Here is a 140,186-nt window from a genome sequence, read left to right as displayed (position 1 = left end):
TCTCAGTTCTGTGAAGGTTAATCACAGAATGTATCTGGCTGGATGAGGCCTCCAAGATCATCCAGCACTAAAAGGTCAACAGTAAAGGATGTCCCTGAGGGCCAGGTCCACATTAATTAAAATGATGAGCCTGCTAATGAATGGGCAAAGAGAGAAAAGAGAGAAAAGTTGAGAAGGAAATTGCGTAAGCCACAATTTTGCAAAGCCACAGTGGTTAACACTTAGAGAGCAAACGTCAGCTGTAAGCGTTTTCTTCAAAGCTCAATCGCTGCTGCAGCTGGTGATAAAAACCCTGACCCAAACCCTCCAACAGCTCTGTGCACATCAATATCCATCTGCATCTGCAATGAACGTGAGAGCCAAGCACGGAAACAGCAGCAGACGTGACGGCATTACCATAAATACCAGAGAGCACAGAAGCACTACAGGCATCTGCTCTTCCGTGGGGATGAAAAGTTTCAGCTCCCCTGCAATCATCTCTCGGCACTAACAATGCAAAGGGCATTACAAGACGGCATTAAGGCAACCATTCGAAGACTGACACTGGGACGTTACACAGGTGCACAGGGGGTGCCTGGGCCGTGTGGGGGCACAGGGTGCTCCTCAGCCCACCTCTGGGGCTGTCACGCCGGCGGCAGCCGGACAGCCGCAGCCGGGCTCGCCAGCTGTTAACGCCACAACTTCGAGAGGAGTTTCAGACCGGAAAAACACACCCCACGGGGACAGAAACACCCGCTGCCTTTTAGCCGCTTGCCTTTTCCCGCTCCGCCCGTTGCGGCCGGATTCAGGGCCGGGTTTCGCCCCGGGAGAGGCGGTGGGGAGAGGGGAAGGTGCCGCGCCGCCGGCCCCCCGGGGCAGCGCCGGCCGAGGGGAAGGAGGGCAGGGCTCTCCTTCCGCCGAACCGCCCCCCGTGGCCGGGAACAGGAGGGGTGCGTGTCTCCGCTGCGGCCTCACCTGCGCCTGGATGTTGCGGACGCGCTGGCCGTGCTGCCGCGGGGCGCTGTGGAGGCGCCAGACGGCCCAGGCGCGCAGCTGGTAGTAGACGTCAAAGAGGATGGAAAGCGGCATGAGGAAGAAGCAGACGAAGACCCAGCGGTGGTGCACCAGCACGGCCTCCAGCCCCCGGTGCCGTACCCATAGCAGCATCAGCAGCAGCCCCCCCACCAGCGACCACACCGGCGACATGGCGACCGCCGTCTCCCCGCGCTTCCTCACGGCCGCCGGGACCTCGCCATGCCGCGCCCGCCGCTCGCGCGCTCGCCGCCCGGCCACGCCCCACCCCCTGCGCGCCCACCCCCTATTGGCCACCGCCGTGAGGCGAGGGGAGGGGAGCGACCAATGAGACAGCTCCGGGGAGATCGGACCAGGCGCTGAGGGCTCCGATTGGCTCCCCGTCGCGAACCCCGCTCTCCCCTCACTGCCGCGGCCGCCGGCCGCCGGCCCCCGCCCGGGCCGCGGCCCCCGCTGGGGTGTTACCCCTGTAGGCAGCGGGAGGAGACCCGGCCGGGGCAGGGACGGGGCCCGGGCAACGGTCAGAGCCCCCGGCCAGGACTGGGATGGGGCCCAGAGAATTGTCACACTCCCAGCCGGCTGGGAACGGGGCTCGGGGCACAGTCAGATCCCTCACCAGGTTTGGAGATGGGTTATGAGATGGGGGACGAGCCCTCAGGCAGAGGTGACCTCCAGAGTCATAGCTGGGGACAGGCCCTTGGCGGCTTTGTTGGAGGTGCTGTACTGGCCAGTGTCCCCTGGGCAGTGGGCTGTGCCCCGGTGCCTTTGGGCGGGAGGGTAGGAACAAAACTCCTCCACATGCCTCTCTTGCGCATCTCGATGGTGGTGCTTTAGGTACCGGTGATCCTAGCAGCGTAGGTGTGTCCCAACAGGAAGTCGGAAGCGCCGTGCAGGCCACCTTCTAGAAGGAAGAAAGAGACAGCCCTCTCCAAAACACAGCTTGCTTTCTAAAACCCCGGCAGGAAATTCTTCTCCACGATGAAACAGTGCGAAGGAAGATACCTAAGGGTCTGTGAGGAAGAGAGAGGCTTTCTTTAAGCTAAAATGTGTCCCCCGAGAGTTTAGCAGTTTGAGAGCACGGTGGCAGAGGTGCCCCACAGGCAGTGGCAGCCCCAGGGACCCCAGAGGGGCAGAGACCCTCTCACAGCACCACCAGCTCACTGAAGAGTGTGGTGTCCAGGTGTTCCATGAGGATGCCAGCACAGTGATGTAGCACACCAACAAGTCAGACGGTGCCTCTTCCTCTTTGTCACCAAGACAAATACTTTTGCCTTTAGCAGCCACAGCAGACACTTGGGAACACCTGAGTGGGAGGAGTTGCTGCCTCAAGGTCTGGAGCTCAGCTATGGCAGGCAGCCACACCTTGTAGTCTCCTTCAGACAGCGTGGAGGCTTTGGTTTGAGCCCTGTTTGCTTTTTGTGGTGCTGCTGTTATTGAAAGACTGCTCTCAGTTCTGATGCTTGAAGATGGTCTCCAGCCTAAATTTATTCCCAGCTGAGTTACAGTCATTGCACTTGCCCCTACTCTGCCTGTTAGCTCTTTCCTTTCTCAAATCTATTTATGTTATCTGCTTTTGTTTACCATTTTCTCTGCTGACTGAAACTATGCATGAAAAGATGTTTCCCATGCCCTGTGGTTATTTTAACCTCTCTGAAGGAGCTAAATAATTATTCTGAGTGTAGATGAAGTGCAGGGCTCGTTGGGTAGCAGCATCATTTATTCATAAGGGGATATTTATACCTGCAGTGTAAATACTGTTTTGATATATATTTTTTTTCCCTGAAGACACATTAAAAAGTGTTTATAATGTTTTCCATGTTCTGCTCTTGTTTTTCTAAGGTCCTAGGCAGCAAGATGGGGGTAGGTGAGCTCAAAGCCAGTGATGTGAAAGAGAGGAGTGAATCACCAGGAAGATTATGGTGCAATTGCCTGTGTACCTAGTGCTGCCAGCATGGAAAATGCAGGAATCAGACAGGGATGAGGGGAGACAGATGATTTAAATGCTGACATTTTTCAATTGTAGTTATTTTAGATAGGAGCAAAATATCATCCAACAATCTATGCAGGCTTAGGAAAACATCATCTGCAAATGTGGTTTGAAAGGCTTAGAGTCCCCTGGTATCTTTGTAAGACTAAGATCCCATGTCTCCTCAATTAAATTATCATTTTAAGTGTGTTTAAGCTGTTAGTGCTTCCTAAAAAAAGCAGCCCTCTTCCCTTCTTCTCCCCCCTTCCTGCTCCTGCCATCCTGTCCACCCACTCGTGCTGTTCTGGGCATGCTGTGCAGTACAGCTTCTGCTGTCACTCAGTAGAGCAGGCTGGGGAACTGATCTGACTGAAGATTTGGGCTGGGTTTTAAAGCCATTTTTTTTCCTGCCTGGATCAGCTCTCTGGTGGAGTTCACCCCCCACATGCTGGTGTAGGTGGAGTGCAGAGAGCAGAGGAGGAGCCTCACTGACCATGCTGGAGCTAATCATCTCCTACTCGTCCCTCCGTGGTGAGAGCTCATCACAGGTCCCCCTGCTGAGACTGGGCAGGGCTCTGTCCATGACCATGCAGGACTTAGTCACAGCTGTGCAAAGGCACCATGCAAAAGGGACACAGTGCAAAAGGGACCTACAATTAGAGAATCCCAGACTGGTTTGGTTGGGAAGGGACCTTTAAAGACCATCTAGTCCAACTCTCCTGCAGTTAGCAGGGAGATCTTCAACTAGACCAGGTTGCTCATAGCCCCATCCAACCTGACCCAGAATGTTTCCAGGGGTGGGGGCATCTGTCACCTCTCTGGGCAACCTGTGCCAGTGTTTCACCACTCTCATCATAAAAAATGTCTTCCTTCTATCTAGTCTGAATCTGACTCTCCCCTCTTTTAGTTTGAAACCATCACCCCTTGTCCTGTATCAACAGGCCCTGCCCAAAAGTTTGTCCCCATCTTTCTTTTAGGCCCCCTTTAAGTGCTGGAAGTGTGCAAGGTCTCCCTGGAGCCTTCTCTTCTCCAGGCTGAACAACCCCAACTCTCTCAGCCTGTCCTCACAGAAGAGGTAATAATGATGCACAGAGCATCCCAGCTGCAGACACAGGCAGGCTGAAAACTTCTGTCTCTGTAAGAAAAGTATCAGGAGGCATTCAGTGGAACCAAAGAAAAGCATTGACAGCATTCAAAGCCCTTCTCATCACCCAGGCTCACAGCCCTGGTACTGCCTGCCACAGAGCTGCTGTGGAGTGGCAGTCAGGATGGTGAAAGGAGGAGCATTTTAATATTCATGGCTATTAAAACTAACAAAGAATTTGGGGGGTGGGGGTGGTGCTGCAAGCCTTAATTCAGTCAATTAATTAATTTCAGTTTGTAGAGTGAGATGATGGTTGAACTTGACCTTAAAGGTCTTTTCCAACCAAAGTGATTCTGTGATGTTGAGGGGACACAGATCTGCTGGAACAAGTCCAGAGGAGGGCCACAAAGATGATCCAGGGGCTGGAGCCCCCCTTGCTGTGAGGATAGCCTGAGGGATCTGGGGTTGTTCAGCCTGGAGAAGAGAAGACTCTGTGGGGGACCTTAGAGCTGCCTTCCAATAGCTGAAGGGATGCTACAGGAAGGCTGCAGAGGGACTTTTTACAATAGTGTCCACCCACAGGGTAAGAGGAAATGGATTTAAATTGAAGGAGAATAGGTTTAGATTGGATCTTAGGAGGAAATTCTTCACTGCAAGGGTAGCAAGACTCTGGAATGGATTGTCCAGAGAGGTTGTGGATGCCCCCTCCCTGGAGATGTTCAAGGCCAGGTTGGATGGGGCCTTGGGTAACCTGGGCTAGTTGAGAGGTGTCCCTGCCCATAGCAGGGAGGTTGGGGCCAATGATCTCTGAGGTCTTTTCCAGCCTAAGCCATTCAGTGATTGTAAAGCAGCTCACGGTTACTAGGGCAGGGGAGTGCCCTTCCCTCATCACCTACCTGCAGATTTCCTGCATGTTTGCTTGTCACAGAGCTGGCTCTGTCAGAAGCAGGCTGTGGTTTCAGAGGGTTTGAGGGAGGTGGTGTTGGAAGTGCTGTGTGAGAAGCTCCCTCTGCTGAGAAAACCCAAGTACGGTCGGTTGCCTGGAAGGAAAAGCCTCCTGGGGGTGTGGGCTGGAGTGGGGCTTGCTGCCTGACGCTGCAGGTTGCTGTGTGTTGGTCTGGCTATGGGCTGAACGAATCTGGAGAGCTTCTGGGCATCCAGGAATTGAAGACAGATGCCAAATTTCAGCTGGAAGGCAAAAATACAGAAGAATATTATCAGCTGTTTTACAGCCTGATAAGAGCAATATCCCAGAGGGATGACACATCCTTTTCTATTGCCTCCCAGAGAGAAAAAGCAAGATGTAAACCCTGGCTGTGGGGAGTGCTCTGAGCCTTTATGGTGGAGAGCAGGGCCATGCCAAACAGCAGAAGCATGTACCCCAACTGACAGGTACCTGCTGGGGTTGGGGTGCATTTCTGAAGGGAAGGGATCCATCCAGAGGGACCCTGACAGGCTGGAGAGCTGGGCCCAAGCCAACCTCATGAGGTTCAACAAGACCAAGTGCAAGGTCCTGCAGCTGGGTCAGGGCAATCCCAGGCACTGATATAGGCTGGGCAGGGACTGGTGAGAGCAGCTCTGAAGAGAAGGACTTGGGGGTGCTGGGGGATGAGAAGCTCAACATGAGCCACCAGTGTGCACTTGCAGCCCAGAAAGCCAATCTGATCCTGTGCTGCATCAAGAGAAGTGTGGCCAGCAGGGCAAGGGAGGTGATTCTCCCCCTCTACTCCACTCTGGTGAGACCCCACCTGGAGTACTGCATCCAGTTCTGGAGCCTTTATTACCAGAAAGATCTGCAGGTGCTGGAGCATGTCCAGAGAAGGGCCACTAGGGCTGGAGCTCCTCCCCTATGGAGACAGACTGAGGGAGTTGGGATTCTTCAATCTGGAGAAGAGAAGGCTCCAAGGAGACCTTCTTGTGGCCTTCCAGTATCTGAAGGGGGCTACAAGAAGGCTGGGGAGGGACTTTTTAGGGTGTCAGGGAGTGATAGGACTGGAGGGAATGAAGCAAAACTAGAAATGGGTAGATTCAGATTGGATGTTAGGAAGAAGTTCTTCCCCATGAGGGTAGTGAGACACTGGCACAGGCTGCCCAGGGAGGTGGTGGAAGCCTCATCCCTGTGCTGTAGATTATATCCACTGCCCCTTGTCCTGTTACAGGGTACAATGCAGAAGAGCCCGTTGCTTACTTGCCTTAGTGTGAGACCCCACTCCTCCAGCAATAAGTTCTTGCAGAGGGCTGGTGGGAACCCAGTCATCTTCTTGGGAGGAAGCAGATGTAGGGTCATGAAGTGAAACCCAGACTATTAATGAGGGCAGAATGGAACCCATCCTTTGGTGGTGGAGCACCACACCCAGAGGCAAGATCAGCTGCTGGTCAGCAGGTTTGCAGAGCTCCCAGAAAGGAAAAAACCCAAACAACCCCACGCTGCAGAATGTGCCAGAGCTTCCCTGTGTGCTCTGTGACATGTATTCAATCCAGCTTTGCAGCTGCCTGTGAAAAGACACACTGCCCTGGGAGTTCTGAAAAGGATCACTTGTCCAAACAGAGAGCCAGGCTGGGAAAGGAATTCAGCCCTCCCTTCACTGTCACTGGGGCCAGTGGTCTCAGTAGCAAAACCAAAGCGGCTGTGGCGAGGTAGTGGCCATGATGAGCTGATTGCTGAAGGGCCTGGGCTTCCAGCACTGCAACTGCAAGTTGAGGGAGGCCACACTCCTTGTGGGTGAGCAGTGGAAGAGGGTGAACTCATGGGCAGCTGTCAGTTGGCTTCATGGCCCTGAAAGTGGGGAGGTGCAGCAGTTGAAGAAGTGGTGGTGGTCTCCTATCTCCTTCTATTGGTGAGATCCTGGAGACATCAGCTCTGCTCAATGGCTTGAAGTCCAGATGGAGAGCAGTGACAGTGGTGTCCCTCAGGGGTCCCTGCTGGGACCTGTGCTGTTTAATCTTTTTATCAATGACTTAGACAGTGAGATTGAATGCACTATCAGTGAGTTTGCAGATGGCACCAAGCTGAGTGGTGGTGTCCTTACACCAGAGGGACAGGATGGCATCCAGAAGGACCTGGACAAGCTGGAGAGCTGGGCCCAGGTGAACCTCATGAAATTCAACAAGAGCAAGTGCAGGGCTCTGCACCTGGGCTGGGACAATCCTCACTATCAATACAGCCTGGGGGAGGAGGTGATAGAAAACAGCCCTGAGGAAAAGGACTTGGGGGTGCTGATGGATGAGAAGCTGGACATGAGCAGGCAGTGTGAGCTTGCAGCACAGAAGGCAAATCACATCCTGGGCTGCATCCAAAGATGTGTTGTCAGCAGATCCAGAGAGGTGATTCTGCCACTTTGATCTTGTGAGACCTCACCTGGAGTACTGTGTGCAGGTCTGGATTTTTCAGTACAGGAAGGACATGGACCTGATGGAGAGGGTCCAGAGGAGGGCCACAAAAATGATCAGGGGGTTAGAACACCTCTGCTATGAGGACAGGCTGAGGGAGCTGGGGGTGTTCAGCCTAGAGAAGAGGAGGCTCTGTGGAGACCTAATAGCAGCCTGCCAGTACCTGAAGGGATCCTACAGGAAGGATGGAGAGAGACTGTTTGCAGAGGCCTGCAGTGACAGGATGAGGGACAACGGCTTCAAACTGGAAGAGATTTAGATTGGATGTTAGGAGCAAGTTCTTTATCATGAGGGTGGTGGAACACTGGAACAGGTTGCTCAGGGAGGTGGTTGAGGTCCCTTCCCTGGAGATATTCAAGGTAAGACTTGATGAGACCCTGGGCAGCCTGATCTAGTTGGGGATGTCCCTACTGACTGTAGGGGTTGGACTGGATGACCTTTGGAGGTCCCTTCTGGCCCAGACCGTTCTATGATTCTATGATTCTACTGAGTATCATAAAGGAGCTGCAGTCACTGAAAGGCAATGAATCTGTTTTTCTGGACTCCTGATAAAATGGAGAGAGGACCAGTGGCATCTAGGATGCTCAGGTGAACTTTGTTGTGCAGCAGTTGTGAACTGGAATGGCAAATGCTGTGGGAACAAGCAGAAAGCATTGGGGGCTAACAGGATGGTGAAGACTTGCCAGTGTCACCAGAGGAAAACACTGGAAGTTGTTTTTCTGTGTGGGCTACACTTTTTTCCCCAGGAAATCTGCATGTAAGTTTAGCCTTCCTGGTACCAGCTGTACATGCAGGCCCTTTTCCTCCAAATAAAGTTAAGACTTTGGCTCCCTTGGCCATCTGCATTCTCTCTGTCTGGTGCTTTCACTCCATCACCTGTCTGCTTTCATTTATTTCAGTGGTTCAAACATTTCATGGGCCCACTCCCAGATGATGTAAACTGGTAGAACTCCAGGCCATGCTCCAAAAACATCATTGTAACATTGCAGGATCTAACCCTTTGGGTTTACTTACCTATGCCAAAGAAAAACACAAAAGCTGTAAGTGAAGCAAAAAAAAAAAAGGGCTGGGAAAGAAAGTTGAAAATGTTGCTTACATAAAGGCTGTAGAGCTGTTAGAGTTACCTTGCATATCCTTTCCAGAAGTGAAGCAATTGCAGCCAGAGAAGTTCATAATTAAGGGTGACAAAAATACACCATTGTTCCAATAATAAGAATCTAGATTAGGCTTCCTGAAGATAAATGGAGGCGTGAGTAATATGGTTCAGTGCTCTGCTGATAGCCTACAAATGCCCCTTCTCTGCTAGGGAGCCCAGCATCAAACCAGGTCAAGAGCTGATTGCTGCTCTCTGTTGAGCCATTTTACCTCCCTCTAGAGTTGCTTGTATGAACATGAGCCAGCAGTGTGCCCAGGTGGCCAAGAAGGCCAGTGGCATCCTGGCCTGGATCAGAAACACTATGGCCAGCAGGAGCAGGGAGGTCATTCTGCTCTGGACTCAGCACTGGTTAGGCCATACTTTGAGTCCTGTGTCCAGTTCTGGGCCCCTCCATTCAAGAAAGATGTTGAGATGCTGGAAGGTGTCCAGAGAAGGGCAACAAAGCTGGGGAGGGGTCTGGAGCACAGCCCTGTGAGGAGAGGCTGAGGGAGATGGGGTTGCTTAGCCTGGAGAAGGGGAAGCTCAGGGGAGACCTTATTGATCTCTACAGTTACCTGAAGGGAGGTTGTAGCCAGGTGGGGCTTGGTCTCTTGTTCCAGGCAACCAGCACCAGAACAAGAGGACACAGTCTCTAGCTGTGCCAGGGGAGGTTTAGGCTGGAGGTGAGGAAGAAATTCTTCCCAGAAAGAGAGATTTGCCATTGGAATGTGCTGCCCAGGGAGGTGGTGGAGTCACTATCACTGGAAGTGTTTAAAAAGAGACTGGATGAGGCACTTGGTGCCATGGTTTAGTTGATTAGATGATGTTGGGTGACAGGTTGAACTTGATGATCTCAAAGGTCTTTTCTAACCTGGTTCATTCTGTATTCTGTATCCTGTACCTCTTTTTTTGGTGGGAGATGTGCCTTGGTGGCAAGCCATGTTGGGAAGAGTCTCCCACAAGTGTGGAGCTGAGCAGAAGGAAGCTGGTGGCTTGGAGAACAGGTTCCTGCCTATTTCTCTCATGAGTGACAAGATGTATGGATCATCTCGTGAAGATAAAGAACCATTTCAGACTCAGGACTGGATGAATCATAGAATCAAAGAACGGTTTGGGTTGGAAAGGACTTTAAAGATCACCTAGTGCCAAGCCACTGCCATGGGCAGGGTCACCTCCTACTAGGTCAGGTTGCTCAAGGCCCCCTCCAGCCTGGCTTTGAACACTTCCAGGGTTGGAGCCTCCATACTTCTCTGGCCAACCTGTTCAAGTGCCTCACCCACCTCATGGTGAAGAATTTCTTCCTAATGTCTAATTTAAATCTAACTTCTTCCAGTTTGAAGCTATTAGCACTTGATCTGTCACTACATTCCTTTGTAAAAAGTCTCTCTCCAAACAGGTTGGTCCTCACCCTTGCAAACAGGTGATTGGCAGAGGTGTCTGGATGGGAAGGGGACAAATCTCCTTTGATACAAATCCAGTTTGGCAGACTCGGGTATAGCAATACCTAGGAAAAGGAGACAGCATTTTCAGTGCCTCCTGACACAACCAAAAATCAATGTTTCTCATCCCTCCAGGAAGTGCAGAAATGTGATGGCTGCAGAACTGTGCCAAGGGGGAGCAGTGACCTTGCCATGCCCACACACAGAAATTCTGTGACTCCCAAAATAGACCTGAGAATGGGTAAATGCACAGCTCCTGTCTCCAGCTCACGTTAAAACCCTGGCACACTTCTCACACGACTGTCTCCTTCTAGAATCATAGAACCACAGAATTGTCAGAGTTGGAAGGGACTTCAAGGATCAGCCAGTTCCAACCCCCCTGCCATGGGCAGGGACACCTCACACTACAGCAGGTTGCCCACAGCCACAGCCAGCCTGGTCTTAAAATCTCCAGGGATGAGGCTTCCACCACCTCCCTGGGCAACCTGTGCCAGTGTCTCACCGCCCTCATGGGGAAGAACTTCTTCCTAACATCCAATCTCAATCTACCCATTTCTAGTTTTGCTCCATCCCCCCCAGTCCTATCACTCCCTGACACCCTCAAAAGTCCCTTCCCAGCTTTCTTGTAGCCCCCTTCAGATACTGGAAGGCCACAATAAGGTCTCCTCAGAGCCTTCTCTTCTCCAGACTGAACAACCCCAACTCTCTCAGTCTGTCTCCACAGCAGAGGAGCTCCAGCCCTCTGATCATCCTTGTGGCCCTTCTCTGGACACCTTCCAGCACCTCCAGATCCTTCCTGCACTAGGGGCTCCAGAAGTGGACACAGTACTCCAGGTGGGGTCTCAGCAGAGCACAGTAGAGCCCTCTCCATCCTTGCAATGCCCCTTTCTGAACAAAATGCTGAAGAAAAGCACCAGGAAACAAGGCAGCCATAAAGCACTGTCATCCCAGAGCACTTAATTACCACTATCTGTAGGATCAGCCAAGAGCCTGTAATAAACTCTGAACTTCTGTGGCACCGAGGTGTCGCTTTACACCCAGACTAAAGCAGATTAGAGGGCTGGGATGAGCTCTGGAAGTGCCACAGTGACTCACCCAGGGAGGAGACTTTTTTCCCTCTGTAAGGCACGGAGTCACCCATCCAGAAAAGCTGACAGCTTTCTGGCACAGGAGCATTTACACCTCTAGGGAAGTGAAACTGCACTCTGACAAGTGAGATGAGAAGCCAGGCTAGGTCCTGGATAAGGAAAGGACAGGATACTTTTGGGGGGAGGAAGATTAATTCTCTGGGTCCTGGATGGCTTCACAGGGAGGTTGAGCAGGGAAGCTGATGTTTTCCATCAGGGGTGGCAGGTCTCTATCTCAGCTGCTTCAGTGTGCTCTCTCTGAGGACCTGCCACAGCCTGAGGTGCTGGTGGGTAGTCATCTGGACACAGGAACCCTGGATGGGTTTGAAGGTGGTTTGGATGTGGTGCTTGGGGATATGGTTCAGGGGTGAACCTTGTAGAGTAGGGTTAATGGTTGGACTTGGTGATCCTGAGGGTCTTTTCCAACCTGAATGTTCCTGTGATTCTGTGACCTTTTTATGAGTCTGAAGGTAAATACCTTAGGCAATGCCTTCCACCTGCTCTCTTCACATGCATCTTCATAGACACCTGGTGCTCACATTCACAACCTCTTTCTCCCAGGGTCTGCTTTTCTCTGACACATTGAAGGGAGACATAGGAGCAACCTGCTCTTAACACCTTCATAGGAGAAATCTGCTACAGCTGGTGGTTTCAGCAGTAAATGAGGAGAATGTGTTAGGAGTGGGGGTCTCCACAGAGCCTCAAATGACAGAGCTCACCAGGGTACAAGCCAAATTCACCATTGTGGGAGCCATGACACTGCCCTTGGCTTCACTGAAGATGGGTGTTGAAATCCTCAGCCAGCATGGCTCTGACACTCCCAGTGCCATCATGGAGAAGCTGCAGCCTGGAGAAGGGGAGGCTCAGGGGAGACCTTATTGCTCTTTACAACTACCTGAAGGAAGGTTGTAGCCAGGTGGGGGTTGGTCTTTTCTCCCAGGCAACAGTGACAGAACAAGAGGACACAGTCTCAAGCTGTGCCAGGGGGAGGTTTAGGCTGGAGGTGAGGAGAAAGTTCTTCCCAGAAAGCGTAATTGGCCATTGGAATGTGCTGCCCAGGGAGGTGGTGGAGTCATTGCCCCTGGAGGTGTTCAAAAAAGGATTGGATGTGGCACTTGAAGCCATGGTTTAGTTGTCATGAGGTGTCAGGTATTAAGCAATAGGTTGGACTTGGTGATCTCCAAGGCCTTTTCCAGCCTGCTTGAGTCTATGATTCTATGAAATGGAAGAGACCCAGGCTAAACAACATCTACCTCCTAAGTTTGTCTAAGTGCCACAGCACCTTTCCCACCACCTATAACCTTCAGACACCAGATGCTGCCCCACATACTCTGGCTGCAGAAGGGCTTTTGTGCCTGAAAGTGTCTTTGGTTTACTTTTTCCCAGCTGTACAATCCTCAGGCTAACAAAAGGCTCTCTCTCTCCCCTCAGCCATACCTGGTGTACATCCTCAGGCTGTCATGATTCCAACAGAAGTTTTGCAAGGTTTGCTGGCAGCTTAGCATTCCTCAGCAACCTCTCAGCACAGCACACCAATGGCTTGTGGGCAGCCTGATGCCAAGCCAGGCAGTGAGATAACACAGGAGACACTGGGAAAAGAAACCAGCTGTGGAGCAGCTGGGTTGGGTGTGTGTTGGACACTCAGGGCTTCCCTGTGGCTCTGCACATGGTGGCAGCCAGAGGAGCTAGATGGCAGCTCCATCTTTTTTCTTTCTAACAATCATAATTAATGCTGCTTTTAAGATTCTCTTTTGCATTTCTGTGCTGAAAAAATAAAAACACAACAAAAAAACCCAAGAAAGAAGTCTATTAGCTCCTCCCTGGAGACCACAGCAATAGCTGAGTGTAACAGAGATGTGAAGACTGCACAGGGTCTGGGGGATGTCAGGGTAGCTGGAGCTCATCCCCTGTGTAATGCTGAGCTTGCTGGAAAGCAAATGTAGCCACTTTTGCCTTTGATTATAAGTGCTTGCTGCTTTGGAGAATGTCAGGATTTGGAATCAAGGCTACACAGGAGCTTCAGCCTCAGCTATTTGGTGTGTGGAGTAAATCTAGCTGGTGTGATGTGTCAGCAGCCGGCGCAGATCTGCCATGGCTCTGTCTGCTCGGGTGTGAGGGATGCACTCACAACCAGCAGCAAGCTTGACTGAGGAGCCTGCAGGGCTGGAAATCAATGTTTCTTCACTCTGAAGCAAATGGCAGCTCATGCTTTAGCAGAGCTGCAACATCTGCAGTGTGTAGGGCATGCTGGGTGGTGGGTTATGGATGTGATAACGACACTTGTGCCTCTTCCCAGGGAAAGAAGTTCAGAGCTGAAATGGGCAGAGCACATGGGGCCTCCTTGAGGCAAACATCTCCAGGAGCTCAAGGAACGTTTTGCCTGAATAAATACTGAGCAGAGGCATCAGGATTTAGTCCTTTCCTCCTCCCACCTCTTTTAGGTGAATTTCAAATCCTTTGCAGATTTCAGTGGAAAGGTCCTAGGATGCTTTTATTTGCAACACAGGTTTCCCTTACAGCTCCATCATAGCCATTTATCTACACAACACCCTCAATGTGATGCCTGCCTGGTGCTCCTGTGCTAACACAGGTCCCACATGAAGAGCAGGAGGAATTTGAGGTCATTGCTCAACCATAAAGTTCTCTGTAAAAGTGTTTTGTTAGTGCTCCCTTTCCACCAGGACTTCCCCACCACAGTCACATTCCTCAGCGTGGTGAAGCTTTACAGACTGCTGGTTAGGAAGCTTTACAGTCCTCAGAGAGTCCAGAAGCTTGCCAGATGATGGACATAGCTAGTGCAGGAACCTCTTCAGAAACTGATATTAAACAAGGGATGGAGCTGAATGTAGTTTAAAATACCTCTCACTCTTCTGCTGCAATCCAAATCCAGTAACAGCCCTTGAGCTAAGTAATGAGATCCATTATGTACAAAATGTTCTTCTGGAGTCAGGAAAGACTCAGTGCAAAATCACAGCTGTCCCCAGAAAGAGCATGTCTTGGTGAGCCTGGCCAAAGCAAACAACGCTCTCTGGCCATGGAGGTGATCACCTTTCACATCTAAATGCCAGGAATTTCCTGCTGGAGAGCAGGAGTGAGAAGACCCTAACCTTCCAGCTGCCCGTGTGGCACGATCACCAAAGACTTACCTATGGGCAGCTGCAGGGCACTGGTGACCATTGCATCACTGGAATATGTAGGACAAATATTTTCAGTGCCTAGATGTACTGACAGGATTAGGCAGGAGTGCCTGAGCCAGTGGATCAACAAACACTAATTAGGCATTTTAAGAAGATGCAAATTAAAGCAAAGCTAAACAGCAGGAGGTTTCTCCCTTGGTTACGGGTGCAGGAGCTCCTTCTCATCTGCACACCCCCCTGGCTGTGTGCTGCAGCCTGCATAGAGTCACAGAGTCATAGAATCAGAGAATTGTTAGGGTTGGAAGGGACCTCAAGGATCAGCCAGTTCCAACCCCCCTGCCATGGGCAGGGACACCTCACACTACAGCAGGTTGCTCACAGCCACTGCCAGCCTGGCCTTCAAAACCTCCAGGCATGAGGCTTCCATCACCTCCCTGGGCAACCTGTGCCAGTGTCTCACCTCCCTCATGGGGAAGAACTTCTTCCTAACATCCAACCTCAATCTACCCATTTCTAGTTTTGTTCCATTCCCCCCAGTCCTATCACTCCCTGACACCCTAACAAAGTCCCTCCCCAGCTTTCTTGTAGCCCTCTTCAGATACTGGAAGGCCACAATAAGGTCTCCTTGGAGCCTTCTCTTCTCCAGACTGAACAGCCTGGCAGGCTGCATCCACCTTTGCTCTGCCCAACAGCTCATGCTAAGGGAAACAGAAACCTTGGGAATGGTTTCTCTATGGATCTAGACACTGTGGACACCTTATGCCTGCAGAGATGTCAGAGCCTCATCAGTGGCTCTGTAGAGGCATCGCCATAGGTTGCAGCACCTGCAGAGGGCAGCTGGGCATGAGGAGAGGTGCTAAATCACTGATGGATACCTGTGCCCTGGCCCAGGGTCTCAACACTCCTGTCCCAGGTATGAGTGAGGGCTCATCAGGGACCCTGGGCTCCGTTTCTCTTGCTTTGGTGCCCCGATGCACCCAAACAGAGGAGAGACTGAGGGAGCTGGGGCTCTTTAGCCTGGAGAAGAGTAGACTAAGGGATGACCTCATTCATGTTTATAAATATAGACTCATAGAATCATAGAATTGTTAAGGTTGGAATGGAACTCAAGGATCATCCAGTTCCAACCCCCCTGCCATGGCCAGGGACACCTCACACTACAGCAGGTTGCTCACAGCCACTGCCAGCCTGGCTGCAAAAACCTCCAGGCATGAGGCTTCCACCATCTCCCTGGGCAACTTGTGCCAGTGTCTCACCACCCTCATGGGGAAGAACTTCTTCCTAACATCCAATCTGAATTTATCCATTTCTAGTTTTGTTCCATTCCCCCCAGTCCTATCACTCCCTGACACCCTCAAAAGTCCCTCCCCAGCTTTCTTGTAGCCCTTTTCAGATACTGGAAGGCCACAATAAGGTCTCCTCAGAGCCTTCACTTCTGCAGACTGAACAGCCCCAACTCTCTCACCCTGTCTCCATAGCAGAGGAGCTCCAGCCCTCTGATCATCCTTGTGGCCCTGAATATGTAAAGGGTGAGTGCCAAGAGGATGGAGCCAGGCTCTTCTTTTTAGAATAGAATAAAATTAACCAGATTGGAAGAGATTTTTGAGATCATCGAGTCCAACCTGTCATCCAACACTATCTACCAGTACCAGAACAAGAGGACACAGTCTCAGGCTGCATCAGGGGAGGTTTAGGCTGGAGGTTAGGAGGAAGTTTTACACAGAGAGAGTGATTGCCCACTGGAATGGGCTGCCTGAGGAGGTGGTGGGGTCGCCGTCGCTGGGGGTGTTCAGGGCGAGGCTTGACAGGATGCTTGGTTGCATGGTTTAGTTGATTGGGTGGTGTCGGATGATAGGTTGGACACGATGAACTTGAAGGTCTCTTCCAACCTGGTTAATTCTATTCTATTCTATTCTATTCTATTCTATTCTATTCTATTCTATTCTATTCTATTCTATTCTATTCTATTCTATTCTATTCTATTCTATTCTTTTCTATTCTAAACAATTAAACCATGGCACCAAGCACCCCATAAAGGCTCTTCCTAAACACCTCCAGTGATGGTGACTCCACCACCTCCCTGGGCAACACATTCCAATGGCAAATCACTCTTTCTATGAAGAACTTCTTCCTAACATCCAGCTTAAACCTCCCCTGGTTCATCTTGAGACTGTGTCCTCTTGTTCTGGTGCTGGTTGCCTGGGAGAAGAGACCAGCCCCCACCTGGCTACAACCTCCCTTCAGGTAGTTGTAGACAGCAATAAGGTTTCCCCTGAGCCTCCTCTTCTCCAGGCTAAGCAAGCCCAGCTCCCTCAGTCTCTCCTCATAGGGCTTGTGCTCCATGATGATGCTCAATGACAGCACAAGGGGCAATGGTGGAAGCTGATGCATGGGAAGTTCCATGGAAACATGAAGAAAATATTTTCCCTATGAGGATGACAGAACACTGGAACAGGCTGCCCAGGGGGGTTGTGGAGTCTCCCACTCTGGAGATACTCAAAACCCACCTGGATGCATTCCTGTGTGATCTGCCCTGGGTGATCCTGCTCTGGCGGGGGGGGGGGTTGTGGACTGGATGATCTTTTGAAGTCCCTTCCAGCCCCTAACATTCTGTGATTCTGTGTAATTCACTCTCAGGTTGGTGCTGTGGTTTCAGCCACCTTGTCGTGATAGGGCGGAAGGTGCCTGCGTGTGCACAGGCAGAGGGTGGTACTGGAAAATCTGATTTATCTAGTCTAATTATACAGTGGATTGCACTATTTTTACATGTGATTTGCTGCAGCAGCAAAATGTGGTGAAGGGTGAATCAAAAAGCAGCACTTTTCCCTGCCAGCAGCAGCATCCTCACCTGGGGGAGGCAATTACTGGAACAATCTCTCTCTCTCCATTCCTTCTTTGTTCCTGTTCTTGCAGGGGCTGTAACTGTCTTTCATATCTCCTTGTTTTCTCCACTCTGGTTTCACTGTGCATGGGATGTTTTGCATGCTTTGTTCAGATGTTCTGTCTTAATTCCGGAGGAGCCCTTTGCCTGTGCTCCACGATGTGTTGCAGCATTTTGTCCACCAGCAGGGAAGTTCTCAGAGAGGGAAACTGAAGTTTGGCCAAGGTGCTGCTAAGTGGCCAGAGGTGTTGGTGCTCTTCTGAGCTGGGCACACTCAGCACTTACAGCTGCTGCCCTGCTGCGAAATACTCTTCATGGGTTTGTGGCTGCCTGTGGACCAGCTTTCTGGGGAAGGCAAGAAGGACCAAAGGGCCAGAGCAAGGTGTTTGCCTGGAGCCTCCTCACTCTGCAGCCTTGTGCTAGGAAGAGCGTAGCGAGCTGTGTGCAGACACCACCTCAGAGTGCTTCAGAAGCCATCTGATAAATTTCTGTTAAATGTAAGATCTAAGCAGGTAATGAGCAGAGGAAGATGTCTCATTGTCCTTTATTAGGGTACCTGGTGACTCATGGTGCTTGCATCGCTGGTACTGAGCGCTCAGCACCGGCATAGCTGTGATGGAGGAATCCAGATGTTCATTCCTGGAATCCCAGGGGCTAAAATCTGTCCTGCCAGGGACAGAGGAGTGACAACCACAGTGTTTGGAGGATTGACCTAGGATTTGTGGTCAAGGGTTGCACCCCAAGGTTCCAGGACCATGCTGCATCCCAGACTAGGTGGTGAGACCATGCTGGGCTGCTGTCCTCAAGGATCTCTGCCTAATGTTGCTCTGTGGTGGAGACCCAGCCTGCTACAGGGTCAGCTCCATATGAGCCATCCTTCCTTGTGCCTCAGTTTGCCATTGGTAAGTCTCCTCAGTGTCTGCAGGCAGGAGAGGCTGCACATCCACACATTTGCCTTAGGTTGAGTAGTTACCAAGCATATATGAAGCAGGTATGAATTCTGCGATGGTGATTTGCATCAGCCCTGTGGTGTGTGCAGGTAAACCCTGGGGTGATGCTGAACCAGCAAGCTGAGGAGCTGCAAACAGCACAGGAACAGCAGCCCAGGCTTCAGCTCCAGCTGTATGGATACAGGTGTATCCATAGAAATGGATTTATCTGAGAGCAATGCTCAGCTGTAGCTTGAGAGCAGTGTGAGGGATCTGTGAGTGTACAGCAGTGGCACAGCACAACAGCTGTTAATCAAATCTCCACCTCTGTGATGAGAAAATATGTCTGAATTCAGGGGTCAGCCATACAGACCAGCCTGAACCTCAGACCAGAGTACCCTCCACTTGTTTAACATCCATAGAACCATAGAACTGTTAAGGCTGGAAAAGAGACCTTTGAGATCATCAGGTCCAACCTGTACCTCACAGTCCCACCACTACTGCAAAGCTGATCCAGATATCCTCAGGGTGCTGCAAGGTAAAAAAGGTCCTGCTGGAACAGGGGAGAAGGGAGATACTGGCGTTTGACAGAGAGGTGAGGAGAACTGACATGGTCACAAGGCAAACTTGTGACAGAAACCCCCCCACGCTGCAGCATGGGCATCCCACACATAGCCTGGTGTTGTGTCCCTTGTGGGGTAGGAAGTCCACATGGTAGAGGTGTCCCAGCCACATGGTACCTCCCCTGGGCTCTGCAGCCTGAAGTTCTCTCTAGGTCCCCGATACAGAATCACAGAATGTTAGGGGCTGGAAGGGACCTCTGAAGATCATCCAGTCTAACCCCCCTGCTAGAGCAGGGTCACCCAGAGTAAATCACACAAGAACACGTCCAGGCAGGTTTTGAATGCCTCCACGACCTCACTGAGCAGCCTGTGCCAGGGCTCTGCCACCTTCCAAGCAAAGGTTTTTTTACCTTATGTTTACGTGGAATCTCCTGCCTTCCAATTTGTGTCCATTGCCCCTTGCCCTGGACACACCGAGAAGAGGCTGGCTCCATCCTCCAAACACTCTAGGTATTTATAAGCCTGATTGTTCCCTGGCTCCACTGCCTCGGCGGTGGCTGGGCTCGTTGCCACCCGTCCCTTAGGAGCCCGGGCAGTGCCACCCCACCAGAATTCATCCACCTCTCGGGCCGACAGCCTGCGGCACATCCAGCCGTAGCCGCCCTCCCACCCCAGCACTCACGGACCGTGACATTTCCCCCAGCGAGCCGCCTGCTTCCCGCAGCAGCCCGGTGCCTGCCGGGCAGGGCTCCCGTTGCCGTTTTCTTTCTCTTTTTTTCATATCTTTTGGGGTTTTATTGGTCCCAGGACTACGGCCGCGGCTCAGAGCGCCCGGGAGCGCAGCGCCCCGACGGGCCGGGTCGGCCCGGACCGGGCCCGGAGCAGCGCTCGGAGGAGCCGGGAGGGATCCGAGCTGCCGGGAGAGGAGTGATGGGCTCCCTGTAGCCCTGCCCGCCCCCTGCCCCGCCCGGCCCCGCCCGGTCCCGCCCGCCCCGCGGGCCGGGCTCCGCGGGAGCCGCCGCTCGGCCGGAGCGGGGCTGGCGGCGGCGGGTGAGTACGGCGGGGCCGGGGGATGAAGGGGATTACGAGCACAACCCATTGGCTTGTCGCTTTGCCAGAGGGGAGAGGCGGAGGGGGCATCGGCGGGGGCGGGGACGGGTCGTCCGGGGGACGGGTCGGGGGCACCGGGTGTCAGGCACCGGGTGACCGGCGGTTCTTTAGAGGGGACGGAGGGCTCAGCCATCGTCACCGACGAGGCAGGCAGGGCGGCGGCCGGTCTTTCTGGGGGTATGGGGACTGGAGGGGCACACGGCTCCCCCGCATCTGAATTTGCCTTCGGGAGGCTGACGACAGCAGAACTTCTCGGATGCTCTTTCAGAAGCCTCATCGGAACTATGGCTCGGATGGGTACACACCCCTAATTAATAACAATACTAATGAAGATATCGAGTTCAGACGGAGGCAGGCAGGAATCTCCCTAATGACAGGCTTCGACTTGGGTGCGCCTATCCCTGGCGTTCCTCTTAACACATCTGCGAGTGGTTAAAGGTCTCTGGTGTGGAAGGACAGGCTGTAAGTGTCGTGCAGGGACAGGGTGTGGAGGAGGACGATTTCTGTTCGGTGGCGGTGGGAGAGATTCAAAACTCTTTCCAGCTCTTGTGCCGCTGGAAAAGAGTATTTTTTTCTGAGTAATGCTTAGTAGACCCTGTGAATCACCATCAGCATAACTTTATATGGGGGCTGCTATTCTCAGCATCCTGCTGGGACCGTGTCAACCATTGTCGTCCCTATCTGTTTGTACGCGCAACGTGCAGATCCCAAAGACTATTCCAGGGCAGGTCAAAGGAGGAGATAAGGCACACCGAAACGTCAGGGTGGCTCGGCGGGTGGAGATGGGTGTTTGGGAGCCAGCAGTTGCCTTCTTTGGAGGGGAAGGCCCTCCGTGGAAGTCTATGCTGGAAACGCTCATCAGGACACCTGATGTGCGGGGGTGCGGAGCGGCCCCGAGAGCGGAGCCAGGAGCAGGCTCGGGGAGCAGGGACTCAGGTCCTGCCCCAGTGTCACACCCGGCTTCCCGTCCCTTCTCCTTTGGCCTCTTCCTCCAGCGGTTGGTGCGCTGAGAAAAGCATTGAGGGTCTTCTAAAGCGGCTCAGGAGAGCCATGTCAGCCTGCGAGGGGGGCTGGCAGGGGGGACGGTGTGGTGGCAATGTCACCCGGCGCGCAGGAGCCACCCACGCACAGGCGGTGCGGGACCACGTGCCGGGGAGGCTGGAGGAGCTTCCAGCCCTCTTCCCTGCGCTGCGCTGCTTTTGTCAAGAGAGAAGACTTTATTCTCTTGAGCTGTCAATCCACCACCTCCCCGAGGCTCTGCGCTTCCCTCCACGTCTGCCTCCCCCTCGCTGCCACGGCTCCCAGATGTGCGCAGCACCGGGGGCTGCAAAATTCCTCATGCTCGGGCAGGAGAATGGTAGTAATTCCCCAGACCTCATCAGGGGACTCACAGCATCTCCCAGTCCTCACCATGAGACTCACAGCATCTCCCAGTCCTCACCAGGGGACTCACAGCATCTCCCAGTCCTCACCAGGAGACTCACGACATCCTCCAGTCCTCACCAGGGGACTCACAACATCTCCCAGACCTCACCAGGGGACTCACAGCATCTTCCAGACCTCACCAGGGGACTCACAGCCCTTCCCAAATTTCACCACGGGAGTTGCAGCATCTCCCAAACCTCACCACGGGAGTTGCAGCATCTCCCAAACCTCATCAGGCTGACCCCAAAAATGAGGAAAATGTTGTCTGCAGGAGCTGGACATTTCAACCCTTCATGCTGTTTCAGTTCAGGCTTTCAGTGTGGAGTGAGCTGCAATTTCCATGCTGCTAGAGGGAGAGTTTTGCTGTAGGGTTTTTGGGTTGTGGTTTGAGGGTTTCTCTGTTTGTTTATTTGTTTGGGGTTTTGTTTGTTTGATTTCAATAATATTGGCTGAAATTTTACCAGGGAAATGTGATGCTTTCAAAGGGAGCTGGATTAATGGGTCAGTAGGGTCCTTTCACTCCCCTGAACATCTACTGCTGTGAGGCAGAATCAGCCCAGCTTGTCTTCTGTGTCCTGCTTCTGTTTGGTGATGAGTTGAAGGACACTGATCACTAATGATCAGGCTCTTCTCCCAGGCAATTTTTGACATGGCCTGAAGCTGCACCAGGGGAGGTTTAGGTTGGATGTTAGGAAGCAATTTCGCACAGAAAGGGTGATCAGACACTGAAATGGACTGCCCAGAGACGTAGTGGAGCTGCTGTCCCTGGAGGTGCTTAAGGAAAGATTGGATGTGGCACTTAGTGGCATGGTCTGGTTGATGTGGTGGTGTTAGGTTAGGCTGGACTTGATGATCTCAGAGGTGTGTTCCAGCCTCGATAATTCTGTGACAGCATCTTTAACCAGTCTCTAGCAGTCTCTTCCTCTCAAGTCAGCCAAACCCCTGCTGTTCATGTTCTCTCAGTAGGGGCAGAAGCTCTGCCTCCTCTCAGCCCCACAACACCACATCCTCCCTGGCAGGTGACTGCAGCTGCTGGCAGGGACCACCACCGAGTGTCAATTTGGGCTCATGAGCAGAGGACAAAAGCTGGAACGTGTTGTTTGGGCTCCCAGTCCTGCAGGTTTCCTAAATCCCATTTCTCATCAGATTTCTTCATTAAATGTAGATCAGATCAGATCAGATGGTGATTCTTTCACTACACTGTAATTTGGCTTTCCATTTAGTGGGCCCATCTGATAAATAATGGCTTGACACAATGTAATTCCACCTGCCCTTCATCACACTGACCCTGTGCTATGCTTCTGCTCCCTCCTTAGCTCTAGTTTGACACTTCCACATCTAAAGGCACAATCTGAGCCCCCACTGTAGGAGGAGAGCCTTGCCTGGAGGAATGGAGACCAAAGCCACCAGATTATCTCTTCACTGACATGAAGGCAGAGTTGGGGGCTGAGCAGGGCTGCCCAGCTCTCCATACACCTCAGTGCCTGAACCCCATCTCCATCCTGAGCAGCCTCCAAAGGGCAGGCTCCCCACTGGCACTGCACCACAAGAAGAGAAGACTGAGAGAGGATTTAATCAATGTTTATAAATATCTGAGGGCTGGATGTCAAGAGGGAGAGGATAGCTTCTGCTCACTTGCACCCTGGGATAGGACAAGGGGCAATGGGTATAAACTACAGCACAGGAGGTTCCACCTCAACATGAGGAGGAACTTCTTCAGTATGAGTGTCACAGAGCACTGGAACAGGCTGTCCAGAGAGGTTGTGGAATCTTCTTCTCTGGAGACTTTCAAGACCTCTCTGGATGTGTTCCTGTGTGAGCTGCACTAAATTCACCATGAGAGTGGTGAAGCCCTGGAATGGGTTGTCCAGGGAGGTGGTTGGGGTGCTGTCCCTGGAGGTGTTTAAGACCAGGCTGGATGAGGCTCTGGCCAGCCTGATCTAGTGTGGGGTGTCCCTGCCCATGGCAGGGGGTTGGAACTAGATGATCCTTGTGGTCCCTTCCAACCCTGACTGATACTGTGATAAATTCTATGACGGTGTTCTGGCAGCGGGGTTGGACTGGATTCTCTCCTGAGGTCCCTTCCAACTCCTAACATCCTCTGATCCTGTGAACCCCTCACTGAGGAGTCACCCGAGACCGAATCTATACTGGACTCCTGGTACTTAATTACCACAGGGTCCAAAGCTTTTTGTCCATCAAGAAGTGGGAGCTGAACCTGCATCTTCTTGCTGGGCAATGGGCAAGGCCAGAGGGCACATGGTGAGACCTCTTTGCCTCCCTGGTTGCTGCTGGTGGTGCTTTGCTGGGGGCTGGGGATCCCCGAGCCCAGGTAATTGCTGATAGCTGAGAAAAAGCAAGGGGGAGTGAGAGCCTCAGAAATCAGAAACCAGCTCCCCCTCCCCAAGTCTCCCTGTGCCATGGAAGGACAGTTGCTCTCAGTGCATGCTGTTTAGCTGAGAAGTGGCACCCAGCAGGAAAATGTGGCACTGGCTCAGCTCCTGGGTTGTCACATCAACATGATAAGGATGGTGAAGGTGGTGATAACACCTGTGGGATCGATTGTGCAAGGGAGCTGAGAAGCTGTGCACTGGAGCTGACCCAGGGGAGCAAGATTTTGTCTGGGTGACGATGGAACAGAGCCTTCCAGCATCAAGGTATTTACCCCACCTCTGAAATAAACAGAAGCCCCTCTTTGCTGCTGGAGTGTCTTGAAATGAGGCATCACAGCTGGGTCGGCAAGAGCCTCCCGGACCTCAGTGATCTGTTTGTTCAAACTCTCTGACCAGCACACCAGAATCACTGCGGCAATAGGTCATAACCGCTCGAGGGTTTCGTTTGCATCCAGCACATTCCTGACTTTCAGAAGTGATGTGGATGGATTCTTGCTCCCACTCTTGCCCTGAGCCTGGTCGTGGTGGGATCGCAGCTATTGCAGGCTGCCTCAGTAGTGGTTGAACTCTCAGCAGAACCTCACTGGGTGTCTCAGAAACCATCTGTAGGTGAGGTCCCCTGGATTGCTAACATCTGAGGGATATTTTCCACTCTGAAATAGCAGCTCTGTGACTTTCACAGGTGATCCTTGGCTCTTCTCCCTGAGGAAGCACACAGCAGCACGGTCCTGAATCCCCTGGGCTGCAGGCTTTGGAGCCAGACACCTGCAGGAGTGATGCAGGTCACTGGAGCTGCCTCCATAGCTCCTCAGGCTGGGGATTCCATCCTGCCTCCATGGGAGCACGGCGTTCCTGCTTGGAAATGAGGCTGCTTTTACGAGGCTGTTGGGAAATTTATGGGCTCAAACAGGCAGCTGACTTTTCTCTGCCTGTGGGCTTTCCCTCTGCAATGGTGGAACCGCTCCTTTTGGTGGCTGACAATACACAGCTGAAGCATGTGCAACCCTCAGGGATGTCCTAGTGCAGTCTTTTTCTCCTCTGGAAGGTCTCCCATGACCTCGTCCCGCTCAAATGCGGTCCCTTTATTGTCTTGCAGGACCTGAGCGATATATCTGATGCCTTGTCTCGCTCTTCTCCCCTCCTAAAACCTCTTGAAGGATGGCAGCCGCTTCTTTCCGCTACGGCATGACCATCACCGGGGCCGTGCTGCTGGTGGCGGGGACGCTGTGCTTCGCCTGGTGGAGCGACGGGGAGGTGGGCACCCAGGCCAGCAGCGGGGCTCGCCTCCTGCCTCCCCGGGAAGCCCAGGCAGCTCCCAGCTCCTCCTCCTCTTCCTCTTCCTCCTCCTCCAACGCCCTGCTCCGCTCCGTCAGCTTCTTCTGCTGCGGCATCGGCGGAATCCTTCTCCTCTTCGGGCTGCTCTGGTCTGTGAAAGCCAACGCCAGGGTGGTGTCCCGCCGCTACCAGTACCATTTCCCCAGGGACCTGCAGTACTTCACGGTCGAGCCTCTGGAGAAGTGGAACTGCAGGTGGGTGCCAGGCTGCTGCAGAGCAGGGGAGAAGTCGAGGGTGGGTTTGACCGTCCTGGCGCGGCCGTGTGCCTAAGCCTTCTCTTCAAGCCTTGCTCAGTGGTGAGCTCAGACGAGCAGCAACGCCAGCTGCTGCTCACACCCTGTTCTCTGCTCTCCTCCTGCTCCCTGAGCAGATGCTCTTCCTCATTAGTGTCAACCTTCACCCGAGCCCCCACGCTCTCCCCTCCCTGCCGGCACCCTCCGTGCCCACGCTAGCTGCTCCTGTGGCCCACTCAGCCGTGGCCTGCTCTCCTTGCCCTGTGGGGCCATCACCAGCCCCAGCAGACATCTTCTTAGCAGAGCCATCGATCAGAAGGCCACATTGGTTTTCTGGCAGAGTGCCTGGATTTGGGGGTGGGGAGCTCATCCAGACCTCCAGCTGTTGGAGCCTTCACCAGTGCCACGGGTCTGCAGGGCTCTGTGAGGGGGGGGACGACACACACACATGACACCTGTGCTGTATTTAATGGATGAAAAATCTACCTTAAAAGAAGTCAAGAAGAAAATTAATCCTTGGATTGGCATTAGGATGGGAGTGTAGGCAGAGGATAGGATAGGATAGGATAGGATAGGATAGGATAGGATAGGATAGGATAGGATAGGATAGGATAGGATAGGATAAACCAGGTTGGTAGAGACCTTCAAGATCATCAAGTCCAACCTATCACCCAACACCATCTAATCAACTAAACCATGGCACCAAGCACCCCATCCAGTCTCTTCTTAAACACCTCCAGGATCTTTCTAGGAAGCCTGTTTTGGAGTGTGGAAAGATCCCTTGTCCTGCTCCAAACACTGCTGCTGCTTGTCAGGTTCCCAGACTCTTCTGGTGTGAGCCTGAGACTTGTTCCCACTTTTGGATTTAAAGTTTTTCTATCAAGGGTTTTAGTCTGTTCCCAGAGACTGCTGTGGAAGCTGAGCCAGTCAGCCCTTCCCAGTGTTGCTTCATGGGGTCATAGCAAAGATCTTGGCTCCAGCATAAATTGGGCTCTGGGGAAAAGAAGCACTAAAAGAAACTCTTAAGAACATAACCCCATAAAAATTCAGTTGGGAGGCATGTTCCTGGCTCTCTGGGGATTTCAGTGCCCATCTCAGTATCTGGGAGTGAGATTATGAGCTGGTCTGGGTGGGGTTTCCTTCTCCTGTGGAGGGCTTTGTCCCCCCACTGGGAATGTCCCCTTTCTGGAGCTCCCAGCTCCTATTTTGGGCAGGAAGGTAGCACCCTGGCACTGAGGCAGCTCCTCCAGCTCCAGCTGCACTGGCATTCATGCAGCAAAGCATCCTGTGCTGGGAGAAATCCCATTCTCCCTGTTTACAAGGCAGCATCCTTTTGCAAGGGTGCTTGGCAAAAGCCATGGTGCAGATGCTCAGGGCAAGTAGGTCTGGGACAGGAGGCTGCCAAATTTGGGATGGAGGCATCCCTGCAGAACAGCACAGCTTATCCTTTGGACCAGCTGAGCCCCTCCAATGCTTACAGCCCCCCCAGGCACACCATGCTGGGTATTCATCTGCAAAAGCAAGCAGACAGTGGAGTTCTTTCAAAAGCCTCATCTTTGGGGCTGCACCCTTCCACAGGGTGCTGGGCAGGGCCATGCATAGGGCAAAGGCTGGGCAGAGGTTTTCCCTGTACACAAACCATGTTTGCTCAGGAAAGTGCTGCTGGAAGTGGCACCAGCTTTGGCTGGCGTGTGGATGGCTCCAGCAGGTACAGGGATGGGGTGTGACCACATTGAACTGAGATGGCATCACAGCCCTTGCCCACTTGCTCCTGCCAAGCTTCTTACTCAGCTGCTGGCAGCCTCTGTGCTTTGAGGGGTGACTTTGGGGTTGGGCAGATGAGGAGGATGCTCTCCTGCCTGTGGGAAGCAGTGTGGTGCAGAATGAGGGGCAGATGCCTTGAGAGCCAGCAGCTCATTCACACCTCCAGCTCTGTGCTGCAGGATGGTGCCCTTCCTGCTGCACGACTTCCCACCCTCCTGGTGCTGAGAAGCAGCAGACATGGTCCTCCTGTGACCCTGGGCATGTGAAACCTGCCTGTGTGCCATCCCCAGCACACATGTGTCCATCATGAAGACTGAGGGGGGATTTGGTAAATGTTTATAAATATCTGGGGGCTGTGTGTCAGGCAGGCAGGGACAGCCTCTGCTCACTGGCACCCCGTGATAGAACAGGGGGCAGTGGATGTAAACTACAGCACAGGAAGTTCCACTTCAACGAGAGGAAGAATTTCTTCACTGTGAGGGTCACAGAGCACTGGAAGAGGCTGCCCAGAGAGGTTGTGGAGTCTCCTTCTCTGGAGACTTTCAGTCCCTGTCTGTATGCCTTCCTGTGTGACCTGTGCTGGATTCTCTGGTCCTGCTCTGGCAGGGGGGTTGCACTGGATGATCTCCTGAGGTCCTTTCCAACCCCTAACATCCTGTGATCCAGTGATCATGCTCAGGGGTGCTCCAGTCAATGGAGCCGATGGCTGCTGGGATGTTCTGGGGACAGGAATGCTCCAGTTGGCAAGTGCTGGGATGCTCTGGCTGATGGGGCTGTGCTGCTTCTTCCCTCACAGCACCTGGGACGCCACCGCCATCCCTACTTACGAAGAAGCCCTGACCTGCAGACCTGCCCATGGTGTCCCAGCCTACATCCAGCCCCCGGGGAGGAAGGAGGAGCTCACACCCCCCTTGTACCACTACCTGGAGGAGGATGAGGGCTGGCAGGGCGGGCGGCGGCGCAGCTCCTCTGACAGCGCCTTGTTCCGCCCCAGCCCCTGCTGGCTGGAGCCCCAGCCCCACGCCGAGCCGCAGGCAACGCCGCCCCCCAGCTACGACAACATCAGCGGCCGCGGCAACTGAGCTGCTGGAGGCGTGGGGCTGGGACTCTGCGGGTGCCTGACCAGTCCCTCGGCTTTAAATCGAGCCCCTTTCCCTGCTGGGGTGAGAGGAGGGTGGGCCCGGAGGGAAAAAGGGCCCGGAGGGAAAAAGGGCCCAAGTGGCTTTCTGAGTGGTCGTTCCGGGGCTGTTGGGATGCTGGGTCCTGTGGGTGATGTGTTGGGGCACTGGGGGTAACTGGCATGTTGAAAGCCTTCCTGTTTTTAATAAAACCACTGCTGGTTGCAGATGTTTTGCATTCCCTGCTCTGACCCACCTGGGGAGCTCATGCCAGGGGCTGCCCACTCTGAGCAGGAGCTGTGTAATAAAAACTGCAGCAAGAAACAAGGAACCTGTGCAAAAAAACCCCCACCAAAACCCATCAGCTCTGTGCCACCCCATTTGCTCCTCTGCCTTCTCAATGCCCCTTCCAGCTGCATCTCCATCCCTTCCACCTTGGCTTTCCCTCATGCTGACTTCCCACGCCTCACTTCATTTGGTTGAGAGATGCTCAGTGGCTCGTGTGTGTGCTCAGGGCATCCAAGTGCAGTTGGCATTTCAGGCTGCATCCTACAAAAAGATAACCTGAGTGGCACAGCCCCCTCCCTGCCTGCCACAGACGGGTTCCCAACCTTGCCCAGAGGAAGAACCAGCTGCAGTGTGTGCTGTTGCTGCTGCCTGTTCCACCAATGAGAGGCTGCCTTGGGCCCCCCGAGGGGCTGCCGAGTGACTGCAGCGCCCCAGCCAAGTAGAGCTTGGTGTTTACAATACAACAGGTTATTTTCCATAAGCCAGGTGTATCACAGAGGAGTTCTGGTTGGAAAAGCCCTCTAAGATCACTTAGTCCAACTGTCAGCCCAACACCTCCATGACCATTAAACCACATCCCAAAGTGCCATGTCCACACGTTTCTTGAACACCCCCAGGGATGGGGTCTCCACCACCCCCCTGGGCAGCCTGACCACTCTTGCAGGAAGGAATTTTTTCCTACTATCCAACCTAAACCTCCCCTGGCACAATTTCAGGCCATTTGCTCTTGTCCTACGTGGGCAGGCAAGGAGGGCAACAAACCAAAGGCTAATTGAAGCCACTGCTTCTGTCTGTCAGATGTCAGAAGGGGACATCTTTCAACACCCCACCTCCATCTCAAGCAAATTCAGGGCATGTGGCCACTCTGTCCTCACTCCCCTGGAAGAAGGGACCCTGCTCTGTCCTCCCCCAGCTTTAACCTGTCTTTTGCAGCCCCATCTCCCACCTGGAGCGAGGTGAGGACTATTCCCAGCCCAGTAGCCTTCAAAAAGATCCTGGAATGCTCCCTGCTTCCCTGCTGCTGCTCTTGGAATCATGCTGCATTCTGGCATCCCCCTTATTTTGGGGCTCTGCCAGCTACCATTTACAGCCAGGTCGAGCTCCAGCCTCGGCGCTGGGAAAGTCCCGTCTGGACCAGGCTCCGGGTTCCCGTCTCTGCCCCCGTGCTCCCCTCTCCTCCCCGTCCCCTCCCCGGGCACGGAGCCTGGCCGTGCCTGCCTGCGGGGAAGGTTACCCGGTCGGGTGCGGGGCAGCCGCGCTGGGGTGTGACCGGCGGGTCAGGGTTTGCATTCATTACAGACCCGTTGAAAACTGGCTGGCTCAGCCCTGGGCAGGACTAACCTCGACGTGCGGCTGATCCTCAGACCCTGGCAGCCTCCAGAGAAAGCAAACCACTCCTCAGCCGTACCCCGGAGGTGTGCTCAGCGAGAGCGGGCTTCCTGGCGTCTCTCCTCCCCTGCTCTGCCGCCCGGCGCCCATGGCCGAGGAGAAGACCTTTCGCTATGGGTTCATCATGCTGGGGTTCTTCCTGGTGATGACGGGGATGTTCATCATGAGCGTGGAAAAGCCTCACATCTACATCACCTTCTGTGCCCTGGGCGTCCTGCTCGTCGCCGTGGGCATCACCTGGAGCATGTGCCAGTGCTACCCCAAGGTAGGGTCCATCCCACCACCCTGCACCTCACGGAGCTCAGGGCTTCAGATGGGTTTGAGGCGGGGGGGGGGGGGGCTGTGGATGTGGAACCTTGGTTTCCCCTGTCCATGGGGTGGGACAGCAGCAAATGCTGGGGAACAGCAATCTGGAGCGATCCAGAGGGTGAAGTATTGGTTTGGGAGGCTTGTGCCCAGCTACACCTCCCTGCTGATCTCTGGAGGATGTGGCCCTGCTCCCTTGATTGTGCCCAGCTATGCCTCCCTGCTGATCCCTGGGGGATGTGGCCCTGCTCCCCTGCCCCTCCCCAAGCCTGGGGTTTTTCTTCCAACCAGGCAGCAGGGAATAAGCCCAAGGAAATCACCTTATTCATCTCTCCTACGCAATCACCCCTCAGACCAGCCCCTTCCCTGCACTTACACTAGCTGGGGGGTTGGTGGGCTCTCAGGACTTCAAAGAAGGGAATGTGGTGGCCATAGAAGTCTAGAGGGACCTGCCCCCACCGAGCAAAACCCTCACCTGGTGGTCTCCTTGGCAGAGGGCACTGCTGGCACAGCCACATGTCCCTGCCTCAGGAAATGGAGCTGGCAGAAGAGGCTTTTTTTCCAAGGAGAAGGTGGCTGTGGCACTGATCTGGGCACTGCTGGTTGGCCTGTCAACAGTTTGCACCCCAAACTGTGGGGTGGTGCATGAGACCCTGGGACCAGCTGGAACCCCCTGGACTGACTGGGTACCCTGGGACCAGAGTGAAGCTGACCTCAGCTCCCCTCAAAGCCAAGCTCAGCCCCAGCTAGGAGGGGGAAGTGGCTTTGTCACTGTGCTCGGGGTTCAAGGACAGGGCACCCTTGGTATTGTTCCTGTCCCCTGGCCTCCCAGGTGGGTGGTGGGACTTGTCCTGGGCTCAGAAGTATGTATGACTCCACTGAGGACAAAGTGCTGAGAGCTGGGCACACTGGGTCCATTCAATCACTTACTGATTTCCCCTGAAGACCAACATTTCTGAGCAAGACATCCAAACGTGCTGGGGAAGACCAAGCTGCCAGCTGAAAGCACACCCCAGCAATTCTACCACAGTGGAGGGCTGAGGGTCCCCACCATGCCCAGCACAGCCCCAGGGCTCTGTATGTCTTTCCCCCTGCAGATCACTTTCATCCCTGCGGACCCTGAGGCTGAGCGGTTCCTGGACCACAAGCCCATGGTGCTGCCAGCGAGGGATGCCTGGTAGGTACCAGCCCCAGTGCTGGTGTCTTCACCTGCACACAGCCTTATCTGCATGCCCCTGGGGACAAGGGCCATGTCTGAGCACACTGGCACCAGGGCAACTACACCTATTGCAGCAAAAAATGACAAGCAGGGGCCAGGGTGGAGGAAGCAAGGGCTGGCTGAGCTCCCCAGGGTAGGAGGGTGCAAAGAGACCGGCTGCATTCCTGTGAGCACCCCCCTGCCAGGACCTGCTGGCTCTTCTGATGCCATGGGCGGTGAAGTGACCCAGTGGCCTCTAGAGCACTTGGTGCTGTCCTGGGAACTGAGTCTCTTTAGCTTGGAGAAGAGGAGCCTGAGGGGTGACCTCATTCATGTTCATGAAGATGTGCAGGGTGAGTGCCAAGAGGCTGGAGCCAGGCTCTGCTGGGTGATGCCCAATGACAGCACAAGGGGCAGTGGTGGAAGCTGAGGCAGAGGAAGTTCCATGGAAACAGGAGGAAACAATTTTTTTTCCTGTGAGGAACAGGCTGGAACAGGCTGCCCAGGGGGGTTGTGGAGTCTCCCTCTCTGGAGAGATTCAAGACCTGTCTGGATGTGTTCCTGTGTGACCTGCTCTGGATGATCCTGCTCTGGCAGGGGGGGTGGACTGGATGATCTCTGGAGGTGCCTTCCAGCCCCTAACACTCTGTGATTCTGTGTGCACATCCCTCAGCATCTTCCAGCTCTGTGGGGGTCCAGGTTCTGCTCAGCACCCTGCTCCTCCTTTGCCCCCAGCTTGCAGGCACCGTGTCCCGATGAAGAGGCCACCAGCATCTATGAGAAAAGCCTTCCATCCTATGAGCAGATCCAGAGGCAGGAGGTGGGCTCAGCCCTGCTCCCACTCATGGCCCAGCCCAGAGCTCGCAGCTGCTCCCAGCCGGCCATGCAGGCAAAAGCAGAGGTGCACCGGGAGCCTGGGGGTGCTGGAGACCCCCCCCAGGAGCCAGTGCTTCAACTGGAAGTGACAGCAGACAGCTGGTATGTGGTGCCCACGGGGGTGGGAGTGGTGCTGGTGGGATCCAAGGTGAAACCAGAGGGACTCAGACCCTCAGCATGGGAGGAGGGAGAGAAGGCAGAGGAATCTTTGCTGCTCACACAGCACTCACTCCTGGACCTCCAGCCTTGCTGCAGCCTGGATGGTGCCTCAGCCCATGGGGAGCCTCAGTACCAAATAATTTCCCAGGAGGTCTGGATTGCCTTTGCTCATGGTGGTGACCATGTCCCCTATGGTGAATTGATCCCTCATGGTGGCGATTTTGTTCCCCATGGTGGTGATTTTGGTCCTCACAGTGAGCTGGGAGACCTTCTTGTGGCCTTCCAGTATCTGAAGGGGGCTACAAGAGAGCTGGGGAGGAATTTTTTAGGGTGTCAGGGAGTGATAGGACTGGGGGGAACTGAACAAAACTAGAAATGGGTAGATTCAGATTGGATGTTAGGAAGAAGTTCTTCCCCATGAGGACGGTGAGACACTGGCACAGATTGCCCAGGGAGGTGGTGGAAGCCTCATCCCTGGAGGTTTTTCAGGCCAGGCTGGATGTGGCTGTGAGCAACCTGCTGTAGTGTGAGGTGTCCCTGGCCATGGCAGGGGGGTTGGAACTGGCTGATCCTTGAGGTCCCTTCCAACCCTGACAATTCTATGATCCTTTGCTTTTACTTTATTTTATAACCAATGTTCCTCACCAGAATAAATCCCAAGTTCCTGGTCAGACCTGGATAGAAACGAAATGCTCAGTAAGTGGCCCTCAAACCAGAATGCCACCTATGAAGTCCACACATTGGTTTGGGAGGTCCCAAAAGTGGGTTTCAGGTGATGGGGGTCACCATGGTGCATTAGGGTGCAGGACTCAGGCACCCCCTCTGCTGAAACTCAGCTGCAGCTGGGACATGCTGTCCCTTGTAAAGGCTAGGACAGAGCCCTCCCAGGGTGCCCCCGCAAGGGGACTGGTGGTGCTGGATGTTGGCTGAGCAGCACCAAGCCCAGCACTAGGTCCGGTAGCCACCAGCTCCAGGGGAAACTCCAGCTTCTGCCCAGTTGTTTTTAGTTTAAACCCCTCTCTGCCCACTGCTCCTGTTCGGAGTAACCTCCTCTTCCCGCAGCCCACCCCGGCCGGCCCTGGGGGTCGCCTCGCTGGCATCCCTGCTGGAGGACATGGACACATCATCGCTGGAGGGCTCGGTGCCTGGCAGCCCCGTGCCACGGGGCCGGCCTCCACCATCTGCTGTCTGCTCTGGTTGCACCCCGCCCAGCAGCCCAGCGAGGGGACAACACTCTGGTTCCCCCCACAAAGATGTTCAGGAGGAGGATGACCTCTACTATGGGCTCCGGGACGGGCCAGACCCTCTGCTTGAGGACAGCGACTGCCTTTTTGAGCCTGAAAACTGATTTCCTGGAGAGAGCAGCCACTTGAAACCGACTCATCTCATGGAGGGGACGCAAATGTCACAGACTGGAAGAAAGGGGCTGGCACTCCCCCCTGAAAACTCAATCCCTGAAGGGTGGAGGAGCCCCCAGACTGCTGCCCGTCCCCTGTGCTGTGCTGCGCCCCTTGGGCCCACCCAGCTGCACAGGAGGCTCCCAAGGGGAGCACCAACACCTCCTGAAGTTCTGCAGCACAGGGGACAAGGGGCACCTGGCTGGAACCCTTTGGGAGGGTGCAGGGTGCAAGGTGCAGGGCTAGGCAGGATCTGGGCTTAGAAAGGGAAAGGCTGAGCCTCGCTGCTTGAGACAGGGTGAGTGCATAGGTAGGTAAAGATGTCTTCACCCCAGGCTGGCTTTTTGAAACAAGGATGTCCACAAAGCCTTTTCCCCACTTATCAAAGCCCTCCTAGGAGTAAAACAAGATTCTGAGACTCTGGCAGCAGGCAGCCTTCATGCCTTCAGAGAGCACAGACTGTGCTGTCCCCCATCTCCTGCAGGAGGACCAGCTCCCAGTGCTGGTGGGGGCAGAGGGAGGACTCAGCTGAGCCAAACCCCAGGAGGTGGCTGTGGCTTCCCATGGGAAGCTCGAGATGGTGGCTTTGGGGAACCTTTTCTCTCTCAGCTGGGCTGCTGTCAGCAGCTGGGCTGCTGTGGGTGGCTTTGCACGCTGGTGCCTGCCATCCTCAAGCTCTCTCTGAATAATAAGCGCTGGTTTCAAGTCACGTTGGACCTATACCTGGTTTGTCACCGTGACAGAGGCAACACAGCAGCTCTCCACAGCCCATTTGCAGCACACAGAGACAGCAGGACTGGCAGGACCTGCGACCTCCACCTGCCCTTCGGCTGCTGGGGGCTGAGCCTCCTGGGGCAGCTGGGTCTGGATCTGGGAATGGGGATGCTGAGTGTCTCTCACCCTCTTTTGGAGAAGTTGTGCTGGATGCTGCATGTGGCTGGCATGGGGAGTTGGGGAGGGGACTTGGGAGCAAGTATCTGCTGGCAGAACCCCTCAGCAAATTTCTGTGGGCTGACAAGGGTCAAAACCAGGGAGAAAGCTGGCACCTGCGAGGGATGGAGCATGGGCGCCCTGGGGACAGTGCTCCTCAAACTCCCCTGCTGCCCAGGGAGCGTTTTGCTGGTGCAAGAAATGGCTCTACTTGGAGTCTTCATGCCCCTGCTGCCATCTTTCCAGGCATCCCTGTGCCCTTTGCTCACCTTCATGTCACTACAGCAGCAGGGGGAGACGGGACAGGCATCGCCCGCGTCACCGGGGTGTTTATGGACAACGGTGCTGTGGGAGGGTGGGGAGCGAGGGCGCCGGTGTTTGCTAAACACTGCTGGCAGCCATCCAAGGGGAAGCTGCTTAGACCTGCTCCACCCCTGCCTGCCCTTCCTGGGGGCTGTAGGGACACTTGGAAGGGGACAAGTCTCACCAGGCTGTGGAGGGTGCCTGGGGCAGGACGCTGCTCTGCGTTGCTGGCTTGTGTTGATCGTAGTCTTGTAGAGACACCAAGCCCCCCACAATATCCTTCTCTCTGAACTGGAGGGATATGGATTGGATGTATGGAGTGTTGGGTGGAGGAGGAATGTACTGGATGGTCACATCCAGGTGGTGGAGGTCAACAACTTGATGTCCAGCTGGAGACTGGTGGCAAGCGGTATCTGTCAGGGGTCTGCACTGGGACCAGTGCTGTTTAATGTCCTTATCAATAACACAGACACAGGACTGAGTGCACCCTCAGTAAGTCTGCAGGTGACAGTAAGCTGTGTGGTGAAACTGACTGACCTGAGCATGCAGAGACACCTGGAGGACCTTGAGAATTGGGTTTATGTGAACCTCATGAGGCCTCAAGGTCAAGTGCAAAGTATTACATCTGGCTGGGGGAAATCCCTGGTATCAATCCATGCTGGGAGATGAAAAGATCATTGAGAGCAGCCCTGAAGAGAAGACCTTTGGGGTACTCATGGATGAAAAACTGGACATTAGCTGGCTATGTGAACTCACAGCCCAGAAGCTAACCACATCCTGGGCTGCATCTCCAGCAGTGTGGGCTGCAGGTCAAGGGAGGGGACTCTGCCCCTCTGCTCCTCTCTGCTGAGACCCCACCTGCAATGTTGGGGCCAGTTCTGGAGCCCTCTGCACAGGAGAGACAGGGACCTGCTGGAGCAGGGCCAGAGGAAGCTGCAGAAATGACCCAGGGCTGGAAGCCCTCTGCTGTGAGGATCAGGGTTGTTCAGCCTGGAGAAAAGAAGGCTCCAGGGAGACCTTCTGGTGGCCTTTCAGTATTTAAAGGGGGACTGTAGCAGTGTCTGTTGTGACAGGAGAAGGGGTGATGGTTTTAAACTAAAAGGGAAGATTTAGATTAGACAGATTATTTTTTATGCTGAGGGTGGTGAAACACTGACCCAGGTTGCCCAGAGCAGTGGTGGATATCTCATTCCTGGGACCATTCCAGGCCAAGTTGTTTGGGGCTGTGAGCAACCTGCTCTAGTGGGAGATGTCCCTGCTGCTTGCACGGGGGTTGGACCTGATGACCTTTAAATGTCCCTTTCAACCCAAACCATTCCACGATTCTGTGCTCTGGCCTTCACTTTTGCCAAGAGAAACTGAATTTTCCAGAGCATTTCCCTCAGGCAGGGCTGAGGAGAGGGCTGAGGTGGAGGCTGCAGCCTCTCTCCCCGGACCTCCGTTGTGGGTCCCCGGGTCCCCTGGTCCCTCAGTGAGCCGCTCCCGACCTGCCTAGGGCTGGCGGGGCCAATAGGTTCAGCCCTCCCCGGGCGGTTTGGGGTTAAACACTGGGAGAAGGAGGCACTAGAGAGAAAACAGGAACTTGCCGGGAGGGACATTCCTGCATGGCATTAGGGGCCGGCCGGGCACCTCCATCAGCCGGGCACCAGTGGTGTAGTGGTATCATGCAAGATTCCCATTCTTGCGACCCGGGTTCGATTCCCGGCTGGTGCACAGAGCAGTGGTGTCAATGTAAATGCTGAATCGCACCAAGATTGGTCAGCCTAAGGAGGGGTTCATTTTGCTGCAGCCACGGAGGAATGACCCCCGGCCCTGCATCCATCTGCCAGCAGCATGGTCCCCGCTCCTCCCGGGGTGGGATGGCTGGAGGGGACTGAGCGGGGCTTTGCATCATGTTAGGCTCTTCTTAGAATCAGAGAATTGTCAGGGTTGGAAGGGACCTCAAGGATCAGCCAGTTCCAACCCCTCTGCCATGGCCAGGGACACCTCACACTACAGCAGGTTGCTCACAGCCACTGCCAGCCTGGCTGCAAAAACCTCCAGGCATGAGGCTTCCACCACCTCCCTGGGCAACCTGTGCCAGTGTCTCACTGCCCTCATGGGGAAGAACTTCTTCCTAACATCCAAGCTGGATCGACCCATTTCTAGTTTTGCTCCATTCCCCGAGTCCTATCACTCCCTGACACCCTACAAAGTCCCTCCCCAGCTTTCTTGTAGGCCCCCTTAAGACCCTGGAAGACCACAATAAGGTCTCCCTGGAGTCTTCTCCAGACTGAACAGCCCAAACTCTCTCAGTCTGTCTCCACAGCAGAGGAGCTCCAGCCCTGTGATCATCCTCATGGTCCTTCTCTGGGCACATTCTATCATCCCCAGATTCTTCTTGTAATAGGGGCTCCAGAACTGGACACAGTACTCCAGGTGGGGTCTCACTTCTTTGTTGCCTTTTCTGCTCTCTGCTTCCACCAACCCTGAGGCAGGACACCAGCCCCCTTCACATAGTCACAGCTGGAGGGCACAGGTATTGGGGCCAGGTTATCCATGCCAAGGCCTGCCTGCTGCTCAGCACACAGAACAGTGTAATTGCTTAGGCTGGAAAATACTTCTGAGATCAATGACTCCAACATGGAGGTTTGTGTGGGGGCCGGGGAGGTCTTTGGTTCCCCCTCCTCTGGGGGGGCTCTCTTCACCCTTCCCATAGACATGGCTTCTCACCCATGCAAAAAGCAGGCAACTGACTCTTTGGGGAGACTGTCCCCCTCAAAATGGGGTTCTGCACTGCTGGGCTGCCCTGAAGGTGCCCCCAGAGCACCAGCTCTGTGTTTGCAGGATGACTTAGAGGTGCATGACTAAGCTGAGCTGGCAATAAGGCACCAGACTTGTCCCCATGAGGATCCTGGTGGATGCTGGACTCTGGTGAAGTCGTCTCAGTGTGGCAGAGTGGGAGGCAAGAGGGGTCTGGCATACCCCTGGTAACCAAACCAGGGTGCAGGCACCCAGTGGAGGTCTCACTGAAAATAAAACATACAAATCCATACAAAAGACAGAAATCCATATGAAACAATAGAAATCCATATAAAACACAGAAATCCATATAAAACAATAGAAATCCACATAAACCACAGAAATCCATATAAAAAAATAGAAATCCCCATAAAGCTTATAGAGACATCTAAAAGATGGCTTCTCTTCTGAGGCCAGGCTGAGAGAGTTGGGGTTGTTCACCCTGGAGGAAAGAAGGCTCCAGGGAGAACTTTCATTACTTAAAGGGGCTTGTAAGAAAGCTGGGGACAGACTGTTTGAGCAGGGCTTGTTGTGACAGGGCGAGGGGGGGTGGTTTTAAATGAATAGAGGGGAGATTTAGACTACATGGAAGGAAGAAATTTTTTGTGCTGAGGGTGGTGAGACACTGACCCAGATTGCTTAGAGAGGTGGTAGATGCCCAATCCCTGCAAGCATTCCAGGTCAGGTTGTCTGGGGCTCAGGGCAACCTGATCTAATTGAAGATGTCCCTGCTGACTTGCAGAGGGTTGGACTCGATGACCTTTAAAGATTCCTTCCAGCCCAAACCATTCCATGAGTCTATCTGCATCCATGCACGCCGCACGCATCGTTACAAAACCCATTCACCCATACACGCGTCCCTACCACACACATCAGCTCAGAGGAACTTATAAATAACCTGCAAACGAAATCTGTGTCTCACTCAGAAGCAGGGAGCAGGGAGCGGGGTTTGCTGAAGGTCTCAGGGATGTTGGGGCAGTGTGGGAGCCCAGCGCTGTGGAGGGGAGAGACGGAACGCGGTGGTGAGAGCCATGGGAAAGCACCAACCGCAGCCTGGAAAAGCAACATTTGCACTGTGACGGCTCTGCGAGCAAAGCCTAAACAGGATTAGAGGCTTCCATGGAAATCTGCCTGTGAAGCAGGCCAGCAAGAGGCACAGAAAAGCTTCCAGCCGCTCTTGAAAATAGTCCTTGAGCGTCTGCGTTCTTCTCTCCGTAGCTCCCGGCAAGACACGGGGACTCCTGGGGAGTTTCCAGCTCACTGAGGAGCGCAGCCGGGTGCGGGCACCGCTGCCCGCTCTCCCCTGCCCTCCGCTTCCCCCACGACGTGCCGCTTCCCCAGGTGGCTGCGGCCCCACCGTCCCCACCGCCACCCCGTTAACGGTTAACCCGCCCGGGTGGGCCGATGGGGCCGGCGGCGGTGGCGTGATCCCCCCGCCACGCCACGCCGGGCAAAGCCACGGCTGCCGCTGCGCTCCGGCTCTGAGGCACCGCGGGTGCGCTCCAGCGCCGGCTCCCCGGCTCCTCAGCTCCGCGGGAGCGCTCCGACTCCTCCGCAGGTGCGCTCCAGCTCCCCGGCTCCAGCTCTCCGGCGCCTCAGCTCCGCGAGTGTGCAGCGGCTCCGCGGTCCGGGCTGCACCGTGCTGAAGGGTCTCGGCGGCTCCGCGTCTCTCCGCGCTGCCCGTCGGGGGTTCGGGCGGGCACGATGGCCCCGCGGGCTCTGGCGCTGATGATGCTGGTGCTGGCGCTGGAGCGGGCGGCGGAGCTGGTGCTGGCGCTGGGAGCTGCCGAGGAGGAGGCAGCTGCCATCGAGGCCCCCCCATCTAGTCCCGCTGCCTTCCATCGTGCCACCAAGGTGAGGAGCGTGGGGTGGTGGGGAAAGCCGGGGCTGCCACGCGTGTGTGCATGTCTCCAAACTCGGTGCTCGCGTCCCCACAGGCGTCGTGGCGGCTGCCCGGGCGCTACCTTGTGGTGCTGCGGGCAGGCATCGGCGAGGCCAAGGTGCGAGGCACGGCACGGAGGCTGCAGGCCCGGGCAGCTCGGCGCGGGTACATGATGGAGCTGCTGCACGTCTTCCACCTCCTGCCTGCCTTCCTGGTGAAGATGAGTGGCGATGTGCTGGACACGGTACGGGGGAGCGAGTGATGAGTCCCCGTGTGGTAGAGGATGGCAGCAGGGCTGGCCACTGGTCGGTTTCCCCGGCCCCAGGGGGATGTAGGAGCTTTGTCACTGTGCTGAGCTCTGTGTCTTCTTCCCTCAGGCACTGAAGCTGCCTCATGTGGAGTATGTCGAGGAGGACTCTTATGTCTTTGCCCAGAGCATCCCCTGGAACCTGGGCAGGATCATACTGTCACAGCCCAGCTCGGGTGCCTACAGCCCTCCCAGTAAGTGCTGGGGCTTGGGGGAAGGACCACAGGTGCTTGGGGAAGGGTCAGGGACCCCACCTGCTTTCCTGATCTTGAGGGGATGGGAATATCCCCCTGCCCCGGGTGCTGCAGGTCTGGAGCTGCATTTTGGGAGCATCTCAGATGGTCAGGGCTGACCATGGTGATGGTCACCTTTCCACCTGTGTGCCTGGTAGATAAAGGTGACCTGGTGGAGATTTACCTGCTGGACACCAGTGTACAGAGCACCCATCGGGAGATTGAAGGCAGGGTGCTTGTGACTGACTTTGAGAATGTCCCTGAAGAGGATGGGTCCCACTTCCACAGGCAGGTGAGCCCTGAGCTGCTGCATGCTGTACCCTCCAAACCCTGGCCAGAGTTGTGGGGCTTCACAATGGCATAAGGAACACTTGGCTTTCAACAAAATGGGCAGGACATGCAGCAGCAGAAGCTGTGGGCCTGGGGACTGTTGGGACCCTCAATGTGGTGCATTTGGTGCTGTGGCTAAGCTCCTTCCTGGGCAAAGCAGGCTGGGTGGCCATGGGTGTGTGTCAAGGTATCCACTGCAAGAGGGAACTGAGGTCCCCTCCACCTGCAGGGTGAGGAGAGCTGCCTGTGCCCTGCAGCGGGTGCTGGTGCTGCCCTGTGTGGCTTTGTCACTGCTTGTGTAGTGGAGCCCAGCGCTAGCACAGCTCCAGGGAAGGCTGCCTGTGTATCCTTTGTCATTTCAGTCAGCTTTTCTCCTGCCCAGGTCCCAGAGCACTGGAACAGGCTCCCCAGAGAGGTTGTGGAGTCTCCTTCTCTGGAGACTTTCAAGACCCATCTGGATTTGTTCCTGTGTGACCTGTGCCAGATTCTCTGGTCCTGCTCTGGCAGGGGAGTTGGACTCAATGATCTCCAGAGGTCCCTTCCAGCCCCTGACATCCTGTGATCCTGTGATTTTTTTAATCTTCTCCACAACCTGAAATATTTCAAAAGATTTATTCTGCCATGGGATTTAGCTGATAGGAAGCAGGCTCTTGGGGTCAGAAATCGGTGGGATGCCATGGGGTTGCAAAACTGCTTCGATGCAAGGAGCTAGGGTGTAAAACCATGGTGCCTGCACCAGGCCAGCAGGTGTGACAGCCACGGGACCCACACGGCTGGGGTGCTGATCGGGCGTGACGCCGGCGTGGCCACCGGTGCCAGCATCCGCAGCCTCCGTGTGCTGAACTGCCAGGGCAAGGGCACTGTCAGCGGGACCCTCATCGGTGAGTCACCCCAAGACCTGAAAAGGAGCTCTCTACCTCATCCCTATCCTGTGAGAGTGTCCTGCCTGTCTTGTCCCCCTCAGGCCTAGAGTTCATCAAGACGAACCTGGAGACAAAGCCCTACGTGCCCCTGGTGGTGCTGCTGCCCTTTGCTGGTGCCTACAGCCACACACTGAACGCTGGCTGCCGGCGGATGGCACAGCTGGGGGTGGTGATGATTGCAGCTGCTGGTAACTACAAGGATGATGCCTGTCTGTACTCACCAGCATCTGAGCCAGAGGTACAGGCTGGGGGCAGTTTCTGGAGGTGTTGGGACATCTGGGGCCATGCTGCCACTTCCTCGGGCTCATCTCTCCCATGAGGACAGACTGAGAGAGTTGGGACTGCTCAGTCTGGAGAAGAGAAGGCTCCAGGGAGACCTTATTGTGGCCTTCCAGTATCTGAAGGGGGCTAGAAGAAAGCTGAGGAGGGGCTTTTTAAGGTGTCAGGGAGTGATAGGACTGGGGGGAATAGAACAAATCTGGAAATGGGTAGATTCAAATTGGATGTTAGGAAGAAGTTCTTCCCCGTGAGGGTGGTGAGACACTGGCACAGGTTGCCCAGGGAGGTGGTGGAAGCCTCATCCCTGGAGGTTTTTGCAGCCAGGCTGGCAGTGGCTGTGAGCAACCTGCTGTAGTGTGAGGTGTCCCTGCCCATGGCAGGGGGGTTGGAACTGGGTGATCCTTGAGATCCCTTTCAACCCTAACAATTCTCTGATCTCCTCTGGTGCCAAGGTGGCTGAGTGGGCTGGGGCTGAACATCCCATCCCATCCCATCCCATCCCATCCCATCCCATCCCATCCCATCCCATCCCATCCCATCCCATCCCATCCCATCCCACACCATCTCTCTCTGTCAATGCCCTGGCAGGTCATCACAGTAGGTGCCACCAACAGTGAGGAGCAGCCTGCTTCCATCAGCACCCTGGGCACCAACTTTGGCCGCTGCGTGGACCTGTTTGCGCCAGGGGACGACATCATCGGCGCCTCCAGTGACTGCAGCAGCTGCTTCACGGCGCGGAGCGGGACCTCGCTGGCAGCCGCGCACGTGGCAGGCGAGCTGGGCTGCGGGGTGCCAAGCAGGGCTGGCCCTGAGATTGCTTGTGGTGCTGGGTACACATCCCTGCAGGCACAGGGCATCAGGGCTCCCCATGCTGGGGACATTTTTGGCTGCCATGGTTTGGCTTGCTTGGGGCCTGCAGCCTGGGCAGAGCTGTGATGTCCCATGGCGGTGGGCTGCAGTGACTCCTCTGATGTCTCTCTGGAGTCGTGTGGCTCAGGGGAGGGAGTGTGTGGGTGGCTGTGCAGTCCTTGGCTCTCACCAGGGTCCCCCTGGGCTCTCTGCAGGCATGGCTGCCATGCTGCTCAGCGCCGAGCCCCGGCTCAGCCTGGCCGAGCTCCGGCAGCGCCTCCTGCACTTTGCCACCAAGAACGCCATGGACATGGCCTGGTTCCCCGAGGAGCAGCGGCTGCAGACGCCCAACAGCGTGGCTGGGCTGCCTGCCCAGCTGGGCACAGGTAGGGACCTCGGCTACATGGTGCCTGGGTGCCTGGCAGGGCTCTACCCTTTGCCAGGGAGAGATGTACCTGGGTGAAAGCACAATGTGTGGGCAGGGCATGTTCCTCCTCCAGCTGTGCCGGGGATGGCTGAGCCCAAGTGTGGCTGTATGCATGCAGAGGGTGGGGTGGAGACCTGGCAGCCTTTATTGGCAGCGTGGTCCAAGCCATAGGTCGTTTGATGTTGAGACACTGGAGCACACCCAAAGGACAAGTGGTGAAGGGTCTAGAGAACAGAGCTCTGTGAGGAGAGGCTGAGGGAACTGGAGTTGTTCATGCTGGAGAAAAGGAGGCTCAGGGGAGGCCTTGCTCTCTACAACTCCCTGAAAGGAGGATGGAGCCAGGGGGTGTTCAGTCTCTTCTCCCAGGTAACAAGTGATAGGACAAGGGGGAGCAGCCTCAAGTTGCATCAGGGGAAGTTTATGCTTTCTTCCCCGAAAGGCTTGTCAAGGTCTGGAACAGGCTGCGTGGGGAAATGCAGGTCCTGGAGGGGTTTAAAAGCTGCACAGATGTAGTGCTGAGGGACACCGTTTAGTGTAGATCTGGCAGTGCTGTGTTAATGCTTGGAGCTGACGATCTTAAAAGGTTTCCCAAAGAGGACAAATCTCTGCTTCTGAGCGGTCTCTGGGTGCTGCCGTGGCTCCGCACCCCGCTGACACCATCCGCCCGTTGCAGGCCGGCAGCTGTACTGCCGGTCGGTGTGGTCGGCACGCTCGGGGCTCACCGGGCACGCCACGGCCGCGGCTCGCTGTGCCGCCACCGAGGAGATGCTCAGCTGCTCCAGCTTCTCCCGCAGCGGCAGGCGGCTGGGGGAGTACATGGAGGTGAGCGGGGCGTGAGGCAGAAGCGCTGCCTCAGAGGGGTGTCCCCAGCCCCCCGAGCCCCTCCGGTGACGCTGTGCTGCCCCGGCCGCAGGACAAGGACGGGAAGAAGCGGTGCGTGGCCCACAACGCGTTCCGGGGCCGGGGCGTCTATGCCATCGCCAGGTGCTGTACGTGGCCCAGGGCCGAGTGCCGCATCAACGCCAGCTGGGCGGCGGGCGCCGGCTGCTCCCCGCGGGAACACGTCCTGACCGGTAACGGCGGGCAACGGCGTCCTGAGCCAGCACCTGATGGCTGAGAAACTCTGGGGCCCGGGGGTAAAAGGGTGGCTGCGGGCGCTGGGGTGGCAGGGGACGTGATGCGTGCCTGGACGGCTCGGGGCTCAGCGGGGACGGGATCAGGATCACAGGGTGTTAGGGATTGGAGGGGACCGCCGGAGATCACGGAGTCCAACCCCCTGCCAGAGAAGGACCATGGAATCTATTGCAGGACCACAGAATCTAGCGCAGGTCGCACAGGACACATCCCTTAGTGCCTGGGGTTGTGCTGGGATGCTGCCCTGGCTGCCCGGCACTGACAGCTCCTCCGTCCTTGGCAGGGTGCAGTTTCCACTCCTTTGGTGCAGTGCTGGGTGACGGCGGAAGACCTGTCCCGGGCCCGGGGGCCAGGCCCAGCCACTGCACTGGTGTAACAGAAGTGATGACACACGCCTTGTGCTGCCCTGCCGCCAGCCTGCAGTGCCGGGTGGAGGAGCACATGGCCCCAGGCTTCGCGGAGAAGGTAGGGATGGAGCACACTGCTCTGCCCCGGTGTTGTCCTTGCCCTGGCTCATCCCTCCATCCTCATCCTCCTGATGGGTGCCACAATGGCTTTGGCATCTCGTTGTGGCTGCCCAGCTCAGCCTTCACTGGTGTCCCCAGCTGCCCTCCTGGAAAAGGACACTTCCCCCAGCTGGTGTGCAGCAGCTCCATGTGACACTGGGGACATCACCCTAAGGCCTGGGGACATCAGGGCTGGGCAGATCTCTGCCCCTTTGCTGACCCGTGGCGAGTGACCTCTTTTTCCCCGTTAGGTGGCTGTGTCCTGTGAGGAGGGCTGGACGCTGACAGGCTGCAGTGCCCATTCTCAGAGCCCCGGCACCATGGGAGCCTACGCCGTGGATGACACCTGTGTGGCAGCCAGCGCCCCGGGCAGCAGCGCGGCCACAGCCATCGCCATCTGCTGCCGGAGCCAGCAGTAGGGACAGGCTGAGCTGGAGCCGCGGCTGCCCTGCCCGGGCTTGCCCAGGGACTTTGGTGGACTGCTGTTGTCCCTGCCTCGGCACCTTGCCGGGGCTGAGCTGCTGTTCCTGGCACGCTCCCCGCTCTGACATGCAGCTGCTGACAGTTTCTGCCCTTGGGCTGCTGTGATGGTGGGGTACAAGGGTGTCCCACTCTCACATACAGACCCTGGGGGCTCTGCCAGAGGTCTCCAAGCAGCCCCTGCGCAGCCAGAGCCCTGCTCCATCACAGAAGTCACCTCAGCATCCTTTCCTCACCACCTCTTTCTCTAAGGACTCTGAATAGGAGCCATCAAGAGGCTGCTCCTGTTGTCACACAGCGTTTGACAAACCCATCACCTCCTCGTGGTGAGGATCGCTCCCTTTCTTTCCTGGTTAGCTGAACATTAGATGCTGCTTAGCTCCTGGAGAAATCAGAGTGTAGCCATTTTGGGGCAGTTTTATAATTGCCTGCTCACATCCCCAAGAGACTTCAGTTTTCAGCTGAGTGTAAGGGCTGTAGCTTAAACAGTCTGCTTGTTTTAATTAGATTTTAATCTGCATTGCTAGGAGTCAGCTTCTGCTTTGTTAGTTGCTAGTGGGTTTTTGTAAGTCAAAGTTAATGATCTGCTGGTGTTAGGCATTGGATTAACAGCTTCCCTCCTTTCAGCTCTTCCCTGGCTGTGATTCCTCTTCAGAACAAAAGAGAGCAAACTTTCACAGTACCTTGGTTTGTACATTTGTACCTCAGATATTTATTTGGAATTTTATAAATAAACATTTTATAAACCTCTTTTTAAAAGAAAATTCCTAGACCAGTGCTCAGGAGAGAGGTGATCCAGTGCCTGGCTTCATCTGCAGCCCCATGGGGAAGCAGTTGGGAAGGGGGAGCTGGAATTCCTCCAGCAGGCATGCTGCTCCCCAAAAGGAGCTCAGCATTGTTAGTGAGCTGGCCACAGGACACTAGCACAGGCTGTGGTCACACAATGGCTCAGGTTGGAAGGGATCTCAGAGAACATCTCCTCCAACCTCCCCACCATGGGCAGGGACACCTCTCAGCTAGCCTCATCCAACCTGGCCTTCAACACCCCCCAGGCAGGAGGCATCCACAACCTCCCTGGGCAGCCTATTCCGGAATCTCACCACCCTCCTACTGAAGAACTTCTTCCTAAGCTCCAGTCTAAGCCTGCTCTCCCTCAGCTTCAAACCATTCCTCCTTGTCCTGTCTCTGGACACTCTCATGAGAAGTCCCTCTCCTGCTTCTGGCAGGAGGTGCCCTTGGGTGCCTGCTGCATGCTCAGAGGTCAGAGCACACAGTGTGGGCACCCTCCCCTCTCTTGCTCTTGGCTCAAGAGCAAGGGGCTGGGTCTTCTTGTCCCACGCACATGGGACAACTGAAGTTTGTTTTAAAAACAGTGGTGTAGAACAAGAGCTTCCAGTAATGGAAACAAACCATCAGCCAGCTTGGGGGAATGTGTCCTTGGGCTGCTGTGTCTAGTAACAGTAGGTTTCACTTGGTAAACAGGGAAGCTCCAGAAAGAAGGTAAAGTACAGATGTCCAAAGAGAGTTGCACAGCAGCAGAGAGAGGCTGAAGAGCAGCAGAAGCCCCCAAAGCTGGCACTCCCCTTATTTTCATGAGCAGCAGCCTCCTGGTACTACAAAAAATAATTTGTGTGGTATCATGAGGCCAGTTGAGAAAAAAATAAACTTGATAGCACAAGCACCAGGTTAAGCTGGTGGGTGTTCTGGGTTGGGGATACTTTCCCCTATCAAAATGTCCCTTACACATCTGCTACTTCAGCTTGGCAAGACAGAGACCCAGGAGGACACAGCCCTCTGAAGTGTTTCTTCTTACCTAAAGATAGCAAAGGCCTAATCCTCATCTAGCCCTGTAATTACATCAGGTGGGTAATTATTACAGCCCATCATTTTATCAGTTATAATCTGAACTTTGTACTAAGAGGAGAAGCCAAAGGGAGCCTAAGAGCTCCCGCACAGCTTTGGCACAGCTGGGGATTTTCCAGCAGCCTCAGGAGGCTGTAACCTTTCAAAACATCACCTCTGCTGACTCCCCTGAGAGAGGGGAAGCTCCCTGTTGTCTGCTCCCTGCAGGTGTGGGCATGTTTCACATGCAGTAAGCCAGACACACCTTCCACAGCTTAGTTCAAGCCTGGTAGAAGCAAACAGTGTTAGAAGATTAGCTCCTGCTCAGTATCTTGTACGTGGGGAGGTGGAGAAACCTCTCACTGAGGAGGAGGCAGCGCTGATCCCAGGTATGCTGTGGACAATCTCCAGCCACCACACTGCAACACCCAGCACATGGTCTCAGGACTGGCACAGCCAGTGGAGAGCAGAGCTTGGGGCATGCTTGAAATGTCAAAGGCACCTGTCAGGAAGGCAGAGGCAGGCTGCACCCCTGGCTGAAGGCAGCAGCGGGTCCAGCTTCCCAGCCCTCACTACAGCAGCAGCAAGGGCTGCATTAATCCAGGCTGGAGCGCTGCAAAGCTCACTATCTGATGCACTAAAGCTGGTCTAATCCATGACTGCAAGCCCTGCCTGCTAAGAAGGTCAGGAGAAGATACTGCACACAGATACAAATCTGCCAGAAGATGCCATGGCAAGAGGATAGAAAGCAGCTCAGCTCTGGGGGATGCTCAGCTGCTTTGACTTACTCTGGCCAGGAGTCAACCCGTGGTGACCTCTCAGAGCTTATCACCTGCAGGAATGGCCTGAGAACTTTCAAGGTAAGAGGATCACAGTATCACAGTATATTAGAGGTTGGAAGGGACCTCCAGAAATCATCCAGTCCCACTCCCCTGCCAAAGCAGGATCACCCAGGGTAGTCTGCACAGGAATGCATCCAGGTGGGTTTGGAAAGTCTCCAGAGAAGACTCCACAACCTCTCTGGGCAGCCTCTTCCAGTGCTCTGTCACTCTCTGTGAAGAAGTTTCTCCTCATGTTGAGGTGAAATCTTCTATGTTCAAGCTTGTACCTGTTGTTCCTTGACTTATTACTGTGCACCACTGAGAAGAGCTTGGCCCCCTCCACCTGCCACCCAACCTTCAGATATTGACAGACATTGGTCAGATCCCCTCTCAGTCTTTTCTTCAGACTAAACAGCCTCAGGGCTCTCAGTCTGTCTTCATAGGGGAGATGCTCAAGGAGGATCATAGAATCAGTTAGGGTTGGAAGGGACCACAAGGATCATCTAGTTCCACCCCCGCTGCCATGGGCAGGGACACCCCACACTAGATCAGGCTGGCCAGAGCCTCATCCAGCCTGGTCATAAACACCTCCAGGGAGAGGGTCTCAACCACCTCCCTGGACAACCCATCCCAGGGCTTCACCACTCTTATGGGAAAGAACTTCCTCACATCCAGCCTGAATCTCCCCACCTCCAGCTTCATTCCATTCCCCCTAGTCCTATCACTACCTGAGATCCTGAGAAGTCCCTCCCCAGCCTTCTTGTAGGCCCCCTTCAGCTACTGGAAGGCTACAATTAGGTCACCTCAGAACCTTCTCTTCTCCAGACTGAACAGCCCCAAATCCTTCAGTCTGCCCTCACAGGAGAGGTGCTCCAGCCCTCTGATCATACTTCTGTGGACACATTCCAGCACGTCCATATCCCTCTTATACCAGGGGCTCCAGAACTGGATGCAGTACTCCAGGTGGGGCCTCACCAGAGCTGAGTAGAGGGGGAGAATCACCTCCCTTGACCTGCTGGCCACACTTCTCTTGATGCAGCCCAGGATCTGATTTGCTTTCTGGGCTGCAAGTGCACACTGAGAGCTCATGTTGAGCCTCTCATCCACCAGCACCCCCAAGTCTCTCTCCTCTGGGCTGCTTCCCAGCCAGTCACTGCCCAGCCTGCATTTGTGCCTGGGGTTGCCTCGACCCAGCTGCAGGACCTTGCACTCGGTCTTGTTGACCCTCATGAGGTTGGCTTGTGCCCACCTCTCCAGCCTGCCAAGGTCCCTCTGGGCTGGCCTCCCTCCAAAGAGACAAGAGCATAGCAGTCTAATGACGACACTGATTTTTCTGTGAAAGGAATAGCTTTATTCCATTGACCAGGAATCCCAAGACTGCCCTATTTTTTTTTTTCCAGTGCCAAAATGTCCACGTTATTAATCAGAAAACATCTTCCCCAAAGGCTGCTCACAGGCAGGCTGTGGCTGCTTCTCCTCACTGAACATTTTGTAAGCTGTATAAAACCATTATTATTTTTTTCTTTATTTTTTTTTTTCCTTTTATCATCCAAAAAAGATTGGCAGTAAAAATTACAACATAGAAATGCATCACAATTTACACAAAAAAACTCTTTCTTTGTTGTGGTTGTGTTGAACTCTTATTTCCCCCTCCCCCCCCACCCCCCCCCAAAAAAAAAAAAAAGAAGAAAAAAATTAATCTTTTCAGCAGGTTCAAATGACAGCAGCTGGAAACAAAACAAAAACCAAAACCCAAACCAACCAACCAAAAAAAAAAATGGACCAAGGATCCATCTGCTTGCAAAATGAAGAAGAAAAACCACTGACTCTGTACAAGCGTGAGCAGAACCATGAAAAAGTTTGTATTGGTTTCAAGTATCCAGCGGTGATGAGCCATCCTGAGGCCGTCCTCTCTCACCCGTGCTTCTCCTCTGGGCCTGTTGGTAACGGAGGAACGACCTTGTTTCCATAGGAAATAGCAGGAGCCTGAAGTGAGAAGTGGTGCCAGCCCGGAGGAACGTTACCCAGCTTCTTCCGTCGCCATCACCGCTGCCTGCTGACTCCTTGGGATGATTTATGCCCCCTCTACCCGCCCCCACCCCCCTCAACAAAGCATTAGGGATAGGGGAAGGAAGAAAGGGGGAAATCCATGAGAAGTGATTTATTCCAAGTGAATTTAAAACATCACATTTCAAACGCCCCAGCGCACGTCAGAAACGTTTCTAAGATGCTGACTCCGCCATGTGTCTCCCGAGGCATTGCTTGGGAAAAGGAAAAGTGAGAGATTCGCTACGGTGCCACCCTGAACTCCTATCCCACACTCAGCCCTGGCTCTCTTAACTCACAAAGCTGTACAGCTGAGCTCAGCCCTGATGTTGGCTTCCAACAGTGAAGTGACTGATTAATTTCAGTGTCAGTGCACAACAGTGGGAAGCTGCCTGCTGCTGCTTGTTTCAGCAACAGGGTGTCAAAAAAGCAAAGAAAAGGGGGGGGGGGAACAAAAAAAAAGGCACTTTTTGGCTGTTTGTGCCTTGAACTTGGCAAACTGATCTGGTTTGGAGGTTCCCCAGGCACTCCTAAAGGTGTCCTCCATTTCTGTTTATATATATACACATAAATTTCAAAGTAAGGCAGAATCCATAAATAAAGGCAAAAAGCAGCGCAGAGAATGTGACAAACCAAAAAGTACAAGGGGTGGAGAGTCGGTTGGCACTGAAGAAGCTTGGAGGATCCAGAGCCAGATAGCACTGATGTGGAAACCAAACCAAAGAGCTGTGCTCACACCAAGCTAACTGGCTTCCAGTTGCTTGTGAGCAACTCAAAAAGAGAGGTGGGGAAGAGAAGAAGAAAAGAAAAAAGGCAGCAAGCTGTGCTCAGATCATCCCTAACTGGTTTCCAAACCCAAGTGAGGTGTGGTACTTGAAAGGTTGCCTGGTCTGGTGAAAAGACAAACAAAGCCAAATTGTTCTTCCCCTGTGTTAAAACTGCACAACAGCGTCCCCAGCTCAGTCCAGGAGTTGTTTCATCACACCCAACCAATACCAACTTTCTCAGGAATTGCAAAGCGCAAGCGAGTGATTGCAGGTCACATGATTGAGGCTCCACCTCATTCAATATGTCTCCAAAGCTTAACAAAAAGTAATGAGTTCAGCTGCAACAGAGTTCCATCTTAAAGTGCTTGTTTTGTTCCTTTTGAACTACTCATTAACTCTTCTTAAAAATCCACAGCTCTTAACGATGAGCACTCCCAGACCTCGACCAAAGCTCCTCTCTCCCTCCCACACCTCAAGCAAAGCTCCTCTCTCCCTCCCAGACCTCGAGCCAAATTCCTCTCCCTCCCAGACCTCGAGCCAAGCTCCTCTCCCTCCCAGACCTCGAGCCAAGCTCCACTCTCCCCTGCCAGACCTCGAGCCAAGCTCCCCTCTCCCTCCCAGACCTCGAGCCAAGCTCCCCTCTCCCAGACCTCGAGCCAAGCTCCTCTCTCCCTCCCAGACCTCAAGCCAAGCTCCCCTCTCCCTCCCAGACCTCGAGCCAAGCTCCACTCTCCCTCCCAGACCTCAAGCCAAGCTCCACTCTCCCTCCCAGACCTCGAGCCAAGCTCCACTCTCCCTCCCAGACCTCGAGCAAAGCTCCCCTCTCCCAGACCTCGAGCCAAGCTCCTCTCTCCCTCCCAGACCTCAAGCCAAGCTCCCCTCTCCCTCTCCCAGACCTTGAGCCAAGCTCCCCTCTCCCTGCCAGACCTTGAGCCAAGCTCCCCTCTCCCTGCCAGACCTCGAGCCAAGCTCCCCTCTCCCTGCCAGACCTCGAGCCAAGCTCCCCTCTCCCTCCCAGACCTCGAGCAAAGCTCCCCTCTCCCAGACCTTGAGCCAAGCTCCCCTCTCCCTGCCAGACCTCGAGCCAAGCTCCTCTCTCCCTCCCAGACCTCAAGCCAAGCTCCCCTCTCCCTGCCAGACCTTGAGCCAAGCTCCCCTCTCCCTGCCAGACCTCGAGCCAAGCTCCCCTCTCCCTGCCAGACCTCAAGCCAAACTCCACTCTCCCTCCCAGACCTCGAGCAAAGCTCCCCCCCCGCCAGACCTAGAGAGCTAAGCTCCCCTCTCCTCCAGACCTAGAGAGCTAAGCTCCCCTCTCCTCCAGACCTAGAGAGCTAAGCTCCCCTCTCCTCCAGACCTCGAGAGCAACGCTCCCCTTCCATACCTACAGACCAAAGCTTTGCTTTTCTCACCCTTTCCAATTGTCTGTGGTCTACGGAAGGCTCCTAAAATAGAAGACCCATCCCAAAGCTCCTTGAGCAACCTGTCCTGTAAAGGAACCCCTTTCCTTCCAGAACTTATCTTCCTGATTCTCCTTCTCAGAGAGCTTTGCAAGTCAGCAGGGAGACATATTGAACTCGAGAAGCCCTTTGGCAAACCCATTCTTCAACTCATATTTTACAATGAAACGTTCAGTCATCACACATCTTTACAGCAACGTTGAATCTTCCTATTCAATATTAAATCAGCAAGATTAAAAAGTTGCCCCCCCCCCCCATACATCAGGACAGTCTGGTGTGTTGGTTTTCTTCTTCTTTCTTTCTTTCTTTCTTTTTGTGAATAGTTTTTGTTATTTTCCTGTATAAAAACCAAAAGATTTTTTTTTGTGTGTGTGTGTGTGTGTGGTTTTTTTTTTTTGTTTGTTTGTTTCTTTTCTTTTTTGCAGCATCACAGAAAAGCAACAGTTTTACATTCACTCATTTAATGTTCACATAAAAATTCAACCACTAGCGTTTGTGTACTTGATTTAAAAAAATAAACAACAACAAAACCACCAAAAAAAAAACCAACAAAAACAAAAACCAAGCCCAAATCTTCTTTGTTTTTCCGTGTCTGGACTTGCCACTGCTGCAAGGTGAAGGTGCAGTTTTCTAGAGCATTTGTGGAGCTGCAAGCCTTGGTGGCTTTAAGAGGGAAAAAAAAAAATGGAAAAAAAAGAAAAATAAAAAAAAAATAAAAGGAAAGAAATGCTCTTAGCTGTCAGGGAAACCACCTCCTCCTGCATCACCTCCCAGCCGCTCCTCTTCCAGACTCCAACGGCATAAAGCAACGGGACTCCAGTTTCGGTAGGTACCGGGCGTGAAATGGTTGGAGTTGAGCTGTTCATGGGTTATCTTCTAAGGGTCGACATCATCAAGGTCACTTTTAGGCTCACCGATCATCATAGGAGACTCTGAGCCCTTTTAATACACACAAGGGACAGGGGGAAGAGAAGGGCACAGCAAGTTACTTTTGGAAGGTGCACAAACAGAGGCGGGCTAGGAGGGTGCTGAAGGGGCTGGAGCACTGCCCTGTGAGGAGAGGCTGAGAGACCTGGGGGTGTTTAGTTTGGAGAAGACTGAGAGGGGATTTAATCAGTGTTTATAAATACCTGAGGGCTGGCTGTCAAGAGGGAGGGGACAGGCTCTGCTCACTTGCACCCAGTGATAGGACAAGGGGCAATGGATATAAACTACAGCACAGGAGGTTCCACCTTTACATGAGGAGGAACTTCTTCACTGGGAGGGTTACAGAGTACTGGAAGAGGCTGCCCAGAGAGGTTGTGGAGTCTCCTTCTCTGGAGACTTTCCAGCCCCATCTGGATGTGTTCCTGTGCAACCTGTGCTGGATTCTTTGGTCCTGCTCTGGCAGGGGGGTTAGACTCCATGATCTCCTGAGGTCTCTTCCAAACTCTAACATCCTGTGATTATTGTCCTCACGTTCAGGTGATGGTTCTGACCCAAGCCCCAAGACAAAGCTGTCCAACACAACAATGAGACAGAAAACAAATATGGCCTTATTTGACTGTTACCTGCTGCAGATGCCTCTCTCCATTCTCGTTGGCTGGACTACTTTCTGACCCATTACTGCTTCCCGACTGATCTTTCTCATTCAGCAAGGCTGTGGCATAGGCCAGCGTGTCCTGAGGTGGAAAGAGTCCAAGAGAATGTCAGGGGCCAAGCTGCCACCTTCATTTCAGAACATTTTTATTGTATGTTTTTTTAATGGCTTTTGAAACAACAGAGCTGCTGCAGTGAGAGAGCTAAGTCACCACAGTAACTGTGAGCTACTGACTAACTAACTGGGAAAGAACAGCCCCACAGAACAGTATTGGCTGAGGGCTGAGCTGTTAGGGAGCAGCTCTGGGGAAAAGGACCTGGGAGTCCTGGTGGACGACCATGAGCCAGCAACGAGCCCTTGTGTCCAAGAAGGCCAAGGGCATCCTGGGGTACATTAGAAGGGCTGTGGTTAGTAGGTCAAGAGAAGTTCTCCTCTCCCTCTCCTCTGCCGTGGTGCAGCTGCACCTGGAATATTGTGTCCAGTTCTGGGCCCCTCAGTTCAAGAGGGAGAGGGAACAGGTTGATAGAGTCCACTACAGAGCCACAAAGATGCTGAAGGAAACATCTCTCTGCTGAGAGGTGGGGGTCTTTAGCTTGGAGCAGAGGAGCCTGAGGGGTGACCTCATGTTTGTAAAGATATGAAGGGCAGTGTTGGGAGGGTGGAGCCAGGCTCTGCTCAGTGATGTCCAGTGACAGGACAAGGGGCAGTGGGTGCAAGCTGGAGCAGAGGAGGTTCCACAGGAACAGAAGGGAAAACCTTTTCACAGTGAGGGTCCTGCAGCAGGCTGCCCAGAGAGGTTGTGGAGTCTCCTTCCCTGTGTGACCTGCCCTGTGTGATCCTGCTCTGGTAGGGAGGTTGGACTCAAGGATCTTTCGAGGTCCCTTCCAGCCCCTAAAACTCTGTGATCCTGCATAATACCATTCTGGTGTTAGTTTTGTTCAGGAACAACCACAGGGTGTGTAAAGGCAGAACTGTCTTGAGTGCATTGGAATATGCTAAAGCTGCCAAACCCAAAGATGCCAACTGAGAAGCAAAATTAAATGCAAGAGCTGAACACCTTCTCCCAAGCCCGACAGGTACCTGTGCCGAAATTGTGCGCTGGAAGGTCTTTGCAGTTGATGTTTCGTTGGAGATGTTGCTCTGAGGAGCCCAATAATGTTCAGACATCTGCAGGACAAGCCAAGAAAGCCATGAAATTGCCATACAGGTGTAAAGCCTCATCCACTTGTGATGATGAACTAACAAGTCTTGAATGAGCTTCCCAGATCCTTTGGCAATGAGCTGGAGATCTGGGGCACAGACAAGTCTGCACTTTTAATGCAGCAAGAAGAGTCAGAGAGGCTTTTGTCCCTCAGCTGAAAAACAGCCACCATCTCCCTTTGTCTGGTAACTGTATGTGTGTGCAGGTTACTGGATGCCAGCTGAAGTGGTGGATTCAGGACTTACAGGAGCCAGTACAAAGTGAAAATGGGAGCAGCAGGACTCTCTGCAGATCTGTCAGCTCGTTGTGCTTCAGGGGAAGAGTGGCAACAAGTAGTGGCAGCTGCACTGCAAGCATCCTGCTATTTCTGCTTCCAGTGTTCACTACCCTACTACTTTATGCATCTGACATCTGCCTGCAGCAGCTGGCAGGACAGAAAAGCAGCCTGGAGCTGGGATACTGCCATGTTCTACATGCTGTGCTGGGCGATGGAGCGTGGCTCTGCTTGACCACAGGAAAACCTGAGCCAGTTCTGCTGAGCTCTGTGTTTCTGGAGTGTCCTTGGGTATTTATTGAAGATGTACTGGCCAGCCCAGGTTAAGTTTAGAAGGAAGATCAGAAAGTGTACGTGTGGGAGGAAAGTGATCAGGGGGCTGGAGCAGCTCTCCTATGAGGACAGGCTGAGGGAGGTGGGGGTGTTCAGCCTGGAGAAGAGGAGGCTCTGGGGAGGCCAAATAGCAGCCTGCCAGTACCTGAAGGGGGTTACAAGAAAGCTGCAGAGAGACTGTTTGCAAAGGCCTGCAGGGATAGGACTAGGGGCAATTGTTTGCAATTAGAAGACTTAGACTGGATGTCAGGAACAAGTTCTGCACCATGAGTGTGGTGGAACATTGGAATAGGTTGCCCAGGGAGGTAGTTGAGGGCCCATCCCTGGAGATATTCAAGGTCAGGCTTGACAAGCAACCTGGTCTAGTGGAGGATGTCCCTGCTGACTGCAGAGGGGGTTGGAGTAGATGACCTTTGGAGGTCCCTTCCAAACCATACCATTCTATGACTCTGTGAAGAAGCTGTATCTGTCCATGGCTATGTTTTGTGCAAGGCTGTGATGCCTCTGCAAGGAACCCACCCTTGCATCACCACACAGGCAAAAGAAAATGGCTTTTTAAAGAAAGTGAAGCCTTCCAACACAAGCACAGTGATGCTGAAAGCCTCCAACATGGCAAGGAATAATCCCTTTGACCATTCTCACTTGGTTTTATTCGCTGTAGAGGCACCCATGCCTGAAATACGCGAAGGCCTACTGAAGCTCTTGCATGCATCAGATTTAGCTGCACCCAAGCTGCCCTTGTAGCAAATGAAGTAGCTTGTGTTCAGTCTTTACAGTCATCTCAGACAGCCAGAGAGAGAGAGAGACAAATAGATTCCATAATTCCCATTGCAAACAAAATGACTGTTTCTCCATAAAACCACAGCCAAATTACCTTTTTCTGCAGCCACTGCACAGCCCAACTCCAGTGGTGGGAATTCTCCTTGAAATAATCTTTTGCAGTAGAACACCTTGGAAAGGGAAATCAGATTTGTTAGACATAAAGAAGGCATTCTGGAAAAAAAAAGTATCAAAAAAAGATTCAGAGACTTCCCCCTCTTTGCACTGCAGTGCTCTGTAGCACTGTTACCACTTCAGACTTTAAACTGTACAGTCCTGCTACAGCTGATTTAGCAGGACCCGTAATGACTAGTAAATTTTACACCAAGGAGTCTACTACACAGATTCACATATTGCAGAACTATTGGGATATATTCTAAGCCAAGAGAATTTTGGAGTTGTATTATTTCAAAAATCTGGGATAGTTTAGAATCACAGAATTGTCAGGGTTGGAAGGGACCTCAAGGATCATCCAGTTCCAATCCCCCTGACATGGGCAGGGACACCTCACACTAGAGTGGGTCGCTCACAGCCACTGCCAGCCTGGCCTGAAAAACCTCCAGGGATGAGGCTTCCACCACCTCCCTGGGCAACCTGCTCCAGTGTCTCACCACCCTCATGGGGAAGAACTTCTTCCTAACATCCAATCTGAATCTACCCATTTCTAGTTTTGTTCCATTCCCCCCAGTCCTATCACTCCCCGACACCCTCAAAAGTCCCTCCCCAGCTTTCTTGTAGCCCCCTTCAGATACTGGAAGGCCACAATAAGGTCTCCTGGGAGCCTCCTCTTCTCCAGACTGAACAGCCCCAACTCTCTCAATCTGTCTTCACAGGAGAGTTGCTTTGTGTGTATCTCAATGCTGGGTCTCTGCGCTACAGCATGTAGCTGACCTTTGCCTTTATAAACAGCAATTAGCAGCTGTTAGGTGAAAAACCCACCTCAGGTTCTAATCAGTAAAGATTCCACCTCAAACTGACACATCAAGACCTTTGAGCATCACTTAGAAAAGAGAAAATGGATCCAAAGTAGAAAGAGTAGGGGGCGAGGTAGGGGCAAGGTTAAACTCCAAACCCTGTTACTCACTTCTGAGCCAGAGTAACCAGGAACTTGACACACTGGTAGCAGCGGCTGCTGTCCACGTGGTTGCTGTGGTGCATCAAGGCTGTTGGGAGAAACAGATTCAAAAGCACTGCTCAGATTTCTGTGGAGCAGCCAGTCTGAACCAGCAAAGGTGAAGCTAAACTTTTCACTTAGGTGGCAGAATCTATTTCTACAGGTGGTAGCAGAAAGATTTGTGTTAACCACACTGCTGTGTGTTTCTGACTACTTGCACCACTCTACAAGGGGATTGCAGTGAAAATGAGGAATTCTTACAGATGCAGCACCTGAATTTTCATCAGTCCCCTCCTAATGCAGTTATTCTCCCCCTATAATCCAATGGTTACACCTATCTGAAGGACAAAAAAACCCCAACATGTTTGAAACCCTCTAAATGGACCACATCACCAGCTGCCACCTGGATCAAAATCTGCAAAGCTGGAAGAACCTTTAAAGCTTCTTCACATGAATAAGCACAGTAGAACTCAACAGCCATGAAACTCTTCTGCAGGAAGCTTGGGCAACCCCCCAGGCTATTCCTGCTGGGAAGTTCTCTGTACCATGAATTCCCACATCTTTTCACAAAATTCTCTGACTGAGGAGCATGAGAGAAATCTCCATGGAGCTGCTGCAATCAGATTTGCTACTCAGAAGTTGCTCTGCTGATAACAGGCAGCAAAGAAATGCAGTGAAACCCCTGAAGCTGGCAAACAGTTGCTAGAGAAGTGAAAAGTGACACATTTTCCTACTGCCCAAGCACAGCAGATGATTCAAATTACAGCAGTGGTGTACTGTAAATTATGCACAGCTCTTTTTTTGCCCGTTTCCATTCTTGGAGCAAAGCTATAAAGTGTGACAGACAGGTCACGGTCCATGTGAAGTGAGACTAAGATGCTGTTCAGTGCTGCTGCAAGGGAACTCCAAAGTAAAGAGCACAAGGTTTCACTCCCCAAACTCACAGCAGCTCTTGATGCCTTCAACAACAACAAAAAATCCAATTGAATAATTGCACCTCTGTTCTGTGGAGGAAAATAGGTCATGTACTGCTCAAGTTACAGAACAGAGTTGGTCCACATGGGACCAATTTACCCAGAAATCAAGCAACCACTTAGCTGTTCTCTTACACTGCTGAATATTAGCTGCTTTTCTGTCAGACACACATGGAAACTACTGAACACAAGAGCACTGAAGTGGAAGAGAGAAATGAAGAACACAGCTAAATATTCCTTCATGCCAAAACAGACTCTTCCAGTGAAAGCCACACCCAAACAGCTGTGAAAGAGGCGTTTCCAGCTGCACTAACTCCTCAGAGGTGCTCCTCAAATACCATGTGGCTACCCTTGATTCAGGAGAGGTCCCCTTCTGGGACTTCTCTATTCCTTTTGAGTGCTTTAGTAGAGTTCCTGCGTCAAGTGGAGGGAGCACGCTTTGTATGAGCAGCAACAAATGCAAGCCATCTGTCAGAATCTGAAGCTCTCCTGGAGTCAGCAGTGTTAGCAGCCTTCCATGCTGAACCAGTTTCTTTTAATGCTAATTAGGGTGCTGACAAAACAAAAAAGATTGGCAATTTCTGGAGAGATGTAGGAAATGGCTTCATTTTTAAGGTTACAGATTGGTAAGAGCTAGTGTATTAATTCAAGGCATCGCTTCCCCTTCCTACATTATGCATACACCCTCACCTGCTTCTTACTTTCAAAAGTCAGCTCTCCTGCCAACCTCTTGGTTAAGGTTCCTTAATATCACTTTTTAAGTGTGTATCACAGAATGACTCAGCTTGAAAGGGACCTCATTGATCCAACCTCCCCACCTCGGGCAGGGATGCTTCTCAACTACACACTTAGCTGCTCAAGGCATCATTCATCCTGGCCTTGAACTCTCCCAGGGAGGAGGCATCCACAACCTCCCTGGGCTCATTAAGATCACCAGAGGCTCACCAGCCTCCTCTTGAAGAACTTCTTCCTAAGATCCACTCTAACTCTGCTCTCCCTCAACTTCAAACCATTCTCCTTTGTCCTATTGCTAGATACCCTTAGGAAAAGTCCCTCTGCAGCCTTCCTGTAGGATCCCTTCAGCTATTGCAAAGTAAATGCCACTCTTCTCTGGTTTCCCTGACTGCTGTTGTCGGAGATAATTCATTTTTTCCACTTAAACTCCTTTCCAGTTTGCTGCCACTATAATATTCTAATGTTTATTTTGGATTTTCTTAGGAGTGTTTGTTGGGGTAGTGGAGGCTAAATCTAATGTGTTGAGTTATTTTCCCTGAGAAGTAGTTTAGAAGGATTAAGACCACCAACACAAGGGTCAGCAGCAGACAGGAGCCTTCCCCCATTGGCTTACTTGCCTATTAATCCATTTTCAGTTTCAAAGGCAAATTTGATGCGTTCTACTTGTAAGGGATCTTCAATAACCTGTTGGGAAAGAAAAAAGCTCACTGTAAGAAAGCAGTGTGAGATCACAGGATGTTAGGAGTTGAAAGGGACCTCTGCAGATCCTCAAGTCCAACCCCCCTGCCAGAGCAGGACCACACAATCTAGCACAGGTCACACAGGAATGCATCCAGACAAGGCTTGAGAGTCTACAGAGAAAGAGACTCCACAACCTCTCTGGGGAGCCTGTTCCAGTGCTCAGTGACCCTTACAGTAAAGGCCCCATGTTGAGGTGGAACTTCCTGTGTTGTGGTTTACAACCATTGCCCTTCATGCCCCTTCTTCATCTCCTTATGGTGCTCGACCTCACCTCTGCACTCAGTGTGCTTTGCATCTGCTGCACCCCCCCCATCACCAATGTGAAGCCTGTATCTATGCCTGGGAATGGCTTTAACCACCTCAACATGAAGAACAAGTCAGGCTTGGGAAGTTTCATGCATCATGGATTATCAAGACAGCAATTTAAAAAGTAATAAACCCCCCAAACTGAAAGGATTAAAATAAGCACAGAATCTATCTGGGTTTGAAGAGACCTCCAAGATCATCCAGTCCAACCTTCAACCCAGCACTAGGTGGGTGTGGAAATTGCCAGTGCAGCCCTGACTTATCATTACACATCAGTACATAATCTATCCTGTGCAAGTCTCTGCCCTTCACCTACCAGTATCTCATGAAGTAACTGGAATATGTTTTTCAGTTCATGAGGTGGAGCAGTTTCCAGCTGAGTCTGCATGTAAGAAACAAAGTAACTTAGCAAAACACAGGGGTGATGCAAAGGTTACAAGACAGCTTGACAGAGTTCTGAAAACTTGGTTTTTCAAACAGCAAAAGCCTTAAAATAACCAAACCCAAACCAGTCCAAACCCACCAACAGGCCCCCCAGTCCAAGGCACTGCAGATTGCTCATTGCAGTCCCCAGTAAAGTGAACAGATTGCTCACTGCACAGAGATTGGTCTGCAGAGCCCAGTGAAGTGAACAGAGATTGCTCACTGCACAGAGATTGGTCTGCAGAGCCCAGTGAAGTGAACAGAGATTGCTCACTGCACAGAGATTGCTCTGCAGAGCCCAGTGAAGTGAACAGAGATTGCTCACTGCACAGAGATTGCTCTGCAGAGCCCAGTGAACAGATTGCTCACAGCACAGAGATTGCTCTGCAGAGCCCAGTGAAGTGAACAGAGATTGCTCACTGCACAGAGATTGCTCTGCAGAGCCCAGTAAACAGATTGCTCACCGCACAGAGATTACTCTGCAGAGCCCAGTGAAGTGAACAGAGATTGCTCACTGCACAGAGATTACTCTGCAGAGCCCAGTGAAGTGAACAGAGATTGCTCACTGCACAGAGATTGCTCTGCAGAGCCCAGTGAACAGAGATTGCTCACTGCACAGAGATTGCTCTGCAGAGCCCAGTGAAGTGAACAGAGATTGCTCACTGCACAGAGATTGCTCTGCAGAGCCCAGTGAACAGAGATTGCTCACCGCACAGAGACTACTCTGCAGAGCCCAGTGAAGTGAACAGAGATTGCTCACTGCACAGAGGTTACTCTGCAGAGCCCAGTGAAGTGAACAGAGATTGCTCACTGCACAGAGGTTGCTCTGCAGAGCTCAGTGAAGCGAACAGAGATTGTTCATTGCACAGAGGTTGCTCTGCAGACCCCAGTGCCGTTAGGGTTAAATACCAGACACCTTGTGACCAAAGCCTGGAAGAAACACTTGTGCCCAAAGCTGCTGTCCCTACCTTGATGAAGTGCAGCACAGTGAAGGAGAAGTGCTCGTTGCAGAAGCAGCAGTACACCACCATCTCGATGAGAGCCGACAGAGAGCCTGTCAGCTCTCGCAGCGCGTACATCACCTAAGGGAGAGGTGCACACCACTTCAGGCACAGCCACACCATCTGTGGTAGTTCTAGGCCATGCCTTTTAAAAAGTTTCACAGATTTGAGCAGAGAAGTAGTAAAATGTAAATAAATCACTATTGGGTGTAAAAAGGGAAAAGATAATTCTAAACAAGCCTATTGGAGAGGTATCTACCATAAGTTTGGTTGTACCAAAACAATTCTTCTCTTCTCACTTCTTCACTCTGGAGAGACACTAACTTGCTTCTGCTTGACCTTGGCTGCATTGTTTTGGTATTAACAACCCTCTGCTCTTTTCTCCCTTCTTTTGTACAGGGGGGCAGGGGGGAGCAGAAAAGGAGAAGCTAATAGCTTCCCCCAGTCTTTGGGGGGATTCTTGTGCTGCTTGTTAATTGTATATACCTGTAAATATTGTAAATCCTGGACATTTTGTACATATTCATTGCATTCCATTGTATATTGTAGTTTTGCTTGTAAATGCAGCTTTCATTTGACTCCAGCTGGGCTGCTCTGGCAAAGGTAATGCTGGGGGGTGAAATTTCAACCCACCACACCATCCTTTTAAACTAAGTTTGTACCATATGTGTCTTTTCCAGGAAGGATGCAGATTTTCTCCCAGCACCTGAGCTGAACCCCTGCTACTCCTAGCACTCCATTCAGTTCCTGCAGCCCACCCCCACCGGTCTGGTCAAGCATGATCCATGAAGTCAGAGCCATTCAAGTGGGTGTCTCCAGCTGACACAGCAACTGACAACATGAGCACTTGCAAAATATCTTCAGTTGCCTTTGCTAGCTTTGTAAACTCTCAAACCAGACCCTTCAGTTTAGGGTTATACTAGAACAAGAAAGGGTGAATGAGAAACCAAAGGTCCCTTCTTGTTTAGGCTCAACTCACTCCCCAGCTGGCTGCTCATTACTATTCAGTGTATTTCACTTCCAAAGAAATAATTTCAGAACAGCTTTTAGCTCAGAGCAGGGTAGAATTTGGAACAGATACCTCCATTAAGTAGGGCTTTCCCTCTGACAGGAACAACAAGGCTTCCACTTCTTCATGGAGCGTCAAAAGCGGACCTGAAGTGGTGATGCTTAGAGGTGGACGCTGCTTAGAGAGACCAGGAGCTATAACAGCAAATACAAAACCAATCCACTCATAAATTAGTTTGCTCTACACACCTTGAAGACACTGCTGCTCATTTGGCACCAAACACTCTCTAAGGACATTCAGCTGGGCTCACTCACAGCTCACACACAGCAGCTCTCCAAGTAACAGCCTCTTGCACACTGCGGTGTCATTCACTTCAGTGACAACCTGAGGCGGCCACAGAGAAATGTTCATATTTACTATCACTACTTTGAGCTTCAGTTTCACTTCCAATCACTGCTGCAGGTTCATCGTATCAAGGAATCACAGAATTGTTAGGGTTGGAAGGGACCTCAAGGATCATCCAGTTCCAACCCTCCTGCCATGGGTAGGGGCACCTCACACTACATCAGGTTGCTCAGAGCCACATCCAGCCTGGCTGCAAAAACCTTCAGGGATGAGGCTTCCACCACCTCCCTGGGCAACCTGTGCCAGTGTCTCATCATCACCACCCTCATGGGGAAGAATTTCTTCCTAACATCCAATCTGAATCTACCCATTTCTAGTTTTGTTCCATTCCCCTTAGTCCTATCCAGAATGTTTATCAGTCTTCCTCTGCTTCATGTTTTTTTGACTCCAGAAACTTTTAGCCCTAGATGCAAACCAAGTAATTCTTTTTAAAAAAGACAACTTTAAACTCAGCCTTGGGGAAACTGAATGTCTCAGCTTACTCCTTTATAGCCTTTATTTGAGCATTTCTGCCTCTAGCAGGAAATATCTAGGAAAGGATTTAAGTGTTTGTTATTCAGTAGCACAGCCTAAATATTCCCCTTCAGATTAGCAAGAGGTTTAATGTACCTATGCAAAACACAGACCTATGCTGTGAATCTGTTCCAGCACAGCTTGACTCACTCAGATGAGGAAGGTTCTCTGGGTTCCTCAGTTCAAGAATAGAATAGAATAGAATACACTAGGTTGGAAAAGACCTTTGAGATCATCAAGTCCAACCTATCACCCAAAGCATCTAATCAACTAAACCATGGCACTAAGTGCCCCATCCAGTCCTTCCTAAACACCTCCAGTGATGGTGACTCCACCATCTCCCTGGGCAGCACACTCCAATGGCCAATCTCTCTTTCTATAAAGAACTTCTTCCTAACATCCAGCCTAAACCTCCCCTGGTGCAGCTTGAGACTGTGTCCTCTTGTTCTGGTGCTGGCCGCCCAGGACAAGAGACCAACCCTCACCTGGCTACAACTTCCTTTCATGTAGTTGTAGAGAGCAATAAGGTCTCTTCTGAGTTCCTCTTCTTCAGGCTAAGCATTTCCAGCTCCCTCAGCCTCTCCTCACAGGGCTGTGCTCCAGACCCCCCTCCCAGTTTTGTTGCCCTTCTCTGGACACCTTCCAGCAACTCAACATCTTTCTTGAATGAAGGGGCCCAGAACTGGACACAGGACTCAAGGTGTGGCTTAACCAGTGCTGAGTACATGGACAGAATCACCTCCCTGCTCCTGCTGGCCACACTATTCCTGATGCAGGCCAAGATGCCATTGGCCTTCTTGGCCACCTGGGCACACTGCTGTCTCGTGTGCAGCCTACTATCAACCAGTACCCCCAGGTCCCTTTCTGCCTGGCTGCTCTCCAGCCACTCTGACCCCGGCCTGTAGTGCTGCATGGAATTGTTGTGGCCAATGTGCAGAACCCAGCACTTAGATGTGTTCAATCTCATGCTGTTGGACTCTGCCCATCTGTCCAGCCTGTCGAGGTCCCTCTGCAGAGCTCTCCTACCCTCTAACAGATCAACATCTGCCCCCAGCTTGGTGTCATCTGCAAACTTACTGATGATGGACTCAATGCCCTCATCCAGATCATCAATAAAGATATTAAAGAGCATGGGGCCCAGCACTGATCCCTGGGGGACACCACTAGTGACTGGCTGCCAGCTGGATGTGGCACCATTCAGCACCACTCTCTGGGCACAGCTGTCCAGCCAATTCCTACCCCAGCACAGAGTGCTGCTGTCCAAGCCACGAGCTGACACCGTGGCTAGGAGTTTGCTGTGGGGGTCGGTATCAAAGGCCTTGCTGAAGTCCAGGTAGACTACATCCACAGGCCTGCCCACATCCACCAGGCGGGTCACTCGATCATAGAAGGAGATCAGGTTAGAATACATAGATCAGGTTGGTCAGGCAGGACCTGCCCTTCCTAAACCCATGCTGGCTGGGCCTGATCCCTTGGCCATCCTGTAAGTGCTGTGTGACTGCACTCAGGATGACCTGTTCCATAATCTTGCCTGGCACTGAGGTCAGGCTGACAGGTCTGTAATTCCCTGGCTCATCCAACCGGTCCTTCTTGTGGATGGGCACCACGCTGGCCAGCTTCCAGTCTTCTGGGACCTCTCCAGTGAGCCAGGACTGCTGAAAAATGATGGAGAGCAGCTTGGCCAAAACCAGGTGTTTCCGCCCGGGATCGAACCGGGGACCTTTCGCGTGTGAGGCGAACGTGATAACCGCTACACTACGGAAACCTTGGGGAACTGTTGGTGAGTCCAGCACAGTGTCACAACGATGCTGAAAGACTGGAATGTCTCCCTTATGACCAGAGGCTGAGGGAGCTGGGGCTCTTTAGCTTGGAGCAGAGAAGGAGCCTGTGGGGTGACCTCATTCGTGTTTGTAAAGATATCAAGGGCAGTACTGGGAGGATGAAGCCAGGCTCTGCTCAGTGATGTCCAATAACAGGACAAGGGGCAGTGGGTGCAAGCTGGAGCAGAGGAGGTTCCAGAGGAACAGAAGGAAAACTTTTTCACTGTGAGAGTGGCAGAGCCCTGGAACAGGCTGCCCAGAGAGGTTGTGGAGTCTCTGTCCCTGAGACATTCAAAACCTGCCTGGATGTGTTCCTGTGTGACTTGCCCTGGGTGATCCTGCTCTGGCAGGGGAGTTGGACTGGATGATCTTTTGAGGTCCCTTCCAACCCCTAACATTCTGTGATTCCATGAAAGAGCTTCTAGGCATATGGGAGAGAGGGGAAGGCACAGTAGTGTTAGCACCAGGATGTCCCTCTCCCTTGCCCTGAGTGTCACTAACACCGTTTGCCACAGCCTCTTGGCATACATACAGCAAAATGAAAACTCATTGACTGTATGCTAACCATCACTGCCTCACATTCCAAGCTACTGCATTGTCAGAGGACTACTCCCAGGCAGAGGAACTGAAATGCAGAGTCACCAAAAGGCAAAGCTGCAATTCTTACCAACATTTCTTTGTGAGGAGACGTCAGAGTGCAAAACAAGTAGTGCTACAGTGTTGTGAAGGTATCCGAACTCTCGTGCTTGTGCTGAACTCCACCTGCGGTTCTGTTTGAGCCAAAGGAGACAATGACTTAACTTTGGGCTGGTTGATTCAGTTAACTTCTTTTCAGTCAACACAAAGCATTCCATCACCATGTTGTAACACTTTGAAGGTGGTGAAAATTTCCTTGTCATCGAAACCATGATACTCACTTCTGCCCAAACAGCTGTTTCCATGCTCACTGCACAGAGGCAGACTAAGACTCATGTGAAGTTCACAGAATAACCCAAGGATTAGTCTGTGAAGAGTACTGATCCGTAATTTAAGCAAGAAAAAAGCCCCATGGGGATGGACAAACTACAGCACAAGCCATGCTACATGAACTTCACCTGATTGCTCTGCCGGTTGGGGCCAAGGAGAAAGTTGATCATGTGCCTCAAAGCAGAGTGTCTCAGAAGAAGACTGCTAGCCCTTATACCCTGCTGTTGAGACAACAATTAACAAGTTAGATTGCTGTACAGCTAGAGAATTGATGTCCTAGGGAACAAAAAGTAAAATGCAGAGGCTAAACACTGCAATTTTCAATCCTAAAAAAACCCAAACAAAATCATCACACAGATTAATGAGGCAGAGCGCTAAGAAGCTGTCTCATTGTGTAGAGCACATGACAGAAACCAGACCAGAATCAGCATGTGCAAAGTAAGTGTCATACCTATTTCAATAAAGAGAAAAGAGGGGAGGGAGGAGGTAACAAGGCAGAGGGGAGGGAAGAGGTAAAAAGGCAAGAGAGGAGGGGAGGGAAGAGGTAAAAAGGCAAGAGAGGAGGGGAGGGAAGAGGTAAAAAGGCAAGAGAGGAGGGGAGGGAAGAGGTAAAAAGGCAAGAGAGGAGGGGAGGGAAGAGGTAAAAAGGCAGAGGGGAGGGGAGGGAAGAGGTAAAAAGGCAGAGGGGAGGGGAGGGAAGAGGTAAAAAGGCAGAGGGGAGGGGAGGGAAGAGGTAAAAAGGCAGCGGGGAGGGAGGAGGTAAAAAAGAAAGACTAGAGGAATAATGGGAATAGAGAGAAAGTATCCCAGAGGAACAGCCCAGTCCAGTCCCATCAAGTACTCTGCTTTCCACAGGACAAAAATCCTGCTGTTGGATTTTAAGAACAGCCAAGAACATCCTCCCCAGAACCTAGCCCCCCCCCCCAATTCAGCCACAGTCATTTGGTGTACTTCACATTTGTGTGCTGTTATCCTGAATTCAGTGTTCACAGCCATTTACTTGGCAAAAAAGGGAAAAAAAAAAGGAAGAAAACCACCTCTAACAAAAGTTCTGGAAGAGCTCTGAAGGTGGATGGCTTTACTACTGCCCTTGAACACAAAAAGAGCATCAAGCAGCCCTGGTTTCTTACCTTCTGTACAAAGTTATTGAATAGCAAAAAGTACTGAGCACAGTTTTTACAGTTTTCAGGTACATCTTTATCCAGCAGAGCAAGTAGCACCTCCAATAATTGGTGTAGACTTTTTAACTGTGGGGAAAGAACAATAAATTATTTGAATGTAAAGTTTGCTGCTGCTTAAAAACCAGAAGTGCTTCACATACCAGAGTTCAGGTATGGGCAAAAGAAGTAAGTGTGGTCAGATATGCCTGCTAGGATGAACATCAACTGATAACAAAGGATTGAAGCCTTCTCATTTTTAACTCTTTGGAAGGAATGCTGAATAGAGAGGGTTGAGAACAGCACTGAAGATCGAATATTTAGGGTGTTGGTTGGTGAAAAGCTCACCATGAGCTGGCAGTGGCCTCATGCAGCCCAGAAGGCAGCTGTGTGCTGGGCTGCAGCAAAAGGAGTGCGGCCAGCAGGGCAAGAAAGAGGATTCTGCCCACTGACCCTGCTCTGCTGAGACCCCACCTCCAACACTGTCCAGTTCTGGTGTCCCCAGCATAAGAAGGACACAGAGCTCTTGGATAGGCTGAGGGAGCTGGGCTTGTTCAGCATGGAGAAGAGAAGACTTAGAGCTGCCTTCCAATAGCTGAAGGAATCCTGCAGAGGGACTTTTCATCAGGGTATCTAGACACAGGACAAGGGGGAATGGTTTGAAGCTGAGGGAGAGCAGGGTTAGACTGGATCTTAGGAAGAAGTTCTTCACTGTGAGGGTGGTGAGACTCTGGAATAGGCATTCACAACCTCCCTGGGCAGCCTCTTCCCTGGGGATTTTGAAGGCCAGGCTGGATGAGGCCTTTAGCAACTGAGTCTGGTTGAGAAGCATGCCCAAGACCAGAGCCCTTCACCTGGTCATTTACAAATGACATGGCACTGTCTGCAAGCACATCAAGAGCCATTAGGTAGAGACAGCCAAGAGGTTCATCAGTGATGAGGTGACACCAACCTTCTCCTGATAAAGCAAGGCACTGTCGAGGGTTTTTTCAAGGATAGTGGCTACAGCAACTCGCACCTCTCTTACGCTGCATTCCAGGAGGAAAGTCCTGGAAGATAAAAGGGGAAGCTGCAAAGAGACCTAGAGTCAAGGGGCACACAAGGCTGCTGTGCTTAAGTGTGGGGCACATTATTTTTTGAAGGATAACAATCCAGCTACTCCTTGTATTGTACTTCTGTGCATAAGCTTTAACGTCTTCTCCTGCACTCCTGCTCGTCACTAGCAAGGCCTGGAACATCACTTCATATTTATTCCTTCAAAACTAAAATCTGCCCTAGGATCCTGCCTTTCAGGGTGATTCTGAAGATGAAATTTTTCCTACACTGACACACCTCTAAGTGTGCCAGACCTCCAATAATTGGTTGCTTTCAAAACACAGATGATTTGTAGCTTGGTGTGAAAAAGTCTTTCCATTTTTATCTATGACCGTTGTCAAGTGTTTAATTTACTTCACCCCGAACACTTTCACTGTGTTCTCATTCCCATCACTTCCAGGAGTGACTGGTCCCAAACTTAAACCATGTTCCATCCTAGGAAGCTTTATCCACACGAGACAACACCCCCAAGACAGAATTACCACAACTTACTTCACAAGCTCCCGGCCCTCTGGCCCGACGAAATATTCAACTAACCACTGACAAGCATCAATGCTTTTGGAGAGCAGAGCATCTATGGTGGCAATCCATTCTTCTGTGTCAGCCCTTGGGACAAAACAAGGACAAGTGTCAGTATTGAGAGAGAAAACACATCTCCAAAACCTAGGCCATGTTTCCTGTTTGCCAAAGAGAACCAATTTGTACTTTAATTGAACGCGCATCAGATGGCTTCTGACAAAAACACTTAGAATCACAGAATCAGAGAATTGTCAGGGTTGGAAGGGACCTCAAGGATTATCCAGTTCCAACCCCCCTGACATGGGCAGGGACACCTCACACTACAGCAGGTTGCTCACAGACACATCCAGCCTGGCTGCAAAAACCTCCAGGGATGAGGCTTCCACCACCTCCCTGGGCAACCTGTGCCAGTGTCTCACCACCCTCATGGGGAAGGACTTCCTCCTAACATCCGATCTGAATCGACCCATTTCTAGTTTTGTTCCATTCCCCCCAGTCCTATCACTCCCTGACACCCTACAAAGTCCCTCCCCAGCTTTCTTATATGCCCCCTTCAGACCCTGGAAGGCCACAAAAAGGTCTCCCTGGAGTCTTCTCCAGACTGAACAGCCCTGACTCTCTTAGTCTGTCTCCACAGGAGAGGAGTTCCAGCCCTCTGCTCATTATCATGGCCCTTCTCCGGACACATTCCAGCACCTCCAGATTCTTCTTGTAACAGGGCCTCCAGAACTGGATGCAGTATTTTGGAACTTGCTGTCTCTAAATCCATTTGAGCTTTTCCATGCCCAGTTCACAACCACTGAAATGACAGCTGGGAGAGGCACCAAAGCACCAGGTTATTCCATGACCCTCTTTCCTTTCAGATTGAGAAGTCTGAAGGATGGGATGCCATCCAGAGGGATCTGGACAGGCTGGAGCAGTGGGCTGAGGAGAATCTTATGAGGTTCAATAAGGCCAAGTGTAAGGTCCTGCACCTAGGTTGGGGCAATCTTAGATATCAATCCAGGCTGGGCAATGAGGTGATAAAAAGCAGCCCTGCACAAAAGGACTTGGGAGTTCTGGTGGATGAAAAACTGCACATGAGCCAACAATGTGAGCTTGAAACCTAGAAGGCCAACAGCATCCTGGGCTGCATCAAAAGCAGCATGGCCAGAGATGGAGAGAGGTGATTCTGCCACTTTGCTCTGGTGAGACCTCACCTGGAGTGCTGTGCCCAGCTGTGGAGCCTGCAACACAGGAAGGACATAGACCTGATGGAGCAGGTCCAGAGGAGGGCCACAAAAATCATCAGGGAGCTGGAGCACCTCTGCTACGAGGACAGGCTGAGGGAGCTGGGAGTGTTCAGCCTGGAGAAGAGGAGGCTCTGGGGAGACCTGACAGCAGCCTGCCAGTACCTGAAGGGGCCTCCGATAAGGCTGCAGAGGGACTTGCCAAAGGCCTACAGTGACAGGATGAGGGGCGATGAGTTGAAATGGGAGAAGAGCAGATTTAGATTGGATGTTAGGAACAAGTTCTGCACCATGAGGGTGGTGGAACACTGCAATAGGTTGCCGAGGGAAACAGTTGAGGTCCAATCCCTGGAGATACTCAACATCTGGCTTGACAAGGCTCTGGGCAACCTGAGAGGATGTCCCTGCTGACTGCAGGGGTGGCTGGACTAGATGACCTTTGAAGGTCCCTTCCAACCCAAACCATTTATGAGTCTACTATTTCTTTGTGATGGAATTCCAATGTAAAGCAGAAATGTGCTGCTGTTTCTGTGACTGTCCATGCTACCTGGAGTACTTCAGGTGCTGTAGGTACAAGCAGCATGAAAAGCTGAGGTGATGTTCCGGTGCCCAGAACAAGGCCTTACCTGAGTTTCTTCTTGGTTCGGAGATAGGTTTGGAAGAGGAATTGGACTGCCAGCTGTAAGCTCACCTTTGCCATGCATGGGTAATAAGGATGTTTGACCTTAGTCTGAAAGAAACAGCAGATTCACTTCAGAGCAGAAGGATACCTGCAGCACACGGGCTGCCTCATTAAACACATCAACAAATATCTTCACTTGGAGGAAAGAAAATAAATCAAAGCATGTCTGTGTGCTGCAAACAGTCTCCAGTGCTGACTATGCTAAAACAGGAACAAACTTGCTGCAAGGACCTGGGGATTTAATACACTGACTGACTGCTGATCTGCTTATGACTCCATTTAGTAAAACAGCTTTGAAGTGACTACCACTGACTTTTGGATCTTCCACACAGAGAGGAATTTCTGTCCCCCTGCAGCTCAGTTTGTGCAATTGTGTTATTTCATGCATCTCACCATGACACAATGTTCCTCCCACTCTTAGAACAAGAAGTTGGAGTCTGTTTTATGACAGATGTTGCTATCCACTTGGGAAATTATTGGAGATACAATCATAGAATTGTCAGGGCTGGAAGGGACCTCAAGGATCATCTAGTTCCAACCCCCCTGCTATGGGCAGGGACACCTTACACTGGATCAGGTTAGATCAAATAATGATTTGCTCAGCTGGAAAAGCAAAATCATGTCAACATTTCTTATCCAGTTTTCCTGGTTGTCACCCAAATATCTTCCATGGCCCTTTCTACTCAACATAAGACTAAAGTCTGGTTAACTTACAGCATTTAGTGAAGCTAATGACAGGACGAAACTGAAGTAGTCACTACTGTACACATCTCTGTTCTTCATAAATTTCAAGTTTTCATCTCTCACCATCTGCAAAAGTAAAAGAAAGCCAAAGATGTCAAAGTGTATTTCTCTAAAATGGCATCTTTTATTTAAATATCTTAGAATGGCTCAGGATGGAAGGCACCTCAGAGACCATCTGCTCCAACCTCCCCACCATGGGCAGGGACACCTCTTGACTAGACTCAGCTGCTCAAGGCCTCATCCAATCTGGCCTTGAACACCCCCAGGGAGGAGGCATCCACAACCTCCCCAGGCATTCCAGAGTCTCACTACCATCTTACTGAAGAACTACTTCCTAAGATTCAGTCTAACCCTGCTCTCCCTCAGCTTCAAACCATTCCCCCTTGTCCTGTCTCTAGACACCCTGATGAAAAGTCCCTCTGCAGCTTTCCTGTAGGATCCCTTCAGCTATTGGAAGGCAGCTCTAAGGTACTCCCAGAGTCTTCTCTTCTGTAGGCTGAGCAACCTCAGCTCCCTGGTGGTGTTAAAGACCAGTGTTAGACCTAATCTGTTCATGCTCTGAGTCATTCCTTCAGCAGAAGGGAAAACACATGTAGGAGACTTAGCAGATCTGTACAAACCCTGTGATTTCCTTCCAAGGATATTACAAAACACAGGGCAACAGATGAGGGACTTCAATCATTTGGCCATTAAAGGGAAAAGGAAAAAGTTGCTGCTAAGTTCTATTTTTTTATGCTTGCTTTTAATAAAAAAGCCAAGACAACATCTTTCAAACCTGACTGGATTGCTTAGGAAACTCACATGGACAGAGGAAGGAGCCAGGCTGTAATTACAAGCTGCAGCCACACTAACATCATTAAATGCCAAAGCCCTTTGCATCAAATGAGATTCTGCTGAAAGACTCCATAATTTCAAGCCAGGTTCTGTTTGCTGCAATGGCACAGCCCTGGAGACAAGAATGCCTGAAGTGGCTCTTAGTGCCCTGCTACAGCCACACACAGCCTGCACAGTTTGTGTAAGTGATGTGAGCTCTCCTGCACGTGTGCAGCTCAGCAGGGTGCTGTGTTCAGAAGGCCAGATACTTGCAAGACTGCATGTTCTCCTGTATGGACCAGAGCTCCAGGCCTGCAGACTTGAGACCTTTCTCTCATGACAGCTAACAAATACACAGCTTAGAATGATATAATTGTTTTGGTTGGAAAAGGCTTTGAAGTTCATCAAGTCCAACTATTCTCTAACTGTCCTGGCTGGGGCTAAACCATGTCCCCTCAGCACCACAACAGGGTCTCCAGGGATGGGGATTCAACCACCTCCCTGGGGAGCCTGTTCTAGTCTTTGACAACCCTTTCAGGAAAGAAGTCCAACCTAAACCCTCCACTAGTGAGACCTGAGGTCATTTCCTCTCATCCCATCACTTGCTCCTCAGGAGAAGACACCAACCCCCACCTGGCTCCAACCTCCTTGAAAGGAATTGTAGAGAGTGAGAAGGTCTCTCCCACAGCCTCCTTTTCTCCAGGCTGTACACCACCAGTTCCCTCAGGTTCTACCATCCTCTCACTGCTCTACCAATGCCACCCCACCTCCGTTTTCAGTCCTGGCTTGCAAAGTTGCCTTCAGCTTCCATGTTTTCCCCTTGGAGATCATCTTCAGCATCACAGAAGCTAACAGACACGAACAGAATTCTAGTGAACCAAAGAACTTGAGGATGACTCTAATTTTCTGTCATCTTCATTACTCTTGAAGGGCACTTCAAATGAAGCATCTTCTCTCTCCCTGCCTGCGTGCTGACTACTTTTCACATCCCATGGTTGGCTAATTTCTTCCAAGCAAAGAATGCTGGCTCAGCTTTGCGAGAAGGCACAGGCATGCCCCACTGAACAGCCTGCTCGTAACCTTATGGCAGAACTATCTTCTGGCTTTGCTTTCAAGAAGGTAATTGCTTCAAGAGCACCTTCAAAGCCACTGTGTTCCTCTTACTAGGTGCTTGAGTAGGGCCTAGGTGGCACTTTCTGAGTGCTCTACCTGATAGATGCGCACGGGCATTTTCTCCACGAAAAGTCCCTTTTTTTCTCCTTTTCGAACCAGCTTGGTCAGGATGGAGAGGCGGTCACTGTTGGGCCTGTGGGGCCGAGGGGAGGACTGGGGTGAAATCTCTGGTGAAGACGGAGCAGATCTGAAATCACAGCATCACAGGATTTTAGGGGTTGGAAGGGACCTCTGGAGATCTTCCAGTCCAATGCCCCTGCCAGAGCAGGACCAGAGAATCCAGCACAGGTTGCACAGGAACACATCCAGACAGGGCTGGAAAGTCTCCAGAGAAGGAGACTCCACAACCTCTCTGGGGAGCCTGTTCCAGTGCTCTGTGACCCTCACAGTGAAGAAGTTCTTCCTCATGCTGAGGTAGAACTTCCTGTGCTGTAGTTTACATCTGTTGCCCCTTGTCCTATCACAGGGCACAAGTGAGCAGAAGCTGTCCCTTCCCGCTTGACACCCAGCCCTCAGGTATTTATAGACATTGGTTAGATCCCTTCCCAGTCTTCTCCTCTCCAGACCATTGGCCTTCTTATACAAGCACAATATATACAATATTCCTGTGTGTCCTTCTACAAACACAAAGTGAGTAATGAAATCCTGCGACCAATCCACACCAGTATAATCTTCAAGCAAATTTTAGGTGACTGCTTAAATACTTCCTGACACTGTCAGTTGGCTTCAACTTTTTACTACCACAGTGACCACAATAGAATAGAATAGAATTAACCAGGCTGGAAGAGACCTTTGAGATCATCGAGTCCAACCTATCACCCAACACCATCTAATCAACTAAACCATGGCACCAAGTGCCTCATCCAGGCTCTTCCTGAACACCTCCAGTGATGGTGACTCCACCACTTCCCACTTAGAGAACATCCTGGCTGCCTTGTACTCCTTTGGACTGCAAACTCCAAGGGGCAAGAGCAGCCCCCTCTGTCCCACATGAGACAGGCAGAAAAGCTGCAGCTACAGGAACCTCACACCCGGAGCAGGTGCCAAGGAGCAGGACGGACTGCTCTTGCATGCTCTTGGTGGAGTCCTCCAAGAGCATGCAAGAGGAGTCCTCTTGAGGCTGCACAGGTTAGTCCTCTTCAGAGCAATGCTGTGACCTTGTGACAGGTCCTTCTCCTGGAGAGACTGATGAGACACAGAGCCATGCCTGCAGACCCCCAGAGTGGAAGAGAAAATCAGAAGAGCAGCAGAAGACTTTCAAGCAGCTTAAAAAAACAACCACCACCAAAGCAAAGCAACAGAAGGCTCAGTGTGTTCCTTTGCTGACCAGGAATCCTTCAATTTTTAGGTCTGGAGACAGGCTTTAGGCATCAAGGAGCTGAGAGAAACCTTCAGAGACGCAGTAAGAACTCACAAGGAAAGGTCCTCAGCCTCTTGCCGCACCACGCTGACTCTGCTTTTCTTTGGTAGGACTGGAGAGTTCTGCTCAGACACCCTCTGGTAGAAGAGCATGTAGGCGTTCCAGTAGCGCCGCCGCACGTCGGGGTAAGGGTTAGCTGGTGGCAAAAAAGGCAACTGGTGAAGTCCTTCACAGCCTTGGGACCATTTTCACAGAATCACAGAATTGTTTTGGTTGGAAAAGACCTCCAAGAATGAGCCCAACTGTCAACCCAGCACCAGCCTGGACACGAAACCTTGCCCTGGAAGTGCCATGGCCACATGTTTGTTGAACACCTCCAGGGATGGTGACTTCACCACCTCCCTGGGCAGCCTATTGCAATGCCTTTAGGAATGGTCATCCCTAAAGTGAAATGAAGCTGGGTGTGCCAGCAGCATACACTGTGGCAGTATTGAGTCAGATCAAAAGAAGGGGTCCTACAGGAAAGCTGCAAAGGGACTTTTCATAAGGGTGTCTAGAAACAGGACAAGGGGGAATGATTTGAAGCCCAGGGAGAGAAGGTTTAGACTGAAACTGAACGAGAACTTCAGTAAGAGGGTGGTGAGGCTCTGGAATAGGCTGCCTAAGGAGGTTGTAGATGCCTCCTCCCTGGGGGTGCTCAAGGCTAGGCTGGATGAGTCTAGTTGAGAGGCATTCCTTCCCACGGCAGGGAGGTTGGAATAGATGATCTCTGAGGTCCCTTCCAACCCAGGCCATTCTATGATTCTATGAGAACCCTTATGAAACATAAAGCTGCTGTCAATCAATGTGTACATCTGCTCACATTGGTCATAGACTTTAGGTCTGTACTCTCCACCAAAACATTCATATTCCAAGGTTTCATCAGTCAAATCGAATTCTTCCACCACAGTGTCATTAAATTTGTACCATTTTCCTCTTCCACACCCCCTGTGACCAAAACAGAACAGAAACAACAATGAAGCAAAGTTACTTGATTGTCCAGTAAAAAAGAACAAACTACCAAACCACCCTGACCACCCCAGAAATGACAGTCCAGGTGCTAGACTGCTCTAAAGCCCCCCCAGGTATATCATCTTGGCCCTTACCTCCTGTCCTTGATAAAGGAATAGTAGTGGCCTGCATGTGCTTGCCCGCTGTGAACAATCACCCCAACCAGCTCATAGTTTTCTGTAGGGGCAACTTTCTTCCTTGGGGAGCCTCCTCCTCCTTGATCTGTGTTTCTACCATTGTCCCCAACTTCTGAGGAGGAATCCTGGCGAGCCATCCCTGACACAGTGTAAGGTTCCATGTTCAGCATCCAGGGGAACTGTTTGGAGAGGTACTTCAGATTAACAGAGAGATTGCATTGGATGGATGTTTAGTGTAATGCAGTGAGATTGTATTAAGACTGCCCACACTGGGAGCACACCAAAGGAAAGCAGGGTGTTTCAGCTTCTTATCTTTAAGAGAGAAGTGAAAGAAAATGCTGTCAGGGAAGTTTTCCCTCTTGCTTTCTGAAAGGTCCCTGAGAATGTTGCAAAGAAGGAAAGTTCTACGGTAAAACACTTCTTTTTTGTACCATGCTCTAAATGTTCCACACACTCAAAATCCCTGTGTCAGAATGAGGGGAACAGAGGGAAGAATGGATAGGAAGAGTGAGAGTCCACTCCACAAAGCAGCAGGGGCAGAGGGTTTTTTCCTTACCCTTATCTGTTCATCATATTTGATGGACCGTCCACTCTCCCAGTCAAAGCCAAACCTCATCAGGTGAATCACCAGCAGGCTGGGCAAGACCTTGATGCACGTACGCTTCACGGTCGTTCTCTTCAAAAGAAAAGACATTACCACCTCTATCTATCTACCTTCAGCATTCTGCAGTGCTGGAATCCTAGTTTGGGTTGGAAGGGACCTCCAAAGGTCATCTAGTCCAACCTCTCTGCAGTCAGTAGGAACATTCTCCACTAGGTTGCTTGTCAAGCCTGTTGTTGAGTATCTCCAGGGACAGGGCCTCAACAGTCTCCTGGGGCAAGCTTTTCCAGTGTTCCACTACCCTCATGAGGTTGTTTAGCCTGGAGAAGAGGAGGCTTTGGGGAGGCCTAATAGCAGCCTTCCAGTACCTGAAGGGGGCCTAGAGGAAGGATGGGGAGAGACTGTTTACAAAGGCCTGCAGTGACAGGATGAGGGGCAATGGCTTCAAACTAGAGAAGATGAGATTTAGATTGGGTGTCAGGAAGAAGTTCTTCACTATGAGGGTGGTGGAACACTGGAACAGGTTGCCCAGGGAGGTGGTTGAGGTCCCTTCCCTGGAGATATTCAAGGTGAGGCTTGATGAGGCCTTGGGCAGCCTGATCTAGCTGGGGATATCCCTGCTGACTGCGGGGAGGTTGGACTGGATGACCTTTGGAGGTCCTTCTGGCCTGGAACATTCTATGATTCTATAGTAAAGAACTTGCTCCTAACACAGAACCATGGAATGGCACAGGTTGGAAGGGACCTCAGAGATCATCTTCACCTCCCCACCATGGGCAGGGATGCCTCTCAACTAGACGACACTGTATAACATCCAATCTAAATCTCCTGTCTAATTTCAAACCATTGCCCCTTGTCCTATCACTACAGGTCTTTGGAAACAGTCCTTTTGCAGCCTTCCTGAGCCTTCTATTCTTCCAGAGCTGCACAATTCCAGCCATCTTGCACTGATGGGCAATACAGCCATGGGGGCAGGATGCCCATAGGATAACTACAATACCTATAGGCTGGGCACTATCACAGGTATTAGAGTTTGTGCAGCAAGCTGGTAGGTTACAGAATAATTGACCATCCTCACATCCCTCTAAATGTGCAGTCTCCAATTTCAGTTACATGGCACAAAGAATACTCTTTGCATGGATTTAACCTGCTGGTGGATTTAACCTGCTGATTTTACAGAGGCAGGAAGTGAGGGCTAACAGCTTTAAAATAGAAGAACCTAGACTGAGATTAGACATTAGGAAGAAATTCTTCATCATGAGGATGGTGAACAGGGTGGAACAGATTGCCCAGAGAAGATGTGCTGGCTCCAATCCTTTACAACTTTGAAGTGTTCAAAGTCTGGCTGGATGGGGCCTTGAGGAACCTGGTCTAGTGGGAGGTGTCCCAGCCTGCAGGGAGGTTGGAACTAGATGCTCTCTGGGGTCCCTTCCAACCCAAACCATTCTATGACTCCGTAATTATGTCTGCAATGTAGAAACAGTAAGCAGCGGCTCAGCGTGGCTTCTATGACCATGCACAGCTTAACAAATGCTAAGCTACTGCTGATAGACTTTCCCAGACAGCAAGAACCAAGAAAGAGCCAGTACCTTCTCTTTGCACTTCTCACAGTAGTATGCATTGCTTCCTTCCAGAACTTCTCCTCTAACAAACTGATCCAGTGATATTTCCAGGCTTTGACAAGAAGTCACACCTAGGTTGAGAGCCATGAAGGCTTCCTCACGCTCATACCTGGATTCAAAGAGGAAAAACAACCCAAAAACATAGTCAAGGGAGTGACAGAGTAGAAGCTACTCAACATGCATTAACCAGACAGAAGATTGCATTCAGCCCACAGCTATCAACAGCTGTGATGCTCACAAGGGGAGATGTCTCCATCTTCTTGTGCTGTTTTGACCTACACAATGTAATAGGTATGGGTGTATATGTAGCTTGGTAACTAATGAACATTATGAACTAATGAACTATAATGAACATTACCTGTGAGGACAATCCTTGCAGATCTTCTGGTCAGAGAAGATGCCTTGAAAAGTATTCTTAAATATTTGGTCTCTCCCTATTTTCTGTTGGAGACATAAAGTTAGACATCAGTTGGATATATTGCAGTGAAAGAAAGCAGTAGGAATTTTACACTTCTGAATACTATGTAGAGTGTAAGGTAAGTTGAATGGTTCTCTGCCTTCTTTTCTGAAGAGCAAAGCAGAAAGCAAGCAGAAAAGACACCAAGGAGATGCATACAAACAAGGAAAAGAAACCCCTGAGGGTTTTACCTTGAGGTATTCATCCATTTGATCTATGAGACTGGTGAAGAACTCATAAGCATCTTGTTGCTCTCTAACATAAAGTTCCTTATTCCACATCTTGAAAATCTATATAAAGTATAAACATCATTTAGAATGGTGGTTGTTCTATACACAAATCACTTAAAGAAAGAGAAAACTTCTTCCATGTTCTGACTTTATGACACAGAGATTATTCCTAACAATTCCACCATGAGAAAAGGATCACAGTATCACAGTACATTAGAGGTTTGAAGGGACCTCCAGAGATCATCCAGTCCAATCCCCCCTGCCAAAGCAGGATCACTTAGGGTAGTCCACACAGGAATGCATCCAGGTGGGTTTTGAAAGCCTCTAGAGAAGGAGACTGCACAACCCCTCTGGGCAGCCTGTTCCAGTGCTCCGATGAATAACTCAATCCTTGTTAAGCAGGAAAAGACTAAACAAAATAGAGTTAATACCTTCCAGAAGTTCTCAGGTACATAATACTGCAGCTTGCTTTCCATCAAATGACCAAAAAGCGATTGAACTTGATAGAAGACATTGTCATCTGGATTGTCTGTATCATCATCAATGGAAAGCAAAGCCTGGAAGGGAAAAAACAAAGACCCTTACTGAACCGGTTCTTGGCAAAATGACTCTAAGTTGTCACGACACACAACAGCTTCTAACGTATGGATTTGTTGTGGGCATTTATTTGTGTACACACACAGAATCACAGAATGGTAGGGACCTCAAAAGATCATCCAGTCCAACATCCCTGCCAGAACAAGATCACCCAGGGCAGGTCACACAAGAATGCATCCAGGTGGGTTTGGAAAGTCTCCAGAGGAGACTCCACAACCATTCTGGGCAGCCTATTCCAGGGCTCTGCCACTCTCAGATTGAAGTTTTTTTTTTTTTCCTTATGCTTATGTGGAACCTCCTGGTGTTCAGCCACTCCTCCCAGCCTGGTGTCATCAGCAAGCTTGCTGACAGTGCCCTCTGTCCCACACACAGAGCTTCAGATCTGTATCTTCTTCAAACTATTTATTTACAAACGCCGCTAAGAGGAACTTGCAGTGACAATACTTCCAGACAGATGACCTTGGTGGATGTTGAACCAATTACCTCTGGGAGCCCAGGCTGCATATAGAGCTGCTGGAAGACAGCATTCATGTAACAAGTGGCACCACCATTCTTCAGTCCCACAAAGCCTGAAATGGAGCGACTGTCCACTGGTGGAAGATACTAGAATGAGAAACAGATTTTTGTCCTAGTGAGTTAGAGAAACCATGAGACTCCAACAACAACACTGCAGCTTTGACAATCACATTTTAATGAGCTGTTAGGAGCAATTTAACAGAAACCCAGGAATATAAATTCTGGAAGATATAGCAGAGTGCTTACATGTAGCCATTTAGATATTTAAGGCTTTTGTATAGAAGAGTCAAAAATGGCCCAAAAATCTAAATAAAACTGGTGATGTTTAGGAATACTTAATTCATATCTGGTATTTAGGAATACCTATTGCTTATCCAAATAATAACTGACAGAGCCACTGGAGTATTTGTTTCCAAAGAAGATCAGATGGGTCTGCATGTACTCTTACCTGCCTTTTGTCATTTTCAATTGAAGCCTATGGACATTCCATGAACTGTGCAGTTAAGTGGAATCCTAGAATGGCTCAGGTTAGAAGGCACCTCAGAGATATTCAGTATTCAGTATCACTAAGGTTGGAAGAGACCTCAAATCTGCTCCAACCTTACTGACATGGGCAGGGAAGCCTCTCACCTTGACTCCACTGCTCAAGGCCTTCAACATCACCAGGGAGGAGGCATCCACAACCTCCCTAGGCAGCCTATTCAAAATTCTCACCACCACTGTACTGAAAAACTTCTTCCTAAGATCCAGCCCAGTCTAACCCTGCTCTGCTTCAGGTTCAAACAGTTCCCTCTTGTCCTGTCTCTAGACACCCTTACGAAAAGTCCTTCTGCAGCCTTCCTGTAGGATCCCTGCAGCTATTGGAAGGCAGCTCTAAGGTCCCCCTGGAGTCTTCTCCTCTGCAGGCTGAACAACCCCAGCTCCCTCAGCCTGTCCTCATAGCAGAGGTGCTCCAGCCCTTGGCTCATATTTGCGACCTCCTCTGGACTCACTCCAACAGTTTTGTGTCCTTCTTATACTGGGGACACCAGAACTGGACATAGTATTCAAGGTGGAGTCTCACAAGAGCAGAGTAAAGGCTAAGCTACTGTTTATGTAGATTATACCCAGTGCTCCAAACCATGCTGATACAAATAAAAAGCATTTTTTTTTTGCTTACATCAAACTCCTTGGTAAGTGCAGGGTCACACTGATGGTGCATGGAAAGCAGCTCTTTGGTAATAAGCTTGAGATTGGAAGGGGAGCTATCAGCCAGCATCACTAACACCTCATAAGCAGCTAATCTGCTATCTGCTGTACTGCACCTAAAAAGAAAAGCACATTTCAGATTGATTTTGCAGATGACTCAATTGTTTCTAATTTCAGAGAGCCACATTACTCAGAGCAAGTGACAATTAATGTTCCCAAGGAAGATGTTCAGTGGCAAAACACTCCTGAGTGCAGAGAACTGAATCAGAAGAGCAGCACCAGGAGTGCTCTGAGAATTAAGTCTCCCTTACTGACATGCAGACACCTGTTAACATTCAGTGGCAAGGAAAAGCAGATGCCTTAAAAAGAAGGCATTGAATTGGTTGTGTGTCTGAAGACAGACAGATACTGTCGCTGTAGCACTGACAGAGAAATAATGACTCATTCACAGGGAGACAAACTCTCAAAGAGCTAGAGCAGATAACTTACTTGCTACAAGAGATGACCTTACACCTAAGCTGTGCTAGCCAGTAGAGAAAACCTCTACTTAGCTCTTTTCAGTGGATCAAACACAACAAACCTTTCTTCTAAAGGCCAGAGCAAAGGCTTTATTTACTTCAAGCAAACAAAAGAGCATGGCTGAGATAAGAGCATGGCTGAGATAAAATGCAGTGAAGAAAAGCCAGAGCAAAACACTAAGGTGTAGCAAGCCCCATTCATTTCAGGGGTTGCTAAATGCTCCACTGGAACCTCTAGGGTGTGTGGAAAGGCAGTGTGGATGTGCCTGATCCACCTCTAACACCAAGCAGTCAGTATAATGCAAGCACTCCAGCTGCAGCAGCACACAGCTCCTTATGAGCTCATTGTCCATCCCTTCAGATACTGTACGTCAGGAACAGAGGGCAGGTGTGACAGCAAAGAGCCCACCCTTTGATATATTCTAGGTTAAAATCATCTGTTTTAGGTGCAAGGAGACTTACTTGGCCTTAGATTTTTATGAAATGCTGGAGTTTTTTTGAAGGGAAAAAGAAAACTGTGGAACTTTTGAGGTTCTCATTTACAAGAGGCTTGGGAAGTTAACTTCCTTCTCCTGCTCCAATTTCAGCCAGCTTCCCAAGTGATGATGAGCTAAAGGAGCACTCTTTGGATTCCTAAAATCAGCATGCAGCTGTGCTTGCAGCTCATCACTCATCTAACAAAGCAAGCAGAGACTTAGGAAGCACAGGAAAGCAAAGATTTTGGGGTCACACAAAAACCCACCCAAAAATGCTGTTTGGACGCTTATGCAGGAACTGGAGAGAGCTGGAGAAAGGCTTCAACATTGGTATTGAATCCTAAGCATGTGTAGCCCCAGTGTGACATTTGCACTCATGAGATCTGAGACAAAACCAAACACAAACAACCCCCTTCCCCAGGTTTTTACTTGGGATGGAAGTCTTGCTGACTGATTGCAGCACTGCCTGCTGGGGAATGGCTGTTCAGAATAATCCTGGAGGCTCGGAAAAGGAAATCATCCAACAACGGCTTGATCAGAGATGAACCTGTAACACAGTAACCCACAGCCCCTGTTAAATAGGCACATCAGCACTGCCAATGTCAGAAGCTGTTCCAGAACAGCAAAATCACTTAGTAGTGGTCAACAAAATGCTAGTCAAAATACTTTAGCAGATCTCAAGGGTACAACAAATGTACTGCCAAAATGACTCCTCACAACTCTGAGTCACTTCTGCAGATGTATGATAATCACAGAATGATCTGGGTTGGAGGGGACCTCCAAAGGTCATCCAGTCCAACCCCCTCTGCAGTCAGCAGGGGCATCCTTCAGGTTGCCCAGAGCGCTGTCAGGCCTCACCTTGAGTATCTCCAGGGATGGGGCCTCAACCACCTCCATGGGCAACCTGTTCCAGTGTTCCACCACCCTCATGGTGCAGAACTTGTTCCTAACACCCAATCTAAATCTGATCTTCTCTAGTTTGAAGCCATTGCCCCTCATCCTGTCATTGCAGGCCTTTGCAAGCTATCTTCATGTCTCTAATGTCTTCACACTTGCTGTTTACTGGTCATCTGCTGGTGCTGTGCAGAATTCACACTTGGCATTTGAGAGTGAAAAAAAGAGTACTTACCAACCATTTCCTTCTCTGCCCCACAGAGTGACAGGAGAGTCTTGATGAGCCTCAAGTGTCCTGCTAGCAGTATGTTATCAGCTTCACTGGTCTCGCACTCAGCTGTGCGGTTGGGTTCAAAATTGTCCAGCCAGGTGATCTCATCTTCCAACATGGCAGCTGGGCTTATCTTCAGCTGTTCCATTTCTGATGCTGCAAGAGAAAAAGAAAACCCAGAAAAATGAATGGCTCTATAAATGGTCTGGTGAGGAGCAGCTGAGGGACCTGGGCTTATTCAGCCTGGAAAAGAGGCTGAGTGGAAACCTCATTGCTCTCTACAACTCCCTGATAGGAGGTTGGAGCTAGGTGAGGGTTGGTCTCTTCCTAGTATCAGGAACTAGGACAAGAGCAAATGGCCTCCATTTGCCCCAGGGGAGGTTTAGGTTGGACAACCCCAGGCAACCAGCACCAGAACAAGGGGACACAGTCTCAAGTTGTGTCAGGGGAGGTTTAGACTCGAGGTGAGGAAAAAGTTCTTCACTGAGCGAGTCATTCGTCATTGGAATGTGCTGCCCAGGGAGGTGGTGGAGTCGCCGTCCCTGGAGGTGTTCAAGGGGAGATTGGACGTGGCGCTTGGTGCTATGATCTAGTTGTGAGGTCTGTTGGAACAGGTTGGACTTGATGATCCTTGGGGTCTCTTCCAACCTTAGTTACTGTGATACTGTGTGATACTGTGAGAAGAAACTTCCCTGAAAGGGTTCACAAAGACTAGAACAGGTTCCCCAGAGAGGTGGTTGAATCCCCATCTCTGGAGATGTTTAGAAGAGGCAGAGATGTGGTGCTGAGGGACGTGGTTTAGCACCAGACTTGGCAGAGTTAGAGAATGGTTGGACTTGATGATATTCAAGGTCTTTTCCAAGCAAAATGATTCTGTGAGATGTAGAAGCTAAACACAAAGGATTTCAAATGTTGTGTTAATGGTCTAGGTTCCCTCACAATGTGTGCACAGAGTGTGCCTTCCACAAAGGAACTCAGCTCACTTCCCAGAAGGACTGAGCTGCCTTGCTCTTACTGACCACCACCAGCACCCATGTCCCAGCCAGCACACTGTCAGGTCACAGAGCTCATGATGCATAACCTCTTCCTGAAGACAATTCTGCATGTTGCCTCCAGAAGGAAGCCCTGCTTGGAAGCTGCAATCAGAATGACATATGTGCTGCACATACTTACATGTGAGGTCATCCAGTAACTGGCATCTCAGGTCAAAATATTCTGTGCACTGGGACAGAAGTCTGAAACAGGTACAAAGAGAAGAATGGTTTCAAGTCAGAAACTTCTTTTAAGCAGCTGCCTTGAAGGCTTGTGTGCTTTGTCCACCTAACCTAAAATGGAATAGCTACCTAGGAATGCATCTGCATGCACACACTGCAGCTTTGAAACAAATCCCTTCCCAGCAACTACTTCTGAATGTCATGACTAACATTTAATCCTGTTTTATTCCTTCACCTCATTGCAATTCTAATCATCAGACAACGATAAAACAGCAACAGCTAACTTCTCAGCTACTCCTCTATTCAGATTCCTCTAGAAATTGCTCTTTAAAGTTACTGCCACATCCAACAACCTTTGGCCAGTCAGGGCCAGGTTAAAAGGATTGACTCCTACAGCCTTTACAGGTGTAATGGGTAGCACAGGCAACAGGACACCAGATGAAGGCATGGGGCCAGACATCACTGAAAAAGCTGGAGCCTGAGGATTGGCTTCTGGTCTGGATCTATGCAATACTAAGAAATACATTTAGGGGGGTTAATACATGTTTCTAATGTTTATAAATATCTGAGGGCTGGGTGTCAAGAGGGAGGGGACAGGCTCTGCTCACTTGCACCCTGTGATAGGTCAAGGGCTACAGCACAGGAGGTTGCACCTCAACATGAGGAGGAACTTCTTCACTGTGAGTGTCAGAGTACTGGAACAGGCTGCCCAGAGAGGTGGTGGAGCCTCCTTCTCTGAAGACTTTCAAGACCCATCTGGATGCATTCCTGTGTGACCTGTGCTGGATTCTATGGCTCTGCTCTGGCAGGGGGGTTGGACTGGATGACCTTTGGAGGTCCCTTTCAATCCCCAACATCCTAGATCCCACATATCCTGCAAGATTCCACCATGAGCACATCCTAAAAAGAGCAGGTCCCACCACCTCCCAAATGGGAAGTCAAATAAGCTGAAGTGTAAGAGATCACAGAGAAAGAGCTGTGCCTTGGGAATGCAGCTTAATTTCCCTCCAACATACAAAACTTCCAAACCTATCTGGGATGTGACAGAGATGTCTCCCTTTGACAGGCTTGCAAGGTTCCGATCCCTTGTGCCTCAGAGCTTCCACAGGGCTGCCGATTCAACCACGTGCTAGATTTGCTTCCTAAATCAACAGGCATCTGACTTACCTCTGGTTGATTCCTCTCATGATGCTGGTTGGTGACCAAAGAGGCAGCTGGGCACCAAGAACAACACTCAGGAGAAACTGGTTTGGCTTTTGCACGTCTGGGTGAGCTGACGTGTCTGTCTGGCTAAGGGTGTACAGCTGGTCACAGGCCACGCGACGGATCTGAAAGGGAGCTCCTGTCAAACACTAGCAGCTGCTCAGAGCTTACCCTCCTGTTTTGTTAGAAATCTGACACTGAAAAGCTTCTGCAAACCAGGCAGTGAGCCCTGCACCCACCAGCCAGGGGTTTCCCTTTTCAATAGGGATTTAGCATTGCAGTTTCATCCCCGAGCTAAAAGCTCTGATGCTTTTATTAAACACCGATTCTAAATACAGGTGAGGGGGGAAAGAGGACATTGCTTCATGCAAAACATGTTAGAGGCAATGAAATGGGGTGAGACTCAACAAATGTCTAGACTTTAGGCTACCCAGAGTAATCTGAAATCAGAAAGAATGAATTTTAGGAGGGTTCTGACATTTGGGAGAATTTTTCAGAGGTTCCTAAGAGTCCGTTCAATTAGATTCACGGAATGGATTGGGTTGGAAGGGACCTTCAAGATCATCCAGTTCCAATCCCCTGCCACGGGAAGGGACACCTCCCACTAGTCCAGATTGCTCAAGGTCTCATCCAACTTAGCCTTGAACACCTTCAGGGAGGGGGCATCCACAAGCTCCCTGGGCAACCTGTTCTAGTGTCTCCCCACCCTCACAGTAACTACTCTGAGACAGAAAGAATTTCTATCTTACCCAAATCTTTTAAGTTGAAAGTTACTTGGAACTCTCCCTAAAGTATTAGTTTTGCAGAACCTCTCCAAGCAAAATGAGAGTGTTTTCTTTAGAGTACCCACAGGGTGGTCTTGTGGGCCTCAGGGATTAAACAAGCCTAAAGGAAGTGAAACTCCCATTTTCTATCAACTCAGCAGTAGACACTGGAAGTATTACTAACAGTTACACAAAGATTATTCATTCCAATACAAACAACTGGGGGAATGTTTGTAACAAAGAGAATCCCTTCAGGCTCTATGATCCTTCAGGTCCCTTCCAACCTGCTATTCTGTGAATCTATCAACCTACTGACACTGTCCCCCATAGCAAACTCCTGGCCAAGCTGTCAGCCCATGGCTTGGACAGCAGCACTCTGTGCTGGGTTAGGAATTGGCTGGAGGGCTGAGCCCAGAGAGTGGTGGTGAATGGTGCCACAGCCAGCTGGAGGCCAGTCACCAGTGGCGTCCCCCAGGGATCAGTGCTGGGCCCCATCCTGTTTTAATATCTTCATTGATGATCTGGGTGAGGGGGTTGAGTCCATCATCAGTAAGTTTGCAGATGACACCAAGTTGGGAGCAGATGTTGATCCGTTAGAGGGCAGAAGGGCTCTCCAGAGGGACCTCAACCGACTGGACAGATGGGCAGAGTCCAATGGGATGGCATTCAACAAATCCAAGTGCCAGGGGCTGCACTTTGGCCACAACAACCTCATGCAGAGCTACAGGCTGGGGTCAGAGTGGCTGGATAGCAGCCAGACAGAGAGGGACCTGGGGGTGCTGATTGACAGCTGGCTGAACATGAGCCAGCAGTGTGCCCAGGTGGCCAAAAAGGCCAATGGCATCCTGGCCTGCATCAAGAATAGTGTGGCCAGCAGGAGCAGGGAGGTCATTGTGCCCTGTACTCAGCACTGGTTAGGCCACACCTTGAGCACTGTGTCCGGTTCTGGGCTCCTCAGTTTAGGAAGGACATCGAGACACTTGAACGTGTCCAGAGAAGGGCAACAAGGCTGTGGAGAGGCCTTGAGCACAGCCCTATGAGGAGAGGCTGAGGGAGCTGGGATTGTTTAGCCTGGAGAAGAGGAGGCTCAGGGGAGACCTCTACAACTACCTGAAGGGAGGTTGTAGCCAGGAGGGGGTTGGTCTTTTCTTTCTAGCAACCAGCACCAGAACAAGAGGACACAGTCTCAAGCTGTGCCAGGGGAAGTTTAGGCTTGAGGTGAGGAGAAAGTTCTTCACTGAGAGAGTCATTCGTCATTGGAATGTGCTGCCCAGGGAGGTGGTGGAGTCACCATCCCTGGAGGTGTTCAAGAGGGGATTGGACGTGGCACTTGGTGCCATGGTCTCGTCATGAGGTCTGTGGTGACAGGTTGGACTTGATGATCTTTGAGGTCTTTTCCAACCTTATTGATTCTATGATTCTATTAAACAGGTCAGAACACACATATTCCAGAATGATGGTATTTAAGAAGTTGGCAGAGAAAGGACCCTCACCTCAGCACTTGGTGATCCAAGCAGTATGTCAATGATGAAATCAGCCACACAAGGCAAATTGTAAAAAGATCCTGGAACAGAAGAGTGTCAGGCTCTCTTTTTTTAAAAAGGAATTATTTAAAATAATTCAGTTAGAGGACCCAGAGGATATGTCCCCATCCACACTGAAAAGCAGGGGCAGATCTTTGTGTATTTCCCCATGTCCCTCCCTCTCCAGAGGCTGGCACCACATTACACTGCATTTTCCTTTGACTTCCAGCAGCAGTCCTGTCGTGGTCAGGTCACCAGCACTTAGGAATGACACACTCAAAGGCCCTGCCAGTGGCACACCCAAAGGCCCTGCCAGTTATTTCTACATGCCTTGATTCATACCACCTCTTCTGCAGTCCTGGTTTGAACCTGGGCTGTCTCAGCATGCAAAGCCAGAAGTTTCTCATGATTGTTTTGTATTTGTCTGTCTCCAAAAGACCTCCCCCACCTGACTTATCTTCCAAAGAGTGAGCAATCCAACTTTAGGTCATACCTAGCTGCTGACTGCGTAGCTGAAGGCAGGTAACTAAAAGAGACAAAGCTTCTCCAGCAATCAGAGCATCTTTGGTGGACACAGACTGCTGTCTCACACAGATCCCAGCATGTAGTGCAGTTGGCTCTCCTTCACTCCCTGAGCTGCAGTTGCTTCCTACATGAAGAAATGAACAAGTGCTGTAACCCATCACATTTTGCAGAGGTTTTCAGCTTCCGGGCACTTCTCTGCAATTTAAAAAGCTTCCCCAAATGCCACACGGATGCACAGGATGTGCAGCATGTATTCTGCCCTGGTGAGACTGCAGCTGCAATACTGTGTCCAGTTTGGGGCTCCCCAGTTCAAGAGGGACAGGGATCTGCAGGAGAGATTTCAACAGGGAGCTACAAGGATGGCTGTGGGACTTGAACATTGCTGCTATGAAGAGAGACTGAGAGATCTGGGGCTGCTCAGTCTGGAGCAGGGAAGACTGAGAGGGGATCTGTTCAACTTCTATAAATATCTGAGGGTTGGGTGTCAAGATGAAGGTGGTGGTGCTCAGTAATAGGACAGAGAACAATGGGTACAAGCTGGAACACAGGAGGTTACACCTCAACATGAGGAGACACTTCTGTATGGTGAGGGTGACAGAGCTCTGGAAGAGGATGTCCAGAGCGACTGTGAAGCCTCCTTCTCTGGAGACTTTCCAAACCTGTCAGGACGTGTTCTCCTGTGTGGCCTGCCCCAGGTGCTCCTGCTTTAGCAGGGGGTGTGGACTTGATCTCTGCAGATCCCTTCCAACCCCTAGCATTTTGTGATCTTCCTCAGATCAGTGTAATTCAAGCATAAAACACCCTGAGTTGGAAGGGAGCCAAGAGAATCATGAAGTCTAACTCCAATGAGTTCAGCTTCAGGCTCCAAAACTGTTTAATTAAGGATAAACTAAATGTCTTCTTCAGATAGGTGTAGACCCAGTGAACCCACCTGAGCTGCTAAGCCTGTTTCGAATCCCAGCAGGAAATAAAGTGTTGCTCTCTTTAATTGGCTGACTGCTTCCCACGAGGTCCAGACGTCCCGCTGCAGCGGCCCAAGAGAGTCGCATGAAGCAAGCCACTGTGGAAGTGAAATCATTCACCTCCATAGTCTGAAGGAACAAGAAACAGCAGTTACTTCACCACCAAAGTCTGAAAGAACAAAGAGTGAGCATCTACTTCTGTGCTATTCAACAGCCTTTGTAAACCACAGAATCACAGAACTGTTAGGGTTGGAAGGGACCTCAAGAATCATCCAGTTCCAACCCCACTGCCTCACACTAGATCAGGTTGCTCAGAGCCACATCCAGCCTGGCCTTAAAAAACCTCCAGGGAGGTTGGGATAAGAAAAATCTATCTTCAGGATCACCTCAAATTGGCATCTGGATTTGTTTTCCTCTCTTCTCTAAGAGGGCTCAAGGAAACAAGAGGGTTTTTTCTACCCAAAGAGAGATCAAGTATTGCTGTCTTCACAGGAAGTAATTTAAGTTCTCCAATAGGGTGCAGATTCCCTTTTCACCTACCCTCAGTCAGGCACAGAATGCTAGAATGGCTTAGGTTGGAAGGGACCTCAGAAATCATCTAATCCAACCTCCCCACCACGGGCAGAGACATCTCTCAACTAGACTCAGCTGCTCAGAGCATTCAACACCCCCAGGAGGAAGCATCCACAACCTCCCTGGGCTCATCAAGATGACCAGAGGCTCACTAGCCTCCTCCTGAAGAACTTCTTCCTAAGATCCAGTCTAACCCTGCTCTCCCTCAGTTTCAAACCATTCCCCCTTGTCCTGTCTCTAGACACCCTTATGAAAAGTCCCTCTGCAGCCTTCTTGTAGAATCCCTTCAGCTATTGGAAGGCAGCTCTAAGGTCCCCCTGAAGTCTTCTCTAGGGTGAACAACCTCAGCTCCCTCAGCCTGTCCTCACAGCAGAGGTGCTTCATCCCTTGGCTCATCTTTGTGGCCTCCTCTGGGCTCACTCCAACAGTTCTGTGTCCTTCTTATGCTGGGGACATCAGAACTGGACTCTGTATTCGAGGCAGGGCCTCAGCAGAGCAGAGACAAGTAACACTATAGCAGTCCCCTTGTACTTGGCTCTGGTGAGGCCACATCTTCAGTATCTCAGTACAAGAGATGTGGAGGTGCTGGAGTCAGTGCAGAGGAGGGCAAGGAAGCTGGGGAAGGGCCTGGAGAATAAGTCTGATGAAGAGAGACTGAAGGAGCTGGGGATGGTTGGTGTGAAAAAGGAGGCTGAGGGGAAACTCCATTGCTGTCTACAACTACCTGAAAGGAGTTTGTGGACAGGCTGGTGCTGGTCTCTTCTCACAGGTCATTAGTGATAGAAGAGGGAATAGCTTCAAGCTGTGACTGGGTAGGTTTAGACTGGACATTAGGAAGAACTTTTTCCTAGCAAGAGCGGTCAGGGATTGGAATGAGCTGCCCAGGGAGGTGGTGGAGTCCCCAAACCTGGATGTGTTTCAAGGTGGTCTGGATGTGGTGCTTGGGGATCTGGTTTAGGGGTGAACCTTGCAGAGTAGGGTTCTGGGTTGGACTTGGTGATCCTGAGGGTCTTTCCCAACCTGAATGTTTCTGTGATTCCATGAGCTGTCACTGGACATGACACCACTGCACCACCACCAACAATCAAACAATTCCTTACTTGTATGGCAACTCTTGCTGCTGGTATGATTTCTTCCACCCTAATGGAGGATCTGTCAGACACAGAGAGCTGTCTGTAGGATGACTTCTCAGGTGTTCCACAGATGGACATCTGCCTGCTCGCCTGTCTGCTGATGTTACGGAAGGGGCGTGAGGACAAGGCTTCCACCCCATCTTTAATGAAGTCCTCATCCAGTAAGGTAGGCATTGTCTGGCCAACAAGCAGGAACCTACATTCACAGAGCAAAAAAACATCAGGCTTACTTTGCAACCTTCCCAGAACTCTAAGTACCAATTAACCTTCAAGACTATGAGCTGCAGTCTGAAAGCCAAGAAAGCAGCACTTCCGCTAATGAAAGGCAATTACTTACCTCGCAAGCTGCAGGCAGATGGAATACACTCCTTGTCTTGTTTCATAGTCCACCTCTGATGGGATGGAATCTCTCTGCATTACATTCACCACCAAACTGCAAAACAAATCAGTAAAAGACTCTGTTTGAAAATGGTTTACATTAGGAGAGAGCTGCAATTAATGTATCCTTACTTTTCCCCTCTTCCTACGCAGTCAGCTTAGTGCCAGTTAAAACTGCCAAGCTGGTGTCCTTGGAGACTAACATTCCCATTTTCCTCTCCTACATCTACTCAAAGAAACTTTCTGTTCCTGCTGGGGAATGCTTGAGGATCTACTCCACTCTGGTAAGACCCCACCTGGAGTACTGTGTCCACTTCTGGAGCCCCTGTTAAAGACCTGGATGTGCTGGAAGGTGTCCAGAGAAGGGCCATGAGGATGATCAGAGGGCTGGAGCTCCTCTGCTGTGGAGACAGACTGAGAGACTTGGGGCTGTTCAGTCTGGAGAAGAGAAGGCTCCAGGGAGACCTTATTGTGACCTTCCAGTATCTGAAGGGGACTATAAGAAAGCTGGGGAGGGACTTTTTAAGGTGTCAGGGAGTGATAGGTCTGGGAGGAGGATGGAGCAAAGCTAGAAATTGATAGATTAAGATTGGATGTTAGGAAGAAGTTCTTCCCCATGAGGGTAGTGAGACACTGGCACAGGTTGCCCAGGGAAGTGGTGGAAGCCTCATCCCTGGAGGTTTTTGCAGCCAGGCTGGCAGTGGCTGTGAGCAACCTGCTGTAGTGTGAGGTGTCCCTGCCCGTGGCAGCGGGGTTGGAACTAGATGACCTTTGAGGTCTCTTCCAACCCTGATAACTCTGTGATTCAGTGATCTATGGGGTGGTGGACAGATTATTAAGAGCAACATACACATGGTAACATCTGAGAACACAAGCACAAGCAGTACTGGTGGGTCTCCCAAACCACTCACACTGTGCCTCAACTCTTACCTGAAGGGTATAAATTTTGGAGCCTGGACAATTTAATCTGGTTCCCACTGCACAACCTACACATTTGACTGCTTTGAGTGTCCCCTGGTGTCTATGCAGGACACAGAGCCATGTACTAATCAATGTATTCACCAACCACCTGGGTGAGGGAGCAGAAGGCACTGTTCACAGGTTAGATGATGACACCAAACTGGGAGCAGTGGTTGACACCCCTGAAGGCTGTGCTGCTATTCTGCCAGACATGGACTGGGTGGAGAGTTGGGCAGGGAAAAACTGAATGAACTCCAACAAGGACAAGGGTAGAGTCAGGCATCTGGGAAAGAGCAACCTCATGGACCAGTAGAGGTTGGAGACTGATCTGTTGAAAAGCAGCTTAGGGGAAAAGGACCTGAGAGCTCTGGTAGACAACAGAATGACCATGAGCCAACAATGTGCCCTTGTGGCCAAGAAGGCCAGTGGCAGCATAGGGTGGATTAGAAGGGCTGTGGTTTGCAGGTCAAGAGAGGTTCTCCTGTCCCTCTCCTCTGCCGTGGTGCAGCCGCATCTGGAATATTGTGTCCAGTTCTGGGCCCCTCAGTTCAAGAAGGACCTCAGGGAGCTGCTTGAGAGAATCCAGCACAGAGCCACAAAGATGCTGAAGGCAGTGGAGCATCCTCTTTGTGAGAAAAGGCTGAGGGAGTTGGGGCTCTTTAGCTTGGAGCAGAGGAGCCTGAGGGGATGACCTCATTCATGTTTACAAAGATGTGCAGGGCAGTGTCAGAAGGACAGAGCCAGGCTCTGCTCAGTGATGTCCAATGATAGGACAAGGGGCAGTGGGTGCAAGCTGGAGCAGAGGAGGTGCCACAGAAGCAGAAGAAAACTTTTTTACTGTGAGGGTGGCAGAGCCCTGGGGCAGGCTGCCCAGAGAGGCTGTGGAGCCTCCTTCTCTGGAGAGATTCAAAACCCGCTTGGATGTGTTCCTGTGTGACCTGCCCTGGGTGATCCTGCTCTGGCAGTGATTTTGGACTGGATGATCTTTCCAGGTCCCTTCCAACCCCTACCATTCTGTGATTCTGCACTTGCAAATCTGAACTGAAACATTTAAACTCTGCAAACATCAACTCCCTTAGTAAAAGCCGTGCTTCACAAGCTTCTTTGTGCCTGACTTTATTTAGGGTTTAACAACATGCACTCTTTGACACCACTTTGGGAGCTACAGCAGCTTTTCAGGCACTGGATAATGAAAGAAACAGCTTTGGGTGGATTTTCTTTCCTCTGAAAAAGAAGCTGAGGGGTTTACTCACAGCATGGCAATCAGAAGCCATGCAGAACTGCTAAGTAAATGAGTCTAAATTTTGCAATCTAACCTCAAACCTCCTGCTCTGAGGAAGTTTTCACAGAAAGACTTGGCACAGTTTCTTGCCATTTCATCATCTGCAGTTGGCATCAGCTTGGAGCTCAGTACCTACAATAAAAGGAAAAAATAAGCATGCATACTCCTCCTGCTTTAGTATTCTGTGTCTGCTGAAGGTTAAAATCATAACAGTTAGAGATGCACCCCAAATGAAGCAATTACCACCTAGGAGAAGCTGCAGTCAGTGAAGAGGAATTGCACTGAAGTATTCAGGACAGCTCTGGCTATCACAGATATTTATTCTCTACCAAAGGGCATTTTTTTCCCCCTCATTACAGTTTACTTGTTAAGGGAAAGGATCAAGTGCACACTCCAGCTCATTAAATGTGTTCTTCAGGCTCATCTGATGCTCCTTAAAAGCCTGAATCCTTCTCCTTTCTAGACTTCCAATTGACAGTATCCCATAAAACACCCTACAGATGGCTTACTTATTGATTCAAGACTTCTGGAACATAACCATATTGCTGCTATTGAGGGCTTTGGTAAAAGGTGTTCCAGGTCATTCTGGAGGCCTTAGGAACACCACCACTGCATCATCCCTCCTGTTTTAAGTCAGCAGTAAGCTTCACAGAATGCAGCTATGCTCAGAAACATGGCCACAAGGAAACCTGCAGTCTCTGTGGGGCAAATCTCACACACATCTATAAATCAGTTTCACTTCATTATACATAAAGAAAAAAACCCACAACACACCCAGAAGGAAAAAAACTTCCAGTCCTTCCCAGGGCCCCAGCAAACCCCCAAATGTTATTTACTTTCTTGAAGTCTGTTTGGCATGTACAGCCAACAATGCTGCATGTGGAAAACCAAAACACAGCCTTTCCAGGTTCATAGGAATGGTTTACAGAGCTCTAGGCATGAAGTCTTCTCTCAGCCCTGCATGATACAACCCTGAACCATCTGCAGCAGTTAATTTTCACCTCTTGACATGCTCTGCAAATTTCTTGTGCATCCTTTTTTTTCCAGAAAGCAGCTCAGAGCAGGGCATAAAAAAAAAAAGCACATCATCCTTTTCCTGACAGAAATCATCTTCAGACTGGCTTGACTGGACTTGAGGAACAAGTCCACTCATACAATCTACACATCTAATCCAACTGACTCCTCCTCATCCAATGCCATAAAAGCAAACCATTTCTTACTCACTTTATTAATATTTTCTCTGTCAGAGAAGCAGCAGTCAACTGTCTCATCCTACTGTAATATAACCTGCCAGTTCAAGGAGATACCTTTGCTGTTCTGTGCTAAACCATTTGCTTTTGGCTGCAGAACTTCTCAATGTTATTTCAAAGACATCATCAAATAACTTCCAGCAAAGGCAACATCAAATACATCTTTCACTCCAGCTCTACAGAGAAGGGGGGAATCCTAACATTGCACAGTGCAGGAAGATGGAGGAGATAACAGAAGACTGCAGAAACCCATAGGAAAGCAGCTACAAAATTCCTGTAGTGATCTTGGCACACACTAGGAATTAAAAATAATAACCTTTGTCCAGTGTTTTTTGGAGCTGCTTCAAATCTGATTTGTAATGACTCCTTCTAAACAGTGGGACCTGTGAGTAGGAGTAGAAACTGCCCAGCTCCCCAGAGTATGCAAATGAAGAGTCCTAACAATGACACCAGCTGAACTCTTTAAAACCCATACACTGAACATATCAAAGAGCCTTTTTACAGGGTCCAGTCCAGTGTTCTACCTAAAGAACTTACTCAGGAGGATGCTTAGGGGTTAAAAACCTACAAGTATTGTATTTATTTCACATGCACAGTTAAACCAGCAAGGACTTGGATGTTTCTTTGGTCCTGTGATCCTTCACAATATCCTTTGACCCTGCAGATCACAAAAAGAGAGGCCTGGCTTCACAGTCAAGACCCTCAGGGAAACCTTCAACCCCTTTTGTTCTGTGTAGATTTATCACATACATCACAGCAGACTATGACACGACATTTTGCAGGATGGTCTTGTCATGGAGGACTCCTACCCCAGATACTTAGAACTCCTTAAACCTTACTGCTCAGAAGCAAGGAGAACAGTAAATTTTTCTTACCTCTAAATTGTAGAGCACTCTGAAGGTGGACATGCCTGGAGCAAAAGATCTGAACAGACTTTCTAGTATTGAACTAGCACTGGGCTGATGTTGGTGTTTTGAAGACAAGGATGGTGATTTTGAAGACTGAGAACTCGACTCTGAGAGCAGCGTTTTCTAGAAGGAAGAAGTCATAGAAGTAACTTTTGGAGACTACTACATTTTGTTGTAATTACCAACACCTTTCCTATAATCCCTGCAACAACCCTCAATCTCCAGCTGCTTGGAAGTAGATCAGTAATACTCAACATGATTATTTTGCAGCAGTTTCAAACCCTTCACATATTATAATCTGACAGGGAATTTAAGAAGCCAGATAGTAACATTTTTTCCTGTTCAGATAACTAAGAGTAGTTTGTTTAACCCATACCTTCCTTCCCAGGGAATCAAGCTGATCAAGAGCCTCCTGAATAGCTGGGTCAGTGGGAATCAGGAGCAGAAGTTTCCTCACTCTCAGTGTTATCCTGAAAAGTTATCAGAAGTTACTTGTGCAAAGCAGGGCTGGGTGGATGCTTGCATGCTGAGAAGTATTATTGAGTATTTATTATTTATTGAGTATTTATTGAGTATTTATTGAGTATTTATTGAGTATTTATTGAGTATTTATTGAGTATTTATTGAGTATTTAATGAGTATTTAATGAGTATTTAATGAGTATGGAGCTTCCTTACCTTGGCTCCTCTAGGTTGGCAAGCTGGTAAAGCATATCAAACACATTACACACGAGAGCCATGACCACTCCAGGGAGGGATTTCTCCTGAGAATGAAAGAGAGATTTGCATTTCCCTTTGTAAGTCTTTTTCTCCCCTCTCTGTAGCAAGAATTTAAGAGACCTCTCTTCATTAACTTACTGCCTGGACCACAGAAATATCATTTTTTCCCTAGACTGAGAAGATGTGTATTTTTACATTACCTCATTTCCCTTTTAACAATCAGTATTTGAAGTCAACCGTTAGTTAGGATCGACATACAAAGCAGACTGGGGTGGTCTGCACATGCTAGCTGATGCTTCTCAGTTTATTTTCATGCTCTGGCTCTCAAAATCAAATCACATGCTTAGAGGACCCTGCAGAAACCAATGAACACCACCAAGTGGCACAATACAGATTGTAGAGTCCACTCTGCATGCAGAAGGTAATTGTGTATTTACACACTTCGTTTCAATGGCAGTTTGAAAACCAGACTACTACAGAGTGGAACCTCAAACTGATGTCATAGGATCACAGGATGTTAGGGGTGGAAAGGGACCTCTGGAGATCATTGAGTCCAAGCCCCCTGCCAGAGCAGGATCATAGAATCTAGCACAGGTTGCACAGGAACACATCCAAATGGGTCTGGAAAGTCTCCAGAGAACAAGACTCCACAACCTCTCTGGGGAGCCTGTTCCAGTGCTCTGTGACCCTCACACTGAAGAAGTTCCCCCTCATGCTGAGGTGGAACCTCCCGTGCTGCCCTTTAGATCCATTGCCCCTTGTCCTATCACAGGGTGCAAGTGAGCAGAGCCTGTCCCCTCCCTCTTGACACCCAGCCCTCAGATATTTATAGACATTTATCAAATCCCCACTCAGTCTTCTCCAGACTAAACAGCTCCAGGTCTCTTAGCCTCAACAGCTTGTCTCATCTTACAGTACCTCTTCCACCCCAGCTGTCCCTCCTCCAGTATCCCACCCCCTCCAGGAAAAACCTAAGGTTTCAGGCTACCATGCTGTACCTGTTCCATTGCATAGGATGAACTAAAAACACTGCTGCTGTTGCTGGAACTGGTTGAGGAATCTGCTGAGCTCCCTGATGGAGTCCCACTTCCTGATGTTTTTACTGTAAGGACTTGTTCATCAGAGAAGCCCAGTTGGTGGAGCAGTTTCTGATCTTTGTTTACAGTTAGCTGCAAGAAAATATTTATCATTTAGTTCTGGAAAAGAGACTCAATTAACAGAGACTGAGAACTCTTTGCAGTTTAACATACCAGGCTGTCATTGGCAAATATCTGGATGTTATCGACAGGAGAGTTCAACATCTTGGCTATCTTCCACCTGACGCTCCCTACAGTTTCATTGCTGTGAGCCTGTAAAATTGGACGACACAGGTTCAGTAGGGCTGCTCAAGCAGTAACTCCCAAGAGAAAAAAAAACCCAACAAACAATAATCTTCCACTGAAGTCATCCTGCTCCTCTACAAAAACAATGGTAGAAGTATTGCCCATGTAAGAGACTGAAGGACAGCAGAAGGGCTCCATCACTGGCAGTAAGCAAACAACTTCTTTTCCCCCAGCCTAGAAGGACCACCAAAATACAGAATCATAGAATGGTCCAGGCCAGAAAGGACCACCACAGTGGTCCAGTCTGACTTCCCCACAGTCAGCAGGGACATCCCCAACTAGATCATGTTGCCCAGAGCCCTGTTGAGCCTCACCTTGTATATCTCCAGGGAAGGAGCCTCAATCACCTCCCTGGGCAACCTGTTTCAGTGTTCCACCACCCTCACAGTGCAGACTTTGTTCCTAACATCCAATCGAAATCTGCTCTTCTCTAGTTTGAAGCCATTGCCCCCTGACCTCTCACTGTGGGCCTTTGTAAACAGTCTCTCTCCATCATTCTTGCAGCCCCTTCAGGTACTGAAAGGATGCTATTAGCTACATTTAGTCCATAGATGCTTCCATTGCTGTAGCCTTAAGCAGGCTTTCACCATCTTTAAATGGAGTTTTCAAGTTGACCAGCTCAGTCCAGGCATCAGAACACCCAAAAGCAGCTATGTGATCAACTGCAGCAGACACACAGAGCCTGTGCACACATACCTCTATGGTGAAGGTATCTTTGGTAGACTCATATGTAACATTAAGTGTTAAAATATGTCCATGGAAAGAGGCACCATGAGGTAGAATAGTTCGGGGAACAGAGTAGAGGTCCTACAGGAAGAGAAGGATGACAATAAATACCAACCTTGGAAACTAAGATGTCTCTATGCTCGCATCACTGAATCACAGAATGTTAGGGGTCAGAAGGGACCCTCCAGAGATCACCCAGTCTGACCCCACTGCCAAGGCAGGATCATGTAGAGCAAGCTGCACAGGAACACATCCAGGTGAGTTTGGAAAGTCTCCAGAGAAGAAGACTCCACAACCTCTCCGGGCAGCCTGCTCCAGCTCTCCAGCACCCTCACCATACAGAAGTGTCTTCTCATGGTGAGTGGAACCTCCTGTGTGACACCTTGTATCTGTTGCTCCTTGTCCTATCACTGGGCACCACCACCAAGAGCCTGGCACCTTCATCTTGACACCCACCCCTCAGATATTTATAGAAGTTGATCAAATCCCTTCTCAGCCTTTTCTTCTCCAGACTAAACAGCCCCAGGGCTCTCAGTCTCTCTTCATAGGGGAGATATTCAAGTCCCACAGTTGTCATTGTAGCTCTGTGTTGGACTCTCTCCAGCACATTCCTGTCTGTCTTGAATTGGGGAGCCCAAAACTGGACACAGTATTGCAGGTGTGGTCTGACCATCATAGAGACCACACCTGGAATATTCTCTGTCCTACAGATTTAAAGAACTTCTACTGTTTCCATAGCATTGGAAGCTGTGTTCACAGCCTTGCCTAGTGGGGACTCAGATCTTACCTCTATTGTTATCACGTAACGCTCTGCCAACAGCAGCAGCCTCTCAATTATTACCAGTTTAGTTGACCTGGAGACAAAGCATTAAAAACAAGAGTAACTTGTCTCAGAGATTCATTTCCAACACCTCTGGCTAACTACTGTCAATCAGCTGTATCCAAATACCACTCCTTCAGCTTGGAGTTCAATCAGCTGGAATTAACTTGGCAAACAGGCCAAGAAGTTTAGCTTAGACTGCTTGAGATGAAGCCAGCTCCAGAACAAGTTTCATGTTTCCAAAGGTCCCACCCTGCACTCATGTATTTAAGCTACACAAGGTTAGGTTAATCTAGGGGAATCAAAACCCATCCTTCTCTCTCCCAGTTAAAACAACAACAACAACAACAAAAAAACCCCAACCCAATCCCTGCTGCCCCAGAAATACCAAGTGACTAATAGGCTACTAAGAGTCTGTGGATTTGTTGTGGTTTTGGTTTTGTTTGTGTAGTGTTGGGGTCAGAAGGGAGGTGTTTGGTTTTGGCAGTTTGGGTTTTGTTTTCTTGTTTGTGTTTATTTTTCACACACACAGGTTTCTCCAAGTCTCTCTGGAAGTCAAATTGCATTGCAATTGGAATATTCACTTGAGAAACCACTAGAATATGGAATCATACAGAACTGTAATACAGAATTAAGCAGGTTGGAAAAGACCTCAGAGATCATCAAGTCCAGCTGATCACCCAACACCATCTAATCAACTAAACCACGGCACTAAGTGCCTCATCCAGCCTCTTTTTAAACACCTCCAGTGATGGTGACTCCACCACCTCCCTGGGCAGCCCGCTCCAATGGCCAGTCTCTCTTTCTGGGAAGAATTTCTTCCTCACATCCAGCCTAAACCTCCCCTGGTGCAGCTTGAGACTGTGTCCTCTTGTTCTGGTGCTGGTTGCCTGGGAGAAGAGACCAACCCCCACCTGGCTACAACCTCCCCTCAGGGAGTTGTAGACAGCAGTAAGGTCTCCCCTGAGCCTCCTCCTCTCCAGGCTAAGCAACCCCAGCCCCCTCAGCTGCCCCCCATAAGGCTGTGCTCCAACCCACACCAAGGATTTTAGTCAGCATTCACATTCAGTTGAGAAGCAGCTGGGATCCAGTGTCTGCTGTCATATTCATTCTTTTAAAGGCAGGCCTACCTGTAAGGAGACTGAACTGATGTAGCTACTGTAGGCATAGCAGTTGCTGTAAGCATTTTTGTAGCTCTTGTAACAGCATGTGTTAACGTTGGACCACCGAGTGCGGAGCTGGCTGCCTAGAATGCAAAGCAGAGTGTTAAGTGCTGGTTTACATGGACAATTAGCATGTCCTGGGGAACTATGAGGACAAGAAGTATTTATGGACAGCAATACCACAGTATGGCTTAGGTTGGAAGGGACCTCAGAGATCATCTCCTCCAACCTCCCCACCATGGGCAGGGACACCTCTCAACTAGACTCAGCTGCTCAAGGCCTCATCCAGCCTGACCTTCCAACACCCCAGGGGAGGAGGCAGCCACAACCTCCCTGGGCAGCCTATTCCAGAGTCTCACCACCCTCCTACTGAAGAACTTCTTCCTAAGATCCAGTCTAACCCTTCTCTCCCTCAGCTCCAAACCATTCCCCCTTGTCCTGTCTCCAGACACCCTCATGAAAAGTCCCTCTGCAGCCTTCCTGTAGGATCCCTCGAAGGTCCCCCTAGAGTCTTCTCCAGGCTGAACAACCCCAGCTCCCTCAGCCTATCCTCACAGGAGAGGTGCTCCAGCCCTTGGATCATCTTTGCAGCCTTCTCTGGCCTCTCTTCTTATGCTGGGGACACCAGAGCTGGCTGCAGTATTGGAGGTGAGGGTCTCAGCAGAGCAGAGTCAAGGGGCAGAATCCCCTCTATTATACTAAGATAAAAAACTGCAAAATGATGTAGGTACAAGGTTAAAAATCTGTCCTTTACCTCTAAGCGTGTGTAGCAATCAGCAATGAATTTCTTGTGCAGTGATACTGAATCCTAGAGATTAAAAAATGCAGAAATGGATTAGAACTTGAACCAAAATCATGGCAATTACTCAGAGGCTGACAGATCCCAATGACACATTTTAACAAGGCAGAGCATCCAGGCTCTGTGAATGCCACCGCATTCCCATGCCTACCTTTTTCAATCTAGGAGTTAGGTTAATGTAGCTGTAATTTATTATCAATTGAATAGCTTCATTGGCAATTTCTTCATCAGGAGACTCCATTGCAATCTTCCAAATGAAATCCATCCCTATTAGTTCCAGTTTTTCTACACTCTGTGCAAGAAAGAACAACAGTAAAGCATGACTGGATCTCTTACACAACAGTGAGCTGAGCTACAGGAACAAACCAGGTTTCTATCTGCTGGAAAAGCATCCTCTGAGTCAATCTTAGAAGTGTTCTTTCCCAGCACACTGCCAAGCTTTGTCACAGTGCAGAGTGAAATCAATAGATGTGCTTTTGGATATTTATACCACTTACAGGTGGATAAACAAGTTCCAAAGAACACTCAGGCAAGCCAACTGAAGAAATGGAAAGCTTTAAAAGCACAGACAGATTGAGTGGGGAATGGAACGTGGCTCACAAAGTTCAGCGTGGTTACTAACCACATAATCAAGCATCACAGAACCTGCTGTGATACTTGGCCAAAAAAATACACACATTTGAAGTAAATGAACTCTTTGATAAAGATCTGAAATGCCTCTGGGAAATACTTAACATACAACCATTCATGTAACAAAAACACCAAAAGATCACAGAGTTCAAAAGTATTATAGGTTAGAATATGATAAGCTTCAATCTCTTGTGAAAAAGAGAAATAATTAAAGAGTATTTCCCTGCTAAGGAGAAGCAAAAAAAAATGCAGACTAGAATTCATGAGAGAAAAAGCAGTCCCCTTGTTCCTCCTGCGCAGTTTTAGAAGCCAGAAATCAGCTCCAGTTGGTGAATTTCACACGGTGGTTGTGGACTTGTAGGTTCAGAACTGAGCTTTGTTAATCATAGAATTGTCAGGGTTGGAAGGGATCTCAAGGATCATCTAGTTCCAACCCCCCTGCCATGGGCAGGGACACCTCACACTAGAGAAGGCTGCCCACAGCCACATCCAGCCTGGCCTTAAAAACCTCCAGGGATGAGGCTTCCACCACCTCCCTGGGCAACCTGTGTCAGTGTCTCACCACCCTCACACTGAAGAGCTTCTTCCTAACATTCAATCTGAATCTACTCATTTCTAGTTTTGTTCCAATCCCCCCAGTCCTATCACTCCCTGACACCCTAAAAAGTCCCTCCTCAGCTTTCTTGTAGTCCCCTTCAGATACTGGAAGGCCACAAGAAGGTCTCCCTGGAGCCTTTTCTTCTCCAGACTGAACAGCCCCAACTCTCTCAGTCTGTCTCCACAGCAGAGGAGCTCCAGCCCTCTGATCATCCTCATGGCCCTTCTCTGAACACCTTCCAGCACCTTCAGATATTTTCTGTAACAGGGGCTCCAGAACTGGACACAGTACTCCAGGTTTGGTCTCACCAGAGCAGAGTAGAGGGGGGAATCACCTCCCTTGCCCTGCTGGCTCTGCTTCTCTTGATGCAGCCCAGGCTCTGGTTGGCTCTCTGGGCTGCAAGTGCACACTGCTGGCTCATGTTGAGCTTCTCATCCCCCAGCATCCCCATGTCCTTTTCTTCAGGGCTGCTCTCAAGCCAGTCCCTGCCCAACCTGTACAGATGTTTGGGATTGCCCTGACCCAGCTGCAGGACCTTGCACTTGGTCTTGTTGAGCCTCATGAGGCTGTCCTGGGCTCAGCTCTCCAGCCTGTCAAGGTCCCTCTGGATGGATCCCTTCCCTCCAGTGTGTCAGCAGTACCACACAGCTTGGTGTCATCAGCAAACTTGCTGAGGGTGCCTCAATACCACTGTCCAGGTCACCAATGAAGATGTTAAACAAGACTGGTCCCAGGACTGATCCCTGAGGGACCCTGGACCCATTGACAGCCACCCTCTGGGTGCAGCCCTCAAGCCAGTTCTTTATCCACTGAATGGTCTATCAGTGAAACCCATCCTGCTAGGAGGATGCACTGTGTAATTAACAGCTGCTAGAGAATCCTCCCCTCCCCAGGGTGCCACAGGTAGTGTACATGACCAGTGTCAGAAGACTCACCAGCTGAGTTCCCTGCCTCTTCAGTCGGTGGTCACACAGGTTCACATTCTCAAAGAAAGTCTTAAATAAGCTAAAACCTGCAAGGGAACAAAAAGAGAGGCAAGTCTGCTAGTCAGGTCAGGCTAGACTTCTATGTTTTATTGAAAAAGAAAAGAAGCTATCAAATACAGAGGCTTATCTTCTCCCTCTACAACTGTCACAAGGACAGCAAGAGAGTCCTTTACTGTACTGATTACAGAACTGTTTGGATGTTTAATCTGAAGGCTCCTTGTAGATATTTGCAAAACTAAAGCCTTTTTCTTACCATTCATAGTAATTTCATATGACTCCAGTTTAAGAATCTTCTCTTTGAAGAGCTGCTGCTGTACATCACTCTCTAGATCATGCTGTCCTTTTGTAAACCACTCAAAGCACATCTGTGAATGAAAGGCAGGATTATTTTTATCCCATTGTCATGGCAAATGTTTCAGTGCTTTGCGGCACTGGCAAACCCTTCCAGATACTACATTATCTCTTAGAGCAGTTCGGTGCACTGCAGCAAGAGGTTCAGAAGCTAATCTCCTAGTAACCTCATATCTGAGTGCAAGGTTCTGCATCTGAGTTGGGCCCATCCCAGGCACAAATCCAGGCTGAGTGCAGAGTGGGCTGGGAGTAGCTCTGAATAAAGAGACTTGGGGACATTGCGTCTTGAGAAGCTCCCCATGAGCCAGCAGTGCCCTCATGCAGCCCAGAAGACAGCTGTGTGCTGGGCTGCAGCAAGAAGAGTGTAGCCAGCAGGGCAAGAGAGGGGATTCTGACTTAGCTCTGCTGAGACCACATCTCCAATATTGAATCCAGCCCTTGTGTCCCCAGCATAAGGGGGGTACAGAGCTGTTGGGAGTGAGTCCACAAAGGTGATCCAAGGGCTGGAACACCTCTGCTATGGGGACAGGCTGAGGGAGATGGGGTTGTTCAGCCTAGAGAAGACACTGGGAGGGACCTTAGAGCTGCCTTCCAATAGCTGAAGGGATCCTACAGGAAGGTTGCAGTGGGACTTTTCACCAGGGTGTCTAGAGACAGGACAAGGGGGAATGGTTTGGAGCTGAGAGAAAGCAGGGTTAGACTGGAGCTTAGGAAAAAGTTCTTCAGCAGGAGGGTGGTGAGACTCTGGAACAGGCTGCCCAGGGAAGGTGTGGATGCCTCCTTTGTGGGAGTATTAAAGGCCAGGCTGGATGAGGCCTTGAGCAGCTGAGTCCAGTTGAGAGGTGTCCCTGCCCATGGTGGGGAGGTTGGAGTGGATGATCTTGGTGCCGTGGGTTAGTTCTTGGTGCCACGGGTTAGTTGTTTGGGTGGTGTTGGATAGGTTGATGGGTTGGACACGATGATCTTGAAGGTCTCTTCCAACCTGGTTTATTCTATGTATCTCTGAGGTCCCTTCCTACCTAAGCCATTCTGTGATGATTCTATGATCTCACAGCTTAGACAAAGCATACAAATGCATCCTCAGTCTGTGTTTGCACCTCATGTTCCTCACATCTCAACACACACGACGTGCTCTTCGTGAGCCCTCAACGTTCAGCCTGCGAGCACAGACGCCAAGGAGCTGTTCTTACCTCTCGATCTAACTCACAGACGTCCTGGCCAGTTACGAGGCACTCCCAGATCTCCCTGGCACGATTCCAGCCCAAATAAAGGGTTGCTTCTTGCAGAAAAAAGGCCAAAAATTTTAGATGCGCCTCCAAATACTGAGGAAGAGGAAACAGAAACTAAAGCTTAAGACTTTTCTATCGGAAACAAGAACTCTGAGCATTTTCTTTTGTAGTTTGCAAAGTTAGTTGTTAATTAAGAGCACAGCTTGCACAGCCTGGAAAACAGAGGGCTTGTTTATTTATTTAACTTATGTTTGATTGCTTTTCTACAAAGGAACACTGAGGTCCCCTTGAATTTCCTATTACCAGAGGGACCTCGACTGACTGGACAGATGGGCAGAGTCTAATGGCATTTAACAAGTCCAAGTGCCGGGTGCTGTACTTTGGCCACGGCAACCCCAGGCAGAGCTACAGGCTGGGGTCAGAGTGGCTGGAGAGCTGCCAAACAGAGAGGGACCTGGGGGTGCTGATTGACAGCTGGCTGAACATGAGCCAGCAGTGTGCCCAGGGGGCCAAGAAGGCCAATGGCATCCTGGCCTGCATTAGGACTAGTGTGGCCAGCAGGAGCAGGGAAGTCATTGTGCCCTGTACTCAGCACTGGTTAGGCCACACCTAGAGTCCTGTGTCCAGTTCTGGGCCCCTCAGTTTAAGAAGGACATTGAGTCACCATCCCTGGAGGTGTTCAAGAGGGGATTGGACGTGGCACTTGGTGCCATGGTCTAGTCATGAGGTCTGTGGTGACAAGTTGGACTTGATGATCTTTGAGGTCTCTTCCAACCTTAGTGATAGTGTGATAGTGTGATACTTTCCTATCCTGGTAGTATATTAATTACTACACCACAACTGGTGTGGGGAAAAAAAAAAAAGATCAAACCCTTAGCAACAAACTGTCACAAGCTCTCTTTGTGTGTGGATATCCACCTCCTAACCAGCAAATCTCTTCCAGGTTTCAGGACCTTCACAGCCAACTGAAAGGTGCAGTCACTGCAAGGATAGCTGAGCAGAAGCTGGGGAGAAGGGGGTGTGGAGTGGGGAGAAAGGGGGAGTCTGGAGTGGGGAGATTTGGTTCTCAATCAGTTAAATACTTCAGGCATCTTGTAGATTATGATGGGTCCTCATCCTTGCTCTATAATAAAAAGCTACACCAATCCCTAACAGATTAAGTGTCAGAATGATAAATGAAGACTACTTTAATTATTCATCAGATAGAACAGATAGCAGTGAATGCCAATCCTGAAACATCACCTAAGCTCAGGCTAAGTTGTCAGTGCTACACTACTACACGGTGGTTTCAAAAGCCTCAGGGCAGTAAGAAAGAAGCTCAGGGCTCAGTACCTCGCGGTAAGTGTATCGGCCATCCACCAGGGTTGCTCCAACAAGTCCTCCTGGGCCTGCCACAGATGCAGCCAAACGGTGGCAGGAGATCAAGCTTCCTGTCACCAGCTTCACTATTTCAAAGTTTTTCTTTAAATCTTGAATAATGCTCTTGGCAAAGCAAACAAAACAAAACAAACCAACCCAAAATGATTGAGGAAAGAGGTTTTCAAGAAAACACATCAACCTGCACACAGCAGCCTGCTCCTCCACAGCTAAGTGTCTCTTATCAGAAGGAGTAATGCTGCCCCCTCACTAATCACTTGTCTCCCTCCTGAGCATCCAAAGCCCCCCTGATATTAGTGTTTTCAGCGTGTGCTGAAGTACACATGCTACACACTGTAAACAAAGTCCCACAGCACCACCCAGCCACTGTACCACACGTGTGACTTTCTGCTGTTTCAGTCTCTTTCCAAGAGTCAAGGTGAGCTGGTAGAAAGCAGCTGATCTAAACATCAGCCATTGTTCACTTCTTAACAGAGGCTGTTAATTATTCTACAGAAAGCTGAGAATAAACTAAACTACCAGGTGACACTGGGTGAGGCTGCATCTGGAATATTGCGTCCAGTTCTGCTCTCCTCAGTTAAAGAAGGGCCTCAGGGTGCTTGAGAGGGTCCAGCAAAGAGCCACAAAGATGCTGAAGGGAGAGGAACATCTCCCTGCTGAGGGCAGGCTGAGGAAGTTGGGGCTCTTTAGCTTGGAGCAGAGGAGCCTGAGGGTTGACCTCATTCATGTCTATAAAGATGTGCAGGGCAGTGTCAGAAGGACAGAGCCAGGCTCTGCTCAGTGATGTCCAATAATAGGACAAGGGGCAGCGAGTGCAAGCTGGAGCAGAGGAGGTTCCACGGGAACATAAAGGAGAAACTTTTTCACTGTGAGGGTGCCAGAGTCCTGGAACAGGCTGCCCAGGGAGGCTGTGGAGTCTCCTCTTCTGGAGACATTCAAAACCTGCCTGGATGAGTTCCTGTGTGACCTTCTCTAGGTGATTCTGCTCTGGCAGGGGGGTTGGCCTGGATGATATTTCAAGGTCCCTTCCAACCCCTACCATTCTGTGACCCTTTGACAGGGCAAACAGATTTCTCCACACACAAATGGGCAGCACACAGAGCAGCATCTCTGCGTGGAAGAGTTTATGCTACATCACTAAACCCTGCATTTGTGGGGTTCCAGTTCTAGTTACTTTTTTTTCCCCCTTTCCCCTCACTTCCACATTCAAGCTTCCACATTCTACGAGAGCACAGATACAACAACAAAATACATCAGTGAGGTTTCAGGCATCAATCTCAGCAGGTCTTCTTACCTTGTCTTGCTTTTGGTAAGTTTGCTTAATGAATGAGCGTGTGATTTCATGGAGCTGACGCAATGCTGGCACCACCCACACAAACTGAGGATTATTGTGCTGGGACGACTAGTAGTAGGAAAGGCAAAAACAGTTACACAACACATTAACTTTCCTCTTACACTCCTAGAAGCCTAAGCATTTCTCTTCATGCTGCTGCTTCAAACCAACAACTGCTAGCTCTGAAGGCTTCGGTTACTTGCTTCTAGTCCCTTTCCAAAGGGCCCTTCTTGACTTTGTTCAAGAGGTCCTTAGGCACACGTATGTCATCCTGCTATCCTTATTAAGCCCAGATCACCACCTCCTTGCTAGAGAACATGCAAATTAAGTAGGCAAAAAGAACTCAGTTGCATCAGGAAGAGAAGATAACCACCACCTTCCTGAATTATGGGAGATGAAGCAGGCCTGTTAGGGTGTAATGGGGCAAATCCAGTCCAATTGCTAAAGCAAGAGTGATGGAAGGGAGAACCTGAAATGCTGCTGAGGGTTGAGACATGAAGAAATTTCTGATTGGTGCTGCAAGGAGCCCTCTGATAGGAAGCAAAAGATATTTAAGCTGCATTTGTAAAGAGATCCTCCAAAGAATAACCCTCCTACCTCATTGTTAGAACTGCTCAGCACTTTTCTGGGAGGCTTCATTGTCTGTAAAGTTTGACCACACAAACCAGTGCTAAGGTTGCTTGTTCAGAGAAGTGATGCTTGCTTCAAACACTGACAACAACCAGTACCACCTACACACTTAGAAACTGAAGCAACCTGCCCAAAACTGGGAGCTCTCTGAGAGCTCCCTCATGTATTTGAGAATGCTGCTTTAATATTAAACTCCCTCCCAGTTTGCAATTTCATTTCCCACAATGAAGGGGAATAAGAAAATGCTGTATCTTTAGAAGTCTGCTGTATGGTTACCCCAATCCCTTCCAGCCTACAATTACAGCTTTCCATTAGTGCTCCCCACTGCAGCACCTCCGTAAAGGGCCTTGCCAGAATGCAATTAAAAGGATGCAAGACAAGGAAAGCACAAGAGAAGATCCAAAAGAAAAGAAAACCTGCCAAGTTTTACAGACATTGAGAACCCAGAGTCTGAAATCCATATTCATAAACACACACAGAGGGAAGTGTGATCAAGAAGCAACATTCTATATGCCTCCTAAACAACTCGAATCCTCTATAGATGCTGCACCACAGACAAAATTCTAATTTCTTATGAAAGAACTGAATAAAGTGCAAGCCTTTTTCTTTATTTACAGCACATTTCAGACTGCAAAAATAAAGAAGACAGGAGCATTCCTGCAGACCTCAGGAAAACCTGCCTGTGTGAACAGTGCAGGATATGCAGTCTTCTAAACCATGCACATCTCTGCTGCTGCCAGGAAACGTCTTCACACAGGTAGCTGCAGGAATGGCTTCCTTATGTTAGATGAAAAAAGACTGAATGTGTTTTATTAAAATACAGATCTACTATTATTTACATATCAGTTTGCATCTTGAGACTTAATGGTCATGCCAGAACACATGCTTAGCTCAAAGAAAACTAATCTAGGCTTTCACATGAAAGGGACAGGTAAAATACTGACATACCTTTAGAGTGGTTCCATTTGCAAATTCTAACCTTGGGCCCATCCTGGTAGTTCCCCATAAACTGATCACTCCTTGTGCTGAAAATTTGCTTAAAACAAAGGCAAGAGACTTACTATGAGTCTCATGGTCAACAACGTGGCTCACACAAAGCCTACCCCTCTCGTGGACTCCCCAAGGTAAGAACTTACAGATGGGACACGCAATTTGAGCATCTTGGAAGAAAGGGCAACATCAAGGCTAGACAACATTTCATTTTGGAAAAGAGAGAATAAGAAACCAACCCTCTTAATATCCTCTATGCACTTGATGATGTAGCTCCTTTTGATTGCCTCTTTCACTGCATAGGCGTCACTGAGGATCGTCAGATGTTCCTCCAAGGCCTGCTGGATAAGACTACATGGTAATGTTGGAAGATGAGCCAGCTCCCAAAGTACCTCCAGAACCTAGAGGGAAAAGTGGCAGGTTAGTCAAGACCTAGGGAGTACAGAGACTAGCAAAGCTCTGCTTAAAAGGGGAAAATCCAAACCAGAACCATTCACTTGCCTTGCCAGTGGTTGTCTCCACACGAGCTTCTCGACCAATGCGCCCTATCAGGCTCAACAGCTTCTGCCTGACTCTGTCACTCTCTGTCTCCCAGCTCTGCACAGCAAAGAAATAACATTCACTATTAAAGCAGGAAGTCTGATAAGTCTCCAGTGCACACAAAAATGCAGCAATTGTTTTACTGCATGAAAATCAAAATACAAACAAGCATGTTTCCAACAGGTGTATTCCTTATTTTGCTATCCAGTTCTGGTGTCCCCAGCATAAGAAGGACACAGAGCTGGTGGAGTGAGTCCACAGGAGGCTACAAAGGTGATCCAAGGGCTTGAGCACCTCTGCTATGAGGACAGGCTGAGGGAGCTGGGGTTGTGCAGCATGGAGAAGAGAAGACTCTAGGGGGACCTCAGAGCTGCCTTCCAATGGCTGAAGGGATCCTACAGAAAGGTTGCAGAGGGACTTTTCCTAAGGGTGTCTAGAGACAGGACAAGGGGGAATGGTTTGAAGCTGAGGCAGAGCAGGGTTAGACTGGAGCTTAGAAAAAAGTTCTTCAGTAGGAGGGTGGTGAGACTCTGGAGTAGGCTGCCCAGGGAGGCTGTGGCTGCCTCCTGCCTGGGGGTGTTGAAGGCCAGGTCGAATGAGGCCTTGAGCAGCTGAGTCTAGATGAGAGGTGTCCCTGCCCATGGCAGGGAGGTTGGAGTCGATGATCACTGAAGTCCCTTCCAACCTGAGCCATTCTGTGATTCTATTGGGAGTTACAACCCTAATTTGCCTAACTCTTTTTCAAAGATAGACTACAAGAGATTAAATATAATGATAAAAATCTCACTTTAAGTACCTTAGCACTGTCTATACATTAGCAATACAGCAGCAAATCACACTTCTAGGCTAACAAGAAAAAAAATCAGTATTGAGAGTGTTATTTTTCTTTATAGCCAGTTTTATATTTCTCTAGAAAGTATCAATGTATTCCAGGCATTTGCCTTTTGGTAATCTGGATGCACAATGTCTCATCAAGTCTCTTCTTAAGGAGTGATGTAAAGTCATATGAAAACTTACCTTTTGGATTAGAACAAATAAATGGTTGAGCTGATCAGAGCTAAACTTTACAGCAGCTGCAGCAATGATGGTATGGATGTTTTCAATCACAGTGGAGGATTGTCCTGACTGAAAAGAGGAAGAAAAACACAAAGGAGGTCTTTATACCAAATGAGACTGGGAAACACCTAAATGTAAGCTCTATCCTATTATTCATACTGATGAGAAAGAGTAACAGCTTTTGGTATGTTAGAAACACAAGGTTGGAATGAATAGCTGTCTCTGCTTCTCTCTGCAGAGGGGGTCTTTGGAAGTAGTTCTGCAGCAGGGAAGAACAAGCTAGTCTGGCAGCTTGCAGATGGTGCAGTGGCTCACACCACTGGAAGGTGTGGTGCCAGCAACACAAACATCACCATTTGTATCGCTTGGCTCAGTTCATGTGTGGGGGGCTCCATCCCTGACACTTTCAGGCTTTACTCAAAAGTGAGCAATACAAAATCTCCTCCCACACTTGATGGGAGCACCATGGTAACAAAAGCCAGAAGGGGGGTGGAATAAAAGTGTGAGCTAGAATCATACTGCAGCTCTACTAAGCACACAAGACTGCCTACCATGCCTGCACACACTGCGGATCTGACAGCGTCCAAGGAGTTTGGTCTAAAACGTCAACAGTTGGAGAGAGGAGAAAACCATTTCCTGCAGTGGAAGCTTCTGTTTCTGCTTGTCATTTCCACCTGCCATTTGCATTGAGCAGTAAAACCACCTACCCCACGCAGCAACAGGTTGAACACACACAAAGTGAATGTGAAAAGGTGGTTTGTCAGTCAACTACATGCATGGACAGGAAGTTGAGAGGGAATTCATACCCTCTGAGGCCAGACTCTTTAAAGCCACACTGTAAGAGGTATTCAAATTTTTAACCTCCAGCCACAGGAGTTAATATCCTTAGGCATAGCCTTTGGTCTAGACAAACATTCTGTCACCTACTTCAGGCTGACAATCTCTTATTCCAAACTCAAACACTTCTGCAGTCCTTTAATACTTGGTGGAAAAGACCTGAGCTTCCTCTTAAGATTTAACAGCTGTGCCACAAGAACCTGCCACAACACTTGATTTGAAACAGCAAAGGAAGGAGCAGAAGAAAGCCTTTGCATTAATTATGCTGTTCAAATCTCAACACCTCCACACTGCAATACAATTATAAACCCCAAACCCCCCAGTCTCACCACTAGAATGGCTGCTTTTGTAAGGCAGTCTGAAAGCACCTGCCTGGTCTTGGGTACTTACCTGAATTCTCCAAATTTTAGTGAGTTCATCTAAAGATAATTTACTGCCCAGCAGTTCAATAATTCCCTTTATACGATCACAGTATTGTGCTTGGTCTATATTACCTAGAAAACAAAGGCAGGCAACTTAGTATATTAAACCCAGTATTAGAGACATGAAATGGGTGAGAATAGACTAGTTCTTTTTAAAAGGGAGAGGAATAAAGTTAACTTCATTTGAAAGGTCTTTCTCTGCTGTTACAGACAACTCTATCAGATGAAAAATAAAATAGAAGCAGCTTGTTCTTCGTTGTACATCATGCATTGTGGATGACTCCTCCCTGGAGGTGTTCAGTGCCAGGTGAGATGATGCTTTGAGCAGCCTGGTCTAGTGGAAAATGTCCCTGGCTATGGCAGCGGGGTTAGAACTAGGATGATGTTTCAGGTCCCTTCCAGCCCAAATCATTCTATGATAGCTGTTCACACCTATAGGGCCCCACTGTGTGTAAAAACAGCCCCACATTTTCTTTTATTTTCCAGGGGCTAACAATATACACAGATAAACTGAGTGTAAACACCCCACCTACTGGTAAGCAGCTCCACGGAGAAAGACCTTGGTGTCCTCACCAACAGCAAGTTCTGCATGGGACAGCAATGTGCCCTTGTGGCCAAGAGGGCCAATGGCATCCTGGGGAGCATCAAGAAAAGTGTGGCCAGCAGGTCTAGGGAGGTTCTTCTCCTCTACTCTAACCTGGTGACACCACACCTGCAATACTGTGTCCGGTTTTGGGCTCCCCAATTCAAGAGTGACAGGGATCTGCTGTAGAGAGTCCAATGGAGGCTAGAAGGAAGACTGCAGGACTTGAACATCTCTGCTATGAAGAAAGGCCAAGAGACCTGGGACTGTTTAGTCCAGAGAGGAAAAGGCTGAGAGGGCATCTGATCAACATCTATAAATATCTGAGGGGTGGGTGTCAAGATGAAGGTGCCAGGCTCTTGTTGGTGGTGCCCAGTGATAGGACAAGGAGCAATAGATACAAGGTGGCACAGAGGAGGTTCCACCTCAACATGAGAAGGCGCTTCTTTATGGTGAGGGTGCTGGAGCCCTGGAACAGAGAGGTTGTGGAGTCTCCTCTGGAGACTTTCTAAACATGCCTAGTTTGTTTTCCTGTGTGACTTGCCCCAGGTGATCCTGCTTTGGCATGGGGCTTGGACTGGATGATCCCTGGAGGTCCCTTCCAACCCCTAATATTCTGTGATACAGGAGAAGACACATGCACAGACGTCAAAGAGAGGACTAGTAGCAGAAAGTGCAGGGTTTTCCTCACTCTATTTTGAAGAGGACAAAGCCTTCGAAGTCCTTTTCAGTTAGCACTCCATTAGACATTGAAATATATTGAAAGAGACAGGTGAAAATTCTCAGTGCAGGCCATTTGAAGCACATGTCAGAGGTCTTTGTGAAAGTGCTTACCTTCTAAAGCAATTGACAGGACAGAGTTTTCTACCAGCCAGTTCAGCAATCTGTCTGTGTCTATTGCATTCTTCACTGACTTGGACACGGTGCTGTCTTCTATCAATTTCGTTACCTAGAAATCGCAGAGTGCAAGAGTCTGAGGATGATTCCCACAACCATTATGCATGCACACAATGAAATCTACCCAAAAGCCTTACTGCAAGGCTTAAGGGTGAACTCTGAAGTACTTTTAGCAACAGGAAGTGTTGGAATGGTTTTTGCTTGGTTGCTGTTGGAGGGTTTTACTTTTTGGTTGGCTGCTGGTGGGTTTTTTTTGTTTGGGTTGGGTTTTGGGTTGTTGGTTAGTTGTTTCTTGAGGGGTTTTTGGGGGTTTTTTTTTGGTGGTGATTTTGTTTTGTTTGGCTGGGTTTATTATTATTTTTTCACTAAACCTGTTTAGAGGTAAATTCCTAACCAGAAACACTTCCTTGTCATCAGTCTCTGAAGCAGCAGATTTTTATTCCCAATGAGACACAGAAAAGCTGTGCTAACAGGTATATTTCTACTGAGAGCAGAAGTAGGTTAGCTCAGGCTTCTGCTTGTTTGCTCAAATCAGTGTCCTATTTTTTATCCAATACAAAACTGATAACATGCTCCTCACTCTAGGGAGGAAGACCAGAGCACGTTTCTGAAAAAGCCTTTAGAAGCCACACTTCCATAGCTTCAGCAACTGAAGAAAAAGACTTGGGGACATTGGCTGCTGAGAAGCTCCCCATGGGCCAGCAGTGCCCTCATGCAGCCCAGAAGGCAGCTGTGTGCTGGGCTGCAGCCAGAGGAGAGTGGCCAGCAGGGCAAGAGAGGGGATTCTGGCCCTTGACTCTGCTCTGCTGAGACCCCACCCCCAATACCACCTCCAGCTCTGGTGTCCCCAGCATATGAAGGACACAGAGCTGTTGGAGTGAGGCCAGAGGAGGCCACAAAGATGATCTAAGGGCTGGAGCACCTCTGCTATGAGGATAGGCTGAGGGAGCTGGGGTTGTTCAGCCTGGAGAAGAGAAGACAAGACTCGAGGGGGACCTTAGAGCTGCCTTCCAGTACCTGAAGGGATCCTACAGGCAAGCTGCAGAGGGACTTTTCCTGAGGGTGTCTAGAGACAGGACAAGGGGGAACCGTTTGAAGCTTATGGAGAAGAGATGTAGACAGAACCTTAGGAAGAAGCTCTTCAGTACACACAACATGCAATCCTACCTCTTTGAGGGAATTCATTTTTGCACTGAAGTGAGGGGATTTTAACATGCGCAGCAGGATGTCCAGGCGCAAGTCATCCACCGCCGTCACCAAGTCAGGCTGGAAGCGCATACACAGCAGCTTGATGCCAGACAGGAGCTCAGGGATGCTGACCAGCCTCTGTTTGAAACAAAACAAAAACAAACCAAAAAATGGACAAATAAAAGCATTGCTGTTTTGGCTACTCTGTTTCAGGCCTTGGAGTTGCCTCCCAGAGCCTGAAGGGATCCTACAGGAAGGCTGCAAAGGGACTTTTCATGAGGGTGTCTGGAGATGGGACAAGGGGGAATGGTTTGAAGCTGAGGGAGAGAAGGGTTAGACTGGAGCTTAGGAAGAAGTTCTTCAGGAGGAAGGTGGCGAGACTCTGGAATAGGTTGCCTGGAGACATTATGGATGCCTCCTTCCTGGGGGTGTTGAAGGCCAGTTTGGATGAGGCCTTGAGCATCTGAGTCTGTAGTTGAGAGGTGTCCCTGCCCATGGTGGGGAGCTTGGAGTAGATGATCTCTGAGGTCTCTTCTGACCTGAGCCATTCTAGGGGTCTGTGACAATCTAAGCATATTTTCCAGTTTACAGTTAACACTTGAAATCTAAGTAGAAAAATGAATAGTCCAAATCCAATAGAACTGAATCCCAAATTGAGGGTAGGAGAAGAAGTAGTCAAAAGTTACACTGACATTTTATCAGTCACCAAATTCTCAGCAACATAGAGCTGATGCCACAGTTGGATACACACAAGTTATAACAATTGAAGAGACTACAAGTCAATAAGCATCTTGAAGTCAATTAGAGAACTGAGCATTCCCTACACTTCAGAAGGGACACCAATACAACCCCATTTGATAGCAAGAGCAGCAAAATATCTTAGAATGGACCTGCTGCAAAGGGTGTTGAATGGAACTGAGTAAATGGATTTTGTCCTACGCCATTCAGTCAGGATTCAGAACAGGCTCTACCTCAGTCAGTGTAAATAAAGCTATTGACCTAGTCTACAATGCCAACACTTCCAAGACATACAGTACATTCTTCCTAAATATTTAATGTATCAACCATTACCTTGTCTTTCAAGTCCTTCTCCTCCACATTCTGCACATATTTAATCATTTTATGAATGACTGGATCCAGCATGGGCTAAGGAAGGTGAGAAAAGGCATGACAATCATTTTGTTTCCTGAAATCAGTTACATCACTCAGAAGATCTGGCTGCAGCAAAATGAAATACTTAGCTGAAAGCTCACAATTATCGTAGACATAAAGCAACACCTACAACACACAGAGAACTACCTTGTTAGGTAGGTGCAGAGAAAGAAGCAATTAGAGTCAGAACCCATTTCAGACCTCTCCAATGCAGGCTTGCAAAAAACCCACAGCTAACCAAAAGAACATTTCAAAATGCATCAATTACTACATGCATGTGCCTCTCTGACTCCCAGTGGCTTCTAAACTCCCTCCTCTTCCAATATAAGCTTATTAAAGCACCATTTTTTGTCAGGGAGTGCAGGTGTGAAGCCTGGAATACATTTGCATAAATACAGTGATTGTTTTTTTGCCTTGTACCACGCTTTTTCCAAGGTAAAGCCTCATATCTGCGTGCTTGGTCACAGCCAGAAAGTTAAACTAAACCCAAACCCCATCCATCAGGCCAGACTCTTTTCCCATTAGCTTACTAATGGCTGCAGCAAAGCTTCTCACTGTTGCAGACAAGAGATACCCGACTGCAGATCGCTGTGCTTAAAAACTGATCCATCACCCTCAACATGCTCAGAGGTGTTCTCATGCTTTAATGCAACAAGCTTCGAAGGCTTTACAAATTGATCACCAATTTCACACCAGCACAGCTGCAAAGCAATTTTCACTCCTCTGATAACTCATGACAAAGGCATTTTACCTGTACTACAGAAGAATTGAGGTATTCTGCACAAACTCCAAACGGTTGAACCAACGCCGAGATTGCCTGAAAGAAACGCAGCAAGAATGGAGGCTCACACAGAGGAGATCTTTTCAGAGCTAGTCTCCTATACCTCAAAAGGAAATTGAGGTGACCAAGTATCAGTTACCTCATACAGTAAATTCCAGTCATTTGCTGGAAATTGATTATGATGCACAAGTCCCTTACAATAACTCTTGGTTTAGGGAAGTGATTTTACTCCACTGCATACAGGATGTGTTATTTTTGCCTGAAAAAATATACTGTTTCCTAGCTTTCACCAATCTTGGTCTCTGCTCACTCTTCTCTGTGTGCTCCTGTTTCAGTCAGAGGAAATGAACAGAATGGAAGAGGGTACAGCACATTTTGGTTGCTCTCCACAGCAATGAAAAGTGTAAATGCAAGAGTTAGGGTTAAAGCCATACAACCAGTTTCCTTCCCAAAGCATTAAGTAAGGGAAAGCTTTTGTTAATGTTTCATATATATGTTTGCATGGTTTAGCTGATTAGGTGGTGTTGGATGATAGGTTGGACACGATGATCTTGAAGGTCTCTTCCAACATGGTCTGGTCTATTCTATTCTATTCTATTCTATTCAATTCACATGTCAACATCTCTCCAATCAGGATTTTCAAGTGATACCTATCATCAGGAAACAGAAAAGGGAGAAGTCTTGAGACAGAAGATGAACTCACCCCAAGTTCAATATCTTCTGAATTGAGTTTGGATTGAATTGCTGAAAATCCACCCAGCTCTGCAAACTGAAATAAAATAATCAATATTATGCCAGTGAGCCACAGTGTTATAGCTTAAAATCATCTCTCTAGAGAATACCCCATTGTCAGTCCCTTTAGAGATATCCTTTACATCACATTCAACATAAGCTTTATGTTTTCATGGGAATTCAGAGGCACACTGGGGAATGCAGTGTAATTATACCTGGTATCAGTTTAAACATCAGGCTAAAACTCTGCATTGGGTAAAAATGAATAGAGGGGAGAAAGCCAAACCACAAAGCAAGAGCTGACTGGCCTTTGATTGGGAAACAGCACTGCAGCCAAAGCTCAGCCCTCAACTTCCCCTAGTCATAGCTATCATATTAAGGCTAAGGTGCTCAAGGGAGAAAGCAGCAACACAAGATTATGTATTTAGCAAGGCCCTTTCCTTACATGCAGACAGGATTAAAATCTAAAAACTACTTTTGGGTGGTTGTCAGAAAAATGAAGAGTGGAAGAACAAGACAGTGGTGAGGAAGAAAAGAAGTTCTTTCTGGAGGCCAGTGAATTTAAATGACAAATAACAGTTCTGCTTGGTTTGTATTTACCTACCCTGTTTACCAGATCCACCAGCCACCCATGTGGTTCCTTGAACAATGAAAACAAACACATTAGCTGCTGTAATATCAATGCTGAACATTTGCCTCCTGAAACAGAGACTAGGACAGACAGGTTCTACCCCACATCTCAAATGCATGAACTATTACTTCAAATTAAACAACAAAGTGTCTGTAACAGCTCCTTCCCTAAGCCTAGCTGGAGCCCTGCTTGGTTCTCATTGGCATCATCCTTTTTTGGCCTCTGCTTGACATCACTGACCATGAGCTGTGGCAACAGCACACGCTGTGGCTGCTGACTCAGAAGCAGCTGTATTTATAGCACATTAGTGTGTGGAACATTACTGAAAAACCTTTCCCAGAGCAGTGTTTTCTTCCTACAGCTACGAACTTGTTTCCTGAAGACGACATCAACTCCACCGATGATTTTTTTTAGACCCACTCATCTGGAACAACTGTGGCAAGACAGTGCAAACCTCAAGAGCTGCCCCTCTGCCAGTGTGTCAGACTTGAAGATAGCCCTATCCTTGGCTGTCAGCAAGAGCTGAATGCTTTGAGTTATCCTGGGCATTTCATAGGGTTAGGGTTGGAAGGGACCTCAAGGATCATCTAGTTCCAACCCCCCTGCCATGGGCAGGGACACCTCACACTACAACAGGTTGCTTTAAACACCTCCAGGGATGGGGCTTCTACCACCTCCCTGGGAAAACTGTTCCAGTGTCTTACTATTTCATACTCAATGGCCAAGCAAATGCCAGTCCTTAGATACACCACATCTACCCCTCTGATTGCTGTGCTACTTCAGACGTGAAAGGACACCAATTCCTAAACCCAGGCTCTATTAGAGAACTGGGACAATCTGAGAGGACAAACTCCTTCCTACAGAACAAAAGTTCTATTTGCTGGAATTCCTGGTGATGCACTTCAGCCTTCTTGTGTTATAAATGACTATGAATCAAACAGTCTTTTCTGCAACAGGTTTTAGGGGATGGCCATGCTCACCTTCTGAAAAGTGGATATGGGTGAGACAGCATGCATGTTCCCCTCCCCAAAGACTTCTGCCCAGTTTCTCTGGCACACCTTCATTCGATTCTTGAAGTGATATTCATTGTCAGGGTTAAATGCCTTGGAAGAGAAGCACATGGCAATGACCAACAGGGCTGATGCCACTCTCACAAGTGATCTTGATAACATTTGACACTTTCAACTGAGCATTCTCCTGGTGCATAAAGATCTAGCAAAAAACCCCCCAACCCCCCTGCTCCTCCCTCTCAGTTTTCATTGCATAAAGCATTCTGAAACTCCCATTCCCTACAGACTACATCCAAGACCCAGGTGAACCAGGTACTGGTAAAGGAGGGAGAGAAACTCAAAGCACCAGGCTAAAAATTAAACAGTGAAGTGACAACAGGTATGATTTCAGCACCCACCACTTTATGAACTGCATACTGGGTGTTCAAAATCTACAGCAAGCAATGGCTGCAGATTGTAAGACCATACCCCACAACTCAAATAGTTAGAAAAAGCATCAGCAGCATAAATAGGAAATGCCAAATACCCAGATATTAGAAACTGCATCAGAGAGGCAAGTACCATTGTAAGTACACTGAGCAGGCCCACAGGAATGGGATCTTGCTTCACTCTTTCTGCAACCAGGTCCACTAGCAGCATAAGCATGTTGTATATTCCTTCATGGATTTCAGTTCCCCATTTGTGAACAGCACTGGATGTCAACAGCTAAAAATAAACAAACAAACAAAGAAAGAAGCAAACAAAAGCAATTTTTTTGGAAGTTTGAGCACAATGACAAACCAGGAGAAATTTATCAACTGTTTTCAGAGCAAATGTTTCCTTAGAGTGTACTAATCACTGTCTGGCATGTTTTCCAGCTGCTTTTCCTGCACTAATAGCTTAAAAGTTAATTAAATTGCTGATGCAATTGAAGAACACCTTAAATCATGGTTTATGACAGCAAATAAAATGAACCAAAAGCAAACTGTTTCCCATTTCCATGCACTGGTGAAGACTGTAACCTTTGCAAAGAACAGCTAATATGGAACTAATTTGTCTGCAGATTGAACACACAACTATTAAATCTTCAAGCAGGCGTGCCACAGAGCTGCACTGATTCAGCTCTAATAACCATTTACCAATTCACACTTTGTAAGCTGCTTCTATTGCAAAACAAAAGAACATGCACCACGAAGAGAGAGGGATTTAATGCTGCTTTCCCACCTACTGAAACATGTTCTTTAAATCTGGTCTGATGTGGTTGTTTATAAAGGGACACGAAGCTTCCACCTGAAAACTTGATTTAATTGCTCCTAGCTGTGCCTGAACACAGGCAGTTAAAAAGCTTCATACTTCAAATACAATTGCTTTTCTTTTTTGGTGCCATTAATAGAGCTTCTTGCAAATATTGCAGCACATTTTAATTCAGCACACTCTGAACTTAAGATTTTTACAGATAATCCTGCTGGAGGAGCAATCTACACTGCTTACTTAATATGCAAAAAGCCCTCAAGTGATTTAAAATGCACTGCATGTAAGGTTAATACTCTTAAGAGGCAAATGGAAAAGGAGGGTTTTTTCCCCCCTTAAATTTCTATCTTCCTTCAATATTCTCAGTATCTTAAAGATTAGGATCAAGTAAGACTTTGCAAGATGTATGTATGCTTTTACACATGTGGGCTAAAAATTGGGCAAGAAATTCAGAAAGTATCCAAAATGGGTGAAATAGTAGGGGAAAAAAAGAATTGGTTTGGGGAACTCTGTAGAGAAAATCCAGTCACCCAGAGAAGAACAGCCAGAGGGGCACAGGAAGCACTGAAGGGAAAGACACAGACTCTAAAGAGGTGATGAAAAGAGGTTAACAGAGAATTTAGCAGCCCTCCAAAGAAGGAGCAGAAAGAGTAGGGTTAAAGGAAATCGGATTCTGAACTTGCCACTAAGGGCTGTATCCAAGGGCCTTTAAAGCTGCCTTTAGGTTCCATTAATTACTACAGAGCTCTTCACTAAAGAAAGAAAACCAAAAATAACAAAAACCTATGTGCTAGAACTGTCCAGAGCTGCAGAACTAGGCCTTGGTCTGATTTTAATCCAAGACTATGCATGACTTCAATCTAGAAAAATAATCTTGAGTATGATTTTAATCCAAGAACCCACTCACTGGTTACCCTGGCTACCCAAGTTTGGGTTAAAAGACACCATTTCCACCATGAACAATGCAAAAGAACACTGAAGAGGTCTCCTGTACCTACTTACCTTTTTAAATGCTTCAGGCATGCATCTGTCCATAAACCTCTTGCAATTCTCATCAGAATCAGAAAGACCTTTACAGAAAGGAGAGAACTTTTGTAAAGTTTCTTTTTGGTTTTTTTTCAAGGGTACTTTTACAGATTAGCTCAAGGGACCTCATTGCAAGTTACTGGGAACACCAACCAAACCCAGCAGTAAAACATGTGCTACTGTTCATTCATAACTAGCATGCTTCTCCAGCCACAAAAAAATGTTGGGTCAAGACTGTTTGCCTTTTGGAAATAAGGTTTCCCAATGTCCCATCTTTTACCCTTCAAGCTTTATTAGCACCATGTGTATTTCTCCCTTCAAAGTTTAGGAGTTACACTAACTTCAGATCACTTCTGATGCTTCACAGCAATTCCCAACCCCAAATCTAAGCACAGCCTTTTAACACATGTTAGAAACAAAGCAGCAAACTAGAATCACCTAACAACTTCCATTCTTCCAACAGATGATAACACCCCCTTAATCTGCCACCAGGCATGATGGGAAAACTACCTTGCTCTCTCATTATATAGCAGTTGTTGGGCCTCTTAATGCCAAAGTACTGAATCCAGAGAAGCCAGATTCATGGCTAATGCAGTACAAGCATTTCACTAGGGAAAAAGCAACCAGTTATACAAGCCTGGTACAGCATGGATTTAGATGACAGCTTGTTTTTACTCATGGAAAATAACCAGCACAATGAAACAAGGAGTCAGTAATTCAGCTCTGAACAAACCCAGTAATTCCTACAATCATTAGAACATGAAGAAACATGTGCTCCACTTAAAAAACAAAGCTGGAGTAAACAAATTACTTTAGAGAAAGGAAAAGAAAAAGACACAACATTCTTTTGAGAGCGCTGGGTAGAACAGTTCACTGTTAACCGCTGGCACAGAGATGTGATCCTCCTGCAGGCTGCTAAGTAAACAACTGCAAGATTAATACAAAAGACACAACTGCCCTCCACAGTGTTGCTGAAATCCATTGAACAGATCATCTTTGTGCTTGTAGAAAGAGAACTTACCCAGCCTTGCTAGGTAGGTGGATGCAATTAGGCACTTGCCCAGAGACTCTTCTCGTTTATATGGTATGGACCAGTGATCTGTTAAGACTCTGCTCTCCAGTTCGTACAAGTTAGTGGTTGGAAACTCAATACCTTCGCCAGAGCAGTTCCCATTTTCATCATTTTTCTGTGAATAAAAAGGAAGCTCAAGTGAAACAATTTTTCTCTCCTTCTCTCCTACACACTTTAAAGGACTTAGCAGCTTCACAAACTGCCACTGTGCTCGTAACAAGCGTGACAAATTCTCCACAGCCCTGAGGCTCCTTATGTTCTTCAAAGCAGAACTTAATATTTCAATTTGAATTGAAGGGATTACATACCTTTATGTACTTGGTGTAGGTAATAACTACTATGTTTACACAACTAATTGCTAGCTAATTGCCTATTTAAGTGACAAATCTTGTTCCTTAGCATATCAGATCCTAGAGCCCAGTGATAAGTACTTCCAGTCCCTGTGAGACCTGTAGAGCTCAAACCTTGATCTTCATAGATCTGCATCTTAATCCTCTGTTCAACAACTGCTGTAGAATATGGAACAGCTTAATATGGAACAGCTTAAAGGAGGCCAATTTCATCACTGCTCACATTAGGAAACACAAGAAACCAATCCAGTACAGCAGGGTTTTTTTTCCCTTCACTAGCTAATTCTCTGCAGAAAAATTTACCACTCAAATACAAGTTGTCCAACAAAGAAACTATAATTGTCCTTCTCCTCAAGTCAAAGTGACTTACTGGAAAATGTTCAGAGGGGCAAAGAGGGAAAGCCTGCAGCTAAGCTTTACAGGTTTCTTTGCTAGTGCCACGAAACAGCAGCTATTTCTGTGTACAAGCGGCACACAGAAGCAGCCCCACGTTCCTTGCTAAGTGTCATATGAGGTAACTCGCCTCAGCAGTGCCAAATCAGAAGAGTGGACAAGTTATACATTTATTTTCTTTTGTTGATTTTTTAACCTCACACAGACACTGGCTTCCAGAGAGTTCACATGGACTCACTTGTCCTGCCTCCACAAGAGCAGACAGCTGAAGGAGGAGAAAGGACAGAACATCTCCACCAGGCCTGGCAGCAAAGAGGATCAACTGTCAGGGACTGAGGAAAATACAAGTGTAGTGATGTGAACAAGATCCCCCTGAGACAGAAGCCAGGGACATGGAGGGAGGAAGAAGCAGCAGGAAACACGTTTGAGGGTGAAAAAAAGCCAGTGTTAGGAAAGTGACTAGAATAAATAGAAAAGAATAAACCAAAACAGAGAGGTTCTCCCTCCCCTCTACTCAGCCCTGCTGAGGCTACATCTGAAATACTGTGTCCAGTTCTGGGCCCCCAGTTCAAGAAGGGGCTCAGGGAACTGCTTGAAAGAGTCCAGCACAGAGCCACAAAGATGATGAAGGGAGTGGAACATCTTTTTTTATCAGGAGAGTCCGAAGGAGCTGGGGCTCCTTAACTTGGAGAGGAGGAAACTGAGGGCAGACCTCATTCATGTTTATCAAGATATAAAGGATGAGTACCAAGAGGATGGAGCCAGGCTCTGCTCAGTGATGCCCACTGACAGCACAAGGGGCAATGGTGGAAGTTGAGGCATAGGAAGTTCCATGGACACATCAGGAAATTTTTTTTCCACTGTGAGGGTGACAGAACACTGGAACAGGCTGCCCAGGGAGGTTGTGGAGTCTTCCCCTCTGAAGATATTCAAAACCTGCCTAGATGCCTTCCTGGGTGATCTGGTATAGGTGATCCTGCTCTGGCTTGGGGGTTGGACTGGATGATCTTTCAAGGTCCCTTCCAGACCTTAACATTCTGTGATTCTGTGAAATGAATGAACTGAACTCATGAGGAGATGGCATACAAAGAATAGAATCAACACTGGCAGGCAACTGTGCTTCCAGCTCTCTCCTTGCACTTGCTGTTTGCAGGATTAGATCTGTTTATTAAAACCCAGATGTGTCAAATTCCTAATGATTCAAAAATATTAAGCCAAGGAAACAGCAAATCTATAGAGCTCATCTTTGAAAGTTGACTGGTGCAGCTCACCATGGCACACAGTGGCTGGACTTACAGGTTCTGGAGAGAAGCAGTATAATTTTATAGGAATAGTGCCCAGGAAAAAAAGACCAAGATGTCAGTGCTTGGGAAGTAAGATGCTACCTTTCTGCAGCCCTCAACAAACATTCAGTCCTGTGTTTGTCATTATGGGAAGTTGCACTTCAACAGTCTTGAACCTCTGAAGCTGCAGCCACCTGCTCCAGCACTGTGCTTGGAAGTCCAACAGAATTTTACATCTTGCAAACCATGCCCTGTTCAAACACTTTGTGTTTTGAAGAAGAGATACAGAATGAACCAGGTTGGAAAAGACCTCAGACATCATCAAGTCCAATCTATCACCCAACACCATCTAATCAACTAAACCATGGCACCAAGCACCCCATTCAGTTTCTTTTTAAACACTTCCAGGGAGGGTGACTCCACCACCTCCGTGGGCAGCCCGCTCCAATGGCCAGTCTCTCTTTCTGGGAAGAATTTCTTCCTCACATCAAGCCCAAACCTCCCCTGGCACAGCTTGAGACTGTGTCCTCTTGTTCTGGTGCTGGTTGCCTGGAACAAGAGACCAACCCCCACCTGGCTACAACCTCCCTTCAGGTAGTTGTAGACAGCAATAAGGTCTCCTCTGAGCCTCCTCTTCTCCAGGCTGAACACCCCCAGCTCCCTCAGCCTCTCCGCACAGGGCTGTGCTCCAGACCCCTCCCCGGCTTTGTTGCCCTTCTCTAGACATGTTCCAGCAATTCAACATCTTTCCTAAACTGAGGGGCCCAGAACTGGACACAGGACTCAATGTTTGGCCTAACCAGTGCTGAGTACAGGGGCAGAATGACTTTCCTGCTCCTGCTGGCTACACTGTTCCTGAGAGTGGCCATGTTCGAGGTCCAAATGAAAAGACACTGCAAGCATTTCAAAGTTTCCTATGAAATATCTTCCTGTACCAAATAAGCAAACAACAGCTTAGCCTGCAGCTTTTGTAAAGAATACACATCCAGAACACAAAACCACTTCCTGTGGAAAATGAATGTGCAGTTGTAAAGAAAGCCCTCACAGTAACAGCAGGGGATCCAAGTCTAATATAAACACCCAAGTGCAAGGTGTTCAGCAGTTTCAGTTCAGCCCAGACTTGCAACAAAGGAAAACAGTATTTCAACAAATGATGGCAATAAAGGAGCTATGGTTGCTCCCCTCCCTGGAGGAAAAGTGTCAACACTAGGTAAGATGAGTCTCAGCAATGGGCACTTTAAGAATAATAGAATTATTAGGGTTGGAAGGGACCTCAAGGATCATCCAGTTCCAAGCCCCCTGCCATGGGCAGGGACACCTCACACTACAGCAGGTTGCTCACAGCCACTGCCAGCCTGGCCTGAAGAACCTTCAGGGATGAGGCTTCCACCACCTCCCTGGGCAACCTGTGCCAGTGTCTCACCACCCTCATGGGGAAGAACTTCTTCCTAACATCCAATCTCAATCTACCCATTTCTAGTTTTGCTCTATCCCCCCAGTCCTATCACTCCCTGACACCCTACAAAGTCCCTCCCCAGCTTTCCCGTATCCCCCTTCAGATACTGAGAAGGCCACAATAAGATGTCCTGGGAGCCACCTTCTCTCCAGACTGAACAGCCCCAATTCCCTCAGTCTGTCCTCATAGCAGAGGAGCTCCAGCCCTCTGATCATCCTTGTGGCCCTTCTCTGGACATGTTCTAGCACCTCCAGATCCTTCCTGTACTAGGGGCTTCAGAAGTGGAGTCTAATAGCAGTGCAGAACTCCAGCTATTGCTGAAAAAACTCCCCCTGTTGTTCTGCTTCCCTATTTAAGTGATGTTGCTCCAGTCACCTTTCCAGACATATGTTTTCCTGCATCCATAACACAGAAATTCATAAAGAAATGGTGAGCAAAACACAGATAAGTCCCCAAAAATAAGGGTGTTGTCATCACTTGTGCTAAGGACAGGTCTGACCTGCTGCTGAAATACATAGCTGCCAATTAAAACCAACCAACCAACCACACACACACAAAATAATCCCCCAAACAAGAAACAACCCCCCTCAAAAAAACCCACCCAAAACACCCCAAACCAACCAAACAAAACCCAAACCAACCACCACCTCCACCACCAAAACAACCCAAAACTTTGCCTTTTCATCAAAAACATGCAAGTACCTAACCGAAGAGAACGACCACCTCTTTGCCAACATCCTGTGCATAGTTTGGATACCTTCCCTTTGAGCTGAGTGAGGTGCTGTTTAATGTTTAGATGGTCATAAATTCATTTTTATAGCATGCAGACACAAGAGGATTTTTCCTTGACCTTTCCAATAGCTTAGAGCCCTGTTTTCTATACTTTCTGTTTCGTGAGCAGAATAAGGTAGACTCTGGAGTAGGCTGCCCAGGGAGGCTGTGGATGCCTTCTCCCTGGGGGGTGTTCAAGGCCAGGCTGGATGAGGCTGTGAGCAGCTGAGTATAGTTGAGAGGTGTCCCTTCCCATGATGGGGAGGTTGGAGTAGATGATGTCTGAGGTCCCTTCCAACCAAGCCATTCTAGGATTCTGTGAACAATGTAGTGAAAATATGAGGGTTTTACACCAGAAATAACAATAGGTGCAGTACTGGGAATGTTATCCTAATACCAGTGGGGACTACCTGTGGTGCAGGAGCACATCTTCAGCACATTCCACTTATTGGAGACAAGAAAGCTTCTTGCTTGTCAGTTTTCCCCTACTAAAGCCCTGCCCAGAAATGGTGCCAGTCTGCTGGCAGACACCATTCTTAAGACAGGATCACAGGATGTTAGGGGTTGGGAGGGACCCTCTGGAGGTCCTCGAGCCCAACCCCCCTGCCAGAGCAGGACCAGAGAATCTAGTGCAGGTTGAACAGGAACACATCTAGATGAGGCTTGAAATTCTCCAGAGAAGAAGACTCCACAACCTCTCTGGGCAGCCTGTTCCAGTGCTCTGGGACTCTCCCACTGAAGAAGTTCCTCCTCATGAAGAGATGCAACCTCCTGTGCTGTAGTTTATATCCATTGTCCCTTGTCCTATCACAGGGTGCAACTGAGCAGAGCCTGTCCCCTCCCTCTTGACACCCAGCCCTCAGATATTTAGAAACATGTGTTTAAGGCCAGAGAGTTACACACATTTAAATACAACAAACATGGAATTCAAAGACACCCAGAAAACCACTTTTTGGGGAGGCTGCCTTGCGTACTATTTGTTTCAGTGTACAGCAGAGCGCTTCTTTAGAAGCTTTTCTTTCACCTGTGGACCCCAGTCAGCAGAGTCCGCAGCAACAATTCCTAGCTGCTCAGTTACAAAGTGTTAATTGCAGCTGCCTGCTCCCAGCTGCGATGAGTTGTGCTTGTGAACGTCAACAGAGCAAGCAAGATCTTCAGCCTGCGCTGGCTGGGGAGCCAAGAGAAAATTACGCAAGAGCTGAGCTGCCCTTGCACCTTGCTGCAGCAGCTGCGAGCTGCTGCTAATAAATCCCTCATTCTGAAGAGCCATACACAAAACGACTGAAAAGCTGGAGAGTGGACAGCACGAGGCTGGATTTGGGGGGGTTATTGTGTGTGTGGAAAGACACTAAGCATCAAAGAGCAGCCAAAGTGTTTACAGAGGCATTTGCTCACACTAGAAGTTTTGAAGACTGTCTGGAGAAACATAAACTGAACATATATATATATAAATATATATATAAAAAAAAATATATAAATATATATATATAAGAAGCAATTATTCATGGTTTGAAGGTGGATTTCAGCTTTAAACTTACTCAGCATTTATCATAGAATCACTGAATGGCTCAGGCTGGAAGGAACCTCAGAGATCATCTACTCCAAGCTCCCCACCATGGGCAGGGAAACCTCTCAGCTAGACTCAGCTGCTCAAGGCCTCATCCAGCCTGGCCTTCAACAACCCTAGGCAGGAGGCATCCACAACCTCCCTGGGCAGCCTATTCCAGAGTCTCACCACTCTCCTACTGAAGAACTTCTTCCTAAGATCCAGTCTAACCCTGCTCTGCCTCAGCTTCTAACCATTCCCCCTTGTCCTTTTTCCAGAGTCCCTCTGCAGCCTTCCTGTAGGATCCCTTCAGCTATTGGAAGGTAGCTCTAAGGTTCCCCTGGACTCTTCTTTTCTCCAGGCTGAACAGCCCCAGGTCCCTCAGCCCATCCTCATAGCAGAGGTGCTCCAGCTCTTGTGTTATCTCTATGGCTTCCTCGGGACTCCCTCCAACAGCTGTGTCCTTCTTATGCTGGGGACACCAGAACTGTTCAAGGTGGGGTCTCACCAGAGCAAAGGGGCAGAATCCCTTCTCTTGACCTGCTGGCCACATGTTATGGATATTCTCCACCAACAGACCGGTAAAAAGGAAAGAAAGTGTTCCTGGCAGCCACTGGGTCATCCAAAGAAGCAGTTGAAATGTCTAAGAATCATCACTTTTCTGAGACTGGGAATCACGGTGCACCTCACACATCCTATGGCTATCTTCCCTTGCAACTGAAGTCTTGAGAACAAGAAACATTCGTTGGCAAACCTTTAACATCATTCCCCATGCTTCTGATGTCTCTCTTATTACAGAAAAGCCCTGGAGATCCCCCCCTCCCCCCCCCCCAATTTTACCAGACTTGACTCTTTTGGCTTACATTCAAGGTGTAAAAAATGCAGTTACATCCAAACACACACACACACACAGAGGCTCCCAAGGGAAATATCCTCATGTGAACAGTCTCAAGGACTGCTTCAAGACTCTCACCATGGGGACACCTGGCATCATCTCCCAGAGCTGTTTGTAAAGCTGAATAAACAGCAATTGTTAAATATCCCATTAATAAAGCGCCGCTGAGGTCTGCAGTACAAAGCTTTCTGTGGAAGACCAGCGGAGAACAAAGGTTGGTCCTCACACAAAACCTGGAATGTCAATTAATTACCAAGAGGTTCAAAGCTTCCAAATGTATTCTTTCAGCAGTCAGCCAATTAACTTGTCAAACACTCCTTAACTAAAGCCACTGATGTTTACCACACTGGCCACTTTACATAAAGCAACAAGTTTAAGAAAATGGCTTGATGCTAATTGGCAGCCTCAGTAATGGAATTACAGTCAAATTAGAATCTGTTAATTTGATTTTGATAGAAGCATTTAGAATTTATTATCACCAGAGCTAAATCACATTATGTACTCTGGAGTCTAGTCTAACTTAAGAAACCTAACCCCAAAGCTGTGTTTCTTTCAACAAGCAACAGGATCTGACTTTTTCAGACTTCCCCTGGAGCCTTCTCAGCCTAGAGGGAAGACTCCAGCCCAGAGGGATCTTAGAGCTGCCTTCCAATAGCTGAAGGGATCCTACAGGAATGCTGGAGAACGACTTTTCATCAGGGTGCCTAGAGACAGGACAAGGAGGAATGGTTTGAAGCTGAGGGAGCACAGGGTTAGACTGGATGTTAGGAAGAAGTTCTTCAGTAGGAGGGTGGTGAGACTCTGAAATAGGCTGCCCAGGGAGGTTGCTAATGCCTCCTCCCTGGGGGTTTTGAAGCCTAGGCTGGATGAAGCCTTGAGCAGCTGAGTCTAATTGAGAGGTGTCCCTGAGGCTCATGGTGGGGAGGTTGGAGTAGATGATCTCTGAGGTCCCTTCCAGGCTGAATCATTCTGGGATACTATGATATATAGATGTTTTTGTTTATTCTTTTGGGATTAAAAATTAAGCTTTTTAATTTAAACTTTACTATGTACTATTTTACACAAGCAAATGCAGTGTTGTCATAAGAAAAAATATACTTGTACTCCATTATGTTAATACAAAGAAATGACACCAGTCTATCACTAAAGGGGAAAAAAGTCCTGTGTTATAACCCCTAACTGAAACTGATCTGGAATCTCATCTCACCATAAAGATGCCCTCAGAAAATTCTGATTCACTTAGTGAATGTTCTCACAAAGTTTTGGCACGGTCAGGCTAAATCCTTCTCAGTAGCTGTAAGGGTTTATAACAAATCAACCATAAGCCTCCTGTTTTCCCCCTCTTCCTCCTGTATCTCAAACCCAATAATTGCAGTAAGTCTGGGAATAAGAGCCTAATATGGATCTGAAAAAGAATAATAGAATCAATAAGGTTGGAAAAGACCTCAAAGATCATCAAGTCCAACCTGTCACCCAACACCTCATGACTACTAAACCATGGCACCAAGTGCCACATCCAATCCCCTCTTGAACACCTCCAGGAATGGTGATTCCACCACATTCCAATGGCTAACATCTCTCTCAGTGAAGAACTTTCTCCTCACCTCGAGCTTAAACTTCCCCTGGCACAGCTTGAGACTGTGTCCTCTTGTTCTGGTATTGGTTGCCTGGGAGAAGAGACCAACCCCCTCCTGGCTACAACCTCCCTTCAGGTAGTTGTAGACAGTGATAAGATCTCCCCTGAGCCTCCTCTTCTCCAGGCTAAACAACCCCAGCTCCCTCAGCCTCTCCTCGTAGGGCCTGTGCTCAAGGCCTCTCCCCAGCCTCATTGCCCTTCTCTGGATGCATTCAAGTGTCTCAATGTCCTTCTTAAACTGGGGGGTCCAGAACTGGACACAGTACTCAAGGTGTGGCCTAACCAGTGCTGAGCACAGGGGCACGAAAGCTAGACATCAGGTCGGATTTTCTAAAGACATTGCTTATGCTGTTCTCCCTGATTGCCAGGGTGCTGGTGCAATCTTACTCAGCAACATTCCCCAGGGTACCTGCCTTGCTGCTGAGAGATAAACTGAGCAGGACTGAGCATTACGGCAAAACAAAGTCATTGAGGCTCTGTAGAAGATCATGTTTGAATTAAAGCATCCATTCATTCTGCCCCTGTACACTGCACTGGTTAGGCCACACCTCGAGTACTGTGTCCAGTTCTGGGCCCCTCAGTTTAGGAAGGAGGTTGACTTGCTGGAGTGTGTCCAGAGAAGGGCAACGAAGTTGCTGAGGGGTTTGGAACATAAGCCCTATGAGGAGAGACTGAGGGAGCTGGGGTTGCTTAGCCTGGAGAAGAGGAGACTCAGGGGTGACCTTATTGCTGTCTACAACTACCTGAAGGGAGGTTGTAGACAGGTGGGGGTTGGTCTCTTGTTCCAGGCAACCAGCACCAGAACAAGAGGACACAGTCTCAGGCTGTGCCAGGGGAGGTTTAGGCTTGAGGTTAGAAGGAAGTTTTACAGAGAGAGAGTGATTGCCCATTGGAATGGGCTGCCTGGGGAGGTGGTGGAGTCACCATCACTGGAGGTATTCAGGAGGAGACTTGATAGGGTGCTTGGTGCCATGGTTTAGTTGATTAGGTGGTGCTGGATGATCGGTTGGACACGATGACCTTGAAGGTCTCTTCCAACCTGGTCTGGTCTATTCTATTCTATTCAGCTGGAATGAAAAGGACTAAAAGGAGCATCTTTGCCCTTTTCTACTACAATTACCGCAGCACGCAGCGAAACCTGAGGCAGACAGATTTGTTACAGCCACTTCTGGCAAAGCATTTTGGACTTTGATAACTGCTTGCAGGCGAGGGAGAGGCCACGGAAGGCACTGTTAAGAACGCCATTCATAAGGAAGCAAGGAAAACACACTTATCTTGCTTCTGTTTTCAGTATTGCCTGTGATTTATTTAAAATACTTATTCCAAACAGCCAGAGTGAGTTAATAATGTTATTCCTCCCAACCCTTCAGTTTTCATAAACACAAGCCCCATGCTTGCTTCCAAAGAACTCAAAATAACTTTGTGTGCTATCAGATAAACGCAGCGCTTTAACACAATAAAACAATGAATCACAAATGCTCAGCATGTCACCATTTCATCTGAAGTCGATACCTCCCTATCTTCCTTTGCCAAAACACCAGGCATTTAAAGTGAAGTGCTGCAGAAACGCCAGATGAAGTATTTATGATGATGTCTGAATGACCAAAGGTCGTGCTCTGGAAGGGAGAATTCAACACCCCCATCAAACACCCATTTGTACTTCTGTTCTATGGATGTGGAGTGAGATGGAAAGCAGGACTGACCAAGCAGCTGGCACACAGATTGAAATGAAGTTCTATAGTGGTAGAAATCCAAAATTGTGACTAAAAAAAAAAATGTAAAAATCTTTAAGTGCCTCTTTAAATTCACGCACTGCTGGGCATCGGAACAAGAGGAGCCAGAACTGCTGGAAAGCAGCGAGCGAGAAGATGAAGGGCAAGAAAGATTGAGCACATTGGCTTGCTTAAATTAATTTTCATTTGGCCCATGAAACATAACTGAAACACACACACACACCAAAGCCCATTCCTATGGGAGCACAGATAAGTGGGTTTCTCTCTCTTTTTTTGTTGTTTGCAAAGTAAAAGCTTACAAAAGAAACAGGCACTTCCTTTCCATCGTTGCCCTCTCCATACAAAGAGCTACTGTTCCTTAATCCAAAAGCAATCCAAATGATTTGCTGGAATTAACTTCTAACACTGGCTAATTTGTTTTTATTCTCATTCTTCTTCAGTATTCCACTTCCTTATGAAACAGCTGCCACAGAATAGCACTGTAAACCGGGAAGATGACCAGAAAATGCCTCCAGAGAACATTATACCAAAGACACTTCCTGCCCAGCTGAGAAGTTGGCTACAGAGTTGAGTTGTCTTCTACCTCCACTGACCCCAAAAGGCATCACCTTCAGGGGTGAACCACTTATCCTAAAGTGCTCATCTCAACCTGAAGATTGTTCTGACAACACATTACATGCTGAAGGCTTTACCTTCTTTGAAACAAAGCTTACATTTAAAAGGAACCAACTCTCATTATCAGCCCTATTTTTCCCCTGAGGAAAGGCTGACTCCAGCAGCCTGTGTTGTACCAAGAATGAAAAAAAAAAAATAAATCAGGGCTTATGATTCCCAAAGCTCAGAGAGCATTCCCAGAACCAGAACCTGCACAGAAGCTCTACACCAAGGCCACTGATTTTTGAGAACAGTGATGCCGAAACCCAGGAGTGCTAAAATGCTAATTCCACTTGACATTCTGATGGCATCCAGCCAGGGACTCAATGCCAGAATCTACCACAGAGCTTTATTTGATTGCTTAATTGTTTTACAAGGCCAATTCCTATACAAGCCACACTGTAAAACTTCCATGTGAGAATGCCAGCAATACTCACTTCTGCAAAGCTCAACAAAACAGGAGACTGACTTCAAATTGATCAAATTGTAGGGTGAAATCTATCTATCCACTAGGATAAATACTTTGTTGTTGTTGCTCTACATACAGCTTTAATAAATACAGCTCCTTCCACTTAAGGAGCAAAGAACTCCAGAAGCTGAATGCCTGTGGTACTCCTAATAAAGCACACTCCATTAGCCTGATTTTACACACTACAGCTAAAGCAGAGGTTAAGTTACACACCCACCGTGATGCAGCACATCTGTGGCAGAGCTGCTTCTGGTACAGAGTTCTAATAACAAGGAGAGAGGTGTTTGCACACAACAGTTCTGCAGCATGACTAGTGAGAATGTTCCTGGCACTGCTACTCACTACAGTCGCTGGCCTGCTCCTTTTACAACCCCCCCCCCCCTTCACTTGAAATTAAACAGCATCCTGGATGAGTATGATTACAAACCTTATCTAGGAAAATCTGGCATGTAGCAGCTTTTGATCTAGTTCAACTACAAAAAATAATAATCAGAAGAGCATAACAGGAATAGCTAGAAGGTAATATAATCTCTTCATCAAGATTTACCCCAAAGGTCACAGGAATGGCTCTCAGAAGCTGTTTAAAAACAAACGCAAGATTATTTTAGTAAAGGTTATACAAACTGTTGTTCTACACTCAATACATGAAGTGGGTTCCCACCCCTTACCATGATTTTAGGCTCTCTGGTTACACTATCTGGCCTGCTCTTCTCCATCCCTTTGCCCCCATCTCAACTCATGAAAGCCAGCACTTGTGGCACTCCTGACAATTCACGGACACAATGACAGACACTGTCATCACATTCATTTATAGCCTTATTTTAAACTATAAGGATTTAGTAGCAGTTCATAAACAGTTTATCTGTCAGGCACATGAAAAGCTGAGCATACCACTCCTCCACCCCCACCCCACAAAGAATCACTGCCTAAGGAATAAACACAGAACTCCCAGCTCCTTGCCAAAATGCACTTCGATTCACTTCAGCTGACAGACATACACAGAGAACTTATGTCAGATCTCTAGCAGAAGCTGATGATCTCAGCCTATCAAAGTGCTTTGGCACCACACAGGCACAACTTCCAACTGCAAAGCTGAAGTTGAACTTCCTGACATTTCAGAAAGACTGCACAAACAAATGTGAAGCTGCTTTCCTATGTCTAAAGTTGCCTGCCCTTTTTCTTTCAATGAGTTAAGCCTGATCATGCCAACAGCATCGATACCACAGATACTGCCTTAAATCTGAATCAACTGAGTGGTCTCTGGAGGACATTAACCTGCTGGAAATGAAGCTTTAGCCCTTGTGAAAATGAATTTATGTCTTATCTCAAGTCTCACACATAAATCACAAAGTGCATGCTGGACCAGCTCATGGCAGCTGTCTTGCTTCTGGGCCAGTTATTCCACACTCAGGCTTCTCCAACACTTCCACGCACCCCTGAAGGCCAGCAGCCTGGACCACTGAAAGAAGAGCCACACTGTTTTGTTCACTCTCCCATTTAAAGAAGCCATCGTTGACTAGTACATGTCTCCAGCTGCTGTGCTATTCTCAAAGACAAGCTTTTCTTTGATCAAGATGCTCAGTGAACAGAACAGATCCTGGCATTATGTAACAGCAAACAAATAAGCATATGCTAACATAATGGATTCATTACTGATTAAGGAAAATGCAAAGGGTTTAATCATTCATAAATCTATTTTTATACATATGGTAAACTGTGCTCAGCCACAAAAAAAAGGGGGGGGGGGGGAGAATGTAAATACAAAGAAGAGACCTGTTAAATGTGCCTTGCAGAATGATTAAAGCTTTCTTGTTGCTTTTGAATTCATCTAACCCCAATTTTTGTTCACAAAGAGTTACCAGACCTGAAAATTGTATTAATGTGCAACAGTTAGGCTCTTTGGTTTATGTGTTCATGTACCTTGATGATACATAAAATTCCCAAATCAAACCAAAGATCTGATGCTCCACCAGCTTCACGCTAAAGAAAAATGGCCTTCGTTTCATTCCACACAGGAAGGATGTGCAGGTCTGGAGGAGGGCATGAAGATGATGATGGGGCAGGAGCACTCTGCTATGAGGAGAGGCTGAGGGTGCTAGGGATGTTCAACCTGGAGAAGAGAAGGCTCCAGGGAGACCAAATAACATCCTTCCAGTACCTGAAAGGGGCTACAAGGCAGTTGGAGAAGGACTGTTTGCAAAGGCCTGGAGTGGTGAGAGGAGGGGCAATGGTTTGAAATAGAGGAGATTTAGATTGGATGTTAGGAACAATTTCTGCACCTTGAGGGTGGTGGAACACTGCAACAGGTTGCCCAGGGAGGTGGTTGAGGCCCCTTCCCCACAGATATTCAAGGCCAGGCTTGATAGGGCTCTCAGCAATCTGATCTAGTGGAGGATGTCCCTGCTCAGTGCAGGGGGGTTGGACTGGATGAATTTTGGAGGTTCCTCCCAACCCAAACCATTCTGTGATTCTATGATTTACGACAACAAGGAGGAAAACACACTCTGCTTGCTGTTATAGAGATAACACTGAGAAGGGGGGGAAAAAAAACCAAAGTAACACCTGAATTAGCATAAGCCAGCATGGGGTACAGTATGTTTCAACATAGTGTGTATGACTGCAATGAATAATACAGCTATTTGTGTGAAGGCTTTCTGTACAGCCATCAGCTTGTGTTGAAGGGAGGACTACTTATTCATTAAACACCTCAGCAATGGCTGTATGGCTAATCTAGAGCATGCAGCTCTAGATTACAGATGAAGATTTAAACACCACCCCCATGAACTGATAAGAGGTTTTAGAAAAGAGGGGGGAAATTACATATGTCAAAAAGCTGATAGGTTGCACTGCAATACCAGACAAACACGCAGGGGCAACAATCCTAAGCCTTAAGATTTCCCTAGGTGTAACTCTTCCATTAAAACCCCACTGTTCTGTGTGCCTGTGCAGGAGCTGACAGATGCTCGGACGCAAACGAATCCAATCACTACATTTGAGGCATGAATTTATACAAAGTTTCACGTGGCAAGATGCTTCAGTCCTTCTGAAACACCAACTTGATGCAGTCATTCGCCTCTGTTGAAATGTTTTGGTTTCCCTCCCGGGGGGTTAACAAGAGCTTAAGTGAAAGCAAACAAGAAAGTGAGCGGCAAAGGGAATTATAAAGTGTAACTAAGATTGATCAGACAAACAAGCTGAAATAACAGGAGCAAAAAATCCTCTTAAGAGCTGTCAGAGAGTCATTTGTAATATGAACAAGAAAGGGGTGGGGGGAAAAGTGCTTCTCTGGAGTTTATGGTGACAGCTTCTCTTGAGATGTCATACTGACAACCCAGACTGCCCCATCCATAACTCTTGGTAGGAAAATCCTCCCTTAGTGGCTACAGGGATCTGAATGCAAGTGAGCAAAACTCTCATTCTCTCCCATCCCTTCTCAGCCAAGGTTAGAAACCAGTTCCCTACTGCTTCAATCAGTGAAGTTAAACTGTGACTCCTCTTCTGCACATGCCATCCCACAGATCACCTTACCCCACAAGCACACATCAGCAGCTTCCATGAGCTAAGGATCTATCCCAGTTAATTCAGTGAACAGGATCATGTATCATTATTGTGCAAGACTGGCCTTCAACATGCTGGGGCTAGGGATGATCTGTGCAAGTGCAGCTACGTACAAGAAGATATGTGCATGTGTCCTTCATGTATATATGTATTTACAGATGCATACACACACAGACAAAGAAAGATACTGCTGTTGATGCAGGAAAAATCCTCAGGATCCTGTGCACTGAAGCCTGGGAGGGTACAAAGCTTCCCTGTGCTTTTATTCACATGCTCAGGCATCTGCTATTGATCACTTCTTCAGAGATAAACTGTGCAAGGTGGCTTTTTGGTACCACAAAGCTGGGCTGTTCTTCTGTTCTCATCTCCACAAGCTCCAGAGTCTGGACACTACTAATTAGCCTTTTTCATACGAGCACTTTGGGAAAAAGGCCTGGAGGAGCAGAAAGCTTTACAGCTAAGTGCTACAAGCCTGTTCCAGGCTGCAGGGAAAGTACCATGAGCGTTATCTGTTGGTTGCAGAGTTCAGTGCTCTGGAAAAGGATGGAAGAGAGAAGAGAAATAGGCAGACAAGAAGGAAGGAGAGAAACTGGGAAAGGCTGGCATTCTCCAGCACTTCAGGACCATTTCAGAAGACAGCTATAATTTAAGTTCCGAGTTAGAGCCTTTGATGTGAAAATATTTGAACTCACTGCAATCCTATTTCAGAATCGATACTTAGCTTATCCTAATAAAAGTGTACATAAAGTAATACCCAGGGTGCACTTTCCATCGCATTGTGCAAACAGTTAAAAAAAAATTAGATAGTCATTAGTCACTCGGATTATGCAAGAATGCACAGGAGGGGAGGTGGGGGGGAAGTGTGTGCGAAAAAAAAATTAAATAAATAATCCTACGGTAGCCACACATTCCTAGAATGCCAAGGAAAAGCCTGGGTGCTCTTCACCTTGCAGCGATCGAAACGAGCAGCCACGGCTCGCAGTCCCCAGCCTCGGACGGGAGCAAGCCGGCGAGGCGGGAGGGCGGTGGGAAGAGAAGCCTCCGACCCGTGGGGAGCTGGGGCTCCCCCGGGGCACCCGCGTCCTGGGGCGACGCCTGTCCGCCAGCAACCCCGCAGCAGGGAGGCTCCCGAGGAGCTTCCACTCGCCCCGCGGGGCGGCCGGTGCTGACAGGAGGCCGGTCCCGGGGGCAGCCCACCCGGGGCAGGCCGCTGCTCACCTCGGTCTCCACCACTTCGTGGTAGGCGGGCGGTGGGTCGAAGCCACCTCCTCCTCCTCCGCCGCTGCCGTCCCCGTCGCCGCCGCGGGGGCCTTGCCCGCCGGCGGGGGAGCCGTGCCCGCCAGGGGGGCCTTGTCCGCTCTCCATGGGCTCGTAGCCGCCGTAGTGGAGACCGGGCCGCTCGTTAGTGAGTAGCGCCACGGCCTCGTTAATGTCGTTCTTGGCCAGGCGAAGGGCCTTGCGGATGGCGGCCGCGTCCGAGAAGCCCATGCAGAGCAGCGTGGTCATGTGCTGCTCCTCCTCGCTCTCCATGGCCGCAGCGGGCCAGGCCGAGCCGGGCCGGGCCGGGCCAAGGGAGAAGGGGGAGGAGGAGGGGTGGGGGGGATGGGGGGGTGGGGGGAGCTGCGAACCGAAGGGCGCCGGGCTCAGGCGCTGCCCGCCCCGTGCGCCGCCATGTTGACGGGAGCGCCTCTCCCCTCCGCCGCCCCCGCCCCCCCGCGCGCCCTCCTCACACACGCGGCCCCTCCGCCCCGCCCCTCAGTCCGGAAGCGGCCGCCGAAGCCCTGCAGGGGAGAGCCCGCGTCACGTGAGGAGGGGAGGCGCGGCGCCAGCATGAATGGAGCGGACGGAGGCGGGAAGAAGGCCCGCGAGGCAGCCACCGTCGCTAGGGCAACGGGAGCGGGAGGGGGGGAGTGGCCGAGGGGGTCACGTGAGAGGAGCGGCGTTACCACGGCAACGAGCCCCCTGCCGGAGCCGCGCGCCTCACCCGCCTCGGCCGCGGCCCGGCGGTGCGGCGGAGCCCGCCCGGAGGCAGCCGCGCTGCCGGCCGTGGGCGGCACCCTGCCCGCAGGTAGCGCCTCCTGTAATTACGGCTCTCGCTCTCGATGAGTCCCGCAGGGGCAGGGGTGGTGGCTGAGCATTCGCAGAGACGCGCGGCAGGCTCGGGAAGGGTGTGAGGGGAGGGTGCGCAAGGGTGGCTGTGGGCAGCAGCGTGTGAGCGGCTCGGGCGGCGGCTAGCCGGCCGCCTCTCGGATTGAAGTGAAACCACGTCCCGGCCCCTGCCAAAATCTTCTGTGTTTCACAGATTCACAGCTTGCACCGGGTTGGAAGGGACCCGCAAGGGGCATCGTGTCCAACCCCCCTGCAGGCAGCAGGGACACCTCCAGT

The 140,186-nt window shown here is 49.6% G+C and overlaps 5 protein-coding genes and 2 non-coding genes across 7 annotated transcripts in view; 4 read left to right on the top strand and 3 right to left on the bottom strand.

The window, feature by feature from the left end:
* DHCR24 (24-dehydrocholesterol reductase) overlaps positions 1–1,261 on the bottom strand; it is a 14,214-nt gene extending 12,953 nt beyond the window's left edge. Inside the window, exon 1 of the mRNA XM_054165462.1 lies at positions 955–1,261. Coding sequence (XP_054021437.1) covers positions 955–1,185 — 231 coding nt within the window. The 5' untranslated portion in view covers positions 1,186–1,261. The remainder of the gene's footprint in view (positions 1–954) is intronic.
* Positions 1,262–19,625: 18,364 nt separating this feature from the next.
* Positions 19,626–28,116, top strand: TMEM61 (transmembrane protein 61). The gene is made up of 3 exons (XM_054165324.1): positions 19,626–19,712; positions 24,687–25,119; positions 27,719–28,116. Exons 2-3 carry the CDS (start codon positions 24,749–24,751, stop codon positions 28,002–28,004), a joined length of 657 nt encoding a protein of 218 aa, XP_054021299.1. The 5' UTR covers positions 19,626–19,712; positions 24,687–24,748; the 3' UTR covers positions 28,005–28,116.
* Positions 28,117–29,714: 1,598 nt separating this feature from the next.
* On the top strand, positions 29,715–33,707 carry BSND (barttin CLCNK type accessory subunit beta). The gene is made up of 4 exons (XM_009902182.2): positions 29,715–29,982; positions 31,121–31,200; positions 31,957–32,199; positions 33,319–33,707. The coding sequence occupies exons 1-4, from the start codon at positions 29,806–29,808 to the stop codon at positions 33,602–33,604; spliced, it is 786 nt and encodes a 261-aa protein (XP_009900484.1). The 5' UTR covers positions 29,715–29,805; the 3' UTR covers positions 33,605–33,707.
* A 2,821-nt stretch (positions 33,708–36,528) lies between these two features.
* TRNAG-CCC (transfer RNA glycine (anticodon CCC)) lies at positions 36,529–36,599 on the top strand. Its single transcript has one exon. It is a non-coding gene; the product is annotated as a tRNA-Gly (tRNA).
* A 3,101-nt stretch (positions 36,600–39,700) lies between these two features.
* Positions 39,701–45,728, top strand: PCSK9 (proprotein convertase subtilisin/kexin type 9). The gene is made up of 11 exons (XM_054165171.1): positions 39,701–39,793; positions 39,927–40,050; positions 40,248–40,381; positions 41,159–41,300; positions 41,384–41,580; positions 42,210–42,393; positions 42,686–42,856; positions 43,571–43,719; positions 43,811–43,970; positions 44,315–44,496; positions 44,789–45,728. Exons 1-11 carry the CDS (start codon positions 39,719–39,721, stop codon positions 44,954–44,956), a joined length of 1,686 nt encoding a protein of 561 aa, XP_054021146.1. The 5' UTR covers positions 39,701–39,718; the 3' UTR covers positions 44,957–45,728.
* Positions 45,729–52,659: 6,931 nt separating this feature from the next.
* On the bottom strand, positions 52,660–139,430 carry USP24 (ubiquitin specific peptidase 24). Its single transcript, XM_054165010.1, has 68 exons — positions 139,020–139,430; positions 123,007–123,172; positions 121,962–122,029; positions 120,291–120,434; positions 119,700–119,822; positions 118,693–118,728; positions 118,060–118,125; positions 117,327–117,392; positions 116,495–116,569; positions 115,403–115,561; positions 114,173–114,287; positions 112,724–112,827; positions 111,458–111,565; positions 110,402–110,497; positions 110,140–110,301; positions 108,878–108,922; positions 108,242–108,349; positions 106,903–107,052; positions 105,532–105,663; positions 104,244–104,355; positions 103,940–104,016; positions 101,928–102,068; positions 101,732–101,785; positions 100,945–101,060; positions 99,782–99,848; positions 98,965–99,075; positions 98,137–98,235; positions 97,885–98,055; positions 96,845–96,930; positions 96,544–96,637; positions 96,135–96,290; positions 94,044–94,141; positions 91,727–91,822; positions 91,357–91,585; positions 89,653–89,812; positions 88,690–88,845; positions 88,167–88,237; positions 85,874–86,034; positions 84,666–84,727; positions 83,457–83,648; positions 82,757–82,874; positions 81,305–81,449; positions 80,113–80,232; positions 79,464–79,589; positions 78,994–79,092; positions 78,704–78,786; positions 78,313–78,454; positions 76,679–76,798; positions 76,081–76,301; positions 75,798–75,922; positions 74,990–75,131; positions 73,612–73,762; positions 71,560–71,655; positions 70,790–70,893; positions 68,908–69,021; positions 68,273–68,369; positions 67,294–67,410; positions 66,292–66,384; positions 65,865–65,967; positions 62,532–62,653; positions 61,418–61,531; positions 60,343–60,408; positions 59,597–59,663; positions 57,241–57,319; positions 56,212–56,287; positions 54,610–54,696; positions 53,501–53,611; positions 52,660–52,889 (listed from the first exon to the last, which is right to left on the bottom strand). Exons 1-68 carry the CDS (start codon positions 139,329–139,331, stop codon positions 52,827–52,829), a joined length of 7,845 nt encoding a protein of 2,614 aa, XP_054020985.1. The 5' UTR covers positions 139,332–139,430; the 3' UTR covers positions 52,660–52,826.
* On the bottom strand, positions 65,070–65,142 carry TRNAV-CAC (transfer RNA valine (anticodon CAC)). The gene has a single exon. It is a non-coding gene; the product is annotated as a tRNA-Val (tRNA).
* Positions 139,431–140,186: the final 756 nt, after the last annotated feature.

Source organism: Dryobates pubescens, chromosome 11 (genome assembly GCF_014839835.1).
Source record: "Dryobates pubescens isolate bDryPub1 chromosome 11, bDryPub1.pri, whole genome shotgun sequence".
Classification (NCBI taxonomy): domain Eukaryota; kingdom Metazoa; phylum Chordata; class Aves; order Piciformes; family Picidae; genus Dryobates; species Dryobates pubescens.
The sequence above is the reverse complement of the archived record's forward strand: the minus strand, read 5'-3'. Positions and strand labels throughout refer to the sequence as shown.

What these genes read in the sequence shown, in the direction of transcription:
- PCSK9 (XM_054165171.1), top strand. Translation starts at nt 39,719, where the DNA reads ATGATGGAGCTGCTGCACGTCTTCCACCTCCTGCCTGCCTTCCTGGTG. An exon ending in TGTCAGCGGGACCCTCATCG is followed by an intron (nt 41,301 to 41,383) that starts GTGAGTCACCCC and finishes TGTCCCCCTCAG; the next exon opens with GCCTAGAGTTCATCAAGACG. An exon ending in CACCAGCATCTGAGCCAGAG is followed by an intron (nt 41,581 to 42,209) that starts GTACAGGCTGGG and finishes ATGCCCTGGCAG; the next exon opens with GTCATCACAGTAGGTGCCAC.
- USP24 (XM_054165010.1), bottom strand. Translation starts at nt 139,331, where the DNA reads ATGGAGAGCGAGGAGGAGCAGCACATGACCACGCTGCTCTGCATGGGC. An exon ending in TCTGTGAGTTAGATCGAGAG is followed by an intron (nt 104,356 to 105,531) that starts GTAAGAACAGCT and finishes TTTCATTCACAG; the next exon opens with ATGTGCTTTGAGTGGTTTAC. An exon ending in TGCAAGGATTGTCCTCACAG is followed by an intron (nt 78,455 to 78,703) that starts GTAATGTTCATT and finishes CTTTGAATCCAG; the next exon opens with GTATGAGCGTGAGGAAGCCT.
- TMEM61 (XM_054165324.1), top strand. Translation starts at nt 24,749, where the DNA reads ATGGCAGCCGCTTCTTTCCGCTACGGCATGACCATCACCGGGGCCGTG. An exon ending in CTGGAGAAGTGGAACTGCAG is followed by an intron (nt 25,120 to 27,718) that starts GTGGGTGCCAGG and finishes CTTCCCTCACAG; the next exon opens with CACCTGGGACGCCACCGCCA.
- BSND (XM_009902182.2), top strand. Translation starts at nt 29,806, where the DNA reads ATGGCCGAGGAGAAGACCTTTCGCTATGGGTTCATCATGCTGGGGTTC. An exon ending in TGTGCCAGTGCTACCCCAAG is followed by an intron (nt 29,983 to 31,120) that starts GTAGGGTCCATC and finishes TTCCCCCTGCAG; the next exon opens with ATCACTTTCATCCCTGCGGA. An exon ending in GAAGTGACAGCAGACAGCTG is followed by an intron (nt 32,200 to 33,318) that starts GTATGTGGTGCC and finishes CTCTTCCCGCAG; the next exon opens with CCCACCCCGGCCGGCCCTGG.